Raw genomic sequence first — 144,179 nt, 5'->3', positions numbered from 1 at the left:
TTTCACAATTTCTGGATTCGCATTTTTTCATGAACAGTTATCAATCACGGATCGTAAGAAAAAGTAGGCCTAGTAATATCATTCTATGATATTCCTTAACACCACCGTGTGGTCGTAATATTTTTGGTCAGCCGATGGGGGGGCACGTGCTCCTTATGTCCCCCCCCCCCGTAGTTACGCCGCTGTATGTCCATATGGCAAATATTCCTCCAATATTATCTTTTTTACCCCATGATGGTTTAATGGTTTTATTAGAGATAAATTCATTTTTTTTGACATTCCATCTTAATCCCTTCCCAAAGACCTCAACATTGATGAATTGGAAGAAACGGGGGTTTCTCTTTAATGTAAGGACATGATTATTTCGTTTGGAAATGGTGAACTGGCTCTTTATTTGCATTTTATGATTCAATAATATTGTTTTATTTGTTAAGCGGAATTTCAGGAAGAATTTTCACCAATATAACAATTATCTCTTTGATTTTGTTTCATTTCTTTCGTAAAAATTGGGGGGATGTTTCTACAGGCCATTCCCCCCCCCCCTCCTCGAAATGTGGGGGGATATATCCCCCCCCCTCTCCAGACTTACGCCAGTGCTTACCCAGTTGCCAATCTGATCTACAGGGTCTTAGAGATCTCAATTCTAAAACAGCCATAACTTTCTTATTGCTTATAAAATTTCTTTCAAACGTACACCATTCTGTTTTATTTATTTTACTCCTTCAAACACAGCATTATTATGACCATCAGGGCTGCATGGATTCCCCTTTAATTGAAATTTTCAATATTGTGCTTGTCTGATTTTTCTCTATATTGATTCAAATCAACATTTGTTTGGAGGTGGACTTGACCTTTAAGCACTTGCTGATAAAGCTCGGTCAGAGCAGCTAATTGAGCGTTTGGTGAGAGAGAACCCCAATGTGTACAGTAGCCTATACATGTACTTGTTTTCTTCCTAGTAAGTGCAAACCGAGTTCCAAATATATATTTTTTTTGAAAAATTAAAAGTTTTAAACTACTTCGAAGGAAAAGATGTTTTATATATATATATATATATATATATATATATATATATATATATATATACATACATGTATATATAAAACAATAATTTTGCACTGACACACCATTGCTTTCGAGTTTTGCCTCTTCTGTGAGTCGTGTTGACACCAGCGTAACGTCGCTATTGTTCAAACTGCTAACTAACTGCTTTCTGATAGGGCGTATCTACGGGGGCGGGGGGCTTGTTAAAAAATATATTTGGTATAGCCTTAGTTACATCATCATTTACACTTCCTGCTTAAAGTGTTATACATAATTTCTCTGAAAATGAGAGCACAGATTTGAAACGGGAAAATCATAACAATCATTATATTAATTTTTCACGCACAGACGGATATCCAAGGGAACCCGAAGGGCCCGCCCCCCCCCCCCCCTCTATTGGCAGAGCAAAGAAAAAGGAAAGAAAGAAAGATAAAGAAGGAGGAAGAGAGGAGGAAAAAAAGAAGATGAAAATAAGAGGAGGAAGACGAGTGAATAAAATAAGGTGAGGGGAAGGCTAGCCCCCCAAAATATCTGTCATGTCACTATATAATATTTTCGCTTCGCGTTCGAATTGACTGTTCGTTGAGATTCATATCTTGCTCAAGATGCTGATGTGGAGCTTAAAATATCAAGTTATGAAGTCAATATACAAAAGATTTTTCAGCTCCGATATCGATCTTACATTATCTTTTTTATTTACAAATTTTTTTTTTTAAAGTGCTCTGTAAAATGTCCGTTTTATGGTGTAAATATCAACATTTCAGTTCACCCTGCGGGGTCGCATTATGGCAAGTTCCTATCGTCTTATAAAGTTCTCAAAATATTAATTTCAGGAGTGATTGTAAAAATGTAGGCCTTTAAGCTTAATTCTATGACAACTTACTTAAAATCCCCTTTTCATTATTGAGCATATTAATATTTCGGGTCGAGATTTTAGCTCGCTTTAATTGTTAAAATATATTAACCCATGCATCATATTCATAATTACAAAATGCTTTAAAATGTTAAGTTTTCAGATCTTAATATCAACAACTTCCACACTCTCATTAAGCATATAAGATTAACAAATAAGAAAATAGCACCTTTATGAATTCCTAATAACTAAATTGACCTTTTTCAGAATTGAATATCGACAAGTTTTATCTCGCGCCCAGGAATAATAAGAAGATAGTCATAATTTTCATATGATGACAAAATGTCCCGGTCCTAGGTCAAAATATTTTTCAAAAAGTAGCTCGAATCATTCATTAGGTGTGGTTCACACTCGCTTCACAATTTTCCTACACAGTGCGTAAATAGTGCTTAAATTAACCCTTTTTTCAGATCAGAATATTAAAATATATATATTTAGCCCGCGCTTCGAGCTTGCATTTGTTTTTATCTTCATGATTAAAAAATGTATTCAGAATGCCCTGATTCTAGGTCTAAATTGAAAACACGCGCACGAATGTGTATTGATATTGAGATACGCAGCTTGTTCTCTATTTAAAGCGTGCTTAAATTATCAAGTTTCAGATCAGAATATCAATAATTTTCTGTTCGCGCTTTACGCTCGAATTATTAATGTTGGAATATACTTAATCACCCATCCTATTCATGACTTACAAAACAAGAATGGAGTGTCCCGTTTTTAGGTCCAAAATCTCAATTTTCTTTCGCTTGCGCTTCGCGCTAGCATTAACTGTTTACACAGTAAAAAAAATATATATATACAGCGCTGTTTACTACATGAACCTTGCAGTAATTGTTTTAGTTTAACAAGTGTTTAAATCTTAAGTAACAAAGTTAAATTTTCAATATCTAATCTTCAATAATTTAAACATGATTGTTTAAACGGTTAAACAAATACTGTAAGGTTCATAGAGTAAACAGCGTTGTATAAAAAAAAATCTTAAACAGCGTTGTATAAAAAAAAATCTTAAACAGCGTTTTTACTGTGTGTTTTTACATACATATCCCTCTCATTATTACAAAAGTGCTTAGAATGACAATTTCTCAGGGTTCAAGCGCTAGCAAAGGGTTATGCATATGAAATAAAGCATTTGCTAAGGGATGATTTTTACTTTGCTGGCAATTACCTGTGCTTGAAGCAATTGTACGCCAGCAATTACTACTTTTTATGCATCTGACCCATTAATCATCCGCGGTAATTATCACAGCTGTGATACAGCTACCAAAGCTCGGCTATATTTAAGGTATATAGGCATCATGATATCTTTATTCTCATGTATATGTTGTTGTTTTTTCTTTCAAAAATATAGTTATCATTCACGGTAAAAAAAAAACGATTTTTTTTTCTTCCAGGTGCCAATGCTGGTATTGGTCGAGAGACTGCTATTGACCTTGCTAGCCGAGGAGCAAGGGTTATCATGGGATGTCGCAACCCGACCAAAGCAAAAGTAGCAATAGCCGATGTCCGCAAGAGATCATCCAATGAAAATGTCATCTTCAAGCAAATAGACCTATCAGACTTGAATTCAGTCAAAAAGTGCGCAGAGAAAATTCTGAAAGAAGAGGAGAGACTTGACGTTCTCATAAACAATGCAGGTTGTGTTTTAATCGTAGGCTGATCTTGGAAAATTTCACATTATAAATGTCTGTTTTGGAGCTAGAAGTGAAATATTTTTTTAGAGTGAGAATTCCAGGATAAACTCCTAGAATGAAGAAAAGGAAGGGTCATTTGATAATTCCATGTCGAGCTCATTAATTGGTAAATGGAAGAAATTCAAGCATTAACAAATAGGCCCACGGAAATGTAAATCATTAAGAGAGAGGTTGCATTTTTTATATTTTCCTTCAAGCTTCTACTTCTTCTTGTTTTTTCATTCTTCCTACCTTTCTTTTTATTTTTTTGCTAATTAAATGTATATTTCAATCTAACACAAACAGGGCTGGTTAGTTTCTCCGACCGTGGCCTGACGCCAGAAGGCTATGATATCACCATGGCAACGAATCACGTTGGGCATTTCGTTCTAACCCTCGCGTTGATTAATATTATCAAGAAGAGTGCCCCCAGTCGGGTCATCAATGTATCATCCTTCGGTCACCTCAGGATCAAACAAATTGATTACACAAATATATCAGGCAAAGGTAATGATAATGAGAGTATCAGGATAATACTTTAGATGATAATAAACATGTAATGATACACATAATGATTATGATGATGATAATGTGTTAGTCCATTTCTGTCGCAAATCATGATTATTAGGTAATTTATCAGCACCGTTTTGTTATGGATTTGAGATTGGAGTTTAATGGTGGATCCAAGCTACACCACCCTCCCCTTATCATGGGTTCGACCCCCCCCCCTCTAAAAAAAAAGTCCCTGCGAAAATTTGGATATTATGTTTTTGACACAATTCACACCGCGAGGACCTCATGTTATTTTGTTATCTTACCTAGTATGCCCATTTATTTTAGATGAGTATATATGCATATTCCTTCTTAATATTTGGGGAAAATTGCAACAATATTGCTCTCTTACTTTGATCACAATATTTGAGAAAACATGTAATGTTTGTTCTAATCTGACACTCATGCCCTAAAAAAGTTATTACAACATTTAGCACGCCCTCAAACCAGTTGGTATACGTATACCAACTGTATTTCAAAATAGGTTTGTAGTTTGATGTTACAAAACGATTACCGATATCAGTCAATAATACTGTATGTTTAAATCTACAATGAGAATTGTATTTCATCCCTACAGGAGTATCTGGATTTAATCGCTATAAACAGAGTAAACTGGCTAATATTCACTTTACTAAAGTCTTAGCACGCCGCCTATCAGGGACTGGTGTCACAGCGTATTCGGTAAATCCGGGGACAGTATATACTAACATCTGGGAGTCTAGCAGGGTCAGTTTAAAGCCCGGATTGTTCCGCTATATCTTATCACTGGCAATGCCACTTTTAAGGTGAGTTCGTTTTCTTTTTCACTTTCTTTCTTTTTTAAATCAGCTGTTCATACTTAAGCTTTATAATTCAGCTTGGGCTTCCTTCTGCAACATGAAAATACAAAATATGGATATGGCTGTAAAAGAAAAAAAAAATCTTTGCTGGAAGAACGCATGAAATTCCGACGGATCATGAGAAAATGATTGGGAAAATGCAAAGAATGAAAATAGGGGAAGACAAATTACCGAATAACCCTACATAAACGAAAGATTTGTGATAAAAATGTCTCTTTCCAGATTATGAGACATGTTATTCTTTTTTTATTATAGAGTTTTAAGACATATGAAAGAGTTTAACACCACTGATTAATAATCATTGTATGTATATTGAGGAACGAGCTTACAGCTCCTTTTCTTGTGAAAAAAGAGACCCATCTTTCACTTTTAAATCCAGTAAAAGAACAGTGACTGTTACTTCCACGTCAAGACTAAGGTATGAACCCAGGAGATATTACTTCAGAATGCGTGGATTATACCACTGCGCCACGTAGGCCTATATACTTTATTTTATGCATTATTTAGATTGAGAAACCACCCGCCTCCTTGCACCATACCCAATGGGGAACAACTAGACCAGTGTGGCAGAAGATTTAGACCCCTATTATTTGATATCGTCTTCATTCCACGTTAGGTCTACATAATCGTTTTATTTTACAATGAAGAAGTCGATTTGATTACCATTCTATCCTATACCCCAAAATATCCTAACAATTACGACTATATCCTTACTGCTCAGACTCTTTTTGCTAAATGAGAAGGATGGTGCCCAAACCACTATCTACTGTGCTGTAGACGAATCGATCGCACACCTTTCTGGTGGATACTTCACAAACTGCAGCCTGGGAAAGGAGTCTAAGTTGGCTGAAGACGAGCAAGTTGCCAAACAACTATGGGATATCACCTGCAAGGCGACTGGCGTCGACCCTAATATCTTACCAGAATAAGGTTTTCTGTCGCATTCTAATTCCTTTATGAAATTTTCATTTCTTATGAATGAAATACAGTATTTCAAATTGTCCCCTTATCGATGAAGGTGTAATACTTCTAAAGCCCCATAATAAAACAAATTATGTGTGCCTATGGATAGTTCCAATGCTACTCCACCGTAATCCTCGAAATCATGCATTCTTTCATTCAAATTCAAGTAAGTCCAACATTTTCCTCCTTTTGTCCTGTTTATTATATTTTTTATTGCAGTTATTATTTTGTTTAATGTAAAATATTGTGTTTTATGTTTGTATATACTCTTTAATCGCATATTTCTATGCGATTAAAGAGAACATTGAATTAAATTGAACATGAATTATATAATTGATGTTTATGAATATCCCTATTTAAATAAAATATTTCAAAATCTAATACTGACCTTTTCATTTTAAACCTTAGAAATTTGGGGTTGCCAAATTATCGGAACGTTGATTGTGGATGTCCCCCACACATAAACGTGACAATACATTTACTTTGAGTGATACTAATTTCATGTTGGAATTTTCTAGAAATGAATGAAGGAGTTTACTTTGATATCGTAGTGGTATGTGCCAAACGAAATATATTGTTTTAAGAAAATGCAAAACATCTAGCTTGAAAGAAATGTAATGCATATATCAAAAGAAAGAACATATGAGTGGAATAAAATTGTCATTTCAATTTAAGTTTGGGCGAGTTAAACTGATTATTGTTTATATTTATTTTGTTACTTTATGATATCCAGGTCGTAAATTAGAATTCAGGTCAGAAAAAGAGGACAGGGTGTCTACTTTTGAATTTCCCTTTTTTACGTATTGCCAAAGGAATTATATGTGGTTATTGATAAGTTGGCAAAAGGTTTTCGTCATCCACACACACACACACGCCTACCGATATTATCAGTACGGTATGGGAGCATTTTGTATTTCCAAAATACACTCATCATGCATTCGATTAAGTTTTGTGTATATTTGTTTTATGTGCATGTATTATGTTTTAAAGGACCCCATGGAAGAACAGTGGTATCTTATTGATACCGCTGAAATGGGCCATCCTCCATCTTATATCTGTATAATATGTTAAATTGATCATGTATATATTTTATATTTTTATGTGAAAATAAATACAACAAACAAACAATAAATTAATACACCACCCCCCCCAAAAAAAAAAAAATCAGAAACAAGAGAATGAAAAAGACAATATCATTAATTCAATTTTTTTTCTTTATTTATATCATCTGTTACTAAAATAGTTATTTTCATTTCATCGTTATTTACGGTAATTTTTAGATAAAATAAACCCTTTTTCATTTTGATTAAAAAGAACAAATATAATTGAACTTGGAGTAGACTTGACGTTGTTGCTTTCTTTTCTCTCTATATGTATTTTCCATTCATAGACCCCTATATTTGCTTCACTTCTTCGTTTCCCCCCTTTTTTTCTTTCCCATCTGTCTTCCCCTTCTCCTTTTTTCTCCTTCTCTCTCCTTTTCCTTTCCCTTTTTCTTACTTTTCCATCCTCTATTACCTCCCTTATGATTTCTCTTCCCCCTTTCCTTTTTTCTCCTTCTCTTTCCTCCTCTTTAACTTTTTTTTTCTCCAGTCACGTTTCCAGCTTCCTTTTCTTTCCTTTTGCCTTTGCCTTTCCATTTTTTAAATTTTTATTTCTATTATTTATTTCAAATTAATTCATTTGAGCTTTATTGTGGTGATACTGGGGAGTAATGAAGGCCCCTCGCCGCCACCCCCCCCCCTTCCCCCACGGATCGGGTTCTGGGGCCTGCATACGTGTACCGTATTTAACGTTAAACAGGCCAGAATGTGATTTCCACCTTTTGTATAGCGTGACCTCTGGATGGACCTTCAAGCACAATGCACATAAAATATCCTTTCATATTTATTTCTATTGGCTTTTTTGTTGTCAACACGCGTGTTCAAGTTAATATTATAGTCACGTATACTTGCCCAGCTTATACACCGTGCTTTGGGGTTATTGGCATGGAGCTCGTTGAGGATTACGGGACGATATTTCTTCAACATTCTTTGATATGGCTTAGCAACTCTTCTCTTTCTGTTAAAGTCGCCCTTGGTATATTACCGAGCATCGTCTTCACCGTATTAACATCGGATGCTGTATATCGCTATTTCAATAGAGGATTAACCTTAAGATGGCATCCAGGTACCTGTCGAGTGAACAGTCACATCAGCCTGAGAGGAAAGACAGTTCTTATAACAGGTATTTTGTTTTTCAATGATGTAATTTTCATTGGTTTGTATATTACTTTATAATTTGGGGAATGTAAAATATCATGTTATATGATGCATTTGTCATAAGCATCGTACTAAGACTGCAAAGTGCTCCAAAACAGCTTTTTTCTTCTTTAAATTTTGAAAATGTTTTGATCAATTCACTGCTAGTTCTCAACAATTTTTGTCACTAACATACATCTTTCAGGCCATTGTATTAAATTCAAAATGTCGCTCGCGCTACGCGATCGCAGTAATGGTAGACTGAGATAAGTAAATTATCTGTTCACATGGGGCCTAATTATCCAATGTTAAAGTCAATATGCTTCTCGCGATTAGAGTTTTCATTATTCGTTTTAGCAAGATAAACATCCTAATTTTCATAACTTGATCAAAATTTTCAGCTCGTGCTACGCTCTCGCATTATTTATTTGGTGAGATATCATCTTCATGATCCAATGCAAACAGCTAGTCCTTAACAGTTCCTTTTTCAGTCAGTAGGGTCTATATACATTTTTTTTAATTAGCTCGCGCTTCTTGGTCGATTTTTAGAAATAGGCAAAATATATGTGTATTGCCATGAATACCATGTCAAAAACAATCTCAAAGTTAGATTCTCATGAAAAGGTGATTTTTTTTCTCGCGCGCTTCGCTCGCTCGGGTCTTATACTAAGCGTTTTTTTGCTGCGCGCCATGCTGTGTCCCCTTCTTTTTTGTACTTCTCACGCATTGAGCTTTGCCCTATACTAATGCTCGGGGGCACAATCATTAAAAAAAACGTTCATACCACGATATGACCGGGAAATTGTTTCCTCTTGCTCCCCCCCCCCCCTGGCCACCGACCCCTGTTACTCCCCTGCAGTTTGCCATCATGGTTCCTTTATCCTCATCTATGTTCTTCATTTTTCTAACAAGAATTTTAATTTAAGGTAAGAACTTTGACTAATTTTATTTATCTTGTAGGTGCAAACTCCGGTATTGGTCGAGAGACTGCTATTGACCTTGCTAGCCGAGGAGCTAGGGTTATCATGGGATGTCGCAACCCGACCAAAGCAAAGGTAGCAGTAGATGATGTCCGCAAGAGATCATCCAATGAAAATGTCATCTTCAAGCAAATAGACCTATCAGACTTGAATTCAGTCAAAAAATGCGCAGAGGAAATTCTGAAAGAAGAGGAGAGACTTGACGTTCTCATAAACAATGCAGGTAATTGATCGTAGAACTAATTTTGTATCATTTCACATTCTAAAGTTTGCAGTTAAGTTATAGGTTTAAGATTTGTAAGGGGTGCGGAATCTAGCATAACTCAATGGAATAAAGAAAAGGAAGGCTCGTTTGAAAATTTCACACTAAACTTTTTTTTGTTAAGGCCAAGTCCAGCTCGAGCTGATGGGTACATTCAATAAGAAATGTTACGGAAATTTACATCATCCAGAGAGTTCTTGCATTTTTATATTCCTTCAAGCTTCTTCTTATTCATCTACTTCTTTTAAGAATCCTCCTTCATCATTTGGCTAATTGTGTTTTCCAATCTAACACAAACAGGACTGGTCAGTTTCTCCGACCATGGCCTGACGCCTGAAGGCTATGATACCACCATGGCAACGAATCATGTTGGTCATTTCGTGCTAACTCTGGCGTTGATTAATCTTATGAAGAAGAGTGCCCCCAGTCGGATCATCAATGTAACATCCTACGGTCACGTCAATATCAAACAAATTGATTACACAAATATATCAGGCAAAGGTAATGATGATGAGGGTATTATGATAAAAGATAATAAAAATCATAATGGTACATGATAACAATAATATTGATCGACCCATTTCTGTCGCAAATCATGATTATTAAGTAATTTTATCAGCACCGTTTTGTTATCATGATTATGGATTTGAGGTTAGATTTTAATGGTGCATGGATCCATGTAAGGGTAGCTACACCATCCCCCGGGTCCACCCGTGCTGAAGCACCTCCCTCCCCCGCCGGCCCCTTAAAATGTCCCTAAGAATATTTGGATATAATTTGTATTTTTTTACACCACAATTTACACAGAGTTGAACTACTAGTATGCCTAACTTTTTAAGATGAGTAGGCCTATATTTTTAGATGAGTATATATTTAATTTCATTCTTAATCTTTGGGGGAAATTACAACAATTTTGCTCTTTTACTTCGATCACAATTTCGGAGAAAACATGTAGTAATATTTGTTCCAATCTGACATTCATGCTCTAAAGAAAAAGGTTAGTACAATATTAAAAAGCTGCCCCCCCCCCCCTCCCATCTCCCGCTGCTAAAAATGTATACCAAACTTGGTGCGTTACAAAATTAGGTTTGTACTTTGACTTTTTTTTTTTTTTTTATGAGCCTCAGATTTTTATTCAATAAATACCTTCTATAATCATATGCCTAGATAATAATTTGAGGTTTTCGGGTGGCTTGTCAAGCTTCAATTCTTTTTTTTTTTTTTTTTAGTAATCTTTTATTCTCTTCTCTCATAAAACACAATTGAACATAGTAAAATATAACGTTCATTACAAAGTTTGATTTGAACTTACAAATATTATGGTTACATTTGACAATTCTTAACAAAAATGAATTTAAACAATGTCATAAATAAATTCTAAATCAATTCAATTTGTTGTAAGTGTCTGATGTACATTCTTTTCTCTTACATTTTTATATATACATAATACATATGTTAATTGAAGCGAAAAAAAAGTACAGCCTAAAATCAAATTATTCACCATTTATCACAAAGAAAACTCTGTAAAGAAACCTGTAAGTTTATTAAAATATGGGATTTATGAGAGAAGAATTACTATTGATAATCTTCGGACCTTCCCGCACACTCACATCCCACCCCCATCACACTCAAACCGATTCACGCACAAACACCCCCTGCCCACACACCCTTACACACACACACACACCCGCACACATACCCTCACACACACATACCTCCACCAGATCAAATGCATTTCATCTGTCCGCATAAGTGTTAAGGCAGCTGTCATGAAAATAAGTGCATATCATGCATTAATTAAAAACAAAAACAAATGGATTCTGAGTGCCTCGTCATCGTGAAGTGTGAAAGTTGTCCCACTTCCTCAGGTGACCGGATAATTTTCCACGTGCCTCTGCTATTCTTTTTTCCTCCTTTTCATTTTCCAATATCTTTTTCCTTATCTCTTGAGGGGTTGGGGGTCTTCTTTTAGCCTTACTATGCTCAAAGATCATAAATTTAATTAGAAAGATAATATGATTTAGTAATTGTTCCTTCCCTATATCAAAAACCTTAACTCCAATATGAATATCCTTCCAATTAACATTTTCTATTTGACGTAATTTAAATAAACAACCACAGTCTTTCCATAAAGTTTTTATGTATTCGCAGGTGAAGAATATGTGCTCATATGTCTCTTCACATTTGCCACAGAACGAACATAGATTATGTGTTGATAATTTAAATCTAAACAAATATTTTTTAGTATATACAAGTTCATACAGCAATTTAAATTGAAACTCCCTTAACTTGCTATTTAAGGTAGCTACCCTAGGTCTTAAAAATATTGTATCAGTATCTTTTTCAGAAAAGTCATATATTCTTTCAATGTTTTTAACAGCGCATGACCTCTCAGATTTCATGTTTAACAAAGCTTCATAGATTTTCTTTGATGTAACATTAGCTATTGTGTTCACATTTCCATGAAACATAAATTCGAAATTTAAAGCTGTGTCCCTGCATGTGTCTGTTTTCTTCAAGAGACATTTCCACGTTGCTGGAATATTTTTATATACTGTGTGGAGATATTCTATCTCATCTTCTTTTAATCCCATCCTCTGGAAGGCTCTAGATTTAAAATTACCCCTGTCATCAACTAAATGATGTATTTTATAAATATTTCTAAGAAATAAGCTTTCTTCAAATAGCATATTTCCGTCCAAACGTATAAATTTATTATAAAGAATATCTCATTTCTTTTTGACGTTTCCTTTTTAAGCAATATTTCTTTCGTAGCACCCCATATTTCCAACAAACTTATGTAAAAGCTTGGTAGGGACAATCTGCACAAATTTAAAGATATGTTACTAAAAAGTATTAGTAAGCCTCCAAAATTACGTGTCCTATTTATAAAAAATCGTTTCCATCCTATTTTCGAATCTCCGAGTATGAGTCTCTTTAACCACATAATCCTTTGTGCAAATACAAATAAGTTAAAATCTATCATTCTAAGCCCTCCTTTTTCGTAATCCATGCACATAATGTTCCTTTTTATTTTGTCTTTCCCATTCCATAAAAATTCAAACATTAACGTTTCAATATCATGAAAAACCCAAGGTGGTACTGGGGTGAGTGACGATACAAAAATTATTTTCGAGAGTGCAAATGTTTTCAACAATTGAATTTTTCCCATTAGAGTGAGATCTCTCTGTTTCCACCAATTCAACAAATTTTTAATTTTGCTTAAGATCTCTTTATAATTTATCCTTTCCTGTACCTCCACATCCAATGAAAAAGTTATACCCAATATTTTAATGACTTCTACTAGTTTACCAAAAGGCATTCTAACGTTTTCTTCGGAGAGGGGGCCTAACAGCAAAATAAAGGTTTTGTCTTTATTTATTCTCAAACCTGATATTTTTTCAAAATTTTCAAAGGTTTTTTCTATGTTATCTATTGATAACGGATCTTTTATGAAAAGGGTCGTATCATCTGCATAAAGTATTTGTTTAACTTCAAAATCACCAAAGTGAATTCCACGTATATCGGAATTTTTACGAATCGAATGAGCTAAGACCTCGATACATAAAATAAATAAATAGGGAGAGAGCGGGTCCCCCTGCCTTACCCCCTTTTCAACGCAAAAATACCCTGTAGATATGCCTCCATTAAAAACACAGCTTGAGGCTTTATTATATAATGTTTTAATCCACCTACACCAAGATGCTCCAAAACCGAACTGACGTAAAACATTTTGTAAAAATACGTGGGACACAGAGTCGAATGCTTTTTCAAAGTCTATTGCCATTAAATAGCCGGAATATTATTTTGTTTCGTATAAAAAATCATGTCGTCTATTAACCTTACTGCCTCTCCTATATTTCTGTCATTTATATATCCAACCTGATCAATATGAATAATTTCATGCAATACTTTTTTAATTCTTATTGAGAGAGCTTTTGCTAAAATCTTATAGTCGACATTCAGTAATGAAATTGGCCTGTAATTCTTAGTAAACAAAGGGTCTTTTCCGTCTTTCGCAAACATAATAATAACTGCTTGTTTTTGATGTGCCGAAAGTTCCCCCTTAGAAAAAGATTCATTTAAAGCGTCTACTATCAAATCTCCTATTATAGACCAAAATACTAAATAGAATTCAACACTAAGCCCATCGTTTCCCGGTGTTTTATTAAGTTTCATTTGTTTTAAAGCTTCCAAACATTCACCTTGAGTTACTTTTCCTTCACAAATGTCTCTTGAAGCCGGTTCTAATTCCGGTATATCTTGAAAAAAGGTATCTTCCATAATCTCGTATTTTTCGCCTTCCTGTTGCGAGTATAATTTACTGTAAAATCTTTGTATTTCCTGAATTATTTCATTTTGATTAAAACTGATTTTTCCTTCTATCATTAGTTTACGTATTACTGTTTTTCTTTTATTAGATTCCATCAGTTGAGTAAAATACCTTGTATCTCTTTCACCACTTTCATAATATGATGCTCTAGATCTTACCTTCACTCCCTCATTAACGTAATTATAAATTGCTTTTAATTCATTTTGTTTACCTTCTAATAATTCTATTTTTTGCCTGTCTACCTTTCCTAAAAGATCGTTTTCTAAAACCAATATTTCTTTCTCCAAAATCTTTATTTTTTCCTTCCGTATCTTAGCCTTTTCTTTAGAATATTTTCTTGTAAAACTGCCAATTTTCATTTTTAGAAAATCCCAGAGAACTCTCTTATCTGCAATTTCTTCTTTAAATTCTTCCTTCAATCTTAAAATTTCCTCTTTCATCTTTTCTTAAAATCTTCATCGTTACATAAACTATTATTGAATTTCCAGTAAGAACTTTCAAATTTTAAATCAGATGGCAGATTATAGCAATGCAACTGAACTGCTGAATGATCTGGTGCTAAGGATGGAAGTATTTTACAATTTGAAATAATCTCTTCTAAAGTTTCTGATACAAACCAATAGTCCAATCTACTTTGCATGAAAGGGTTCATTTGTTTGTAGGTATATTGTTTTTTAATTCCATTTCCTTTCCTCTATATATCTATCAATTTATATTCAATCAAAAAATCATTGAAAAGAGATTCAAATTTGGAATTCATATTTTGCTTACAAGTACCCCTATAATCTAGGTCTTTATCTCGTATCATATTGAAATCTCCTCCTATTATTATGGGGTAATTATTCTCATTTATTCTTTTTAATGTTGTATTGAGCTTCCTCAAAAAAGTTATTTGCTCCGATTCTTTCCCTCGAACTGGGAAATAAACGTTTGCTAAAACTAAATCAAACCCCTGTATGTTGCATTTCCAAATTACAAACCGACCTTCTTCATCAGCAATGACTTTTAAAACTTGGGCATCTAGCTTAGCATCTACAAGTATACTAACTCCTTTACTATGACTCGTACCATGACTGAAATATATATTTCCAACCCATTGTTTTTTTCCACCTCTCTTCGATATGTTTCGTACTAAATGTCCTGTAAAAATACAATATCTGAACGTTTATCACGACACCAATCAAAATTTTTTCTCCTCTTTGATTCTTCTCTTATCCCTTTTACATTTAGAGAGATGAAATTACAATCAATGGATATCTTACTAGTGCTACACTCCATATAAATTATTTATAAGTAATAATATACTTGTCCACATTTTACTGCTTCTAAATACTGACGGCGAGGCACTTTCAAATACACATCTGCTATCCTTGATCCTAACATCATTTTCACTGAGACGTCCACACCCATGCGGACAGAGAGATACATAACAAACAATAACCATACATTCCCCACAAAGACACACCTCCCAATTCACACACAACAAAGGGAATCGCCATAGTGTCGTAAGCATTAGAACTTAACCTATAATTCCCGTATTCGCCGCCCCCCCCCCCCCCCCGACACCTAGGAAAATGAATTTAAACAACAAAACGACAAAAAACATTAAAATGAAAGGAATCAAATGCCAAAATATAAAAAAGAAACCAATGCAAATATATGAGACATAATAAAGAATTGAAATTAAAAACCAAAATAATTTGAACTAATATCAATTATCTTTCTTTTTTTTCTTTTGTATATTATTTACAATATCTTTAATCATGTTAATAAACATGACATGCACGTTTCTAAAAAAAGAATAGATTTCATTTTTTTCAAAAAAAGGGCATCAGACCCGACAGATTATGACCTGTACCCGCTAACGATCCCTTTCCATTCTCACTATAAACCCCATGTCAGGGGCTACTTCCCCTTTAATAATTGTATCCCATTAAAAATATTCTCGATACAATGATTACCTTTCAAAAAAGCACAATTTTAAATTGACGACATCTTCGCATTCATGAAAGTTAGTTTTCCCAGGGTAATAATGAGGCGAAGTATTAATAAAGAATTAATTATAAACAGAACATAAAACAATGCACCTTTACGCTTGAAAGGCCGTTTTGTCAACGGTTTCCTGACTATATCTTAATCGAAATATAGGACATCCCCCTACAATAAGCTTTTTTATCCACCATCTTATCTGTTTCCTTCCTTTGTTATTGAGATATATCAGGTATATACAAAATAGTTTAAGCGGCTACTATTCGACATACTTCATCAGTATGCTTAGTTAAAAAAAGAAAAGGCTAACCATTTGTTTACCATTTATTTCCTCATTAAGTCAGCTCACTTGCCTAAAGCCCCCTTCCTAACTAATCATCAGGACCAAGGTTTGTTGTCATCATACCGGACTTAATCTTGTGAAAGAGTAACAATATCACACCCAAGGGCCCAAGTATCTATTTATTCCATTCTCAAAAAATCTGCTTCAAGATGTTAAGTATCTATCTCGCGACCAACAACAGCACATAAGAGCCTGCTCAAGTTAAATTAACAAGAGGGCATTAAGGCATGATACCCCGGCATAATACCAAACAAATATTTTCCGACCCACCCTTGACGAGTGGCATGTATATGAGGTACACAATATATTAACTTCAAGCATTGATCTTCAGTTTTGAACGACCATAGTGGCATTCCGATGCAGTATATCTGACCACTCGTAACAATGTGGAATTTTCCCAGTCGAGTGAGTGCAATGTGACTATCACTTAAAAAAACAATTAAGATAAATTTATACCCTTTGACAATTCACTCTTAATAATATGTTCAAAACTGTGGAAATACGACAGTATGCCTGATCAACTGAGTGTTGCCAAGTGGCATGTTTGAAACGTGTAACGAGTGATCAAACAACCGAGAAAATATGCCTAATCAATATAACACTTGACATAGCAACGATACCATTTATCTTGATTAATTCAATCAAGTTCAATAAACCATTAGGCATTAAGGCATGATGCAAAACAGTCGTTCCTATTCACCCTTGCCGAGTGGCATGTGTGAAAGAGGTACACATTGTATTAACCTCAATCATTGTAACTTTTAGAATGAACATAATGGCATACCGATGGAGATATCAGCTCCACTCTTACAATAATTGGGATGTGAAATTCTGGTGTACAAAGTATAAATACGGTATTGTGTCAAATCTTTTTCTAACCGACACTCCACCCTGATAACTGTGAAAATTTGGATGAAAAAAAAAATGATCATTTAGTTTTAGTTAATACAAGGCACGCACAATTTGCGGAATGACATGACTCTGTATAAATTCCGTTGGCCAATGTTTAAATGACCAAAAATAATCAGAGTAACAATTCCATTCACAATAATGTGGAATTTCCCTTGTCAAGTGGAATGTAATGTAAACTATCATTAAAACAATTAAAGTAATTTTATACCTTCTGACATTCCACTCTTAATGAAAATATATTCAAAACTGGCGAAATACGGACAATAAGGTATACATGTTCAACTGAGTGTTGCCAAGTGGCATGTGTAAAAACGTAACATGCGATCAAACAAAAAAAAGTGCCTAATCAATGTTGCACTTGACATAGCATCGATTTCATCGTAATTATTTCAACCTTGAAGTTCAGTAAACAGTCAGGCATCAAGGCATGATGCAAAACAATGATTTTTCTATTCAACCTTGCTGAGTGGCATGTATATAAGAATATAATACAATGTATTAACATCCAGCATTGTAGCTTGTCTTTTTGATCGAACATAATGGCATACTGATGCATGATATCAGACCCCCTCTTACAATAATTGAGATGTGAAATTCTGGTATACAAAGTATAATACGGTATCGAATGAAATCTTTTTTAACCGGCACTGTACCCATAAATGTGAAAGTTTGGATGAATAAAAAAAAAAAAAAAAAAAAAGTCCTTAATTTTAGTCAATGCAAGGTACGCATAATTGACTGATACTTGCGGAGTGGTCAGTAGCGGACCGCGACCCGGACGAGACTAAGCACTGGGGGGGGGCACTGCATTGTCTGTGAACAATGCCGCCCCCAACGCCTCGCGTCCTCCGGGCCACGGTCAGCCACTGAATATGTATAAACTCCGTTGGACAATGCTTGAATGCAAGCTTTTATGACATTCTTTAAAGCCAATTTATACCATCTGCTATCCAGCCACTCTTTAAAGCCAATCTACCATCCAGCACCCCGCCCTAAAAAAACATTCGTATTCAATTTGGGATGGACAAAAATAATCAGCGTAACAATTCTATTCGCAACAATGTGGAATTTTCCCTGTCAAGTGGAATGTAATGTCGACTATCATAAAAACAAATAAGGTGATTTTATTCCTTTTGACATTCCTTTCATAATGAAAACAAATTACAAAAGCTGGCTAAATATGAACAGACATTCAGGTATGCATGATCAACTGAGTGTTGCCAAGTGGTATGTGTAATAATGTAACACGCGATCAAAATAATAAAAAAAAGAACCTGACCAACATAGCACTTGACATAGCATCGCTTTCATTGATCGAAATTATTTCAATCAAGTTGAGTTCAGTGAACAATTAATCATTAAGGCATGATGCAAAACAATCATTTTCCGATTCACCCTTGCCGAGTGGCTTCTTTTGTTATTCTTCTGTAAACCAATACAAATTGAGATTTGGTATGAGAAGAACTGCTATAACCATGTGCCATTTATTAAACTAGCATTATACGTGATAAAGGAATGAAGAAAAGGAAAATCAATAAAATAAATGGTAGAATACTTAAAATTCCATATAAAATAGCGTCGTTTTAATAAAAACAACTAGAACAAAATAAAGCAGATTTCTTGCCTCTCAATTAGCTGGTTACATTCAATAACGTTAATGGAGCTATTCAAATTGCCCATGCTAATTTGTTTAGAGCCATTGTAACATATAGCTCTATTCAAATAATGTTCTCTGCCAATTAAAGCTATCTGCCTGAAGCAAATCTTTCTATTCCTTCATTTTTTTTGTTTCATTGAATATGTAGATCAATAACCATTAATAAAATTTCAAACATTCTAATTGTTGGAAGAGTCATCCCGTGTGCTTATTATAAAAACAAACAAACAACCAAACAAAAACAAAAACCTGGGATGTGCGATAGAAAAAGACGTAATACATAGTCACCAGCAATGATGCAAAATTGTAAATGCACACAGAGCTATTCATCCTGTCTATTACCTTCTCTAGCAATATTTATTCTTTTATGAAATTGATTTAAGGTTATGCCTTTAAATTAGACTAAGAAGATTTACTGTCATGTGCATTCCATTCCTTTTTTTTCCTTTCTACCCCTTTTTTGGGGCTAAAAGTGGTTTAGTGAATGAGCCAAGAGCTCCTTGAGAAAACCCTTCATACCTTGCAAATTCATGCTCAAAATTAATTAATTGTAAGTTAGGTAATATTTGTGTACCTATATATCTTTTCCACAAAATCATAAAGAAAGGGTGATTGTTCCATCAACGTCTCCTAGTTTCTTCATTCTAGATAAAGATTCTTCTTGTTGCATGAAATATCTTTAATAATCAAAATATAAGCCCTGTTGCTTTTCACTTTTGAAACGCTTCATCTCCTTTCCTTCCTTAAAAAAATAGTTTTTAGTATTAAACTCGTTCTCCATCCAGCAGTGATCAATGTTGATAAGAGTGCACAATATTTGTTCTCACATCACGCTTTAGTTATTGCTGTTATATTTTCCTGTCTTCTTTATCCTGCATTTCTCTTGCTTTTTTTGTTTGAATAGGAATATACCATTCTTCAATCATCCTCATTGCATCTTCCACAAATAATGAAACAATTTTGCTTCAGTTGACTCGCAATTTGTTATGAAATATTTATCAAACCAAATTCAGTTAAACGGTTTAAATGATGTTTAGAAGGGTCTCACTTAGCGAAAAACCTCTTTAACTCCGTTGTCTAGAAAATTAAATGCTTAGTGTAAGCGAATGTAAACATAAATGATACTTATCCAAGCTTTTCTCCTTGCAATCTCATAGCGCCAGTTGCTTATTCGGGAGATTATGCTCTGCACCAGCAGCTACCTGAAGACGTATTCCTGGGTTACCGGGATGTGTCTCCGTAGGAAGTGGCCGAATGAACGCATGTTGCCTCTCCCGTGGCACATAAACTCGATCGATGTACAACTTCCAAGGTTCGCTTCGGGAGAAATAAGCCATCTTACCTGAAGACCGGGCTGCCTTTAAGGCTGGCAGTTGAGCTCGTTGACGTTCTCTTATTCGCAGTGGGAGATCCTCTGTAATAAACATGTGTGAACCTTTCAAATTCTTCGCCTTTTGAAACACAGCAGCGCGATCTTTATATCTCAAAAATCTTGCAATGATGGGGCGCGGTCTTCTGGTAGAGTTGATCCGATGGCTCGTTGAAATTCAATCCTATCTGCAACCGCTCTATCAAATCTAAGGTGCTCCACATAAAAGTCCCGTAAAAGGTTCTCCACATTTTCCTCTTGATTACCTTCTGCTATTCCGTGGAAAAGTAAATTTTCCCGATTAATGTATGCCTTGAGACTGTCAATTTCCTGGTTGACTATTTCCTTATCCTCCTTTATTTTCTGCTGAAGTTCTGAAATACTTTGTTCATTAAAAGTGACCGAATTCACAACATCGTTAAGTTTTTCTTCAAATTTCTTTATTTTGGCTTCAAAGTTAAGTTCCAAAACTTGAATTCTATCTAGAACCTTTCCTATCTCCTCTGCTAACAGATTCTTAATGGCAGGCAAGAGAGCAGGTCCTTCTGGACTAGAGCCGGTAGATGGTCGGGGGCGTTTCCCGCCTTGTTTCCCTCGATGACCGCTCGACATTTTCGTAGTTCCCGATATCTTTTTCAACTTCAAATATCCACGTTACGTAATGGAGAGAGGAGGCGAACCTGCGATACGTGTCACTCTCTGACGAACATGCTCCGAATACAATACAGAATGATATCGATATCAGGTGCGGATCCAGGAGGGGGCCGAGCCGGCCCCGCCCCCCCCCCCCCCCTATTTTTTGACAACCTGCAGAAAAAAAAGTTTACTCTTTACCTTGATAGAAACTACGAAAAACAGAAAGAAAAGTAAGAAAGAGGTATTTTACCCATGATGTGTAATTTACAGTCTCGTAACGACCGGCCCGACCCCGAAAGGAAACAAAAAAAAAGGAGAGGGGAAGAATTGGAAAATAGACTTTATATAAAAGTTTTCGCTCGCGCTTCGCGCTCGCATTGCCTGTGTAATGAATCCCATTCAAGAGGGTTAAATAACACTAATATATAACCAGTAAATATACAATATATCCAGTTCTGATATCAATTTGCACACAATTCTCTTGCACATCAAGCATTTATTATTTTGCTTGATTTACACAAATTGTTAATGTGTATCAAAATGTTCGGCTCGCGCTGCGCGCTCGCATTGTTTAATTTGTGAGATACCTATGCTCTTTGGAAATTCATACCAAAATTTGTCAAAATGCTCCTTTAATATCATGTCAGTATATCAAAAAATTAAGCTCATGCTTCGCGCTCGCATTTGATTGTTTGAAACGCACAGCTTGTTTATTTAAATAAAAACGCGCTTAGACTGTTCATTTTTTTCAGGTCGGAATATCAGAAATTTTGAGCTCGCGCTTCGCACTCTCATTATTTATGGTGATACTTGTGACCTCTTCAATAATCACTAAAAACAGTTCTAATTGAGTCACTTTTCACGTTACTATATGATAAAATTTCGGCTCGCGCTTCGCGCTCGCATTGTTTGGTTGGATACTTATCTTTGTTCATGATTATAAAGACTGCTCTGAATCTTCAGTTCTAAGGACATAAAATATCAAAGATTTTTAGCTCGCGCTTCGCGCTCGCATTATATATTAAGACCACATGAAATACCTAATATTGTTTATAGCAATAAAAACTAACATATACTTAAAACTTCAGTCTTTAGTTAGGACTACCCTGTGAAAAACCAACAAAAAAGTCAGATTGTAGCAGCCAATCGAGAAAATGTTGATCAAATATTTTTCGCCCCCCCCCCCTATTGGCGAAAGCTGGATCCGCCCCTGGATATCAGTTTGTAATACGGCAAGTTTAAATTACAATGAAAATTGTATTTTACCCCTACAGGAATATCTGGGTTGAACCGCTATCTTGAAAGTAAAGTGGCAAATATTCACTTCACTAAAGTGTTAGCACGCCGCCTATCGGGGACTGGTGTCACAGCGTATTCAGTAAATCCGGGGACTGTATACACGAGCATCTGGGAGTCCAGTCGAGTTACCGTACGGTCCGGAATATTACGTTTTCTCTACTTGGTGGGAATGCCCCTTCTAGTGTGAGTTGGTTTGAACCCCCCCCCAAAAAAAAAAAAAAAAAATCCTTTTTTTTAATCAGCTGTTCATACTATGTATATGTAGGCTTTGTAATTCAGTCTTCTGCAACGTGGAAATAAAAAAAATTTGATATGACTTTGTAAAAAAAAAAAATCATTTGCCGAAAGAACAAAAGAACTTCCGATGGGTCATGAGAAAACAATTGGACTATATAGCAAAGAATAAGAAATATGGGAAGGCCATCACCTAATAACCCTATATAGCCGAATGATTTCTGATTTTCTATATTGAAATGTCATTTCTCAGATTATGAGACAAGTTATTCTGTTGGAACATTAAAGTTTCAATACACACGAAAGAGATTAAGACCACTGATTGAATTATTATTTTTAGAATGAGGAACAGCTCATTTTCTTGTGAAAAGAAAAGTGATCAGTCTTTCATTTTGAAATCCAGTAAATTAAGACGGAAACAATTACTTCAGAGTGCATGGATTATACCACTACGCCATGTAGGCATACTTTATTTTATGCAATATTTAAATTAAAACACTGCGCCTTATCGATGCACACCACCCAGTGGGTAACCACTAGGCCGGTGTGGCAGATAGTTAGACGTTTTTGTTAGATGTCGTCTTTTTATTTTATCATGGAGATGTACCTTGAAGTCGTTTTCCCCGAAGTCCTCCGCCATGTTACTCGGGCATATCGAGGCTGACGGGAGTGGTGGTGTTATGGTTTGGGTGTTTGGGGTTTTTTGAGGGGCATTTGTAGTTCGATTTTGAAGGTTTCAGAGCTTCTTAAACTGTTAAAGTGATCATTTCTTTTATGAGATTGTTCCAATGGTGATTGTTTCGGGGAAGGAGCTGGCTAATTGTGTTGTTGGTATAAAGGTAGAGTTCACCTTGAATTGTTCATCGTTTGGGCGTCTCAGTCGTGTTTCCTTATTTTTCCTTCATAAAGCTGCAATGTCTTACTGTTGATGATGTCCATTTTCTTCAAACTTCCCTTTTTATGTGTCGGTTTAATGCCAAAATGTTACCTACCTGCTTATCCGATATGTTTCAACAAAATAATACTATCCATACCTACCACACAAGACAAGCATCTAAATATGCATTTGTATAACCCTCGCACACTGTTGGCTCACAAATCTGTCAGACATTATGGACCTGATGTTTGGAATTCGATACCTACAAGTATTAGGAATATATTATCAGTGCATTCCTTCAAAAATGCGGTAAAACGCATACTTGTCTCTAAGATGTAATTTTTTTAGCAAGACACAATTTGTTGTACTGTACATTGTACTTAAGGATTGGTATAATTTCAAGTATTATTACACCTCACACACTCCTTGTAAATATTTGTAAATAGTTGTGGAACATAATAATTGTTTATTTAGTTTTCTTTGTTTTGTTTTTCTTTTTCTTTCCCTTCTTTGAGTAATCATTAGTTTTGACTTTTCAGTATTTTTTTTATATTTATGTATGCAAATCATATATCCAAAGGTCTGACAACAGCTCAAGCATCTGCTTAATTTGTCATACCACTGCATGTCTGCAACCTTGTTATAATCAGTTATGTTAATGTCATGTTAATCATCATAATTATACATTATTATTATGTAAAATTCAATGTAATCAATTTTGTGACGGTTACACTATATGTAAATTATCATGACATGCAGAAATAAATAAATAAATAAATAAATTTGAGGCGTATCTTATAGGTGGAGTTCTCCATGTATCGTCTTAAAGAAGCTCAGGAGGCGTAGATTTTTTTTATTCCGTCCTCCGAGTCTCCGACAAATCTGTAACGCTGGATTCTCTACTGAACTTCTCCATCACGAATCGAGAAATCCGTCTTTTTAACATTTCGAAAGATTTCAGATTCTTGATTGTACTTGGTTGCCATGCAATGCAAGCATACTCGAGATGGGGGTATCACCAAGGTGTGATAGAGACGCTCTTTTATCTTTTTGGAACTACAGTGATGTAGTTCCAGTGATGTAGTGTCTTAAATGTCTTAAAAATTGCTCCTATAACAGTCAGCTGCAGGACTCGCATGTTTTATAAGGCTTATTTCTGGTATTTCTTTTGTTGTTGTTGTTTTTTTTTGTTTAAGGAATTCTGTCACTGTCCCATGACTTTCTGTTCCTGTGCCAGTTACAGAATTCCTTGCTTTCTATTTAACGTCACATAATCTAATTTATTCGTACTACATTATTTATCTGGATTTTTCAGTATTCTCTGGCTCGCCGCACTGGTGCTGTGGCGCGGATCCGCTAAATCTGCTGTTATGCGCATCTGCAGTGGTGTGGGCGTGCTAGAGAATGCTGAAAATTGGTGGAATTGTATAATGTCATTTTTGTACTGATTATTTATGTATTTTGTATGTAATGTTGAATAAGTGTTGTCATGTAAATTTTAATGCCAGCGGAGGCCGAATTTCTGTGTTTTTACAGACAATAAATATTTGAATCTTGAATCTTGATTGAAGTTTCTTCTGATAACGTTTTGGACCTTTGTACTCTTGGATATTGCATAATATGTTTATCCCATTTCAGATTATTTTATATGTAGCTCCCCAAGTATTCGTGACTGTTATTTTCCCTAAGTTGTATGCCTAGAAGGGTGAACATCGTATGGCCTGGATCTTTCTTCCTAGTTATCCTCATAACCGTGTGTTTTAGATGCATTGAATTTCATTCCCGGTGCTAGCCCACTTGAAGAGGCTGTCAATTCCTTTTGAGCAATCCAGCCACTCCATCGGAGTGGCTTGACATGGTATGGTATTATACAGTCATCGGAAATTAATCTTCTGTACAACAGATCGCTTCTGTAAAGTCATGTATATATAAATAGGATGAAAAGGTGCGGGCCGAAAACTGTAGCCTGCGGTATACCTCTCAAGACTGGTAAGCAGTTCGATGTTTTGTCGTTTACCAATGTCCTTTGGGAGCGACGCGTCAGAAAGGATCTTATCCACTCAAGTTTCTTGTTGCAGAGACCATACATTTGTAGATTCTGCAGCAGTTTTTGATGCGGAACAACATCGAATGCCGTAAAAGTCAAGGGTGGCGATGTCACACGTCTCCTTACGGTTGTCGATTGAAACAATATCATGGATTGTAGCAAACAATTTAGTATAACATGATCTACTCTGTAGTAAAGCATGTTAGTAATCAGAAATGATCGAGTTGGTGGAAATATGTTTCATCAGCTGGCTATACGCTTTATCACTTGGGACTATAATTGGCTGTTTCACTCTTTGCGCCCTTCTTGTAGATAGCTGCATTGTGTTCACCAGTTACATGATTTCTTCCAATCTTAAGTCACAGTATGCAAACACATGAAAATAAATTAAGCTCATCGGTTCACAAATGAAACATTTAACCTTTATGCTCATGAATAGGTATCTGTTTAGGCATTTTGATGTTCAGCAATATATATCATATATGTATTTTATGTATTTAATATATATATTCTTGTTAGTAAAGTGTTTACTTTTATCACCAAATGAGTATATGCTTATTTAAGGCTCCCATAATATATATATAATATATATTGCTGAACATCAAAATGCCTAAACAGATACCACGTATTCATGAGCATAAATGTTTAATGTTTCATTTGTGAACTGATGAGCTTAATTTCTTTTCATGTGTTTGCATACTGTGACTTAAGATTTGAAGAAATCATGTAACTGGTGAACACTTTACTAACATGAATATCAGTATGTGGGACTAGAGTGAAATTTTTAAAGGTGAAGCAATAAAATATCATTGGTTTTAATATATTTTGTCAATATCATACAAATAATTAACATACACGAAAATCAAGTTAAAAAATTATTTGTCCGGGGGTCAAATTCAAGGTCAAAGTAAAGGTCAAGGGTCACGACCTTATAAATCGCTCCAATACATTATTTGATGCATGTTTTGGATTCCTCTCTGAATTTCCTTTTGATTGGTACCAGTTTCGTGAAAATTGGTCAACACGTTACGATGCAATGGCCATTGAAAGTTGAAGGTCACGCCCATTTTTGTCAAAACAAGGAGAAAATGGCGGGTCGTAGCGTGAGAACCGACGGACCGATTTGACTATTTTTTTTTGTTTTGTGCGTGGGTCATGGTGAATTTTATGTGTACCAATTTACAACGAATTCCGAAAGGGTCGGGTGCAAAATTGCACTTTCATTGGGTGAATTGGCATGGAATGACCCTGGAATTATTGCTCAGCCGATCTACCTGTTTCTCCTTGATCATCAGTAATGGTTTGGTTTCCAGTCTTAAGAATCTGGATCCCAACGTTATCCTTTCGTCTGGTTTTGATGTATTTCCAGAAATCCTTATAACCTGCTTGAGATAGATCTGATATGAATTCTCGTCGTGCCTTAATTCCCGAGCTCTTTGTTGATTTGATTGTCATTCTATCCTTAGTCTAAAATATCCTAACACAATATGCTTATCGTTTCTGCTCAGATTCTTGCGAAATGAGAAGGATGGTGCCCAAACCACTATCTATTGTGCTATCGACGAATCAATCGCACAACTTTCTGGCGGATACTTCACCAACTGTAGCCTTGGAAAGGAGTCTAAGTTGGCTAAAGACGAGCAAGTTGCCAAACAACTTTGGCATATCACCTGCAAGGCGACTGGCGTCGACCCTAATATCTTACCAGAATAAAGTTTTCTGTCTCATTTTAAATTTCAATATCAACTTTTATTTCACTTTCGATGAATGAAAAAGTTCACTTGTCCCCTTTGCGGGTTGGGGAGGTGATATTTCTAAAGCTAGATAATTAAAAGAAAGTACGGAGTCTCTGTGTGTCTGGATAGTTTCAATTCTAACCACCCCGCATTATGAAAAATACGAGACATTTGACTTCCTCCTGCTCGTACGCACGGGCGTCGGTCGCGACGCGTCGACATAACACATGATATTTTTTATGGAAATGTGCACCCTTTTTTTAAAAAGTTGATGGAAAGGGGGAAAAATTAATCGTATCAAGTCGGGGTATTCAGTAATAAGTACAGGAGAAACTATATTTTACTGATTTTCATGATTCATCCCATTTGATTAACTCATCTTACTATTCGTGTTTTGGGGCTAATCTTTCCCTTACGCATTGCTTTTTGGCAGAAGTTCTATGGAAAATGCACCTTTTTTCACACAAACTTTAAGACACTCTGTATTCATTCCCCCATTGCTCGAGAATGAATGGGCAGTTAACGACGGGGTGAAAGATTTATTGAAGAATGGAATGTATATTTCATGAAAATGAAAGCCATTTTCCCATTGGGTGTTATCTTCAATACGGGTTTTTTTGATGAAGTTAGTTGTCGAATAGGCTCTCCTGGCATTTGAGGTCTCTATCGGTGACGTCACTCAGGATCGTCATGCCTGAATCATCGGCCAGGCAGGGGTCGCAATGGTGTATGATTTATGCATAATGCACTCGATATATATACAATAATCTTGTCCTCGCGTTCAAATGAATGTGAAACTCATATTATTTTCATCGGAGCGTCCAACAGAACTGTAGTACACATTTCTTTGTTATAAGTGAAATAAAGTCCCTCCAGTGAGTTTGATCACCCCTGTTGTGAAAATGTATCACCCCAAAGTTGTAACACAGTCAGCTGTTTGCACTCAGGGTCAATCCATGACCTGTGTGTGCGTTCAAGAGTTGTACACGATTTTCTGTCTCATTTAGGCAGAAATCTTTCATAATATTCATTTTAATCTTTGAGAAATGTATTGTGGGATTGCCTGATTATTGGAAAGTTTCCTGTAGATGTCCACAAAATGTACTTGACCATGACTACAAAGTTACTTTGCGTGATATAAATTTCGTATTGGAATTTTCTAGAAATGAATGAAGAAGTTTACTTTTATATCGTGATAAGTGCCAAATAAACTTGATATTTTGAAGAAAATACAAAAATAACTCATTAGCTTGAAAGAATTGTAGTTTATATATCAAATGAAAGAAAATTATTTGACTGTAACGAAATATTCATTCCAATAGTTTTAGCGATTGGATATTGTTTGTTTTTATGTTACGTTATGAATTCAGGTCGTAAATCAGCATTAAGGGATCTTTTTTTCACATATCGACAAAGAACTTATATGTGTTCGTTATCCACACACACAAACTCTCACCCATATCAGTGTGGAATGAGAGCATTTTCTCTTTTCAAAATAAGATTCATTGATAAACTCATCTCCGAATGATAATAAAAAGAACCATCCCCCCCCAAAAAAAAAAAAAAACAAGCAAACGAAAAAAAAACACAAACAAGCGAAAAGAAAACAAAAACACTAACATTAACTAATTTCTTTATTTATATCATCTGTTACTAAAATAGTTATTTACATTTCATCGTTATTTACAATACATTTTCACACAAAATATACCCTATTCATTTAGATGAACAAAGAAATATAATTTAAATTGGATAAAAATGACGCGGATGTTTTTTTTTCAAATGGATGGGGCAGTCACACCATGAACCGTCATCTAAGAAATGCCTAAATTTATTCATGTGTGACGTCGAAATGACACCTCGGTGCAGAATGTCGTTTATCTACTATGCTGTAAAATGGTTTTCATCTCTTTATATGAGGGGCATAGTCTCAAACAAGGATAACAGAATTATGCTTTACTTTTAATTCTGTGACGTTATACTTGCCAGCTTCTCCATATCATTTTGTGTACAAGGAAAGCCGCTTGTGCGCGACATCATTTAAAACAAAATTCATGAATTTATTTCTTAAATGAATTTCGCTAAATGCTATCAATATGTTTATGATCTCTTTTCTGCATAAATTAGATCCAATTTGACGTCAGAAAATATTTCCGCTTTCAAGAACCCAACATGCCTTAATACGAACACAAGTCATGTAGAATGGTAGACCTGTTTCATCATGCTTCTTCTTTTTCGACATTTTGTTTTGTAACAAGAAAACTTTATAATTGATAAAAGAGAAGAAAGAAGTAAAACCATGAACCATCATGATGAACAGACAGATAAACATAACCAACACATTTGTCGGACAATTTAAGCTCTCAGTGTAGTGATTACATCTTTGTGATAATATAATCCTTTAATCCTTTAATCCATAATTTATTGTTCGAAATAGACATGAAATGTAATACTCCCGAAAATTTGCTTTGCCCAATTGATCGTGGGCCCGGCAGCCGCTGTGCAGCGCCAGATCGACGAGGCTCTTTCCCTTTTATTGTTGAACGCCAAACAGGGTAGCAGCAACTCCCATCTTTTAACGTCTTTTGGTCTGACGCGGCCGGGGTTTGAACCCCCGACCTCCCGGTTGTGAGACGGACGCTCTACCAACTGAGCCAACACACCGGTTCATATAATGTGAACTTCAAGTTAAATATAATTTTTTTTAATGCGAATATAATTAGAACTGCATGTAGACATTCAGTTGATCTAAATAAAATACTGAACAGGCAAGAACGCTTGCAGATATAAATTCGAAACTCATGAAAAAGTGACTTACTGAAATATCTATATTGCACAAATCACGTAATAATAATGACAACACCTTTAGAGTTTTTTTTTTCTTCTTCTTCATGTTGTTGTTGACGATCTCGACGCTCCCACACTTCCACAACATGGCAAAAGGATATGAAAATCATCGAATAAGGAAATGATTATGTACATCTTTATTTCAATACCCTTCAAACATGTCAAATATATAAGACGAACAATGTAGTAAACATAATAACCAACTTTGAAAGTTCTGGTAAGATGTTACCAGCGGTTTTTTTTTTTGGTGGGGGGAGCAAATTTTGTGAGGACACATTTCTTGTCAACATATAAAAAAACATGTATTCACTCTACAGCATTATAATTTGAGAGAGTGCTTTTATAGGGTCAGAAATTAGATCACCCCTTTTGCGTAAACCAAAACAGACTCATTGCGATGAGGAGGCGATCTGGGGAGGGGAGGGGGCGTGTTCCTCGAAAAATGTTGAATTTTTCTCATCAAAGAATAATCATGCCAATAGGAGGTCTGATGTTGAGAACTCTACCCATGCATGCATGGTAAGGAGCGGGCATTATCGTACGCCCATTCTTCTAAGTCGTATTCACTACGATTAGACTTCTAAACACAAAAGTTCATGAAACTTTCATTCTTATGACGGTCACCTTTGGTTTTTCATCGGATTGTCAACTATTAGTTCATATTTGAGCAAAGTCAGTCGTGTCCATTTAAAAAAACTTATTAGACGTCCAACAGAGCAATTTGTTCTAGACTCTCGTTGCCAGGAATCTGTGATAAATTGAACCCTCCTGAACTGATGGAGCTCATCGACTGTGACTTGCTGCTGAGCTGGGATGATCCCGGTGATGAATAGAAACCGCTGTCATCCGAGGCTAGTGATGTCATGCTATTGAGTTCATATCTCGCCAATCCTAGCATCACTCGTTTCTCTTGGGCTTGGAGGGCGCGATATGCTAGCTTTTTATCATACAACATTCTCTGTAGCAACAAAGATAATAGATAGACAGACAGGTATATAAATCTATGTAAAGATAGATAGATAGATAGATAGATAGACAGACAGATATATATAGATAGATAGATAGATATATTGCTATATAAACAGATTGATTGATAGAATGAAAGGTAGATCAACAGAAATAAATACAATGACAATCGGTAAGGGATAGTTGGTTTGTGCTGGGTAATTATTATTATCATTATTATTGGTTGTTAATTGTAAAGCACTTTGATCATATGATTGGTAAAGCGCTATATAAGTACCTTTTATGTATGTATGTAATAAGTATTTGTTTTATCTCTTAAAACATGTCATATAAAATGAAATAAATATCCGATGCAGTGAGTTCTGCTTTCTTTTTTAACGATGTCTATAACATCGAAACCTGGGTCACATGTCTGTTTTTTTTTACCAGGTTCCTTTACCTTCAAATGTTTCCCGTTTGGCTTGATTTGTAAAATTCATGTAAACTTTCCTCTTTTAACTTCCTTCCCAGTTAATAACAAATGATTTGAGACGCAAAAAAATAGGGGAAAAAATCAGGATTTACGAAACCCGCATAGTAAATTCCCGTTTTAATACTATGTTATACCCCCCCCCCAAAAAAAAATGTGCCACTCTTGTAAATTGCAATTAAAAGTAATTTTGTACCAAAGTGTTGCCATATTTATGGATCTGGTTAAAGGACAAATCCACCGCAACTAAGAGTCAACTTGAATAAAAGGAGAAAAGTCCAACAAGCATAAACACTGAAAATTTCATCAAAATCGGACGTAAAATAAGAAAGTTTTAAAGTTTCGCTTAATTTCACAAAACAGTTATATGCACATCCTGATTGGTATGCAAATGAGCAGATTAATGACGTTACCCACTCACTATTTTTTTGTACTTTAATATATGAAAAAATCTAATTTCTCCTCCTTGTCATGTGAAACAAAATTTCATTCCTCCCTGAATATATGAAATTATCATTATTTCAACAGTTTTATTGTTACGTCATATTGGTCCTTATTGTCAAATCTGTAAAAATTGAAATATTATACAATTCGAACAATTAAAAAAAACAAAAGAAATAGTGAGTGAAGGACATCATCGGCTCTCTCATTTGTATATTGCTGAGTTGTGCATATGACTGTTTTGTGAGAAATAAGCGCAACATAATTATTAATGTCAAAACTTTCTTATTTTACACCCGATTTTGATGAAATTTTCAGCGTTCTTCTTGCTTGATTTTTCTTTCTCGATCCAGATTAACAATTTTCTGGGGTGGACTTGACCTTTAAGAATTTCACCATTTTTTTTTTTTGCAAAAAAGCAGATCATGGGAAATCAATCGCAAATTTTCAATTGTAAGAATTGGGATTGATTTAGACTACAAATTATTTGCCAGGATGCTCTTGGTATTACAGTGTTATGCAGGAGCGGATTCAGGATTTTCCAAGGGGGGGCACATTTTCCCTAGGAAAATTTTGACAAGCAAAAAAAAAGATTTTCAACCAAAGAAAAAAGTTTAAAAAGCCCCCCCCAAAAAAAAAAAAATGTCTTCACTTCCAAAGGGGCACATTTACGGCACATTTGCGAACTTTGGCACTTTCTTTTCACAATGATACATAAAATATTATTTTTAATGCTGATGAAAAATACACCTACACAATTTAATTAAATGCATTTGCGACCTGGCACATGCCAAATCATGTTCTTTCAGACCAAAGATGGTAATGCATGCAGCCTTATAGACAATAGATGTTTGGAAATCTTGGCTTTAAATTAAGACGCTTTAATAAACACTCTATATTCAATTAAAATACATATTTCATAGGATTTTACCGTACCTTTAATTTGACGAGCTTTTTGTTGTGTTCCACTTTCTTCACACAGTCTTCGAAGAGAAGTACCAATCTAAAGAAAAAATGTAATTGAAGAGTATTATAACATAAAATCATGCACCTCGACAGGCGATCAAGAAATGACTTATCGCCATGATTTATCAATGGAATACGTCTTTATCGCTTTGTAGGTTAAAACCACCTCTTCCCAAACGCATTAATTTCACAGATTGTTTCCTCACTCTAAATACTACATGATTTCGTGGCTCTCAAGCTTGCAAAACTAAAGAATGATGCCAATTTCGTGATTCTTTTGCAAAATAATTCTATAAAACAATCAGGAAGGATGTTTTATGATGATATTATCTATAGACTCTTCGTGGAATATAAACCTCTTCCTCGGCCACACCCAATCCACAACCCCTTTCAAGAAGTACACTTGTTTCTCGTGATTCAAATCGGAAAAGGTTCACGATATTGTATAGCAGACAGATCGACCTTCACCATGTGTTCATCCGATTAACACAGACAGCACAGGGATGATTCCGCAAAAAATAGCGGGTTTTCCCGCCAAGAAAGTTAAAGCTACAAACAATACAAGAGAGAACAAACTTATTCATGTTTGTCATCAAAGGCTTAATCAATCGAATTGTGTTGCTTCTGTTTTGTTTGATTCTCTGTTATTTTCAGTTTTACTTTTAGGATGTTTTTTAACTTGATATTTATTTTTATTTGATTTTATTCAATATCCTTCTTATCGCCATCTTTAAGGCATTTAAAAGGCAGAGTCCTGCAACATGTTTATTTAATTTCACCATTGAAGTCACCACTTGAAATCTGTTGATTTTTCTTATCGAACGTGAGCTCACTTCTTGGCAATTTCTGTGCAGTCGTATTTTCTTTATCATTATTGTTTTATATTCATTCCAATTTCGTGATAATTAGGTGAATTGGTATTAAAATAATATCCATCATAATTCATTTTATTATATTCTTATTTCACATTTCTTTGCAATAGTTAAAAGCAGACATATTTACATACGATAATGTTTGATTTAATATTACAATCGCATCGGAGCGAGGCATTGAATCAATGTTCAGCTGGTAACATTAAATAAACGCTGACAACATCGGCTGAGCAGACGATCATTTCCTTATTTTATACTCTGCCAATTTGGCGCGAAAAAATCTTTCACAGGAAGCCCAAATGACATCTTCGTAAAAGGATGATGAGGACGAAACATGACCCCAAGCACTGATTTTACATCGAATGTATTCATCCCAAGATGAACACATTGTAATGTGAAATCATCAGAGCATTGTTGTAAATGATATGTAACCAGGGGCGGATTCAGGATTTTACAAAGGGGCGGGGGGCACATTTTCCGAGAAGAATTTGACATGCAAAAAAATGTTTTCACCGAAATTGTTAAAGGTAATTTCGTCCACGTACAATTTGACAAGCATAAAAAGTTCTCAATTTCAGGGGGCACTTTTGTAAGAGCGGCATAGATAAAATGACTATGGCTCTCAATTGGAAGGGGGGGGGGTCAGTAATTAGTAATGAAACGCCAGTGATTCTTACTATTTTTACAACACCAGTTGTATTTTGTACAACATATATGTCAGAAGCAAAATGATCAACGCACCACATGAATTTCATCCTTTTTTTTTATATTTCACAGGAAAGTAGCAATAATTAACAAGGAGTTATTGTCAAGTCATTGGGTTATTTTTGGAAAAAAAACGGGTCGAAATTTTACCTTAGAGAATTTGGAGAAACAGTAATAAGATGGACGATCATCTCATGCGAAGATCTTTCAACACATATACCATTCACCGACAGAATGATGTCACCTGAAACAGAAAAAATTGAGAAGGGCAACAAAGTAAATTCAAAATGGAAATCTGTGTATATAGATCATACATAATACATATTTCGTTTCATTATTATAGAATATATATAGACTTTTACGATATCAAGAAAATTAACATTAAAAAGTAAGAAGAAGAAATGTGAAGCAGCATATGAGAATTGAGGAATCGCTGCGAAATAAATTGATGACCATGAAAACAGTTGTGGTGCTTCGCTTGACGTTCGCGTTGCTTACTTTTCTCGTGAAATACGTTTAACTGTGGGAATGCTGACGTGTTTCAATCAATTCAATTGTGTTTGTTTTAATCACCGAAGCCCTTGTTGCTGTTTCATGAAGTTTTTCTTTAAAAAGTAGCGCATGAATTTACGCACGATTGGTACACGTTCTAGGTGTTAACCCTACATAGATACAATACACCACAAAAACGAACAGCTTTATAAAATGGCACATACAGTGAGAGACTCATCTAGCAATATAATACATTCATATTTAGAAGATTATGTTAACACGGTATTTATATCTATCAAGGGATAGTGTGTAAGGGGTGGGGCCAAGAGGACGGCAAGGGGGAAATAGGTACAAAAGAGAACTAAAAGTAAGAGATAAAGAAGGATAAAGTTAGATGAGAGCATCCTTCTGTAGCTGTCAAATCAAATCAAATCAAGAACGATGAATACTGGAGTAGCGGACCATGAATCAGACTGCTAAATCGTGTTCCTCATTGAACACTTCCGTATGGACCATTCCTCGTTTATTGGAGACATATAAATTCCTAATCACTCTCACGATGGTATAGTATCCATGATAGAGACCGAGAAGCTTCCTCACGATATGGAATATGTTCATGATATTAGAGGCAGATGTATAACTTCTCTAAAGACCATACTCAGTTATTCCGTTATAATTTTTTTTCACGGAATCTCCAAGCCATCAGAAGAGGAAATATCAGAAGAATTAATGTTCTCCAGAATGTGCAATGATACGAAATAGAGTTCATGTTCGGGACAAGTTGACCCCTAATGGCTCGAGGGACCCGTTATCGTAAATTAACATAAATTATTTAAGCTATGAGGAAAGATGCAATCGGACTATTTTTGTCATACAATGTCATAATTTTTAGCATGGACTCGCACCATCACTCCGCAGCATCCACATTTATAAAGACCAGACAGTTAACCCGATATGGCCTTACCATCATGAATATATTTTCAATTATCAGAAGAAAAATATAGGACAACACTGCAACTTGGGTTTGAACTGTATACGTTGCTTTCCGTATCCTCCAAGTTATTCATACTTGTAAATATCATAATTTGTAGAGAGGGGCATATAATCTTTTTGGTGTCAATTAGGTTATTTTTTCTTAAATACAAACAGGGCCCTGCGAACGATTTTTTTTTCAGTTGGGATGCTGAAATCTCTCCTCATAGGTTGGGGAGGCACAATTGAGTTTTTCATTATTTTTATATACACACACACACATGCATGGGTACCCCTCAAACACACCCACACACATATGATTATGCATGGATATATGCATATATATATATATATATATATGTATTTATATTCTCGGCAGGGGTTTCCTACAAAACGTCGTTCATTTTCATTCCAATTCTGTCATTTATCATACCTTCCAGATTTCTGGGGGATGCTGCCTATGGAAAATAACACACACAGAACCCCAGCAGGGCCATGGATACAAGACTCCGACATATACTCTTTGTACTTCGAAAACATGACAATGCAAACTATCGATGTTTGAATCAACGCACTTGCGCCTTAATGTAACGTCATGGTCAATTTCTACTTAACAATATATTAGCCAAGACCACACAAGCTGGCTTAACGAGGGAATGTTATTTGTTAAGCAAACATTCACTGCTAAAGAGTTCATCAAGATGTCTTTGACACAACGAAAGCAATAAAAACTTGGATCTTGGCCAGTTGCACTTGAAGGAACTTTTGCGTCATCATTCGAAATGTTGGTCAAATATTAGTGGAAATCCGGAACAAGTAACATGTAACTTTGATAAGCAGTAACTGAGATGGACAGGAAGTAATGATGTGATACGGAAGTGCCCATACCTGGACAAGATCAGGAAAATTGCTGATGATCTTTAGGCCTATCTTCATTTCGTGATGGGATGTTCCATACGTTTTCTGAATGATAGGCTGGGAACATATTTCCAATTCGTCTAACCCAATTCTGTCAATGAATGGTAAGAGATGGCTCAAAGTGCTTGTGAAGAAGGAAGCAGTAATTCACTAACATCGGATTCTGTGTCATCCAGACCAAAATTAACTCCTTATAACCAAGTTCTTGCCTTCATCTCTTCCAGCTTTTCGTTTCATTTTTAGGGAGTTCAAGACATGAGGAAGAATAGTCTGTAGTCTTTCTCATAAGTATCCGTGCCTTTCCTTTCACTTGTCTTCATCAATGTTATCTGATGGCATGCATACATTAGGATTTCACCTTCTACTATCTTCCTTTCTCCTTCAGTTCGTCCCTCTCTCCCTTCCCCTCTATTCATTCCTATTTCCTAAATTACCCATTTAGACTAACTGTAATAATTTATTACCAATTTATGATTATATTAAGGAACCCCTCTTGTCACGCAAGTATAATTTTAACCAGCATGTTCCAGATTGCCCGAACTTCTCCAAGCGAGGCAAACACCGCGCCAAACATCATGCGCCGGGATCATGCATTGCGTCTTATATTCATCTATGAGCTGAACGTCGGTAACCTATGAAGTCTTGCAATCTTCCTACACGAATGTTACCCGCCAGCAAGAGTAGACACAATCTGGATGCCAGTTTTCCTTCATTCGGAAGTCCTGGGAGCGATGCCTCGAAAGAATCAACAAGCATTCACTGACCTATTATAGGCAAGGGCGTCGTCACCACCTACCTTCGAGAGCTTTATTTTTGTTAGGATGGGAATATCATAAGGAGTCGAGTGTCTTGCCAACGAATGATTGTTATTTTTTAACATTCAAACAAAGATTTGCACTTCATCTAATGAGAAAAGAATTATCAAACGGAGCTTTGGTCAACGAAGAAACGAATGCATCCTTTATGTAACCATAGGCCAACCCAGTCAACAGGCAAGATTCTCCGTCAGCAGAAGCTCAAATGCAATAGTGTCATGAAGGACTGGTTCATTTCTCCCTGATTCGGCCATCACTTATATTTAGAACATAAGAACATTTACTTATCCATGATGATGCATTTATATCTCACTGATTCATATAAAAAATGGTTGATTTTTCCTAAACTGTCGGAATTTGAAGCCGTTATTTCCCCCAAAAGAGTTTCTTTGTAGTTTGAGTCTTTTTCTTTTTGATGTTTTAAACAGATCTTGTTCTGCATGTACATCTCGTGCATGGGTGAACTTCGAAATTTTTGCTGCATATTCTTATTCTTATATCATCATGCTTCCTTAAGATCTCTGCATTTAATCAATTAGTTTATATAAATAATTTTAAAGCAAAAGGTTTTCGTTTCAACATCACTATGGGGCGTGCTTGTAAAGTGTGATAAAACTGTTGTCACAGTCACTTTTTCAGATGTGGGTATAGGGTAAAGTGTATTCTTGATGCATGTGAGTTGGATAGGACAAAGCCTAAAGCTTCAGTCTCCTTCACAGTAAGAAAATATGCCGTGATTCTTCTGCACTTAAAAAACTTTTACAAGCAATTAAAATCTGACGAATTCTCTCGTGCTAAGTTGTCCTTGCATGTCTCGCCTTATTCTCCTCACATTTTATCTTTACCAGATCAATAATCGATGAAGAAGATTCTCTTGCAGTGAGCGAGGAGTGACTAATTATTGTTTAACAGCACATGTGGGGGAGAAACTCAGTCCCTAATTTTGCAGTGGTCCAATGACCTGTAAATCGTCCAATATCCGTCTGAAGACGATAAAGATGACCCATATCATTAAGCCCTTACCGTCTCCATCATATTCTCAACGTCCACCTTTTTCTTAGAGATTATCTTTAAACGAACCACTCTTTTCGCTTAATCATTCTCGGAAGATGATGAAAGTTTAAGTGGTTTTGAAAGCAGATAGGTTGAAGATCATTGGATGTGACTATTACTGTACACGACATTTTCGAAAAGATGTTTCTAAATAGGGAAGCGTCTCTCTGATACCTTCCTTGAAAATATCTTCTAAAAAATGAAATGTTTGATTCCCCTTTCGATGGCCATTAAGAAATTCAACAGTTCAAAATCAATAATCAGAAATAAATATCGATTTTGCCAACATACAAAATCAGTAATAATTTGTAAATTATGGACCAAACAGCGTGGAAATCAACATGGAAGTCGATTTCGCGTCACTTGATAGGCCTATATACTCATTTGATTTGGGCGGGTTCGATATATTCTATAGGACAGACAGTAGCTGTCGCGTTTGATTACAACTCATTGTGGTTACCATGGTAACTGTGTCATGACAAAAGATTAGTCGAGGCATGAAGAGTTATATTACAGGAAGTTGGCTATCCGAGCATGAGGATGATTCAGTTTGGTCCTTGGTGCGAAATGTTCCAACAAAATGGAACACTCGCAAAAAAAACATGAATACAATGTATTCTTTCCCTTACGTTGACATTTTCTCGGATACAAAGAGTATGTGAATAAAGTGAAAGTGATGAGAAAACTCCCTAAGTATGCTGTCAGTAACAAATCCTGTTGTTGAACACAATCATATCGATGAACATTGATATTCAACGCAACAAGTAAGTTATGTCAGATGAAAACGATGTGATATGTTTCATTTCAAAGTGGAATATGTCTAGAATAATGACATGAGATGGTATTACTATAACAATTAAAATTGAATACATGTATGTACGGGTTACTAAACGTATAATCTAGCATTAACATGATTAAAAATTAAATGTTGAGAATTTAATGTTTGATATGTATAGAATTATGTTTAGAACAATATCAATACGCTTTCATACAGCAACTCTTATTGCCTTGACGATATAATTCGATCTATTACTAATACATTAATCAGTATAAATATTCCATTCCATCGTATTAAATATTTGGACCAGTTGCGGCGGTGAAAATGGTCCACCAATAGAACCTTGTGGGACACCAGTAGGAACGTGAAGTATGTCATTACATGGTTTGCATTATACACCATTTGATAAGAGAGTTGGCAATATTTAAATTTGCATCAATAGACAAATGATTCTCACCAAGATATAAAATTGCAATGGGTCTGTCATATAGACATTTTAAAATCAATCCTGATGTGAACCCCCCTTGGTATCTATACCTACCTGCTCTCATTCCGGCAAGGTATGCTGGGCCATCGGGATGAACGTCGCATACATAGGTACATAGCTCTAATTCATTTCTTCCTTTGTGATGTATGGCATAGGTCTGAAGCTCAAATCCAAACGTCCCTGCTTCCTTTTCGACGATGATCGTTCTCCTGGAATTAACAGAAAAAAGGAACGAATTGAAGATATAAAAGGAATGCGTCGTAATAAAATTTTCTTTTGACCCATCATGATGATCAAAATATTGGGGGAAAATAACGTTGTCGCATTACTTTCCTAGAGAGGCCGTAATTGTAAACTCTATAGTGTTGTGTCTGTCACTTCAGCAGGTAATTTCTAATCACTTTATGATTTATGTGAGGCTTATATGAACTTGTTTACAGGAACTGTACAATGATCTCCCTCTCTCTTTATCACACTTGTACCCGTATATAACTGGTTTGCTTTCCGACATTATATAAATTATACAAAATACAAGAAAATAATATACATTGGGATGAGCAATGATGTAATATACGGGGAAGGCAGCCAATATATTTAAGTCTACAACGAGATCAATCAATGGATCTCCAGCCTGTTCGGACGGATGTGGCCCGTTTGTAATTTGGCAACACCTGCTTTTTATTATGACCGTAATATGGTCGCTGTCTTCAATTGATCTTATTCCCTTTTTTTCTGTTTCTCTCTCAACCAGTTATTAATTTAGCGGTAAAATTTGTGATCTCATTTCACCTTCTTCTTCTTCTCCATCTTTTCTTCTTCCACTTTGTCTTCTTCCTGTTCCCCTTCTTTTTCCCTTTTCTTCTTTTTTCTTCTTCTTCTCCTTCCCCTTTTCTTTCTCCTTCTTCTTCGTCTCTCCTTCCTTTTCTTCTTCTGTACAAACTGCTAAAAGTCGAAGTCATTATTGAGCCAGAAAACCAGATATATAATAAAAAATATTGGTTTAGTTTATTGATTTTTTTTTTCATATGGGCCTACGGTCTGCCCTTACTTTGAATTACTTTCCACTACGTCAAATCATTCGTTATATTGTCGAGCATGTATTTTGTCATTCAGAATACAAGGATGCACTCTTGCCATTGGCGTGAACCTGTTTCCAGTATAAGATCCCGAAGAGGGAGATTGGAGGGGTTAACGTCAGGTAAGGCGGAATACCCAACGGGGGCAGATAATAGTAACGGAAAATGTGCCCTTCCGAGGCCAGGGCAACCTGCTGAGATTCACCCATGTCCAGTAATAAGAGGTCCCATCCACGAGGTGTCAGGGTGTATACCCTCGACGTAAATAAAGGGCGTGGTTTCACCCTCTGTCTTTGTATGCAGAATGAATCAAAGATGTGAAGGAAGCCACAACTGCTTTCTCGTATTACTTTCATGTAATCTTTACATGAATATTTTTTTTATCTGTAATTTTTATTTTTATTGATTTTTTATTTATTCATGAATGAGAAAAGTCACATATTTATTAAATTATATACTAAATATTTATTCATTATTTGTATATAATTTCTTTGTATAATAATCGATTTGTTTTCATCCATCCATCCATTTATTTATCTATGTTTGTTTATCTACATGAATTGATTGATTTATTCATTCATTCATTTTTTCATTGATTTATTTATAAATACATTACTTTATTCATATTAAAAAATTATTCATTATTTATTTCAGTTACTTTTATATCATTAACCTATTTATCTATTTTGTCAATTTATTTATTTATTTGTCATTTCATCTATTAACAATGTATTTATCATTTATTTATTTTTATAAAATGTTTAGTGTACTGAATGTATGAAAAGAAGTATTACTGGCAGTCGTAAGAAAATAATATCGAACATTCTCTTTTTACTTTTTAGTATTATTCCTGTTTAGGCCTACAGTCATAACATCTGAACGACTGTTGTAGGTGGGAATTATTAGTCATCTATATACAACAGCTCAAAGGAAAATTGGAAAAGAACAAACAAGAAATCCGACGGATGTCTTAATGGGAAACAGAAAGACATTATTCATGACTTATAATTTCCTAGTCAAATTTATTCAGTGTACACACGCGTCCCTCCAGATTTCAAATTCAGATAAAATCGAAACTTGAAGTTACCTTGATCAGACTGCTTTGTTAACTACAAGAGCTGGAAAATCAGAATCCTGTCTGCAGGGGCAAAATGAGGTAACAGGCATGACAAGATGGGTGTTTTGTACGTTTTACTATTGCAATGAAAATGCAAGCAAGCGAAGCGAGCGGTTATTACGGTTATGGAGCATGGACAACATCTTCCAATCAACCAGTCATTTACTTTGCCATAGATCATGTACATGATGTATAGAAAACATATATCATGAATCGACCGGATATTCAATGAAATTCAACAGAAAGCAAGGAAATGTGATGTTGACAACTACATTTCAAATTCTTTGGGCTATAGCTATATACTGTTCCGCACCACACCATTGGTCAATACTGGTGGGGCTTGGGGCTGGAGACCCCTAAATATTTCATTAAATCTATTTTTTTTAAATAAATGTACTCAATTTTTTTAGCATTATTATTATGATTATCATTAAATTTCTTTGTTTATGACCAGTAGACTTCCAAAGCTTTGGCAAAATATTCTTAAATGTCTATGTTTGGCTCAATCGCTTCACTTTTTCGAAACTTTTCGGAAAGAGCGAATGGTATCCAAACACATCCCTTCACATTTTCATGTCACTCGACGCCACTGACACTACCTGAACAACTTCATAATGATTGACATGAGTGAAACGCATAAATACCCTGCTTTGCATGATACAATCAGTAATTGTTATGATCGTGAAATATTACCAGGCGAATCGTTTGTCTTTGTGTGTCTGGTGTTATACTGATCTTCCATATAGATAATTGACACCGTGATGGATCTATTCCAAATGTACCAGATAAACACCTAACATGATTTATCAGCTACACACCAAATGTACTATCTGTTCCATGGTTCGATCGCTGCTACTACAAGGTCAACTAATGCTGGTGACTGGAAAAGATGTTGATATGATTGGGCATTTTCTTACTTTCATTATGGTAATTATTAATTCTCGTAGCATCACTTTTGTTTAAAAACGAAATACATTACGTGATCTCTCCACTAGTTTTAATATTGATATTCTTCGGGGGGGGGGGGGTTTTTCCATTATATCTCAATGATATTGTTTTATTATACCTTACAGTTATTATCATTATTAGCATCATCATTATTATCTTTTTTTAATATCATCATCATAAATAATTATTACATAACTTATATTATTATTATCATCATTATTACTATTATCATTATCATCATCATAATCATTATCATTTTTATTTTCATTATTACCATCATAATCATTTTAAAATGTTACCATTATTATCTATATTTATGAGTACAAACCCGGTTATTAATCCCAGTAAAATTAAATAAAAAGTGACAAATCCCCCAAGGACACAGACATGATAGGAGTCTATCATCACGACCTGGCCTAACAGTGAAATGTGAACGCATGCCTTCAATTTGCACGCATGTATATCAAGGTCTGTGATTAACACACCATACGTCTCTGACTACAACGCTTTATACTTCAGTCACATTTCCCCTATACAGCGGCCGCAAGGCGAGTCGACAACAGCCGTTTTATTCATTTTTATATAACCAACTATATGTATCTGGTTATAAAAAAATGTTGAAACGGCTGTTTTCGACTCGATGTACGGCCGCCGTAGAGGAGATGTGACTGAGGTATATGACTTGAGAAATTAATTATTGCAGTCACATCCAAAATAGTCACGATTGCAGGCGAAGGAAGAGAACAGTCTTTCGATTTGATGCATGAATCATTCATAAACCAAATCCCTGAAATTATTCCTAAGGGAGTTTGAGAGCAGCACGAATGAGTTAGCATTTCATTTCCATATTCGATGGAAAGAAGATGTAGCTGCACCATTCGTGATGAAAATAGAACAGATGAAGGATCGATACAAATTTATATTTTTGAATTTACAATAGGTCAAATTGACTGTTAATAGTCAAGGTGGCCTTTTTACTCAGGCCCCCTCACGAACGTGTACTGTAAGTGTGCCCTTTTCATCGGAAGAGGACCCGTTTTGGGTGTTACCAATTTCCATTTCTCGTATAAGTGCCAATGCCCCCCCCCCCATATTATGATGAATACTACAATTTCCAACTAACTTTAATTAAAAAAAAACTCTGTTAGAGAATGATGACACAGGCAGACAAATGATATTCTGAAATCTTGTAAAATTGTAGAATATGCCATATGTATGCTGTTAGTCTCACATTTATGTATTGGACAGTGTTTTTTTTTCTGTCTGTCTTTGTTCGGAAAACAGCTGGGAACAGGGGGACAATGAGAACTACGGTCCATCTCCGTCAAAGTTTTCTTATTAGAAGTCGAAGAAGATACAGTAAAATACAATTACAAGACAAATTGTTTTAGTATAGGTCCACGTTCACACGGAGAGAAAGTTTTGAATACTCTCTTTTTTTCAAAACCCTTGTTGTTACAAAACAATGGATTCATGCAACATATACTATATAAGATTCGTGATGAGATAGTAAGGGACAACAACACCATCTGGTCATGGACATCATTTAGGACAAAATTAATGGGTCGTACTGTATTGTCCCAGACATATAATGCTTAAGGGTAATTCATAATATGTGTGGACTTGGAGAGAGGAAAAGACTACAATCTGATATTTTAGTAGCTTTCAGTGTGAACTTATGATATTTCGGATTTTGGGATGAGTCTAATAGACACTCCTGCACACTGGGACTGTCCTATCTTTCCTTGATGATGTGATTGTATTCCCAAACCACAAGGACTCAATGGGATGATCCAGAATCAACCATCTCTATCCCAACAAGGGAGGAATACAGAGTGTCTCCTAACTACAGATTTACAAAAAAGTCTATCAATAGGACAAAGATTGAGGTCGGGTTGAGTATATGACAGGTAAACCTTTGAGACAGGGAGCTTGGGTTCAGACGAGATGTATCATTCCCAAGGCTGAAGATAGAAACTATTTGGGGGAGGGATTTCTTGAGTGATGGTTACCAATTAACTTCCGCTTAAAAAAAAATCGAAGATGTTAAGGAGGATTTGGAGTGAGATGTCAGGCCTTGATAACGCTCTTTGAACAAACAAGGGATCAATAATAATCTTTGAAGCATAATTTTGACATCCAGCCTTATGACAGGCGCGTAGCCAGGGGCGGTCGCCCCCCCCCAAAAAAAAAAAAATAAAAGTCCCCAAAAGAAAAAAAAGAAGAAAAAGAGAGGAGAAAAGGGAAGGGAGGAAAGGGAAGAAAGGTAGCTTTGTGTGTTTTTTTCCTTTTTTATCTTTTTTTTCTCAAAAGAGAAACTCCTTCATTCTTGCTCTAATATTTTTATATGAATTTTGCTTCCGCGCGCGCGCGATTAAATGACAATATTGAAGTTCTCCTTTCTCTAACCCTATTTTCCACCTCAGCATGTGTTTCTTGCCATTAAAGTCCAAATGTATACATTAGGGCATGGATTTAGAGTAAGGTTAGGCCGAAGTATGTGAAGTTATCCTTTTTTTTATCGCGCATTTTCTGGTCGAGTCGGCTCTTGGCGGGTAAAATCTTTATATCAGTTTCTGCCGTCACCTCCATAAAGTCAACTTCTCCCGCAGCTTTTCAGCTCATTACCAAACAACCATATTTTGGAAAACAGGTTCCTAATTTAAAAAGAGGAATGTATAAAATTCGTGTCGTATTGAATAAAAGAGTACAATATATTTATCAAGTTCTATTAAATTTCATGTCATTTCCCTGCACATTCATCTCCTGTCCTGTTTTGCGCCCTCAGTTTCAATTTTGAATGACACTTAAGTGTCTTTGATTCAAAATTAAGCGCTTCAAGATAAGTCAAAGAAATTAGGTATCCTTGTTAATATAATTTCAATAAATCAAAGAAGTTTCAATTTTTTGCGCACTATTTTCCTTGTAATGAAGTTCAATAATCTTAGAAAATCAATTGAATTAGAGCCGATGGGGTACAAGATACCCGCATTTGATGAAACGTCCGCCCTTTGAAATTTCAGTTTCATTGCTCTGCGCGTAAGGAATATCTTCCTCTCGACAAATATATTTCTTCTCCTCTGTTTTGCGAGTTAAAGATATGCACTGTCGCTTAATTGTTTGTAATCAATTCTCATCTTTCCAAGAGAAGTATTCAATATATCTTTGAGAATACCCTTTTCTCGGGACCCTTTCCATTGAAAAAATTGAAAAACGCTTTAGCTCCCGCGCTTCGCGCGGGGTTATAGTATTTTATTTTCCTCCATTGTATTTCTGTTTTTGTGCGTTCACAATCACTTTTGAAAACAAGGTTCAAATCGTCAACTGAATTGGAGCTGATATAGGTACTAGAGACAAGAGAGATGGCTCCTTTTTATTTTAATTTATGAAACACCAAAAGCTTCGCGCTTCGCGCGGGAGGGGAAACTCACTCTCCCTGTACCACACCCCAGGGAGCAAGCTTCGCGTGCATATACCGCCCCCTCCAAAAATGAAATCCTGGGTCCGCGGTTGCCTTAATATGACCCCAGAATACATGACAAAAGATTTTTTAAAGTCGTCTTACAAAGTAACCTTAACATTTGCTCATCTAGACCTGATGGGGTGACGATGCCTCTTTTTTGACGATGCTTCTCTTTATTTCTTTCTTATCTCTCTTTCTTGCCTTCTTTTGCTTTTAAACTCTCCCTCTCCCTCACTCTCTTCTTCATCATCTCCTCCTCCTCCAGCTTCTTCTCCTTCTTCTTGTTCCATTTCGTCCTCGGCTTCTTCTTTCCCTGCTTCATTAGAAAATGCAGGAAATAGCCATTTATGATTGGTTTAGTATACCAACCCACATTTAGAAGAAAGGTTCTGTACATCTGTCATTCTCTTCTTCGTTCACTCACACTTATCAACCCGCCTATTTCCACCCATTTCCTTTCCATTTCTAATTAAAACATGGCGGTTAACCAAACTACAAGTAATCATAGGCGTATTAACCCCACTGTTTAACCATGAACAAGTAAAAAAAAAAAAAAAAAAAAAACATTCATGCGGTTTCTTAAGACGTTTACAAGAAATATGTCAATTATAACAGGAGCTATATATGTGTTGATGAAGACATAGACAGGTGTCTTTTATTCATCGAACATTGATTATGTAATATTCTGCATGAGAGTCTTTATCTATACCTTCTAGTTAAATTACGATAAGACGTTATCTCTTTATCTCTTAATAAATAGAAATGTATCACAGGTTTATAAATACCATGATTTCAGTGATGTTTCAAAAAATGAGATTCCCCTGTTGTGACGAATCATTACAATGGAAAAATGCAACAATAAAGAAGCGATTATAAAAAGGATTATGATTTCATTCGTTTGCAAGGATAGGAACAGAACAATGAATTTGCATTAATTGTATATTGTTCTTTTTCTGCTCGACATTTATAAACCTATTTACGTAATTTTGAAGAGGTGGGCAGCATTTCACGCCATACAATTAAAACAAATGACATGTTCTGTTTCCCAAATTGCAAGCTGGTAAATCGTAATCTCTAGTTCATCATTATTACTTTGTTTGAGTTATAATGATGTAGCCCGCTAGTCATAAGGAACGCAGGCCATACAACAGAAAGGGAATGTCATAAGGACCGCTATTCTTCAAATACGTCATTCATAATCTGAATTCTTCTATTTCTTCTTCTTTCTCTCTTCTTCTTTATCTTCTTCTTCTCCTTTTTCTTCTCCACCTTTTCCTCCTCCTTCTTCGACCTCTCTCTTCCTCCTATCCGTTCTCTGAGCGCCTTGCTCTCTCTTTCTTACATATGTCTCATTATTCGTAAATATTATATTCATCTTTCATTCATTTCTATATTGGGTCGAGGTTTGACACTTCCAAACCATGCTAACCATGTCGACCCTAAAATGTATCCCTTTAGAAGAGCATGACCGATTAATTATGCTTAATTAATGGATCGAGTAATTCTTTGTCTGTGAGGCACCATCTTTCTCTTTTCTCTGCGTTCACTTTTAAAAGAAGCTTGAATTAATCCATCATTGTTCTTTTTTGTCATCACTGGCCAAAGTCCCCGATTTTTTTTTCTTTTGACTAAGAACACAGGCCAAATAAGTTGTGATATCGGGCGATATAATATATTATGCTCTATACACTAAAAAAAAAACATAACACAGACAGCGAGGTTGGAAAAGACTAGAAATAGCAATTAAGTGACTGCGTTCTCCACACTTTTTAAAAATTATGTCACTTTCTAGGCCATTTTAAGGGACGATTATCCCCCGTTCTTTCTTTGAGTGGAACAGCGAGACTGAAATATTTCTTATACCATGGTAACTGACCATGAAAATGTGTCTATACCCATGATGTAGTACAGATGGTTCAATCACCTGGTTCAATAAGCATAATGGAACTGAACTCCTAAATTGTGTATCATTAAGCGGCTTCGTGCAATATGTTGTACATAGTTTGTGCAATCTATATTAAAACCGAAAAGGTAAAGAAGAGCATAATCAAATTTCCATGTCAAAAAATTGTCCATTATTTTCTATGACATTCTAAGAACACTCCACTTACCTCTTGAAATTTTCCCTTTCGTCTGTTTTAATCAGTCTGTCCTGTAACGTTTCCTCTGTGAGCTGTTGTTCCATTATTTTCAAAGAATGAAAGGAGAAAAACAAGAAATCCAAGTCACTATTCAGATAAAACACCAAAATCAATTGATTCGTGAAACGAGGATTTTTCTAAATATATACACCATAATGGCTTCGTGCTAGATAAATTTTATATTCGAATCAATTATAAACATTTTTAAGCATGACTTGTATGATTCTATATGTGCAACCTTTTGTTCTATGAACAGGGAAATTATCAGCTCACATGACTCGTATCACAATGCTGGCTAAACATAGCACAACAGAAAAAGATCGAATATCATCAAATCCACTTATCAATTACATTGTTGCGATGTATCTATTTACAGCCAGTCTGGGTATTACAAATAATTTATTTCTGCTCGTAACATTTGTATAATTGAGTATAATTATTTTAATGGCAGTTTCATTTGAGAGTTGGCACTGGAAAAAACTACAGTTTCACTTTCATTAAAAACAAAATTATTGCGCGCGATATATAGCATATAAGAGGTTTCAATAATAAAAACAAAATACCAAGCGCGGATTGGGGGCGCACAAAAGTATTTTACCCCAAGCTGACTGTTGTGTTGGTATATGACATTCTGTTTATTTTACGTATTTTTCACCTTCACATTTTGAATACAACCGATTGGAGACCACTCCGTACATCATGAATGATCATGCTGCCATTAATTTTTTATTGATTGAACAGAAATGATCGGGTTTTTTTTTTCAAAATTATTATCATAATCATTATTATTATCATTATGTTGATGATGATTATCATTATTGCTGTTATTACCATTATTATCATTAGTATTTTTGATACTATTATTGATATTATAATTGATATCATTGTTATTATCTTTTTATTATTATTATTATTAGTATAGTAGTAGTAGTAGTAGTAGTAGTAGTAGTAGTAGTAGTAGTAGTAGTAGTAGTATTCCTCGTATAGACTACCCAAAGATGACCATTGCAAAATAGCATGTGTGAGTAATAAGTGAATTGCCATCACATTTTTTTTAGTTGATGAGAGGTGAGCGCCCGGATGATTGCAAGAGGAAGGGAGGATGGGCATGAAGGTCTTTCGTTTCGTTGACTGGTAACATAGTGAAAGGGCATTTCACTGCATTCTTTTCGTATTTTCATATCATTTTTTTTTACAACAGGAAACACGTGATCTGATTCTATTGAACTTTCGATTCAATAAAAAAATAAGTAAATTATATGCCACAGTTCATGGAATGTATTGCATTTTGCAGATACACTATTTTAGTTGGAATATAATCCGTTATAAATATATTGACTATATAAAAAAATGAAAGAAATTTTAAACAAACGTAAAAAAGTCTGTTCATACTTAAAATTTCAAAACCAATACTCGAAATCGTGGAATTGGGATATCCAAATGTTTTTTTTTTTCAGAATCAATTTTTACAAACAGTGCAAAAATAATAGGAATGCAGATTATATACTTTTTACTCGCCACAATATGAACAATGCACTATTAGATATTATCATTTCGGATTTAATTAAGTGACTGACGTTTTAACTTATCACCGATCAGAATATATGATATAAGAGAAACAACAACTGAACTTATCACATGACAGTGGTTTGGAAATACAGGGGACATTTGACGTTTTGCGAAATAAGATACAACAAATATTAACATCTCACAATTCATTGAAAACAGAGGGTGGGGCATTAAGAGATATCCTTCTGAAAGGTCTGGAAATAAGACAACTGTTTTCAAATAAGATGGTGCAGGAGGGGTTAAGTCTCGATGAGTAATAGTTCCTTGACTTAGGCAATGTAAAATTGGACATGTATTCTGTTGTCTGTCAGACCGATTGCTATGATTAGGATACAATTATACGATTATATTTATCCTTCTTTCTCTAAGGCACGTTAATGTTTCAATAAGGCTCATTAATTACACCTTCCACCCAAGTAACAGCATGTCATGACAGCGTGAATATCGGCCTTCAAGACTCAAACAGTAACTTCATGAACTTGTACACAAATAGCAAAACCCAGATTTCACTCGGATAAAGAGTGATTGTAAGGAGTAATAGTTGCCATGGAAATATCATATTACAAAAGCGTGAAAAGTATTAATGAAAATATTGGCTGCTCACAAAAATGTTTGATATTTACTTCATTTCCTCTACAGAACTCCTTCCACACCAATATTTCTACTGCTACTATACTACTACTACTATTACTACTATTACTACTACTACTACTACTACTACTACTATTACTACTACTACTACTACTACTACTATACTACTACTACTACTACTACTGCTGCTGCTGCTGCTGCTACACTACTACTTCTGCTCCTACTTCTACAACAACAACAACTACTTCTACTACTACTACCATAATATATATTATAGCAACAAGTGTTTGATAGTCTTATTTTCTAGATGGCGTTCCTTTTCCAGTCAAATATGTGTACTCATGAACTTGAATAACCTGTTATAATATCGAAAGTGATTCAAAACCCAACTTCTGATGATTATTATATCTTGGTTTACGTTCCCATGGTCAACATTTTGATTGGATCAAAGTTACAAGGTCTTATAAACCTAGTACACCGATCACATGCTTTTGTTGATTGAATTTTGAGCAAAAACTAGTTAGTGAAAAAACAGGTACACCTAAAACCGGATTTTATAGGGCGTGTACTTTTTCGGTATCATTATCTGAATCTTGACAACATAAAAATGATGAAAAATATTCGACATAATTATATTCATGAACGTGATAGCCAAAATCACCATTCGCTGTTATTCATAACACCATTAAAAAAATGTAATACATAATCGGTAATAATTGCTAAATGGCGTTGTGTTGTTTATTTTTTTCTTTATTTTATTTATTTATTTTTTTTTTTTTTGGGGGGGGGGTAACAAACCGTTTCGAGCTCTTTACAAGCGAAGTTGTAGTCTTTATGATTCAAGATTCATATGAATTCATTTCCACAGAAAATAATTCAAAATAATCACATTGTATAAATTCGTTGCAATATCATAACTGCAAGGTAATAAACAAAAGGTACAATACCTAAATATTTATTTTGATTCATCGACAACAACATGTATTACACAATACGAATGTATAGAAATATCTATGGAAACGTCTTAAGCACTAGATGTTGTCTAAATCTGTAAGAGTAAAATGATTAATTAATGCGTCAAGTCAGGAAATGACGTCAGATACTCGAAAATTTTTGAGGTCAAGTTTTCTTGTGAGGATTCGTTCTTTGGCAGTGAAATTATACAACTTAATCCCTTCGTCTTATCCAATGTTTAATCTCCACCAATGTTCTGGCTTTCTATGAAGGGTATGGTAGAACGTATTAATGTTTGTGCGAGATAGCAACATAAAACATGTTGCTATCTCCTACAAAAATTTCGTTTGCGATCAGTCCCTTTTGGAAATGTTACGAAACACATTATCATCTTTCGATTTCAGTTTAACTGCCTATAAAATCAATGTTTTCACGTTTCAAAACACGATTTCCGATTCTTGGCAACTCACTGCTTGAGCTGTGTTCAAGATTTCAGAGAGACATTGTGTTGGCCGCATTATATGAAGCAAAATGTAACCATCAAGTTGTGTGTAAAGTCTATTCAATTATGTTTTTGTTTTGCTGTTACTTTATTTCTTTATTTATTCATTTATCTAATATGCGTTTATTATAGATTTATTCATGCTAATTCATCTATTGTTCTTAATGATAATGCATTTGCCTCAATTTTGTATAAAAAAAAACATATATGATTTTGATAGGCTATGATTATGGTGCACCTCTCTTTAAATATCAATTATCAGCTTTTTTTTCGTTACAAAGTGATCAACCTCATCCCAAGCAAGTATAACTACTAAGTATATTTCATGAGCATGTCCTTAAAGCCCGTATCACATTATCCGATTAATTGCGATCCGAATTTCAAATTAATTATGATAACATTTGATATAGACATTCCAATTAATAAAATATTACAGATCAGAGTTCAAAATAGTGGTAGGACTACTGAAATCGAAATTCAGTCTAGTTAGAGCCTCCCTGGATGAATAAAAACAAATTTAATTCCAAATCGTAATGACGTCATCATCGGTTGCGACTTGAAGCCGATTTGGACTCCGACTATTATAGGGCTTGCCGGAAAGTAAAAATATGATTTTAGTTTTCTTAACAATATGCCATACTTTAAATAAAATAAGTTTACTTTTGGAACTTTCATATTTAATGCAAAATGCGATTTCTCGAGAAAAAAAATCACGTCGCACCGGATCGCATAGAGTGGGAGATGGGCTTAAATAATATTAGAGGGAGAGGGGAGGGGGGGGGGGGGCACGAGAGAAGGACGACCGGTGAAATCGGGGTGAATGAAAGGTTGGGATTAAAAAAAAATAAGATGGAGTTGTGAGGAACATCGACATCGACCTTCGCATGTATGCATATTCAAATATCGGAGGCTTCCTTTGTATCGAGTACCGGATAGAGTATGAATTAGATTTGAGAAATTGATTTGAACGAATGCTTTGTTTAAACCAGAAATCATAAAAAGATTTGGTTTGTTTGCTTGCTTGACTTTGAGTTTAAAATGACAAAAGAGGGTATTTCGATTTGATTATTGTTTCACTAGTATAAATATAGTCCTGATTTATACCAACATATATATATATATCATAATAACCACGATTGCATTTCGATTATGATATTTTACATTATGGTAATCACGATGGTAACATGGATCAGCTATACCAATTAAAATCAAGCTATGGTATGGGTGATAAAAATATCATAATCGTAAGTTCTTGATGAAACGGGCCCCTGAGTGGCTACTGCAGGACGATCACCTGCAGGAGACCGACTTTCACTGAAGACAGGTGAGGTGTGTTTTGGGGGATGTCTATCCCTCGACGTCTACTATGATAACAGGAGACTGGGGTTACAAAGCGCTAATCAGGCCTCACTTTTCACCTTATGATTCACGCATCCTGAAAACAACCAACCCCTAAACAATATCCGACGAGTGATTTACCTCCACCAGGTAAGGGCGATCTTCGGCAGGTAACCCACTGACTACCACAACGGACATAAATTATTGTAGGGTCGTGTAGTAGATGTCCTGACTCACATCGCATGGGTTAAAAAGGACAACTGTCAACTCGGTGATGACACCCCCCCCCCCCCTCCTTCCTCTCTCACGGCAGCGGGTGGGTTAATCATGTTATAGGGTCTACATTTTGGTAATCTTGTTTACTAATTGAGGTGTGGGCGTTAACAGGTGAACATGGAGTCGGAGAGAGGTTTGTCGATATCGGCATACACAAGAATTAGTTTTTCGTCACTGAAATGACCAACGAGTGACATCGCCCTTTGGTATAAAGTATGCAATATTTTCATATATTATCCATTGGGTTGTATTTCCACATAAACCTATCCGAAACACATACCAAAAAAAAGAATTTTACTTTAATTTTGAGGAGAATGCTCGTCAATAACATATATACCGACCGATATCCAAAGTAACCACTTTGCACATGTACAGGGGGCGTTCATCAATATTTTCGTTTCACCATATTTTTATCTGAAACTTTCCTGGATTCTGATTGGTTGAGATTTGAGAAGCACTGTTACTATAGTAACTGTCGGATAAAACAGGACTTGTCGGATAGAACGTCCGACAAGTCCTTTCATGAAACGCTCCCCAGGACAATAGGCCTTGCAACAAATCGGGAATCTTTTAACAAACAGTAATTGGTGGATTAATGTCACTTATAAAATAACCCTTAAAAGGTTGTTTACCTGTTTACATGCAGTATAACATGATCCTGTGAAGTGGATATTTCAGATGGAAACAACGTGAAATAATGCAATATTCGATTTATTTCACATGTCTCAGAGTGCCCCTGGCCAAACTAACGACTGGATAAATACGAAATCGAGCCTACGGACGTGTTCATCAGACAGAATTTTCATGATTTTGCGTTTGCTTGTCAGTTGTTAACCCCCCCCCCCCCCCCCAAAAAAAAGAAAAGAAAAGAGGCACCAAGGGTTCAATTACCCGAAATAACTATTTCTATTTGTTGCAAAACTTTTATCATCGAAATAACTTCTCAGTTTCAAATGTATTTTCGTTTATTTTTCTCTTTTCCAACGAAAATATAGAATAATAATCAAAAGCATAGAAAACATTTTAAGTACAGTGCATATAATTATCATAGAAAATGACAGAGTTATTTTCTTTGATATATAAGATTATATACAGTAGTATTGCAACATAAAACTATACGGTGAATTGTCTATATATAGAGAGAGAGAGTTGGAAAATGATAAAGGACCGTCGTAAAGGACCAAAGACTTTTTGATCTCGGCAGGCTCCTATATCAAATAAAATTTTTAAGCAGGCTATTATATTGAAGTGTAGAAATCAAATAACTGAATGACTACAATAACATTCAGAACTTGTGAGACAAATAAAAATATGACTTTAAAATACTTACAAGCCCAGACGTATTTAAAAGAGATTCCTTCCGGCAAATTTTCTTCTTTCTCTCAAGAGTTCTCATTGTGACAGCTATATACCTTCAAAATGTTCTTCTGATTCCTCCAAAGTTACGATTCACATTACCCCTGTCCAATAAATTCATGTAAATCAAGCTGACGATGAAATATAGCCTTCCGATCCCGCGATACTGTAAATTCTATATCAGTCACTGATCTGTAATCTCGAAATAAATATTCTCCCGCTGCCCTTTCTATCTCAATCACAACAAAACAATAGTTGTTGTATCGGATATAGGTCGAGTTTCCTTCCGAGTTGGTTTCAAAATCAAATGCAACACAATTTGTGTTTGATAACCTCGCTCAGATCGTGCTGCATCCAGGTAGGGAGTAAAATTCCCGCGCTTTCCACGTCTTTTCAGTCGGCGTGTACAATAAGTGTTTGGAAATTGCGAGCCGTGGAGCGGTATTTCCCCGTGACTGTACTGGATGTGGCTGTGGAACGATGAAAGGATATGACGTCATTTTTCTGATCTGTCTGTGAGTGGACAATAGTTGATGTGATATTGAATGGATGCCGACATTTCATGGGCGCAATTAGCAGTTTACTCTTGCACAAAGCCAGAAATAATTATATAAGCTTTTAAAGTGTTTTATTCCTTGGGGGAAAATTATTATTTTCATTTAATATATCTTATGATGTATGTGCATAAATACACACAATATACGAATATATATTTAAGATAATGCCCTTATCAAATACGTTAACAAATAAACACAACGAAGTAAACAAATTAATGTTTCCGATAACATATTGCCCCCACAATCAAGTCAGTCGTTCGCGTACCATAAACCATGACAACGATCGAAATGTAGTTGTTTGCAACAACAAATAGCGACTTCGTAAGTTAAATGGTAAATCTCGAATCTTAATCAGTAGGGGAGGCGGGGTAAGTTGTGACACGTTTTGCATTTTGCATGTTAGAATTGATATGACCAGTAATATTGTAGAAAAAAGTACCTTGCCTTTAAATTTGATTCTTGGGAAATATTTTTCACCTATATATAACTTGCTACCCCCACACTGAAATTAATTGTGACCTTTGAAATAAACGATGTCAAATGGCACAACTTGCCCCATATGTGGGGTAAGTTGTGCCACCTTCTGGGGTAAGTTGAGCCACAAAAGCTATGTACAAAATGTATGCGGGAAGAAGCAGCATGTCAATTTTTTATTTCAAGTCTTTTCACTTGCTAATTCTCTATAAATACTAACATCCTCTAGAAGTAAAAGAACTGTCATGTGAATTTACACCTTTCTGCCTGCATATCAATGGCTTTTCATTTTTTCAAATTTTTCATTCTTATTACCACAAGAAATACCATGGCTCAACTTGCCCCATGTTCGCTGGCTCAAAGTACCCCACTCCGAACTTAATGCGATATTTTCACATCCACACATTTCTTATGCATCCATCATTTTAAAGACTATGACAAGAATGAAGATCCATACCTGGACTAACAATATTGTTCTTATTTCTTTATTATATTTAAAGACGTGTGTGGGTAAAAAGCACTCCTCTATTTTACACCCTTTTTTACTTTTTTGGCTAAAATTTGTATTTTTCCATCTAAAAAAGTACTTTTTGTTTCAAAGTCGAAAACAATTTGGTTGGGTAAAGGGTTATGTAATGGGTCATCAATACATGACACCACCACAATGTCTGACTCATTCATTATTGGCCTGGGGCTGGTGGCTCAACTTGCCCCTATGCTCAACTTACCCCGCCTTCCCCTAAGTGTTGTAAACGAAATCTTTTTGGGAAAGAGAATACAAAACCACGTTTGTTTCCATGATGGCCATTCGTAATTTAGTTTTTTCATATTTGAAATTAAAATCCAAATCTACTCTGAAGGTGATCAAACAATAAAAAACTATATAAACTGATTATTTGCGGCTTTTCCCATTTCTTTGTTGATTTAAGCTGATCATTATGAATCATATGAATATTAATGACTGACGGCGGGTTACTTGAAACTATAAATCGAACTTGCTAGAATGCTAGAAAGAAAAGTAATTCGGATTTCTGTCGTAGATGGAGCTCTCGTATATAATCAATTTTCACACATTCATGCAGCTAGCGAAAAATGCTGGTGTTTTGCAGCTCTACATTATAACATGGACACTGGAGTGTGGGATCGACTTGGGACACTTTCCCTCGAACAAAAAAAAACCACCTAGGAAAAAACTATAAAATAAATAGAAATACAGGGAAAGGAAAAGTGTGTATTAAGTCAAAATCACAAAATTATAGCTTTCAATTCGATCACTTGCGACTTATTTGAAAATGATGCCCCATATACAACACTTGTGCCCTCCGTTTCTTTTTGCTCTTTACAAGTGCTTTACATTCATATCAGTCGCTAATAGGCAGTTAGCATCTTTGTGCAAGATTCAACATTAACATCACCGTTCAATCTCAGGGGTAATTTAAGAAAATGAACATATCCCCCACTTTAGAGAGGCCTGACCTACACTACATTGCTCCCACTTTTCGAGAAATATTTTTTTGCCTTTAATTTTTAATCACCTAATAATCAATATGGCTCTTTTAATCTTTTGAATCCATCTTCAAATAAATGACATTTCAAATTGGCCATGCAATTTTTCTTACAGTCATATACCATGCTGGGCATAGGCCCTATTGGTCATGCTGGTTATCGTCCGAAAAGGCAAAATATCTCGCCGCGGTCACACCGCTCTCTCGCTTAATCTTACCTCAATTATTGTTTGAACGTATGATATTTCTCCCATTTAGAATTATCATATTTTGCCTTGTTGCAAAGTGTGTCTATTGCGACACACGATTATGGGCTCTTTCTGAATAATTGTTTGATTATCATCGAGCTTTAATGGGGCAAAATGGGAAGGGTTCTATCACAACACATCATTTGAGATTAGGGGTGGTACATCCCTACAACATGCTTCAAAGAAACGGTGTATCGTGGCCTATATGAAATCATTACTGTTAAAACTTAAAATATAAACATTTCTCATATTATAAAAAAAAATCTACCATTCAATCTAGGCTTCAAATATTCAACAACAACAAAGTAATCAGTATTTCAGAAGTTGATTTGTATTTTCTTTAGAACTTTCAATTTTACTTCATCTCTGAATATTGTTAAGGTGATTTTAAATATATATTTCCTTCTTTCAATCTTTCATTTTCGTTTGCATCAAAGTATTTATATTGCAAAGAGTGTATTCGCCTGCTTCAAGAAAGTGACACTCTCTACCACTGTGGCCATAAATCCTCTTAACTTATATTTTTTGAGTAATTTTAACTGTGGAGAGTTTGAATTAAGGAATAAGCGATGCCCTAAATTCATTTTCATAAGGTATCCCAATCTTCTCCTCGATAATTAGGACCCCTTTTCCATTACTATCCGAAAAATTCTGACAAAATTGAATAAGTATTGACAATTTAATCCTTATTTACTCATTTTGATACAACGCATTATTCATGTTATTCCCCTTTTAGTGCATTTTCAAAGACACGGTGCATGCCTTAGTGTCTTTTTAAAATCTATGCACGGTGTTATTTTCAAAAGACTGAAAGCAATTTGTGTGCACTGAGTTCACTCGCAATTTTACATGGGCACCTGCATGCATGGTGTCCAACGCCATTTAGTCTTCCAATTTTACAAAATTTACTCACTCGCTTCTCTCGATCTGCACATTGATGCATGACACAATAAACCCTACACTGTAAAAAATGTGGTGTTAAAACTGACACCAATTGGTGTTAATAGAGGACCACACCCTGAGGTGTTGAAATTGCAGCATAAAGATTGAATATAACACCAAAGAGTGTAAATGTAACAACCAATGTGTTGTAATAACACCTATAGGTGTAAAACTAACACCACCAATTTAACACCAGTTAACACCATAATTTTTGCTGTGTATCTGTAGTTCAGGTGATGTTGTACGGATCCAGGGGGGGGGCACGGGCCGGCTGTGCCCCATCCCCTTTCGAGCCATAATCAAAATTTGTAATTCAAATACGTTTTTATATACTAAAAAATTAGTGTGTGCCCCCTTTTTTTTTGCTTGTCAAATTTTCCGCGGACAAAATGACCTTCAATTTAAATTAAAACCTTTTCATTTCTTGTCAAATTTTCATCTAGAAAATGTATCTCCCCCATGGAAAATCCTGGATCTGCCCCTGGTTGTACATGTATGTGTCGCAAAACACATAAAAGCACATGTTCATGTTGAGCCTTAATTGAGGAACTGCCATCATCGGTCACAGAGGCGTCGATCCTGGGGGCAGGGGGGGGGGGGCGATCGTCCCTCCAATCAATATTGGGGGGCAAACATATTGTTTTGCCCCCAATAATTCTGCATGTGCAAAAAATAACAGAGAAATCAGCAAGCAAGATTGAGATACACAACTCGTTCTTAATGTAATATTGTGCTCGAAATGTTTTCAGATTGGAATATAAAAAAATGTCAGCTCTCGCTTCGCACTCGCATCATTTCTGTAGCAAAAACCCATACTTTTCATGATTAAATAAGTGAATAGAATGTCCCGTTTTCAGTTCGGCTGAACCTCAAAAGAACTCCCGTCTTTTCTCTACTTAATTACTATAAACACACAATGACTTCACGCAGATAATCTCATGGTGAAAATATTACCAAGTGCCCATTTTGACATACGATCGGGTGTCAGTTTTGGCTTTGCCCCCCCCAAAGAAAATTCGTTCGGCCGCGCTTGCCTTTCCATCCTCAAAACGATTGAACAGCAACGGTGCCCCCCCCCCACCACCACACTTGCCCTTCCTCTGCTTTCCCGGTTTTCATTTTTCGGATTAATGAACCTATAATGAATCCTATTTCGTTTCGGATTAACTGATCATCATCTGATCATCTCTTCTAAAAGATGTCGACATGATGAGATCCGGGATCTTGTCCGTCTGATCATCTCTTCTAAAAGATGTCGACATGATGAGATCCGGGATCTCGTCATCTGATCTTCTGCTATCAAGAAGTCGACTTCCCAAGATAATTATCTCAACATCTCGGTGGCACTTTTAAGCTTCCATGATATATATATATATATATATATAGGTATATGTGTGTGAGTTTGTTTGTTTTGTGTGATCGAGCGCCTTTGGAAAGTTAATTGATTCATGACTTTGACCCCTAACCCCCCCCCCCCCCCATCTGAAAAACGGATCGAAGCCCCTGATCGGACACGTTTTAGGTACCAGTAATTGCTCCTCGTGAACAAAGACCCCATACAAGTTTTGGAATATTTATATCACTCAATCACTATTGCTTTCACCCCCCCCCCCCCCCTCCCTACAACTCGGACCAGATCTAGGCCAATAATGAACCATCCACACTCCCGGCACACTCCACAGCATTCGAGCTTTGCTTTCGAGATTGCTATCTTCATTAGAAAGCAAGCCAATAGGACGAGCAATACCGTTCGCTCATCTACCAGTACCGTACCACCGGCCCGGTACCTGATCAAAGTGATAGGAGCCACCTCTCGCGCGGAGCCTAGCCACACCGGTACTGCACTGCTGCTAGCTAGCTAACTCGGAAGGCATGATCAAGTACTTTCATCTGATGGCACGTTTACATTTGCTACGAGGACAATCCAACGTGTTTGCCATCTAGACCAACTTGGAAATTAACAGTGAGCTGATGACGTACTCCCTTTGCCAAACAATAATACCCCCTTTTGTTCATGCAGTTCCCCGTTATTTCTGTTTGTCGATGTGCAGTGATCCGTTTCTTCACCCCTTTGTTTCCCGTGGTACCCCGTACCCTATCTCGGTGATCGAATCAGGCAGCGGAGCAGCTGACTTGCGAAAACAGACGCTTCTTCATACGGCTTCACTTGAGGGAAAAGTTGCCTGGAAAGCTCAACCAAAAGACAGTTGCGCTGGGATTGCGTACCATGCGTCAATTTTGACTTGGACAATCATTTGACATTAACCACAATGGCTGACAATAAAGGATTTTTGTTAAATATTGCCATTCTTCTTGCGATGACTCTGATGGGTGAGTTATGAAATCGAGAGTGTCTGTGTATTATTGTTTACATCATGTGAGACGAGAGTGGTGGTAGCAGCATTAATTGTCAAGTATTGGGGTATTACAAAAGGCTTTGATGGGGGCATGCTCTCATTGTGGTATCAAAGACGTGAACACTGTACTGTCAAAGAAGAATGGACGAGAATGAGAGAGAGAGAGAGGGGCATGTGGGCCCCTTGTTGCTTTATCATACTACATGTAGGCCTATCTATTTTTAATAAATTCCCATCACTGCTCTAGTGTAGTCTTAAGCATCATGATTAAAAAAAAACATTTTGACATATATATACTTCTTCATCATGGAGTCTTAAACCGCTGGTCATATAAGAGACACATGTACACAAAGATGGATTCCCTAGGAAATCCATGAGTAGAGGATAAAATCGGTTTGTAGGGGTGAATTTTATATAATGGATATTGCCTGGACTATCTTTTTTATAAATAAAATTCAAACTCCCCTCCAAAGCTATATTTTTCCCTCGGGAGAATATTTTCCCTCAACGCTGCATGCTTTGGGCAAAAGATAATTCTTTGGGAAAAATATAACTCCGTCGGGGAGGGGAAATGTTATTCAAACTACGGTATACACTGTACAGTACGACAATACACCAGACGGTGGACTGTACTGTTTCCAGAAGAAGAAGACATTGTAGGTAGGCAATATTTGTACAATTTCAATATCTAGGAAGGTAATATCTCACTTTACCAGCTAATGCTGTAAAAACCAAGCGCATTAAATGATTTTATTCAATACTACAACACTATCAGTTTGTCTCCTATTGCACAGATAATGTATCTGATGTTGATCAATGCTTTTATCGATATGCTTGATTGCTTTCTAGGAAAGTGAACTGGGTGGAGGACAGTGCTAAATAAACAGTTGTGTGCACACAATGTTGAATACAGTGTAGTCTTCCACAGCCTGCTTATACAGACCTTGTCTGGACCTACATGTATATATTAGTAAATTCCAACTTTAAAGTTCAATTGCTTAATGTTGCATTTAATGCATCATTCTCCCAAATTTTCATAATAAGTATTTACATTGTAAGAGATTGTTCTTTTTCTATTATACTTGACCACAAGATCCATATCTTCTGTGGGTGTATTGTCTGAAATATTGAATTTAATTATGGGAGGCTTTTTATACATGTAGCACATTTCATTGATGTTGTTAGTACCCCAGGTCAGGATTTCCATATACCGGTACATGTAGACTTTATTTTTGAAGGGTGAATTATATTTCCAATTCTTGTGTATGCCTAGTGACATGTACAGTATGTTTTCTACTCGGACCTGATGGAATATATACTGTATGTAATTTATTCATGATATCTGTTTTCTCATATCAAGTTTTTATGCAACTGTAAAGTATATGTGTATTTTATTTTCATATTTTGCGTGAATTTTCGGCCCTCTTGAACATGTATTTTCATGTGCTACAATGTATGCAGTCACTGCACAGTATGTAAACCAGTACATTCCTGTCTTTCATTTATGAATTTAAGTTGATACGATATACTGTACACTGTATTTGAAGTTGACATTAAATTTGTCAATAGATGTCAGGGAATAATTTTGCTTTACAAAATTTTGAATAGCATTTGTGGTCATAAGAGAAAAGCTCTCAACTAAGTCTGATGTACAGTCCTATGTAAGAATATGCTATACAAAAGACTTTATTGATAGTAGTCTTTCAACAATGTGGAGCAAATAGCGATGCGATACCAGGAAAATTATTCCCTTGATGTGAATATATGTACATGTATGTAACATCATCATCATGGAGAGAATTTGACTGATGTCTGATTTATATTTTGTTTTGTTACATGAGAAAGGCTGCCGGGGGGGGTACCAGATGAATCAATTGTATTAATCCCTGGTTTGAAGGACACATAAGATTATCTTTTTTAAGCCTTGATTTACATTTAGTGCAGTTTTGGTATGTAGGCCTACATACATGTACATCCGTACATTGCATTGTTCGTACGTGTACACATTGATTATGGACCTGAAAATAACTAGTGAGTATTGATAGGTTAGTTTCTTAAAGACTGAGAAAACACAAGATTGCTGATGACCTTTGAGATGCAAAAAAAAGACTTACAAATTTGAAAGTCGTTTTGGCACCTCAATTATGCTAGTATGATTTTTATCTAGTTTTGATTCTTCAATATTTTTCTGGGGTGGACTTGACCTTAAAAAGGCCTCCTCATTTGCCCTAGATATTTTGTTTATGCCCATTTCACAATTAACCCCCTTCCCGTTCTATATAACATAGGCCTACATTGTACATGTACATAATTAAGATGCAAAGGCCTGGTCACACCGCCCGAGCGTTGTTGGAGCGGTAGGGAAAGAGGGTCGAATTTCGCTCTCAAAATTGGGGGAAAAAATAAAAACTAAAAAAAAAAAAAAAAAACAATCGAAATCGAAAATGGTGAACGGTAGCGAGCGGTGATGATTTTTTTCTCTCCGCTCCACGACCGCTCCAACAACGCTCGGGCGGTGTGACCATGCCTTGCATGTACAGTACATTGTAATACCCTTTTTTACACAGGCTAAAATTTCCTTAACCCCGTACTATAGGTGGGGCTAAATTGCCATTTAGCCCCACCTATAGTACGGGGTTAAGCTTAGCCCACTTTCTTTTTACACAGCATTTTTGCAAAGTGGGCTAACCCCACCTATAGTACGGGATTATTTGGCCCTGCAAAAAAGCAGGGTTATCCCAGCAATTGCGGTGCTAAGAGCGATAGTACGGGGTTAAGATCGCTAGTGTAAAACGAAAGTGGGCTAAGCTTAACCCGTACTATAGGTGGGGCTAAATAGCAATTTAGCCCCACCTATAGTACGGGGTTAAGGAAATTTTAGCGTGTGTAAAAAGTGTACGAGTGAAGTACTTGTACTACGAATGATCGACAAAAACCACTAGTTTCATGTGTAAAAGCAAGCATTCCTTATCCGGGAAAGCAATAACAATTTGGTATGTGTGAAAAGGAAAAAAATAGTACGGGGTTAAGGATACATGTAGTACGGGGTTAGCGATAGTCCGGGGTTAAGAAAATCCTGTGTAAAAAGGGTATAAGTGTGCTCCATGTATTAGTGGCCTAGCCAAAAAGCTGTGTTGTCATAAACTCTTCCAGCCTGGAAAAGAAAAGCTACATGTACTAGAACCATGAACCATGGTAGGGTCCATGATGAAACCATGGTACAAGTTGTGATGGATAGCTTCATCGCTGGTAAATCATTTTTATGTGGAACCAAGGAGCTTTTGGAACTTTCTCCAGCAAAGGCCTTTTCCTGCTTGGGCACATTTCAGACTTTGTAACAATGTTTTCTGTTGTTGTTGTGGTGGTAGTGGTGGTGGGAATTTCTTCATCTGGCTAGCATGCATGAAAGTTACAGACAAAGAGGATTAGCAACCTACAATGTAATAGGACAGGGGATTATTCTATTCATTTAAAGATTTTTAAAGGAATGAATGGCCCGTTTTTCGGAGTTTGCAGGCAAAAAATTTTCAGGGGCTACTTTTCACAGCTTACTGTACTACCTACTTGTAAATTTGCTAAAAACATTGGATAAAGCTTTAACATACAGCATTGCAATGAATGGGGATTTTCTAGGGACCCTTTTTCATTTCCAGGTGGGGGGGGGGGCTAAATCGTCTCAAGCCCCCATATAATGTTTTCTCCCTGGGGGTCAATGATGAAAGAGTCGAACCTTATTTGTATGTTGGCCTACAGTGGTTACAAACCACAATATCCAATTGTTATTTCACTTTGGTCAGATCACAAGCTCCATCATTATCATGATGATCGAGATGCTATTAAAATACATGTAGATGTAGCCTACATGTACCACACATTTGGATCTCTCTATGTTAAACTCGCTGTGAAAGAAAATGCAAAAGCATTCATCCATACCATTAGCAGAGCTCTAGAGGCATGTGGGTAAAAATAATGCTACATAACTAACATGATTCATATTTCAGTTTATTCCATTTCACATCTGCAGTTTTATTACTTATACATTTCATTTTTATAGCGCAATAAAGTAATAACTGTCGCTGTGATGAGGTGTCAGTTTATGAGAATGCTTCATTTAACGCTGGTACTGTACATGTAGGTCAGGTGTATGTCTCTTTCAGCTCCACCCAACATGGATGAATCATACTTCCAAGTGCATTTGTACATTACATCATTTGAGATCAATCCTATTGTGTACATGTAATCTATCTACATGTACAATGTAGGTACTGTACAACCCTAAGGGAAATACTTTTTCCACCTCTTTTGAGCGAAATCATCACATTGAAATGGGTTGCTACATACATGTAGTTCTGGGTTCTCTATCAGACAGGGTTTACTCTAGATATCTCCAGATTCTAGCCTGTGATGAAACCTGTCTATTTTGGCAAAATTTACATACTGTATTCCATGATTGAATACACCACAACCAAATCCTGAATAGTCCGGCAGCCCAGGAGGTTTATTCAACCGAAAGCCGGACAAGCAAATGACCCCATAGCTGGATGGCATGGACCTTGAAGTTTACAAAAATGCATTGCTGCCGGGTTCTATGCGTGGTCTTCCCTCCGAAATGACGTAATATATGACGTCACTACAAAATGGCCCTATTTTACCATTTTGCAGACATTCTACACATAGCATGAAGTCAAGGGAGAATATCTCAGCCAAATCATGCTTGTTTTGTATGAAACTTTCAAAATATATTGTTCAAGTAATGCACAAGAGATATGCAAAATTTCACGAACAGAAATTATTGTTTACATATGCAAATTACGTAATGAAATTTGCATATCATTAGTTTTGGAGATTTCTCGCATAAAAAATTGTCAAAAATCGATTCAGAAATTTATTTTCTTTTTTAGTGTACTTTATTTGATATTTTTCCTCTCAAGCATAATATCATTGTCTTCATCTATATCTCTACTTTAAGAAAATATATAACAGTAATTGAAAAAGACATTATAGACTGTGATTTCAGCCCCCTTTCCAATATGGTGCGCACGTAGAAATCATGCGTTTTTGGCCTATTTTCACCATATGGCTGAGGTGTGAGAACGAATGCCTACTTTATTGATGTTTCCTGCATTTTGCATGATTTTAAATCTTCCAAACAACATATTTTCCTCTTCATTATGTCTCTGGTGATCAATTAGTCTAGATTCTAGACGTCGGTGTACTTGTTATTTCTCTCCATTTACTTCATTCTCCATCCCCTGCGCGCCTTCCCCAGTGATCGCGCTATCCCCTCTTTCACGCCCTTGAGGAAATCATGCGGCTGTTTTCTTTTCGGGCGTAGAGGTCGAAGATTGTGTTATTGATCACTGAAAAGTAGAACAGTCCTGGCAAAGGACTAGTGATCAATCAATGATTTCAGCAAAAATTGATCGCCCACTGGGCAGTCTATAGGCTACGTTTTCAGCCTAGTTTTCAACAACGAACCTATACCATGTATGACTGCATCGTTGTAGTCGAGTCAGATAAGGGGGTTTCTATGTACCATCAAAATATTTTTCACTCAATGTTTTGGTATTTGCCTAAAGTGTCTTGTTAATGAATCTTGATGTTCCCTTCCCAAAATCGTGTCCAACAGAGTTCAAAATTGATATCTTTGGCGGCCCTCTTGGACTTTTTTTAATGAAAATCAATTATTTTCATATTTTATTGCACAAAGTCTGACAATGGGAAATTTTAAATCAATACGCATTTCACTAGGATTTGGATAGTAGAAATCGGTTGAAATTGTTTTCTGGATAGTCCGGTTAATATATTAAAAAAAATTCATCAAAAATTTTGAACCAAAATGGTCATGTGCATTGACATCTATCTGTTTCATCTTGCATCCGATCGCCTTTGTTGATGTGCCTAACATGCAGAAAATAACGTACTTAGCGATCGATAGAAAGGTATGTATTACTTGTATCATGTGTATGAGGGTAAAAGGCATTTTCTACACAAAGCAATTTTTATGATAATTAAATCTCTTGAAAAAGATAGAAGTTCGAGGCATTGCTCTGCATTTTCATTTTGCATGCAATTACTCTCGGGCACCTTAAAGCATAGTCCCACAAGAACCAGTAAAATGTTACATACAGTACCATACCATTATCCATAGCTTGACTATTATGATATCGTGCTTTTCGGAGCCCCCAATGTGGTAAAATTTTGTTTTGAGTATGTAATTTTTTCCTTTAAATCATTTTTCTCTATCAGCTACATATAAAGAAATTGGGGCATAGCAAAGCCTACCCCTCAGGGGGCTGCCAAAGTCACCCAATCTTTTTTTCGTATCTTGCCAGTTTCTCGGAAAATTAGTCATTTTGAGGCAAACAGTGTTTCTGCCTTGCGGTAAGGCCCTTGTTTTTTGTTTTGTAACCACATAAAGATGACAAAGTAGGATCTTCTTTATCAGTTACATATGTCTATTTTCATTCTTTATTGTAAAAATGCAGTTTGAGCCCCATTCAGACAAAAGGGCATTTCTGCTATATAGTAAAGCTAGCTTTGATTTTGGAAACCACTTGGAAATAAAAGAAGAGGCATTTTTTTCTATCAGCTACATGTAGAAAAAGTGCTTGCATATCGACTGCTACCTTCTTCAGAGGCTCCAAGATTGGCAGATTTTCCCCATATTGGAAAAAATATGGAAAAGGGGTGGGTGACTTTCGGAACCCCCGGAGGGGATAGACTTTGCTTTGCAACCACTTATTAGCAGCAGATTGAAGAAAGTCTACTCCTTTAATTCCATGTAGTTTCAAAAGAATGAAACTGGCTTCACCATATAGCAGAAACGCTTTTTGCCTGAATGGGGGCTCGAAAATAGCACATTTTCCCATAAACAGGTAAAGTATGGAAAAAGTGTAGGTGATTTCGGCGACCCCATAAGGGGGGTATGTTCCAATATGCCAACACCTCTTTATATGTAGCAGATAGAGGAAACTCTACTCTTTTGTCTCCATATAGTTTAAAAGCAATAAGAGTAGTTTTACTACATAGCAGAAACACCTTTTGCCTCAATGGGGGCTCGAAAATAGCATATTTTCCCATAAATAGGTAAATATGGAAAAAGGTTAGGTGAATTTGGCGACCCCCCAAGGGGGTATGTTCCAATATGCCAACACCTCTATGTAGCAGATAGAGGAAACTCTACTCTTTCGTCTCCATATAGTTTAAAAGCAATAAGAGTAGTTTTACTACATAGCAGAAACACCTTTTGCCTCAATGGGGGCTCGAAAATAGCATATTTTCCCATAAATAATTAAAATATGAAATAGGGTAGGTGATTTTGGTGACCCCTGAGGGGTATGTTCCAATATGCCAACACCTCTTTATATGTAGCAGATAGAGGAAACTCTACTCTTTCGTCTCCATATAGCTTAAAAGCAATAAGAGTAGTTTTACTACATAGCAGAAACACCTTTTGCCTCAATGGGGGCTCGAAAATAGCACATTTGCCCATGAATTTGCAAATTACGTAAAAGGGGCGGGTAACTTTGGCAGTTCCCAAAGGTGTTAGGCTTTACTGTACCAGCACTTCTTATATGTAGCAGATAGAAGAAAGTCTACTCTTTCGTCTCCATATAGTTAGAAAATAATAAAGGTGGCCTTACTACATAGCAGAAGCACTTTTGCCTCAATGGGGCCTCGAATGGCTCGAAAATAGCATATTTTCCATAAATAGGTAAAATATGGGAAAAGGGTAAGTGATTTCGGAGACCCCCTAAAGGGGTATGTTCCAATATGCCAACACCTCTTTACATGTAGCAGATAGAAGAAACTCTACTCTTTCGTCTCCATATAGTTTGAAAATAATAAACGTGGTTTTACTAAATAGCAGAAGCACTTTTTGCCCCAATGGGGGCTCGAAAATAGCATATTTTCCCATTAATGGGCAAAATACGTATAATATCGGGTAACTTCAGCAGTCCTCAGAGGGGGTAGGCTTTGCTGTAACAGCACACCTTTTTTGTAGCAGATAGAGGAAACTCTACTCTTGTCTCCACATAGTTTAAAAACAATGAAAGTGGCCGTACTACATAGCAGCAACACTTTTTGCCTCAATGGGGGCTTGAAAAAGCATATTTTCCCACAAATAGGTAAAATATGAAAAAGGGTGGGTGATTTCGACGCTCCCTGAAGGGGGTATGCTTCAGTATGCTAGTAGCAGATAGAGGAAACTCTACCCTTCTTATCTCCATGTAGTTTAAAAAGAATGAAAGTGGCTTTATTCCATATCAGAAACGTTTTTTGCCTTAATATGGGCTCCAAAGTGGCATATTTTCCAATAAATGGGTGATAATGTATTTGCCCTTTAACTAAGCAAATAAAGACATACATATTGTCATGAAGAGTTACAGTATTATCGGTATATTATATCCTCTTTCGTGTCGAATGCTGATATTTTGAAATAGTTGTTGATGTTAATGATTGAACAGATAGATATCAATGCACATGCAAATTTTTGACCAAAATCATGCCCATTTCGGGATAAATTTTATTTCAAAATATATCATCAGAAAACGAATTAAGTCGATTTCTATCCCAATCATAGAGAAATGCGTATTGATTAAAAGATTGTCCCATTGTCAGACTCTGTGCAATAAAATATGAAAATAATTGATTTTCATTTTAAAAAAGTCCAAGAGGGCCGCCAAAGATATCAATTTTGAACCCCGTTGGACACGATTTTGGAAGGGAACATCAAGATTCATTAACGAGACAGTTTAGACAAATACCAAAACGTTGATTGAAAAATTGAGTGAAAAATATTTTGATGGTACACAGGAACCTCTTATCCGACTCGACTACAACGATGCAGTCTTACATGGTATAGGTTCGTTGTTGAAAACTAGGCTGAAAACGTAGCCTATAGACTGCCCAATGGGCAATCAATCTGTGCTGAAATCACAGAAAATCACTGAAATTACCAGAGTCAAAATGAAGATGAAAATATGTTGTTTGGAAGATTTAATATCATGCAAAATGCAAGAAGCACTAATAAAGTAGGCATATCGGTCGCCCACCTCAGCTATATGGTGAAAATAGGCCAAAAACGCACGATTTCTATGTGCGCACCATATTGAAAAGGGGGCTGAAATCACAGTCTATAATGTCATTTCCAATTACTGATATATATTTTCTTAAAGTAGAGATATAGATGAAGACAATGATATTATGCTTGAGAGGAAAAATATCAAATAAAGTACACTAAAAAAGAAAATAAATTTCTGAATCGATTTTCGACAATTTTTTATGCAAGAAATCTCCAAAACTAATGATATGCAAATTTCATTACGTAATTTGCATATGTAAACAATAATTTCTGTTCGTGAAATTTTGCATATTTCTTGTGCACTACTTGAACAATATATTTTGAAAGTTTCATACAAAACAAGCATGATTTGGCTGAGATATTCTCCCTTGACTTCATGCTATGTGTAGAATGTCTGAAAAATGGTAAAATAGGGCCATTTTGTAGTGACGTCATATATTACGTCATTTCGGAGGGAAGACCACGCATAGAACCCGGCAGCAATGCATTTTTGTAAACTTCAAGGTCCATGCCATCCAGCTATGGGGTCATTTGCTTGTCCGGCTTTCGGTTGAATAAACCTCCTGGGCTGCCGGACTAGAATGTGCCTCTACATGTACTTGTTAATTCTCGAGAAAATTTGTATTTAATTACATTTAATTACATCAATTACATTACAGCTATAAAATATACTTAATTTACAGATCTTTGGATTGTAATCTCAAGATTAATCCAACAAAATAGCATATCAGGTGCCTGTTTCATAATCTGTATACATGTACATGTAATAATAAGTTTGCAATTCTGAAACCCATCAATTTAAGTGGCTGGTGGTAAACTTGTTATAGAAGCTGTTTAACAAGTCTGTATGAAATGGAAGTAAATCTTCAGAACGAATATATTGAAATTTCAATATTTCTGTGAATGGGACAAGTTTGCTGAATGAGCTGTATAGATTTTTGAAAACAAAATTGGGTTGGTGCTAATGGGCCATAAATAGTATTTCCCAATTATCTCACTATTGTTAGTCTGCAGGAAAATTACTTATTTTTTGCATTCAATCCTTACATATCATGTAGGTCTGCAATGTGAGAAAATGATCAAAGTAACAATTTTTCCTGGTTCAAATTTGTTTGCTCTTTGACTTTTGAATAGTGAGTCAACCTTGATATATTTCAAGAAATACAGGTTTTACCCTAGAAAGAGAACACTATTGTTTGAGGGTGTCAAATGGACGTTATTGAGTTTGATGTTACAGGGACCCCATGTACATTCCTGTTCAGAATGCCGTCAGACGTCTGTTTCCCTTATATTATTTTTTTTTATATTTGTGCATTGTTGTAAATTCATGTACACAGTAGCGGACCGTGACCCGGAGGAGACAAAGCATTGGGGGGGCACTGCATTGTTTGTGAACAATGCCGTGCCCCCCCAATGCTTTGTCTCCTCGGGGTCACGGTCCGCCACTGCATGTACATGTACATATATTATTGTACATGTAATGTATATGGACATGAACATGTTCATAAATTTGCATGTAGTGTGAAAACAGAGGAGATGTAACATAGAAGTTTTATGAGGTATATATATCAAAATGCCTATATTTACATTTTATAGTGACACTCTGAACTGTGATCATGATTGCATTTTTAGCTCATCCAGCCCGAAGGGCCAGATTAGCTTTTGCCGTGGCGTGGCGTCCATTGTCTGTCGTTTGTCCAAAATTTCAAAATGCTTCTTCTTCGTCCTTTCAAGTCCGATTTCAGTTCCATTTGCTTTATATGATAATGATAGCAGGAGGTGGGGGATTAAAATTTCCACACAGAACTTTGAAACTCTTACACGCATTTTTAAAAATTCACATAAAATGCTTCTTTATTTGTTTACTGATTAGATTTAGATTTTTTGCTTCCTTCTGGTAGAGCTTCATGAGGTTCTTTAAACTTCTATACAGAATTTTGAAATTTGACTAGAATTCTTTTTATTCTTATTTATGCAAAATTTATTTTTAAAAATTCACATCAAATGCTTTTTCTTCTTTAAATGTTGACCGTTTTTTTTCCAACTGGTATAACTTCATTGAATTGAATTGAATTGAATTTATTTCCGTTAAAAAACAGAAAACAATACATATAAAATTATACATATGGATTGGTAAATAGAAAACGGGAGGATGGCCCTACTCAGCAGCATCAATCATGGTGCTGCTGGTCTACCGAGGGCCTCGGTAGACCAGCATTCATGAGGTCCTCTAAGCATCTACACAGAATTTTTAAATTTTGAGTTCAAAGTTATGCTAATTATGCAAAAATTATTCAAAAATCATAGAAAATGCCCTTTCTTCTTTATTTGTTGACCAAGTTTTTTTTGTTCTTCCATCTGGTAGAGCTGCATGAGGTTCATCAAACCAAACTTGTTCACAGAATTTTGAAATTTTGACTAGAAAATTATTTATGCTAATTTATGCAAAATTTACTCATCACACAAAAATGCTTTATCTTTATTTGTTGACCAATTTTGATTTTTTTTCATCTATCTGGTAGAACTATATGAGTGTCACCAAATTTCCACACAAGAATTTAAAAATTTTGACTAGAAAATTATCTATGCTAATTTATGCAAAATTTATTCATACATGTAAATCACGCAAAATATTTTTTTTCCTTCATTTGTTGATCAATTTCAAATTTGTTTGCTTTATATGATAGCTCTTTAAAAAGTAGGGATGCAAAAGGGCAAGTCCAAGAATTCGCGCGTGTTACGTATGGGACATTTCAGAGGCTTCAATGACCTGAAAAATAGTGTTGACTTTGATTAGATTGAATACCCCCATGATGGTAGACATCTAGGAGAAGAATAATCATGGAAAAAATGGTGACATATGACCTTGACCTTGAACTTTTAGAGAGAAAAGATGGGCCGTTACGTATGGGACGCAGAAAAAAGACAAGTTTTAAAACATTTTTTTCAAGTTGAGAATTCTCTGAAAGTATTTCATTTGACAACTTGTAACTTAGTGTGATAGAATTCACAGTACTCTAGTATATCTAAGGCAAGTTTCATGTCATAAGTCAAATCCCTCTAATTACAGACTCTAATTAAACAAATTAATGACATGTTACGTATGGGACAGTTACGTAAGGGACATTTTGTCCCCATAGAGAACGTACACAATTTTCCCCATAATTAAAAAAAAATGAAATAATTTAAAATATGGAAATAACCAAGGAGTTTCTGTCTTTTCAAATGTTCTATTGAGACATATTTGATATGACTGAAAAGGAAATTAGCCATTTTAACATTTTTTTTCTTGTTTTTCATGGTTTCATGAATTTCTTATGTATTTCTATTTTTTTTTTTTTTTTCATATTTTTCCATTTTCACAATTTTTTCGCTTCAGTTGTTTTTATTAATCAGTATTTATAACAAATCAGTCTTTAAAAACTAAAGAAAAGGTAAATAATCACTATTTAGAGCACTCTTGAAATTTGTTTTTCTCCATTCACTTTGTACACAAATCTCCCCATTGACATTGTGTGTAAATGTCCCATACGTAACATGTTGTCCCATACGTAACAAATTTTAATTAACTTTTAATTAAAAAGTAAACTCTATTTTTGAAACTTTTTGTGGTATAACATTTTCATACTTTATAAATTAGAAATTCCCAGAGATGCAACAATACAAGTATTGTATTATGAGAAATAACTTAAAAAAACATCCTCAAAATGTTACGTATGGGACATTCCATCCTTGGACAAGACCTAATTTGCATAATTAATTAGATGACACCACTTTTTTTCCCTCATAAGTATTAAGATGTTAGGGGGGTCCATGTCCCACCTATGACTAAATCTCACAAATTTTGTTTTTATTTTCTATGAGTTTATAATTGTCCCATACGTAACGCCCATATTACCAATTATGCAAATTAGGTGCCCAAAATTAGCATAAATATGCATATTATCACATTTTTCTTAATGAAATTTTAAAATTCAACATTTAGGCTTTCTTACTCCACCAAAGATAACTTCTTAAATTAAAGATGAAATTTTGCCTTCTAGGGTGACCTTTTCTTGCCTTCTTGGACTTGCCCAAAATTTCAATGCAGAATTTTGAAACTCATTAAATATGCTAATTTATCCATATTTTTCAAAACTCCCCCCAAAATACTTCATATTTGTTGACTGATTTTGATTTTATTTTTTTTCCATCTGAGAGCTTCACCAGGTTCTACGCAGAATTCAGAAATTTTGACTAGAAAATTATTTATGCTAATTTATACAAAATTTATTCATAGATCACAAACAATACTTTTTCAATGTCATTTCTTCATAAATTTCCACTCTGTTTCCTAAATTGTCAAATTCACTACATTGTCAACTGGGCTAGAATGAAAAATTGTGTTAAATTTTGTTGCGAGGTGCCAGATGAGCTCCATTTCATTGATGTGCTACATTGTTTCTTTAACGTTTTACCAAAAATATTCTTTAAAATCTCACAAAAATCTTTCATTGCAATATTGCTAAGAAAAATATTTAGAATCATAGATTCATTACACACATCTGTGTTTATCTGGTACATGTAGGCCTACGTATGTGATTGCAAAGATTTGAATACAAAACATTCTTTAATAACGTTTGAATAAAATTGAATTGAATATGAAAAGATACTGTATATTATTTTTCTATTTTCAGTGGTATGGAAGGGGTGTAATTTGTACTTTTTATAATTAGTTTACATTTCATAAAATGTACAGTATGTATTCTGATGCAATATAGTACATGTATGATTTGCCTGTTTGGATGATGGAGTGCCCCTAGCCCAGCATGACTGTTCAGGATTCTTTCTAGATCATTGTGTTTTGTGTGGGTGGAAAGCTACTTTAATAACAGGTTCAATAAACTTTCACTTTGAAAGGGATTACCTAGCTGGAGTGTTGTGAAATTTCAGCTTCTTTCACTTTTTGTTCAGACTACATAGACTCGGGTATACTGGATCAAATACAGTGTAGAGTGTAGCCTACATATGTAGTAGCAATACACTACCTAATTAAAACCCAGAAGAAAACTTATGAGTACAGCATATTGGTTGGTTTTGTTAATCTGTGTTTAATAGCTCCATGTTTTGAGAATTGCTTTGATCAATGCAACCATTACCTGTTGATGTAATGTGATCTGCATTTTAATGAGTGATTCATGTGCAGGTTATACAATGTATATAGTACCAATCTGATTTGACAGATTAAAGGACAGTGCCAGACAAATAATGGGTGGCTAAAACTGTATTTAGGCTATATACATTGGAGTTAAATATATTGCCTCCACTTTAAGATAAAAAAAAATATTTTTTTTTTGTTAAGATTGTAATTTTCGGGGCATGATGAACTACAATGATATCCAGAGTGTGGCAGTTTCACCTACAATGGTCAAATGTACGCTTGCTTTTTTAACCAAATGAAATTACGCTGTAACTCCTTGCCCTTTCCCATACATTGTCTGTTGTGCCTTGCCTTGAGCAGTTTTAATCTAAAATGGATCTAGGGCTAAATAATATCATATTATGAGATAATTTGATTAGGTACAAAGAGAAAAAGGTAGGAATTAAAAATGATGTGTACATACTGTAATAATGAAAGAAAGAACATCTTAGCAGTTTTTGCATTGCGAAGGCTGGACTGTAAACTTGCAGCATGTTCACATTGATTGAAATTATGGGTTGCATCTGATATTATGGAATGAATAGACAAGATGTTTGTTAAAAATTCAAATATCATACATGTTGTGAATGGCGTCAATGCAGAAAATGACACTTTGGGTTATTTTGTCATCATTGTCATTTTTTGTGTTGAATTGAAATATTACAAGTTTAGATTTATACATTATTTGCAAAAAAATGATTAATGTGATAGGTCCCCACCAAGAGGATCGATGAATCAATATTTCCTCCATGTACAGAAATATTTTTCCCCAGGGCCTTTGTCCAGAGCGCACACCACTGAAAGGAAAAATTCCCCAAGGGGAAAATATATCTTCCGAAGGGAGTTGAAATGTTAACAGATACATGTAGTCTAGTACATGTACATGTATGTATCTGTTTCTAAAATTTTATATTCAGATTCACAAAGACTAAGAGACTCTGCATTGTACTTATGGTATGATTGAAATGCTTGTGTACATGTAATGTACATGTAGCTCTGATCCATCAAATCATAATAAAAGAACAGCATGCACGAATCAAGCTAATTACCGGTACCTGATTACGCAGCATATTAGCTGTGAGAGATGTCATCTCGGTGAATATATAACGCTGCTGTTTGCAATGCAATGCTGATTTATTCTATGAGATGACCCCAAAATGTGTATTGACCTATCACTGAATCAAATCTTTAACTTAATACACTGTACAGTATACCGTTATAAATAGATCTGTGTTAAATTATTCAGATTTGGCCCCTAAAAGTGAATGCAGCCACTGTTTGTAGACTGTTCTGTTTTGAAACTAAATATGCACAATGTACATGTATACATCTAACCACACATGTACAGTACATACCAGTTTTAATAGCTTTCATATAGAACTTCTACATCTACATTAGATCACGGGCGGTGTTGTGAGTTGAAATTAGCCATTATCTCATTTAGTTGAGTGCATTGTATACATGTAGTACCTGGCTCTCCATGTGTGACATCTGTAAGGTACGAAAGCCATGTTCATACTTTCTCAAAGTGAAATTGCTTGATTATTGTTCAAATTGTTGCAGTTACCATGAACTGGCAGAAACAGGAAAAATAATGATTTTTTTTCTTCACTTTTGATGTTTAATTTTTAAGATATCTTTCTTAATACCCTTAGCCTCACAAAGATTAAAGGGATACTCCAAACTGGAGATATTTACATGTATGTCTCAATAAATAGAGTAAAATTCAAAGAGCATAATGCTGAAAATTTGATCAAAATGGGATATAAACAAATAACAAAGTCATTAAATTTTTAAGAAATGCATTCGGTTAAACAGTTTTAGGCATGTCTTTGTGAATATTCATTAGATGTGCTGATCATGTCATATCCCCACTTGTTATTTTGTATTTTATTATATGAAATTATGAAATAAGGTTTATTCAAATATTTGCTACCAATAACTAAAATAATTGAATTGACAACTGATTCATTTCTTGCTGCAACTTATTTAATCATATTGAAGACACATCATTTACAAAAATTTACATAAATTTCACAAATGTACAGTACATGTACTTGTTCACATCAGATCTTAAATCTCATCTGCGCAGTGACTATTTTTAAAACCATTGTGATTCTTCATTCTACTTAAAACAACTTCAATCTCAAATTGATGAGACAAAACAATATTTACAACAGACTCGAAAAAGGAGACTGAACATACGTATGTGTACTACACGTACATGAAATAATCAAATACAATTTTTAATTTACCTGGGGAGTGTTTCATGAAGCATCCTCCCTCTGATTTTCACTGACTAATTTGGTCTTTGCCAATCACATGTGAAGATTTCAGTAGCTTATAACAGTTGCTTTTGAAAATCCCTATTTTTTTTCATGAAATGCCCCCTGATCTGATTCATATTACAATGAAAAAGATGATTGATATGAATGCAATGAGATGGTAAATATTAGTCATCTGTACAGATATTGATTGAACAATTGAGAACGATTGTACATACAAGTGCGAACACTTGACTTGATCATCCACATGAATCATTTTTAATTCTGAATCTGAATTCATTTTGCCTTGGGTACAGACAGTTGAGTGTACAGTATGTACCTTTATGTAACACTTTATATTTTTAGGATAGTTGCTGTGATATTATTTTGTCGTTGGGGTACATGTAGCTTTCGATGGCGTATCAAGGCGAGTGTTACAAACAACGAATAATGACAGAAGGCGAAGTTGATTAAGTTCCGATAATATATTTATTCACTATTTCTTGATGGTAGAAAGGATATAGAATTACTGAAGAAACACAAATATGGAAGAACGATGAGAAGTATACAAGTGAAGAAATATGAATAACAATAATACAAGATTTAAAACTACAGTATACATGTAGGACTCCTTTGTGTACGGCCATGGGATGGGCCAAGAGAACAAACTGTGTGATATGCTGGGTGGAGCGGTATCTCAATAACCCCCAAATCTCTCAAATGTAGATCTTGTACTCTGTACATTATTTATACTCTGGACTTGATATGACAATCACAATGTTTCTACAAAATGTATATTCTTTGACCAGTTGACTCATACCATTTCTGGATAACAAGGAAATGGATATGTTTTTGAAGACCACAGTACATTAAAGTGAGAGGGAGAGAAACTGGGAGAGAGAAAGAGAACCAAATACAGTATATGAAGAAGAAACCTTAGGGCCGTCTGCACCATCCCGAGTTTTCAAATTAGCTCACTATTTCTGATTCGGCATATTATCCCGATCTGAACAATCTCAAGATTATTAATTTGTAACGGAGACGCAATTATCACTCTAGTTCGTAGAATAATGGAGACGCAATTATCACTCTAGTTCGTAGAATTAATCTCGAGATTGCAATCCCAAGTCAACTTGGGATTATTTGCAAAATAGCGCGCTCTTTTATGAATTATCGCGCTTATTCGCATGTGCAGACACACTTTGGCTTATTTATTCATGGTGTCAGACCACAATGCATATACAATGTATGCCTTGCTTGAGCAGGAATCGCTCTTCTTGCAATGGTGGAGACGGGTTTCTTGAATCTCGAGATTAATCGCGAAGAGGGCTGATCGGGCTAAAATCTCGAGATTGAGCAAACTCCTCATTGGTCATTTTCATGGAAGGAACCTTGTGAGTGTGACTGTAGTGAACAAGTGGACATAAACAAAGTTGTATGGGGTTAGTGTATCCTTTCGATTACAATTCAACTATACTGGAATTTCTTATTTTAAAATGTATATATTGATTACTATATACATGTATGCAGTACCTTTATGTTCTATGATAATCTAAAGTGCTGTATTTTGTACATGTAGCCCATAAATTCTGTATTGTTATTAGTATTATTTTTATTGCTATTATTATCATTATTAATTATTATCATTGTTGTCAATTTTAATAATAGTAATGTTTGAGTTCTATAAAATGTTTGAAAATATGATACATCACATGTTGTAAATTGGATAACTTTTAATTTGATAAAAAATGAGTTATTGTATGTACATGTACATGCATCTGATTACTAATTTTATTGCATAGAATTAGGATTTCATTTACGTTTATGTACATGTACTCTATTACAAATGTATAGGCTATGTACTGTAACATGTAAAAATTGTTGGATGTTGATATGTACAGTAAGTACTTCAAAATGCTTTGAATGGCAAATTTGTAATTTTGTGAAGGTTTTGTACTTTTTCCCATGTTTATCGATCTGGTTGCCATCAATCAATGGTTGCTATAGTAACAAAAAAAATCACAGGTCAGTTTTTTTTTGTCATCTCATGTATTGCAATTGAGTTGGGTATGTACTTTGATATCAACTCCTACAATGCTGATTGCAGTGAGTGCATGAGCTTCATTAAGACAGATGATGATGAAAATTGTCAAAGCTTCAAAGGATTTATTCTTTAAATTTAAGTAATATATTGACCACTAAAACAGCAATAAAATGTAGGTACAGGTTTGCATGGAAATAAAATCATACTAGGTACATGTAGTAGTTACAAAAAAATGAAATCAGATAACATTATTGAAATCATTTTCAAACTACAAACATGATTAGTCTTCCTATACCTGAGGAATTGGTTAAACTCTTCAGATTTTGCAGATCCATTTTCCATTCATCATAAAGCCAATTTTCCAATTAGTGAAATCAAGTGTACTTTTGCAATGGAGTGGACTGTCTGATTGTGTCTTTTATGGGAACCCATTATGAACAATTTAACTATTCTACCTTGAAAGGTGAATAGAAGGAGTATTATGAAAACACAATTTTGCTATTTTTTTTTGCTGATGTCATCGGAGTGGCACACTGTGCCTGGTTGTGCCTAAACCTGGGGGCGTACACATCCATTGTATGAAAACTACATGTACAGCCAAGATTGACAATGCAGCATTGTCATTAGAACACTGGGATTTTGTGAACACTGGAGGTGGGGATTGCATAAGTTGTGCTCTTACATTTGCTATAAGCATTAATTAATTCAAAGGGCTACAAATGTAGATGAATGTTTAAAACATGGGGATATAGACAATGAACTTGAACTCTAATTACAGTTAAATAGGCCTACTGATCCTTGCTTGGTTTGAAGGGGGCAGGAATTAAAACACATACATACAGTGTACAAACAGTGCAGGCCTACATTCTCTCACTTTATAGTACACATCAACTTTTTAGGTGGAAATCGCTCCTTGATCCGGTTTGTGAATCAAATGAGCTTTCCATTATTTCCTCATTAGGTGGTTTCAAACCGCTTCGATCACAAGAATCCCCGTTAAATTACGGGAACTGTTTTCGGCTAAAAAATACCCATTAATTATTCCTGCATTCACACCGCCCCGAAACATACCCTTCGGGATAAGTTCCTGAAGTTAAGAGCATGCGCATAGTATGGTCTGATAAGCAGGCAAGGTGCGAGATTCAAAATCACTAGCCCAGCAGCCACCCACAGCTCCAGCGCCCAACGACACGCTGGGCTAAAAGTTCCCGTAATTTGCTTTCACATCGCCAAAATACCTGCGACCTTGGAAAAATCCCCGCGAAAGTTCTCGTAATTTCGCCAAGTACCTACTATTTAGCGGGTATTTTCTTTCGGGGAAATTACGCGTAGTTTGCTTTCACATTACCAAAATACCTGGTATTTTCTGATCGGGGTAAATTTCCCGATCAGAGAATACCTGGAACTGACGAACTTCGAGGCGGTCTGAAACCACCTATAGTGAGGTGGTCCTTTGCATCAGGCCAAAGGAAGGTTTTCTTGATTGATTTGTGGGTCCCAGACTCCCAGTGATGATATATTGGTCTCCACTGGATGTGGATCAGGTATGGATCACTGAACCGTGGCTTAGATTTCATGTAGGTGGTTTCAAACCGCCTCGATCACAAGAATCCCCGTTAAATTATGAGAACTTTTTTAGGGTTAAAATACTCATTAATTATTACTGTAATCACACCGCCCCGAAACATACCCTTCGGCATAAGTTCCTTAAGTTACGAGCATGCGCAGTCTGGTCTGATAAGCAGGTAAGGTGCGAGATTCAAAATCACTAGCCCAGCAGCCACCCACAGCGCAAGCGCCCAACGACACGCTGGGCTAAAAGTTCCCGTAAATTGCTTTCACATTGCGAAAATACCTGCGACCTTGGAAAAATCCCTGCGAAAGTTCTCATGATTTTGCCAAGTACCTACTATTTAGTCGGTATTTTCTTTCGGGGAAATTTCCCGATCAGAGTACATGTACTTGGAACTGACGAACTTCGAGGCGGTCTGAAATATTGTGCTTTCATATTGCATTTTTCACCGGCGAAGTTCGCCAGTGAAAGGGAAAGTGTCCAGTATGAAAGGTACACAGGAGAACTTCACCGGCGAACCCACCTCTAGAGGTGGAGAACTTTGCCGGTGAAAAGGCCAATATGAATGCAAACCGGAGAACTTCTCTTCTTTAATGACGTCAGAGGTCTTTTTTCTGTATACCAATTACAATGCACATTGTACATGATAAAAAAAGTATTGTATGAAAGAAGTCAATATTGACATTAGAGACTTCAGGAAGTAAAAAATACAGAAAAGATCCTGTATACAACTGCCTTGATTTTAAACAGCCTAAGAAAAATTAAAGGATCTGCTCATTGGAATAATACGTGTAGGCCTACATCTATTGACCTAGACTGGCTATTATTCCCTTTGATGTTCTTGTAAATAAATGTAAATAATTTTGGTGAATTGTTTGTCAGTAAGGATAATTTTTTGGCCAACATAATGCAGCTTACTAATACAAATTTGGCAAATAGTCTCATAGTTCAGGATATTTGAGGTTAGTTTTATTTGACTTCTCTGGAAAATTTTCTTTGTTGAGGTTTTTCCCTGAATGAAAGGTTATAAAGTCAGTTTTGTCTTGACCATTCATGGAAAGAGATTACAATGATGAAACCAAGCAGAAAAACAATAGAAACCCCTGTGAACATGCACATCTATATGTAGATCCAGTACTATTTTGTACTATCACATCGGATGCTGCGAAGGGGACTTCTCATTCCTCAGGCCCACATACATGTACATACATTGTAGGCTAAGTTTTTGATTTATCCAATTCCTGTGAACTTCTTATAAAGGGGGTGGGAAGAAATTTGTAAGTAGATCGAGTTCCCTCATTTTTGTAGATCATGAGATACATGTACATGTAAGTATTAAAGACACAAAATGGTTATTCTTTCAGTTCCAACTAAAATTTTCAATGCAAACATTGAGTCTTCGTCAGGGATGTACTCTGAATAAGTTGACTTTCAGTTGATGCCAGAACAAATAGTTAAATCAGATTTGAGTAATTTTAAATCAGAAAAGGGGAAAAGGGTTGGCCACATGTACATGTACATCACCTCCCCTCATCCTCACCCCTTCACATGTAGACCTACTTTAAATCCACCTCAGCTAAATGTAGGCCTATACCTTAGCTACCAGGGCTATTAAAATTAAGCTACACAATAAAACAACTGTATACATCTTTGTTTAAAAATACAAATGTAGATTATTATATACTATTCCTTGTCTGTTATTTTCAGACTGGAACGAGATCTATGCTTCAATACAGACCTTTTGTGATCGGGAGCCTTGGTCCTATTGTGTTTCATGGTCACACAATTTAAAGGGGTCAGAGGAATGGGCTTTCCTTGAATCTTGTACAAATCTTACAGACACCAATATGTGTTCTTTGGGGTTAGGCAAATAATAAACTAATAAATGGCACCCAGAATTTGTTATTGTGCTAATAGGGTATGTAAATATGTGCATACTGGCCCTACCTGTTGCTGGCTGTTACTGTCTCTTGTACATGTACATTGTATGGAACTTAAAAAAATATATTTGTACAACTAGCAGCCTATGGAAAGTTAGACAGTTAGACTGGAAAGTTAAAAAGTTAAAAAAAAATATATATACATGTATAAGTAAATTAAAATATAGAAAGGATTTTTTATATTGCCCCCCAGGATGATTTCACGTTTTTATGTTAGGAATGATGAAGTCTTTAGGCCGACAATAAATTGATACATGACTTTTTCTGTACGAAACAAAAATCTGGTCGTTTCATGAAGAGTATTAACAGCTATTGTAACTTTGCTATTATGGCAACTACCATGACAACAAATGCTGCAGTTTTTGTCTCACCTGCATAGCAGAGTGAGACTATAGGCGCCGCTTTTCTGGCGGCAACGGCGGCGGCGTCAACATCAAATCTTAATCTAAGGTTAAGTTTTTGAATTAACATCATAACTTAGAAAGTATATAGACCTAGTTCATGAAACTTGGCCATAAGGTTAATCAAGTATTACTGAACATCCTATTAGAGTTTCATGTCACATGACCAGGATCAAAGGTCATTTAGGGTCAATGAACTTAGACCATGTTGGGGGAATCAACATCAAAATCTTAACCTGAGGTTAAGTTTTTGAAACGTCATCATAACTTAGAAAATATATGGACCTACATGTAGTTCATTAAACTTGGACATAAAGTTAATCAAGTATCACCAAACATCCTGCATGAGTTTTACGTCACATGACCAAGGTCAAAGGTCATTTAGGGTCAATGAACTTTGGCCGATTTGGGGGTATCTGTTGAATTACAATCAAAACTTTAAAAGTTTTTGGAGCTGATTCATGAAACTTGGACATATAATAGTAATCAAGTATCACTGAATGTCCTGTGCAAGTTTCAGGTCACATGATCAAGGTCAAAGGTCATTTAGGGTCAATGAACTTTGGCCGAATTGGGGGTATTTGTTGAATTACATGTACCATCATAACTTTGAAAGTATATTGGTCTAGTTCATAAAACTTGGACATACATGTAAGAGTAATCAAGTATCACTGAACATCCTGTGCGCATTTTAGATTACATGACCAGGGTCAAAGGTCAATGAACTGAGACCATAATGGGTGTATCTGTTGAGTTACCATCATAACTTTGCAAGTTTATTGATCTGACTTTTGAAACTTGGACATAAGAGTAATCAAGTATCACTGAATGTCCTGTGCAAGTTTCAGGTCACATGATCAAGGTCAAAGGTCATGTGAAATCAATGAACTTTGGCCGCATTGGGGTATTTGTTGAATTACCATCCTACATGTCTCTCTGTAAGTGTATTGGTCTAATTCATAAAACGTGGAAATAAGAGTAACCAAGTATCACTGACCATCTTGTGTGAGTTATAGTAGTTTTCAAAGTCAGCATTGCTGCTATGTTGAAATGCGTGATGCAGGTGAGACGGCCAGAGGCATTCCACTTGTATATAATTTGTAATACTTATACATGGATTCGTTAACAACTATGCAAGTAATAGTGCATTAAGTTCGACCAACAAATATAGTCATGGGGCCCGTATACTTCCATTTCCAGATCCCAGTGCCCACTCAAGGGCAGGAAGGGCATATTTCTTCATACATCTTCTTCTATACCTGAATACATGATATCATTTGATTGTGCCACACTTTTTTATTCATCAAAGTCCCTTTGATTAACCATTTCTATTTCTTTTCGTCTTTTCATTTCAGTGCATAGCCAGTGCACCACTGACAAATACCAGTGTCCAATGTCAGATATTTGTATTGATTTATCGAGAAGATGTGATGGGAAGGTAGACTGCGGTGGATCATACGATGAACTCAATTGTGGTAAGTGAGATGAACTTTAATTTTGTGTGTCATCGGGTGTGAGCTGTGAAATTCTGACAATTATTGATCAGTACCCATCACTTTGCGAGCATATATTATGAAATAGAAATTTTCATTTATCATGGAATACCCTCCTACATGTACATTTAATAAGCACTCATTATATCAAACCCTTGTTGCAGAATTCGCCGCACCAGCTCATGGTTTTGCTACGGTCGTACAAGTCCCGATAAAATCCTGGGAGGAACCGAGATATTTCATTCCCAAGCACTATCAACCCTGAATCGCCCGATAATCCCTCTTATGTAACATTTCTTCTCCGAAGGCTCAAGCCCGGGGTTAAACCATAAACAACAGCTGTGATATTACGTAAGAGCAGCTCTGCCTGTAGTAGGCCTTTTAGAATTAAATTATTTTATTTGATGTTTAATCAAGTTTTCAAAGGCATATTGTATTTTGAAATTCAATGTTAATATGTTTTCAATTTCAAACGAAGAAAATCGGCCCCGAAATAAGCAAACTATTACAGAGAAATAAAAATGACTGCATGTGATGGTGAGCGAGTTTTGCTTGAATCGACGCGCTGCGTATGTAATTGCGGTGAAGTTTTTTTTGGACCCATCGAGGTCAAGAAACATATGTTTAGATACTTAACCCTATCTAGGCGGGGGGGGGGGGCCTCGGAGGCCCCCCCCTCAACGAATCGCACGATATTTTCGCCATGCAAAATTTTTTGACCGCGCCGCTCGCTGACTTTTTACTTTCAAGTCTTGCGCAACTTTTGAGACCAATTTTGCGTCACCCGGGTACGTGGTTCCGAAATTACGTAACATTGAGTAAGTGCATGTCAGACCGAAAATGGCTCAAAAACGTGATTTCGTGTACAAAGTCAATGCAAATTGTGTTTTCAACCAAAATTCATAAATGTATGATTATTTTTAGTTTTGCTAGTCTAAATGTATTCATTTTATGCTTTTTATGATCACAGAAGAGTCCCCAACAAATTTAATTGAAAAAACAATGAAAAACAAAAGGTAAAAAAACATAGAAATACATAAGAAATTGCAAAAAACAATATAATACATAAGAAAATGATTTGATATCACAATTTTTTTCATGTACACTTGCTAAGGACACCACAAAGAGTTTCTATACCAAAAATTAGTACATTTGGAGCTTTATTTAGGGATTTAGAGGAAAAAGTATGATTTCGCATACTAATTACGCATAAATTAGCATAATCACTTAATAGCCATTTGCATGAAATAAATTACTATACAATCTTGTAGATTATGTCCCAGGCAACCCACGTGCCAATTTTCGGCGCGATCGCGCGGTCGACGGCCGAGATCTTAGGGGGGGCCTGGGAGCCCCCCCCCTCCCCTCCCCGGCCATAGGAACTCCCAAAATACCCCGGCCTAGATAGGGTTAAATAATTGGCCTTGGGTGATTGCGGTTTTCCATATTTGGTAATTGGGGTTTGCCTCCTCCAATGGCGTTTCCGCGTCCTGTTCTTTCCCGAGTCCCATTGCATAAAAAAGATGAGGTTCGTGGTCTGTAAATTTTCTATTTGTTCATTTATTTGCACAAACTTTTATTGAAAAATATATAGAAGTAAAATGAAAATCAAAAGATGGATGATGTAGGACTAAAAGCAAAACACTTTAACATCGAACTGCCGTCCTGCTAAATGAATACTTCTACATTTATTTTTCTTGAAGTGTGTAACCCATTTTGATTTCTGTCTTATATTTGACAGCAAGTTTGACAGACTGTCGCACAGACTATGAACATTGCCCAGGTGAGGGCAACAATCTCTGCATTGATCCCTCTGAAAGATGCAATGGTCAAAATGACTGCATGGACAATTCAGACGAAGATGCAGGTTTTTGTGGTGAGTTGTACAAATTAAGCCTCCATTCGTGTGTCTATCTTGGATGAAAAAAGTAAATCCTATTTAAAGATGATATATTGTCAACAACATTGACTAATGATTTTCCACAGAAGTACATGAAAATGATTGAAAGTTGAACAAATTCATTAAGGGACTGAATGAATAAAGAGAAACCAGGTTTGAATTTTGAGGTTTACTTTAGCATTCAATTAGTGTAAAAAGCTTTATTAGGTTGCTGATTGTTGGTAAACTGATCAAATGCATTGATGATTCAGATTTTTCTTCCAGGCCTATTTTCTTCAGAGATTAGATCATAGTCCTACAGTATTACAGTGCTACTTTATCAATTCAGACTCAGTCATTATAATATTTGTGTTACAGTGGGTCTGAATCAGTTACATTTATATAGCGCTTTATTGTACACTTTGTGTGTAAGTGCTTTTCATTGCACTTATTATTACCCAAGCTATATGGGATACTGGCATGCCCAAACACAATATATGCACTTTCTCCACTCCTTGAGAAGCATTCCAACAAGAGTTCCCAGACTATACATGTAACTTTCTAGGCATATTTTACATAGACTTTCATATCATACCTGGGGGCCATGTCATAAAGCTGATCGTAAAGTTACAAGCAACTTACAGAACGACTGCTGATCCTCTCTTGTGGTAAATATTGACCTCATTGGTGATTATTTAGAGTGTGATAAAGGTTCGCCAGTCGTTCTTAAAGTCTTAACTTATGAACAGCTTTATGAATGACCCACCTGGTACCCATTGAACACCTGGATGGAGAGTGGCAAAGTGTGATGCTACATACATGTATAGGCCACGATGGGATTCGAACCCACAATCCTCTTTTTACAAGGCTAGAGTTCGAACCGCTACACCATGACTTTGTAGTTTCACAACTGATGTACATTAATAATGATAATAATAATAATAAAACAATTCTTGTGTAGCGCATATCACATTATGATTAAAAATATTGTCTCTATGCGCTTCTAAATGACTTGGATATTATTAGCACATGCATTTCAAGGAATTCTTACCAGGTACCCATTTACCCCACCTGGATCGAGTGCAGCACAATGTGGATAAATTTCTTGCTGAAGAAAATATTACGCCATGGCTGGGATTTGAACCCATGGCCCTCTGTTTTAAAGTCTGAAGACCAATCTACTTGGCCAAAATGCTCTACATTATGATTTTTTTCTCTTTCCTCTGTACTCAACAGCTGATACTCCATGTCCAAACTCGTTTGTAAGATGTGTATCAACAAATACTTGTGTTCCTGGATCCAAATATTGTGACGGTATTTCAGATTGTTCGGATGATAGTGATGAACCTCCAATATGTACAGGTAAGTATAAAAACCTAACATTATCGTGAGAATCCCCACCCTCCATTTCTGACAAATGTATACAGTTTATAGGGAATTGATGATGTTGCTGTCTGCATTACATGTACTGTACATTTCCCAAAGACCCAGACCGCATATACAGTGCGTATCAAAAAAAAGTTTACACTTTTTTGTAATATCCTGAAGATTTTTCCACATTTTTACATTGGTACAGATCCACTTAAGCAAATGACGATATAGCTGTCGAAAAATATTTCCGCTTGAGTGAGCACCACTTACTTTTGAAAAGTTAGTGAAAAATGATTTGCGCAGAACTCTGAAATAGTTATATAAAAGTAGACCTTAATCATGAAGAAAACGAGGAATTTAGCTAGTAAATTGATTTGATGATAAATTGTACCTTTTTTAACTTGTTTCCTTGCCCAAAAGCACTTCGAAGAGTGCATTGCACCCCACCCCACATCCCCGCACACTGAGGCCATCGTGACAATATTTGCTTTACACTGAGCTGTGATTTACATGAAATGGCTTACATGTAGGCTTCATTTTCATTTTGTTAATCATTTTCAAGCTTAGGAAAAGTGTGGAGAAACAAGTATTAAATGAAAAATGAAATGTAAACCCACTTTAAATGATACAAACTTAGTGAAAAAATGCTGGAGATATATAAACTTTTGTTCAGATTCACTTACATGTATGTCCTCAGATCCAGCTGGCACAAAAAGGGTAAAAGTTGTGCTTTACTAAGTGTTGAAATTTCAATTTGGGTGGCAAAATTGTTCCAGAATGCTTGAATGTATCCATTTAATTTCAATTGACTAACAGTGCAAGGGAAATGGATGAGAAATGTTTCGCAGGGTAAGTTTGATTTCGCCCTTTCCTCTTTACATAGCGTGAAAAGGAGAATTTCTGCGCAAACAGATTTCTGCAAGCTTTACAAATATGGAGAGTGCTCACTCAAGTGTAACATTCTGTCAAAACTTTTACTTGCATTAGATAGATGAGACCCAAACCCAAGATTATATGTGAAAAAATTATTGACATGTTGTATATTTTTCAAAGTGTAAAGTTTTTTTTGATACGCACTGTATATGCAGGCCTGCTCAGTTTCCGCAGGCTTAACCATAAACTTAAGTTGTCGTAATGTTTACCAAAACAAAAAATTCTAACAAAATCCAATGTTATTGCCACCAATAGTTGAATGAGTATGTATCAAATGATTCTGGTTTGTACTTAAAAAATAGCTATAAATTTTATAGCAAGATTCACTCTCCTTTTCCCAATTATAGTCCATCTGTACATATACCGTAAGTAACGGTGTATTAACCGCACCCGTGTATTAACCGCACCCCCAACTTTGGACTAAAAAAAAAAAAAATCTCACATTTACATGCATATTTGAGGTACGAAGAAACAAAAACTAAGTTTAAGATTTCAAAGTATCCAAAGAGATTACCGGTATGTGGAAATCTGCTGTTCTTGATCAATTCATCTACAAATGTTAGAAAGAAAGAACGGTCCCGACAATATTGGCCACTTACACACTCACTCACCTCACAGTCACAGTGTACACACACACAGCACTGCCATTACATTGCAAACTACGATACAGTACCAGTCATGCTAGTACATCTTATCAAATTATGATCTGTGTCTTTCCCAGCGTAGGAGGAAGAAACATTCACATTTCTTGCATCACAACCTCACAATCACTTTCAGAAATTTGATGTCTTAGCATGAATTTTGGATACGGGATTACAGGAAGGTTCAAGAAACAAAGAAATTGACATTTTTTCCAGTTGTTTTTTACGGCTTTGTGCCGTCTCTCTCGTGCGTGGTTTACATGGTATCTTATGAAAAGCAAACAGGAAGGAAAAAAAACAAGCTCTGGCGCGAAACGGGACTTTGAATAGCGCCAGCTTAAGTTGCACTATAACCATATTACAACGCAATCTCTAAGCTCATTCAACTCTCGCTCAGCGGTGACAAAATATTACCGAGTATGCTTGGCGTCTCTTTTAACTTAGCCAGGGAACTTCACTACTTTGAATCGAGAATAAAGTCAAAATTAGTGTCATGAAGGTGGGTGCGTTTGTTATGGACAATATTTAATTAAGATCGTAATAATCGCTTCCCATTACCCGCGGCTCATACCCCTCTAAACGACATTGCCTGGGCGGCTACGCCCGGCCACTCGATGTGTTGTGAACTGGCAGACATCGTACATGTACGGGAGGGGTTACGGCGGGCTGGCTCAGACCTGTCACCGTGTATAAACCGCACCCCCGACTTTTGCTTCTATCCCGCCGAGAAAAAGGTGCGGTTAATACACCGTTACTTATGGTACTTACAGTATTCTTGATGGTGAATCTCATGCAGTGCTTTTTCCACCATTATTGAATTGAATTTAAGCTAGATATTTGTTTCATTTCATTTACATCTTGTTTAGCTATATCAGAATAGATAATGAACCTTGTAGTACATTTCACTTTTTAAGAGTTTCTCTTGGAAATATTTTGTGTACTGTATACTTACATTAATACTGTTGTTTCATTGTTCATTGGTCCTGAAAACTCATGCCTAATTAATTTGGATATTTGTATACTACTGGTAAACACTTCATATGTTTATGGATTAAAAACACTTTTTAAAGCATTTTTACTATTAAATCTACATTACTATCTTTGGTCATTGAAATTCATGTAACCTCTTATATTGGACTATATCTGCTTTTTTCATAAAGATTGTCTTGATATTTACTTAATATGTCTATATCACCTAATTACATACATTTTCTGGCCTATATTTTACATGTAGATTTATGCAGGTTTTAAGAAAAAGGACCCTGATGTGTTTGGGTACATGTTCATTTCAAGTTGTATTTTGACATGATTTGACATAATACTTTTAAATGATTTACAAGTACACATACACGTACATGTAATACCAATATTTCTATTTTAGAATAGCTCATATTACAAATGATGAATGTAACTCACAAATACATGTAATCGAGTGTGACATCAAATTTTTTTCTCTGCTGCCTTTGACAATGATGACAATATTTACGAACTAACCCTTTGTGATGTATACATGTATGTATCTATCTCTTTATACTAGTCATACCTTCTACGTGGAGCTGTCCAGCATTACATTTCAAATGTGATAACAACCGATGTATCTCTGATCTCAAGGTGTGTGATACTGTCGATGACTGTGGGGATGGATCAGATGAAAATGTTAATTGCAGTAAGTACCACTCATGGGGGGTGTTTCACAAAGATTTAAGTGTGACTTTGAGTCAGACTTGAATTCCCAGTTGCATGCAATATTAAAGGAATGATCGATCAAACTATGCTTGATGTGGGTTACTGAGTATTTATAAAGAGAGCGGTGTTGGCTCAGTCGGTAACGCGTCTGCCCGTCGAACCAAAGATCGTGGGTTCGAGTCCACCCCGGGCGGATGACTGAAGCCAGTGCGTTGTGTGTAAACGTCTCTCCCATGTTTCATAGATGCAGGCTATGTTACAATGGAAAACACTCCGTCCCTCGGATAGGACGTTAAATGGAGGTCCCGTGTAGAGGAGAGTCATCCCTTTGCACGTTAAGAACCCTCTGCACTATTCGTATAAGAGTAGGGGGAAACCCCGGTGGAGTGGTCCACCTGCATTCCCCCCATAGCCAATCAGTTGTATCGGGAGGAGAGACCTGCGGGTCATAGTGATTCAGTTCGCTTTTCGCCTCCCAGGCACAGGTGACGCCAAACAATAATAATTATTATTATTGTTTGGCGTCACCTGTGCTTGGGAGGTGTTTCATAAAAAGAGTCATCTTATTCATTATTATTAATAATGATTGTGCGTTACGTACATATCATTTATATGTGTTGGCATTTGAGTATGACTCTTTTTATGAAACACCCCCTAATTAAAGGTTGGAACTCTATTGCCCATCATACTTTTCGAATGAGGATCTTCCAAACAGTTGCTTAATATTGTTTTAATTAGACAACTTATCCACAAATTTACACTTGTATGTTTGGGGGTAAATTTCCCTCTTTACCTATGCTACTTCTGTATTAAAAAATGCCCTCTGTCAGGAAATTTTTAGTTTGCAGACATACAGTACAGACCAGTATGGGGGAAGTTAATACTATATACATATACACGAATCAGTAAAAACAGGAACATAGTTGTTCGCTGTTGATTTCCCAAAATACGCCCTTCAAATTCTTTAAAAGTTTTACTTTTTACATCATGGTTGACCCATGTTGAAAGCAATACAGTTGATTTGTGTGCCCCATCCCATGACTCATTTACATGTATTACATACTTTGGGAATGTTCTGTGACTTTTGTAGAAGTCAAACTGAGGAACTAAGAATCTAAATACTTGCGTGCTTCATGTATCATTTAATAAAATACAAAATAATTTTTGAGTAAGAGATCCATGTATATTACAGCTCTCCCAATTTGCTCTTTCATTTACATCAGCCTTTATGTTAACTGTTTGGTGAAAATTTTCAAAGCTTAAAATTCCTGAATATTCATTCTTTACATTCATTTTTCAATGATGTTTTCAGCATTGTTTAATTTGTCTCTTTCATATAAAAATAAATCATTTGTTTAGGTGGAATTGGCCTTTTGCATAGACACACATTTATGGAACACCAATGCTATCACATTCTACAAATTACTTCAATGTGAAAGTTTGTCAAATTTGATTATTATGAAATGAGAGAAAGAAATAATGTGAGTACAATGAATGCAAAGAGATTATTGGTATTTTATCTTTGCCGTGAACATTTTAAGGAGTTTGATGAAAGCAAGCTTTTTATAGAAGTGTAGACAGGAATTTATGGAGTTTGACCTGGGAGTACTATCTATTGTGATTTTACCTGCAGCTGGTCACAGATGTCGGACCGGCTACTTCACCTGTGAGGTCAAGCGTTTTGATGGTGAGAGATGTATACCAACGAGTCAAGAATGTGATGGTGTGGCGCATTGTCAATTTGCTGAAGATGAAGATGAAGACAAATGTGATCAAACAAGTAAGTCAATTTACCTCGTGCAGATCCCCTCTTTCACAAAGAGTCCTAATTGATTCAATCATTGTCAGTATCATGAAGATGAAGAAAAATGTGATCAAATAAGTAAGTCGATGTAACTTGTGTAGATATTTTATGTCCCCTCTTTCACGAAGAGTCGTAATTGATTCAATCATTGTCAGTGTGATGAAGATGAAGAAAAATGTGATCAAACAGGTAAGCCAATCTATCTTGTGCAGATATTTTATGTCCCCGCTTTCAGAAAGAGTCGTAATTGATTTAATCATTGTCAGTGTGATGAAGATGAAGAAAAATGTGATCAAACAGGTAAGTCGATGTAACTTATGTAGATATTTTATGTCCCCTCTTCCACAAAGAGTCGTAATTGATTCAATCATTGTCAGTATCATGAAGATGAAGAAAAATGTGATCAAACAAGTAAGCCAATTTACCTCGTGCAGATATTTTATATTATATGTCCCCTCTTTCACAAAGCGTCGTAATTGATTCAATCATTGTCAGTGTGATGAAGATGAAGAAAAATGTGATCAAACAAGTAAGTCGATGTAACTTATGTAGATATTATATGTCCCCTCTTTCACAAAGAGTCGTAATTGATGAATTCAGTCACTGTCAGTATCATGAAGGTGAAGAAAAAATGTGACCAAATAAGTAAGAAAGCCAATTTATGCAGATATTTCATTTCCCCTCTCTCGCCAAGAGTCAAAATTGATCAATATGATGAAGATGTACATGATGAAATTGTGATAAAACAAGTACATGTAAGCCAGTGTACATGTACCTCATGCAGGCAGATATTCAATGTCCCTCTCTTTCATAAATATTTTTTATTGAAATTATGAAATTCAGGCTGCATTTTAACAAATATTGCAAGATGTAATCAATTCAAAACATTGAAGCAAACCACCTACATGTAAATATACTGTAGTTATGGGGGCATTTCATGAAATTTGTCAGCACTGACTAAATTCAGAGGTCTGAAAGTTTCAGTGAATTCAAGGTTTTGATATTTCTATGGTAACTTTCAGAGAATTACAGCTTACCACTGCTTACATATGCCATGAAGAGGCACTCCATCTACAGGTTCTCTGATATACCCTGCGATATCATAAAGTCATTGAATCCTGCAGTGACAGACATTTGAAGGAAATGAAAACTATCATCAGAACCACTAGATTTGAAGCTCACAGTCTCGACCAACCCTTCCCCCCCCTCCCCGGAAAGAAACAACTTCATGTTCTATATTCATCCAGTAGCCCCTACATGTGTTGGAATTCTACTTTGCATTGTTGCCTAAATTTTTTTTTAAGTAATGATAATTAGTGATTTACAAATTTTAGCAAGGATAATTGGTTGAGGATCATTCATTTTTTGTCATTTTTTAGGGGGAGGCTGCTGAAAGAAAGACACACACAGGTTTGTTGTACTAACATCATGATTGCCCTTTTCATTTTCAGATATTAGGCCCTGCGATGCTGATCAATTTAGCTGTGATAATGGCCTGTGCATTCTTAGCCAGTATGAATGTGATCACCACAGTGACTGTGGCGATGGCTCAGATGAACACGCTGGCTGTGGTAAGTGGTCTGATGTGGTATAGTGGTGTGGTGGGGTCATTGACTTTAGGAGTCCTCATCTTAGACTTAGGGTTCAAAGCCTTACAGTAAACTAGTACTGATACCTTATGAGTAACATACTATTGGTAAACTGCCAATTTGTCTATCGCCAACTTGTCTACTCCTCACATGGCCAACCTTCATTTAGTCTAATGCCATTTCATCCAATATTTTGTCTAACAACCTACCGGACAATAGTCACTTTGTTTAATCACCAATTTGTCTATGATCATTTCGTCTCATAACCAGTTGGTCTAACACCCATTTCCTTTTCATTGATTTTGCCCAATTAACTCTTAGTCCAATTAGACCAAATGGTATGTGGACTAAATGGTTATTAGACCAAACGTTTATTATACGAAATGGTGAGTGATCGAAATGGCAGTTACTGTAGACCATGTGGATAGTGTACAAACTGATAGTAGACCAAGTGATGGTAGACGAGTTGGAGTTAGACTGGAAATAAACCGTACTATTTCTGTATGCACTACCCCAAACTATATACCAATAAAAAAGTCAAGAAGATGTAGAATATACAGTATGTGTACATGTATGAATAATTGAGATCCCTACATTGCGTTGATATTAAGTTGATATTAATAATGAGCTCTCGAGGTTTCTCGTTGTAGCTTTTCAATTTAAGAAAACAGAAAAAAATACATTTTGATGTTATGTATTATTGCTTGTCTTGTTTTGCTTTCATGCCTTACAATTACTACCTTAATAAACTTGTTCATTTTCTTTTATTCCGTTTAACCTTTTTTCATTGCTAATTTGTTGCAATGCTTGTTATATTTCAGATTATCCGCAGTGTTCATCGGTTACTCAGTTTACATGTGATAATGGAGTCTGTATAGCAGTCAGTCAGAGATGTGATGGAAACCGTGATTGTATAGATAATTCTGATGAGAAAGATTGCCGTAAGTTCTAACCCTACTCTCATCTTATGAATATATTCCTCTTTGTTGCTTTAAATCACTAGTACAAAGTGTGATTTTATGTTAGCAATTTGCCAATTTGCATAAAAAAAGCTCAGATTTTGAGCTTTTCATTACATTGTTAGATACCGTAAATATTTAAGGACAAGTCCACCCAAACAAAAACTTGATTTGAATAAAAAGAGAAAAATTCAACTAGTATAACACTGAAAATTTCATCAAAATCGGATGTAAAATGAGATGTAAAATGAGAAAGTTGTGGCATTTTCAAGTTTCGCTTCATTTCACAAAACAGTATGCACATCTCGGTCGGTATGCAAATGAGGAACTAATGACATCACTCACTCACTATTTCTTTTTTATTTTAACGTGGAATTCCATTATTTTAACATCTTGTGCTTCAGGCAATGAGATCTTAATCGTCAAATTCGTAAAAATTGAAATATTGTATGATTCAAACAATAAGAAACAAAAGAAATAGTGAGTGAGTGACATCATCGACTCTCTCATTTGGATGTAACTGGCTCGTTCATATAACTATTTTGTTAAAGATAAGCAAAACTTTGAAATGTCATAACTTTCTTGTTTTACATCCGATTTTTGATGAAATTTTCAGCATTGTGCTTGTCTGATTTTTCTCTGATTCAAATCAACATTTTTTTGAGGTGGACTTGACCTTTAAACATGTATGATAATATGATACAGTATTCTATTCATTTTGATCTCTTTTTGTATTTGGTATATTTTTTTTTTACATGTACAGCGAGTTGCTCTGCTGATGAGTTTACATGTGAGAATGGCCGGTGTGTGAGTAATAGTAATGTCTGTGATGGCTCCGTGCATTGTCAAGATGGGTCAGATGAAAGATTCTGTGGTAAGAAAAAAAAGACCCTGTTACTTTTTATTGTATTTTTCAGCAGTGTTCAAATACATTCGGTTTGGATATTAGCTTACAAACATTCTAAGATAATGAAGCCCTATTCAGGTATGTTCAGCAACAATGGTCATAATGTTCTGTCATGATGAGAAAATTGTCTAACATTAAGAGGTAAAACTCTTGAAAGTTGTTCTATTATGTTGCCATGATTTGTGTCATTTGATGTCATATCTAGATAATTTGAGCATTAGGATTAGGATTATAGTGTTCAAGTCAGGCTCAATGTGCATATTTTCTATCAGATCAATTGTCAATAGCGCTTTAATATGTGATCAGGCATGGCAATTCCACAAAATGTAGCCAGAAATGAATTTTCATTTGAACATCCCGATGGAAAGAAGGGGATATCATATATAACCCACTACCATTGGATGACCCAGCTCATTACTAAGAGTAGAACTTTGACTTCCATAGAATCTTACTTTTGAGAATAGATGATTAAAGCTGACAAGTCTATTGAAGCACACTTACCCTATTGTGCAAGGTGATAAAAAGAGGTTTAGAACTCATTCAAATGATCCTAATCAGGATCATCAAAATCAGCTCCAAATTTGACACACTAATTAGGCACATCCTGTTCTTGATTAATGAGTCATCATAAATCAGTACATGTAGATGAATAAATAAAGATATGAAGAAATTAATACTTGAATTGGTGCATTAATCCTTATTTCCTCCACATTTTAGAAAGTTACTTTTTTACTTTTTGATTTGTTTGACTTTCAGGTATAAATGAATGTTTGAACAACCCTTGTGATGATGTGTGTACCGATACTGCAACAAGCTTTGTGTGTTCCTGTGTTAACCGCCCTGGATTTGTCTTAGCTCCAGACAGGGTCTCTTGTGTCGGTAAAAAATATCAAAGCTCTTATTATTATCTTATATGTTTTTATGAAAAAAATTATGTCTTCAGAGTATTATAATCATGTGTGTTGCATAAGAGCAAAACATTGTACATATATGTGTGAAATGTTTTGAATAATGAAAATCCGAGCAACTGATTGGAAATGATATCTTTATTGTTCTTTGGTTGTTGTAATGGCCCTTTCGATTTATCTTCTGGTTAGGATTTATACTTAAAAATGGATTGTTTAACTTAGTTCAAGTTCTAAAAAAATATTTTTCTCTTGCAGCTTATCTTGTAATCATAAATGCAGATCTTTGTGTTATGAAGAAATCCCCTTGGATTGTAAAGCTAATCGGTTGCTGAATTTGCTGTGATATTGATTACTACAGTGTCACAGGCATCCAAATGAATGCTTGGGTTAACACTGTAGGCTATGGAGGGAAAATAATATTATTTATTGCGAAGTATGTAATGATGCTGAAAAAATATTTTTGTAGGGTTTCCTCTTGAATGTGGGGCCTCACAGCTGAGATTTTGCAACCTACATGTACACAAAGTCACTCAATCCCTATCTCTTTGTATCCCTTATCATTGCTGTTAAATGAGATACATAATGACAATGATGATGATAATAATTGAATATTATTGTTGATGAATAATAAAGTAAGATGAAGATGAAGGATGATAATCCTAATAATCCTGATAATGATGATGATGATAACGATGGTAATGATTACAGATGTATGCGATAACGAGAAGATAATGGATGATGAAGATAATGGGCATTTGTAGTCTGCGATGTATCTGTGGATATTATGTGCAAGGCACACAATTATTGTCTGTCATCATCCTTTCTCATTCAGCTATTCCATGTTTTAGTGAAGGCCTGTCAGATACAAATTCATCTCATCTGTGTATAAATTTCATGTAGAATAATCATATGGATTGTATAATTTTGTTTACTGCAGATTTCGACGAGTGCGCGATGACTCCTGATGTGTGTAGTCAGATCTGCCTGAATACAGAGGGCTCGTACAGCTGTGACTGCACAAGGGGATATGATCTCCAGCCAGATGGATCTTGTTCATTAACAAAAAGTAATGTATGCTATAGAGTTATAGCGTAGTAAAGACCAAGAAAGGGAAGGGGAATGTGAAGGAGAAGAAGGAATAACAGGAAGATGAAGGGGAAGGAGGAAAAGAGGGAGAGGAAGAAGAATATAAAGGTGGAGGAGGATCAAGAAGGACGTGGAGGGGGGGGAGAGGGGTAAGGGACGAAGAGGAACTAGAAGGGGAGGAGAAGAAGAAAAGAAAATAGGGCATAGTATTGTCATCATTTTATAGTTATTCTTATGGTAATTAAGTCCCTAGTTTTCTGTTATGGTGCCCAGTTAAAGGAGGAAGGAAGGGAAGAAGAAGTAGGAGGGATGGAGGGAAAATCAGGAAGAAGGAAGGGAAGGAAGAAGAGGAAGATAGAGGGAAAGGAGGAGGATGATAAGAAAGAAAAATGAGAAGAGGATGAGAAGGAAGGGTGAAGGGAGATGAGGGGAGGGAAAATCAGAAGGAAGAAGATGAAGATAGAGGGAAAGGAGGAAGGGAAGAAGAAGGAAAAGAGAGAAGAGGATGATGAGAAGAGAAAGAGAAAGATGGAAGAAAAAGAGTAAGAGATGAAGAAGGAAGAGGCAGAGCTGTTATGTTTTGATGATTAAAAACAGTAGAGGAGACGATATTAGCAAAAACTAAGTAAGCTGTAGCACTTGGAACAAAGTAAGTTATTGGTGCTTGCAATGGAGACCTTGAAAACTCTTAAATGCTTACTTATATTAACTTATTTTCCATTGATACATTTCCAGCTGAAGAAGTTCCCCACCTATTTGTTGCAAATCGATACTACCTCAGAGACTATGACACAGCGAATTCCTCGGCCAACGCCGACATCTTAGCTAATTTTGAATTCGCCGTGGCACTGGACTATGATATGGTTGAAAACCAGGTGTTTGTATCGGATGTCATTTCTAATCACATCATCCGTATGGATATGAATGGTGAAAACAAAGTGGATATCATTGATGATGATGCCGATAGCATAGAGGGACTCGCAGTGGATTGGGTTGGAAGGTATGTATAGAAGAAAAGACAGAGGTGCTAAACTTTTGCCATCACTGGCTAAGCAGCCAATAAAAATCAAGGTTTCATATAAATAAGATTACAGAGGTGCTAAACTTTTGCCATCACTGGCTAAGCAGCCAATAAAAATCATGGTTTCATATGAATAAGATTGCAAGCTTATGTATTCCGAGCCGGAATTTCCAACCCTGATGAGAACCTGTTCTTGGACTTTGACTGTTGCGTTAAACCTGCTGTTGATCATTATGTTTGACGTCGATTGTAATTTACATAGAAACAATGATTTCTGTTGCCTAAAGAGCCATGTCACTAAGGTAGCTGGCACTGATTGTGAAATTTATCCTTATGGTGCTGCACTTGACCCAGGTGAGGTGAATGGGTACCCGGTAGGAAGAAATTCCTCGAATGCTCGAGCGCCCGATCAAGGTAGCCGTGCTAAAGCCGGGGTAATAATAGCAGGGCCCGCTGGGAGAACAGTTTTTGGAACTGAAGTGGCTACCCTGGGTAAATATGCCGCTATTATTATTATTATTATTATAAATAACCAAACAGTATCATGCAGTAGGTATATTGTCTATCATAAAAGGAATAAAGCTAGAATGTGCTTGAGACTATACAGAAAGAATGTATTCTTTTGTAAATGTTTACTTACTATTTAGATTTTTATTTGCCTACTTCCTCCCTAAATTTTTGTATAGTGCATTATTTCAAATCCATTTCTGAGAGTTATCATGTTTTGCGATGTGGCCCAGAATCTTTTGATGCTGATCTTCAGGATGAAAAATGATTCAGAAGAGAGATGAAGAAATTGAGAAAGGGAAATATGACATGTACATTTGCCTTTTCCATTGTAATGCATTATTATCAGAAATGGATATGGCTAATGGTGTACAAATAGAAGGATGCATTAGTGAACTCTTTTACTTGTACATGTATGTGCTGTCTGTATCTTGTTTTCTGTAGGAAATTATACTTTTCAGATCGACCAAGGAAAGTCTTGGAGGTGTGTGAGATGGATGGAAGTAATCGTCGAGTTCTAAAACGAAATAACCTCTCCCAGGTCCGAGGAGTGGCAGTAGATCCTAAACATGGGTAAGCATGTCATACTGTAAAATCCCCATTTTTGTTTTCATTTGAGAATATTCTGAAAAGAAACTGTGTTTTCACATTTGAAGTCTGTTTCTTTGGTGACATGTACAAAACATTTAAATAATTGAAATCTAATCCCCTCTTTAGTCATTCCAAAGAAAGCTGAAATATATCCCATACCACATACTAGTTGGGCATTTCATCAAAAGCTATAAGATGACTGAGGAGCTAAAGAACAATGAAAATTTAGTGCACATACCTACATCTACCACAGGTGGATGTTTCATAAAGCTGTTCGTAGGTTAAGAGCGACTTTAAGAACGACTGGTGATCCTTTCTTACGCGCTAAATAATCACCAACATATAATAGTGAACGTTATTTACCGCAAGAAAGGATCACCAATCGTTCTTAAAGTCGCTCTTAACTTACGAACAGCTTTATGAAATGGGCCCCTGGATAGGTACACCAGTCATTCCTAAAGTTGCCCAATAGATACAAACAGCTTTATGAAACAGTGTAGAGATGAAGATCGATTATGACTGAAATCCTTTCGTTGATATTGTCTTCCAATACATGGGGTTAGGTGATATTTATGTTTGGAAGGATTGAGATGTGAGTGTGCATACATTTATTTTAACATGAATTCTACAAGCTTGTGCACTGTATTATCGCATAATATTACAAGTTCTGCTTGCAGTGCGTCCTAGGAAAAAAGAAACCCGTTTCAGAGATGAATTTCACAATTCTTCAGAATGTTTTATTCAGAAATTTGACACCAGTAGTAAAGAGTCTCTCTTCTTTGATATGATGGAGGCTTTAGTGTGCCGTCAAGATGGTGCAATGATTTACCTTGCCATGTTAAAAATGATAATGTTATCAAATGTCAACATGACGAGAGATATGTTATTTTGCCATTTGACAAAATAACATTATCATTCACTTTTTTGTTTCTATAATGAAATTCATTGATAGATTAATATGTCTCAGTGTTCTCTGATGTCTTTCACCAGGAATATGTATTGGACAGACTGGGGACTGAGGGCCTACATTGGACGTATGGGAATGGATGGTAGCAACGCTATTGAGATACATAATAAAGACATTGCTTGGCCCAACGGAATCACTGTAGATTATACTGCTGATAGAATCTACTGGACTGATGCGCATCTTGATCATATCGCGTAAGTTGTTTTATGTGCGTTTTGAATTTTTTTTACATTATGATTGTGTTAGAGTTATGTCTGTTGGTAGTTCCAAAGTGTGCATGTTCCAAAGGGTTAGCCAGACTATCCAAGTCTTACGCTTTAAGCTTGAAACTCCTCCTACTGCAGGTACTCCCTACACCCCCTCCCCTCAATCTGTTACTCGTGCTTGTACCACATCCTATCCCCATTTACACAATGCCTTGTGATATCATGCTGAGATCTATTGCTGAAAATCCCATGCATCACTGGTCTTTGAACTTGACATCTCTGTCTAAGCTCATCACATTCTACTCTCAAGCCAGAACCCTTTTCTTGGAATGAATCTTGAGATTATGACACTGTTGATCAGACTAGAACCTCAAGATTGAGCAAACTCGGGCTGATAGAGAACTGTAACATCTAAATACTCTTTCACCTTTACCCATCCTGACCTCACCTAACCTGTAAAGGTCATCTTGTGTGTCTGTTGAAGAACACACTATTTTTTAGAAATCAAGTTCATGCTTCCATGATAGAAAAGAGATTGTTGTCATACTCAAGTTTATTAAAATCTATTCACGAAAATCATTGCAGATTTGCAGACTTGGATGGCAACAATATCCATGAGATTGCAAATGATGATGTCGTACATCGGATCGCCCATCCATTCAGTGTCGCTGTGTTTGATGATTGGGTATACTGGACCGAATGGAATATCAAAAGGATCTACAGGGCTCACAAGTTGACCGGAGAGTACGAGGAGGAGTTTGTTACTGGCATGTATCATCGTCCCTTTGATCTCGCCATTTATCATTCTTTAGTTCAAGATACAGGTAATTACAATGCAGTCACTGCCATGAAATAAACCCCTTTTTGATACATCCAGCCCCTGTTTTCGATCATTTATTTCATGGAATTGTCAAGCCATGATATTTTAAGAGCATTTGAATTTTTGATATGAAGTAGAAAAAGGAGAAAAATCATTTCCGGAAGGCTCCTTCTATAGGGGATGGATGTACATGCTATTTAGAATTAGCTTTACATCATTGTGATGTTCTTTCCAAAGTTTAGATGTTATTGTACCATATTCAGATAAATAAACAACAACGAGAAATAAGATGGATTAAAGGGGCACGCTTGGACTACGGGCGCATGCCACAACACCCAGTTTACTGTCACAGCTGATTTTAATAGCAATGTTCCACAGATGCATTCAAAGTACTTTTCATTTTATGTAATGTCCAAAAACTTTGGTAATAAATCAATTCATATGACTCTAATCAATTTGCCTAGAGCTTGTGAACCCATGTGGAACAGACAACGGAGGGTGCAGCCATCTTTGTTTGCTGGCACCGGGTGGAGGGTATTCCTGCCTGTGTCCTGATAACTATGAGATGGACGATGATGGGATCTGTGTTGAGAGATGCCTCAGTAATCAGTTTCACTGTTCAGCCGATGCCGATTGTATCCCATGGTTCTATGAGTGTAACGGAGAAGCTGAATGCTCTGATGGGGAGGATGAAAGGAACTGCCCCGGTAAGAACCTCTTTGAGTTTCGTTTTCTTTGACATCGGGTTAAAGAGCATTATAAATGAAATATATGTACAATTGATAACAAAACAGTGAAATGAATTAGAAGGATAAATTTATGGATGGAAAAATAGTAATAATGATGTCATTAAGTACTGAAGGCCATTCTGTGCTGCCTTAATTTGTTGTGATAGAGCATAGAGCACAATATGTCTCTCATTTATGTAGACACCACTGCATGAACATGAATGTTCAATGGCATGATAAAGGTCATTCAATGAACCCCAACCCTCTTTTACCCTGTTCTTATACATGTATGCCTCAGTCCAAATACTACAATATTGTATTGCTGAATGAACATACATGTACATGTATGAACAGGGCTTAAGGTCAGATCTTGCTGGGGGGGGGGGGGATATGGGCTAAGGCATGTTTATACATTAATGAGATTTCACTTTAGAATGTCATACATGTATTATACACTCATTGATGCTTAGTGTGATTTTGAAGTCACACGTAAGTCTTAATAAAACACCTCCCCCCCCCCTCTGATTTTACATTTTTCTTTTGTTCCGATAGAAGGAGAAAGGGTATGTGACTCTGCAGTGTTCCAGTGTGATGGTGGATTCAGTTGTATTCCTATTCCATGGCTCTGTGATGGTGAATACGACTGTAGTGATCACACAGATGAATCACACTGCAGTAAGTACTAGCTCTCCATTCTCGTTCTTTGATTAATTTGATGTCTTTTCAGATATTGATTTTATTTTAAAAAAGTATCATTCTCTATATTGTGTGCTTATTTTTTTTAAAATGTCCTGATAACATATTTTGGTGTGCATGATTTGCCCATGCAATACCAGCGTATAGTCTACAAAGTGCCAAAGTTTGACAAATTTCGTATCTACAAGTAGGTTTGTATTTAGAAAACTTATTTTGTGCTGTATTGCATCATGGTCTAATGAATAATAATGATCATTAAAGATACAGTAATGATCAGTATGTTGGATGGCTTTTCCTCATATGATAGCAAAAGGTCTTTCTATGCTGTTTATTATAATATCAATATTCCTAGTACTAAGAATCTTGCTTTCTGGTTGCTTACAATAAACTTATGTGACCAAATATAGTTTGGGCCATCACTCGCTAGCTGGTATTTTGTCTTTCGATCACTAATCTTTCAAATTAATCATTAAGCCAGGGGCACACTTTGTGATTCATTGTGATCCGATTTTCGAAGAAACTATCATAACATTTGATGCGAATATTCCAACCAATAAAATCTTAACAATCATAGGTGAGAATAGTGGTATGACTATTGAAAAAAAATTCAGTCAAGTTCGAGCCTCCTTGTAGAAATAAAAGCAAATTCAATTCCAAATCACAATGACATCATCATCTGCTACGACTTGAAGCCGATTTGGACTTTACTCCGACTATAGGGCTTGCTGCAAAAAAAGCAAAATTATTATTTATTATTCCTAACATTATGCTGAACTTTACATAAATTAATTTTTCTTCTTGGAACTTTCATATTTAATGCAGAATGTGATTTATTTAAAAATTGTGTTGTATCAGATCTCATGTGGAAGCGCCGTGGTGTAGCGGTTCTGACTCTCGCCTTGTAATCACAGGGTCGTGTGTTCGAATCCCACCATGGCCTAGCCCCCTTTGGAAAGGCGTCAGTCCACACTTTGCCACTCTCACCCAGGTTCTAATTGGGTACCGGTAGGAAACAACCTTCATTGTGGTTGGTTTAGCAAGTTTGCGCCTAACAGGCTGCTTGGAATGCTATGAATCCAGTGACCGGGTAACAATTAATGTGAAGCGCTTAGTCGTAGATTGATAAATCGCTATAAAAATGCCAATCATTATTATTACTAGTGTGTGTTGGGCTTGAGTATCTTACATGCATTGTCAATATCGTAAGTAACAGTGTGCACAAAATAAATGAACCCAGCAAAATGAGTGTAAAGGGGAAGTCCACCCCAACAAAAAGTTGAAATAATTAAAAAAGAAGAAGAAAAATGAATTGAGCTTGACATTATATAAATAGCGAATAGGCATGAATGCGATGGTGCGAGATTTCGCATGAGGTGAAAGAAAGATGCTCTATTTAACGAGGTTTAAGCCGAGTTGAATAGAGCATTTCTTTCTTTCACCGAATGCGAAATCTCGCACCATTGCATGAATAAGAATATTCGCTATTTGTGTTGTACAACGCCACGGAATCAAGCGAAAATATGAGAAAAACAAGAGTTTTTCCCTCCAGTAATCTATGAAAAGGGAGCAAAAATATTGAAAGCAAAATCCCACAAGCCGGGCCCACAAGTGCACATGATCTTGGACAGCATTGTGCATTTAGCCAGCGGGCTGTACGCGCATTGTCATCTTATTCAATGAAATCGCATTGTGACGTCACCCCCTAAAGCCATGCAATGGTACATTTTGGATGGTACGTCTTGTGTGCAACGGTACGAATGTGTGACATTCAGCCTCCCATTTGATCGTGTACAACAAGCTAAGTAGGCATTGTACAATGAAAATTGTGTCAGTATCAAATGCAAAAAAGGAAATACAAGAGTTTTTAAATTTGCTTAAGTTACTGTATATGTACAACACACCGATGTGAAAATGAGAGAGTTGATGATGTCACACTTGTATTTTCTTTGCTTAAATTGTACAGTTTTTCAAGTTTTGCAGATTTGACTATAGGGAAGAATTTCATTGGGTCATTAAAGGTTGAACTATGGCTATTCCATATGTTTTAAGGTTGAATAAAGCCTATTACATAATGTGAAAAAAATGAAAGGTTCATTTTATTTATTATTAGCATGTATATAATCAAATGCAAAGGGAAGGTGCAATGTTGACATCATTAGTCTCATTTAAATACTGACCAGGATATGCTTACAACTGTGATATGACATTAAGCATTTACTTTTTATCTAAATTGTCTTTTTTGTGCAAATTATCAATCCTTATAATTTTGTAGGTGAATCATTATTATTATTGATGTGAAATATAGAGCAAATATCATCATTTGGAATTAGGATAACAAGATCTCTTTGAAAATCTTCATTTTTTTCCCTCTATATCCAGTTAATAATGAATGCCAAGATTGGGAATTCAGGTGCAACAGCGGAAAGTGCATCCCACGTAGAGAGGTGTGTGACAGAGATGAAGACTGCCCCGATAACGATGATGAAGATGAAGAGTTGTGTGGTAAGTATAGAGCCTTGGGGAATGCCATTACATTTATAATACAAGAAAGTTTATCAGCCATTTTCCCAGAACATTACATGTTATGAAACAGTATATAACTTATAGAATTCCTTTATATGCCACCGCCAAGAGCAGAGAAATTTCTGCAGTAATTATACTGTGTTTTAGGATATCTTTTTGAATTCATAGATGGAGGGAGAATTATTATTATCATAAATGACTTTTATTCTTGCATCCTGTAGCACATCCCAACACAACATGTTCGGAAGGTTACTTCTCTTGTGCCAATGGTTTCTGTGTTCCTGAGGCATGGGTTTGTGATCTGGATGATGATTGTGGAGACATGTCCGATGAACCTTCTACATGCTGTAAGTCTGCCTCCATATGCCTGCTGCCATTAACATACGCTGAACAATAAGTGACCACATATTTTGTTTTAACATTTGAGTTACATGTATAAATATCATGCAACAAACTGTGTGTCTTGGGGGGAGAAAGTGTGTTTTCAGAGATAAATATCACAATCGTTTGAAAAGTTTTGATAACAAATTTGGCAAGAACAATAGGAGCGAAGTTTCTTCTTTGATTTGAGACCAAATTTCTTACTCTTCTTGCTCTTCTACATGTATGTATGAGCCTTTATTTTAATATCGTATCTGTTACTAAATTAAGGAGGAAAAATAAGATTTCATGATGACGTAGATCAAATAACATCAATCATTTACCAATTTTGGAGAGAGAAAAAAGCTGAGAATCCTGGTTTCCCTTGTACATGTACATGGACTCACTGTACATGTACATTTTCTTGGTCGAGTTTTTTTTATATTTTATTGATGTTTATCCGATGGCAGTTTTCATACTCGTACCGAATCCCGGTTGATAGAAATAATGCGACAGCAAGAAGCGAAGTATACATAATGCAAGGGTTGGATGCTCTGCAGCGTCATGTTCCACATCAGACATCATTTACATTTATAGCCTCCAGCTAGGTTATAGGCTAATTGAGATACAGTGTTAAAATTAATGAAATCAGACCATAAGGACCTCTATCTGAATATTCATGTAGATGAATGTAAACTTCAAACACAAAATAATTTATTAGTCCTGTATTTCAAAACATAATACTTTATCACTGGGTATTCATTATTACTTGTAATATTTGAAAAAAAAAATCTTTCTTCATTGTTCCTTATGTTGTTTGCTTATTGATCTGTTATTGTTTGTGACTACAGATCAATCGACTTGCCCGCCTGGTTGGTTTGGATGTCAAGATTCCTATCGTTGCATCCCAAATTATCTCAGATGTAACTTATACTACGATTGCAGGAATTCTGATACTAGTGATGAAGATGGATGTCGTAAGTGATCATTATAATGTCTTTGAAATTAAACATTGCAAACCCTGACAGAATTGTGTTTTGTGACAAAATAGACCATAAGATCCAAACTAGTGTCCACATTTTTGGCTTCATTATTGCTTGTGTGGCGAGTACGCAATCAGTTGATAATGCAGCGACATCGTGACTTTTGTATGAATGGTTACATGTTGATATCGCTGTAGTTAATCCTTTTAATGAGATATGGTGATGTGATGAAATGCTTCAGGGGATTAATTTTGTTTTTCGGATCAAGGTTTTGTTGAGATGTGACTGATAAGTCCCCAGTGAGTTCAGAATTAATTTGTCTGAGCATGCTGTAGCATGCTGCATATTGTCAATAGTATTCTCATTTGTTTGTGATATCTATTACATGTCATATTGATTTTCAAAAAAGAAAGTTTGTTTTTATCAATCAGAAAAAAACGAAGAGAAATGATCATTTGACTTTGTTTCTCTTTGTTATGAGTCTCTTGTTAAATTCCACAATTTGAAAGTGTGAAATGAATTCAAGATCAAGATTTACTTTGCTTTATAAAGTATTTAGGATTTAATTGCCTGAAATCCGAGCCCCTTTCATGTTTTATTGTTTTTTTTTTCATTTCAGCTTTGGGGGCATAAGGTTGAAACAATGTGTAATAGTGAAAATCTAGATTGCAAATTAAAAGCAGAAATGAAATTTAGTCATGTGGACGTGCATGCAGGACTTAACAGTGAGCGTTCCATGTCTGATCGCGGATGCTTCTAGCCAGATGACTAAAATTATTTCTAGTTTTTAATTCCTGGTTGAATAAAATTGTACTTAAGTTTATCTTACAATGTAGTACCTTCTCATTTTCTAATTTTTCTAACATTTGTAACAGCTGAAGTAACCTGCGATCCGATAGGAGATTTCAGATGTGATAATCACAAGTGTATCCCAAAACGATGGGAATGTGATTTCAATAATGACTGTGGGGATAGATCGGATGAATATGAAGGATGCGGTAAGATTCATAAGTTCTTTGTACCATATTGTTTTAAAATTATGTGCATTATCATATGTGGTCAGGGATTATTCATTATCTGTAGTATAAAATCGGGAAATATTACTGTCAAAATGATGGTAAGAATAAAAATAAAAATAAAAACTTGCTTGAACATCCTCTTTCTTGATGACAAGGTTCTCGGCTTAAGGATATTTCAAGCAAATTGTAGAACTACCTGTTATATATATATATGTATCATTCTATTATATTATTGTGTAATATATATAGTCTCACTACGAAGCAAGCCTTCAAAGCTCACATCACCATTAACTCTCTTTTTGTTTATGTACAGTATACCGACCGTGCAGTGAGAGTGAGTTCCGCTGTTCTAATGAACGTTGCCTCCAAGGAAGCAAGGTGTGTAACAAGTTCACTGACTGCCCCAATGGAGAAGATGAAGATAACTGTAAGTATGTGAGGGCTTTGCATTTAGTCTGATGCTGGAAACTGGTGTCGGTGTTACTAAAAACGCCAACACCAGCCACAGTGCCTAACATGAAATGAGACTATTGAATAGGGATTTTCCTGTTATAGCAAGGTGTTTATCCAAACATCAACACCTAACATAAGATACTCTGAATTGACTTTGTGTTATGTAAGGCATGTTGGGCCCATCGCCAATTGTTGCAGGTTGTTGGCCCTAACACCAGCCACAAGATTGAATCAGTGTAAATTAGGATGAAAGGGATAGTTGCCCTTTGTGGGTAGCTGATTTTAACAAATTCTCAAACTATAAGATGAAAGATTGTATTTGTCCGAAATAAACCCTGAGACACACCACTGGATGAAATGCTATAATTTAGACACAAATGGCTGCGATTTATTGACCTGATTTCGATTGCCATTTCTGAGATGCATGTAGGTTATGCTCGGTTTTCTCCAAGTAGAAAAAAAGGTCTGTTGGCTGCGTTGTCTGCCTTCTGTTGTATGTGTGACTCCTGTGCACAATGTATTATTACATGTAGCTACACTGTACATTCACGGTATCTTGTACACACTGTACTTAGGTCATGCTGGCTTCATCCATAGTTCATCTACACATCCGCACTGTAAACATTGCCAATTAAACCAACCTTTATTCATTTCCAAACTTTGGTTTGCACCTCCAAAGTTTTAAAGTAGTTCCTGTACATAGCTTGTAAATGTTTTTTGTGGTAATTTTCAGCCAGGGGACTTCAATGATACCAAGAAAAAAAATAAGATAATATGTGTACAGACATAGCAACGTACCTGGCTCACTGCATAAATTGTTGAAAATGTTTTTATTCTTCGTTGAAAGCCTCCTCAGTGATTGCCACATTATGTTTTAGTGATCTGAAGCTGGTTTCATACCAAAATTCACATGATTTTTCTTTAAGTATACCTGGTATATCAATCAAGACAAGCACTTCAACCCCCCTCCCCCCAAAAAAATCCTAACCCCTTGAGAGGGCACTTAAAGGTCTGTTTGGTTTCTCTTCCTTTCTTACACATAAAACAGGTGGGGATCGGAACTGCCCTAGCGGTTACAGAAACTGCGCATTTGGGACATGTATCAATGAAACTCTCTTCTGCAATGGTCGAAAGGATTGCTATGATAATTCTGATGAAATCGGTTGTGGTATGTATGCCTCACTTTTGATTTTCACTCACTTTTCATTTTTAGCTCTGTTGTTATACCCAGTTTCCTTTTCGAGATGAAGAATGTAGAGTTGTTTTAGAAAAAAGTACATATACATTGCCATCTATAGATTAATGATTAGCCTAAGAAGTAATATCTGTTGGTAGTGCGCATGGTATTATCACTTATGTACAGTGTGTGAATGAGATGCACGGGGTAGATGTATTAATCCTTTTTACACTCGAGGAGGACATACAATTTGTTGCATAATCATTTTGAACTTGACCAAAGTATAAATACCATATGCAAATGCCTCATAAGAAGAATACTGTTTTATAGCTCAATTTTTTGCCTTTTCTATGTAACCTCTCTTTTTGTGCAATGATTGCAAAGAAACTTTCAATAAGTATAGTCTTTCTTTGATCAATCTTTTCTTGGACAAATATGGGAACAGATATCTGGCTGAAGAATTAATGGTACCAGTATATAGCGATTGGGACAAGTGTTTTGATGAGGCCTGCAACCCTCAGGATATTAGTGACCAAGAATGCTATGGCCCAGATTCCTATAGTTGAATCCATTGTCTGGAACTGGAGTCATCATATATGGGTCATTCCATGGGGTTGGGGCCCGGGGGGGGGGGTGCGCGTTCGACCAAAAAAGTGGTAGGGGTGTGCCGCGGGCGAGACAAAAAACGGGGGCCTTGGAGCGGGCTTATTGTAAAAAGAAGGGTCCTCGGAACGGGCTTCTGAACTACAATTTTGTGAAAACGGGGGGCTTGGAACGGATCGCCAGCGTGTAAGTACGTGCGTATGCACCCCTATGGCCTCCGCTGGGTGCGCTCGCGCAGACTATGGTCAGACAGCGCTCGGCGGCCACTTTTCACCAAAATTGCAGCAGATCAATATGACCGGAACGGCGTAACAAAAAAATATGTGAAGCTTTGGAGCGGATTTCTTCTTTTTTCTGGATAAGAACAAAATGCTATGCTTTGGACAACTTCCTTTGTTTTGTTTTTTTTCCTCAATAAGACAAAAATGCTATGCCTTGGAATGGAAATTTGGGTGTAAAAATGGGGGTCCCCTCCGCGGCACATACCCACTATGCATTATATACTGAGTGCCCCCCCCCCCGGGTTGGGGCAACAAATCATGTGATGTCCATGTAAGAATGGTATCAGTTTTTTCATTACACAGAGAAGATCAGTTCAAATGGGGTTAAATTTTGATGTGTCAATTTAAAGATGATGTCTAATTCGTTTGGAAATTGGGAATCTTTAATGGATTTACTGCAAAACAAGTACTAAGTTTGACATGTACCACCGTTACATGGACATCACATTGACGTAACATTGGCAATAAACTCTCAGGTGTGAATCTGTCATACATAATGATGCTTGAGAAGTAAGACTTGATGAGACACCATTTTTTTTTTACTGGTAATTTCATGCATACATTTGCCTTCTTTACTTGAGACATGGTTTTGGAGTTCTCGTATGTCACAAAAATTGCCCCTACCCCATGGAATGACTCTAATGCATATTTCATATATTGATTATGCTTTATATTCAGTTCATATTCTGAGAAAAAAGTCTGATAAGGAAGCATGTTCTAGTAATAGTTACATTGTCCTTAATTTGTTCTTGTCACCAAGGCACTTATAGTCATAAGCTCACTTTTTGAATTAGTTCACCCACTGTTTATGTAAATTATTGATATAAACGGTAGGCTCAGCAATTCAGTAACAGCAATGAGAGGCATGAATATTATTTGCTGTGACAGTTTAAGTTTTTCATGTATATGCTGAATGAAGAGCAATTGGTGCATGCAGTCTGCAAAACCACAGATCCAAAACCACCTTTGTAACTTTAGGCCAATAGTCAATTTGCAGAGCCGTAATCGGGTGAACCATTCACCTACATGTAGTTCAATCAAGATATTTGCATGTACATGTGCAGTCTATGATATATAGCCTCAATATAACATATTTCTTTACTGTTTTAAACCTTTTCATATCATCCTCAATTAATTTTACACACGGTGAGTTATATGAAACCTAGATATATCTTCATGGAGTGTTATGTAAGCCAAAATAATGCCGTATTGGAACAGTGTAGTCTTACATTTATACATGATTGTAATGACCCTATATTTAGTTAATGCATGTACTTCCAGTGGCCTAATAGATGTAAATGTAATTTGTATTTTCTATCATGTGTGCAAAATGATTTGTGAAACAGGTGATGATGTATATAGCATTGAATGGCATACATGTACATGTAGGTGAGCTTCAAGCATACAATGTATATCTAGGTACCGTCTTACAAAGAGTTACGATTAATCTGATTAACCACAACTATGGACAGCCATCAGCATCTAAAATTCAAATTTGTTCAAAACATTTTCTAGATATGATGTATATTCATACATTTAGCTTTCCTTTGAAGATTCAGTGTGATTCTCTTTGTTGAGGAGATTGAGATACTTTCCTGTAGAAAAAATTGTGATATGGATGAATTTCCATACAGTTGAGATTGATTGGATCAATCGTAACTCTTTGTAAGATGGATCCCAGTACTGCTTGGGGCTGTTTCATGTCTTGTTTTCATATATCAAATTGGTATTGGTTATGTGACATTTGTAAAAAAAGAAGTTGTGATATCAGTTATGCTTCATTATGCTTCGATCCATATTCTAACATACAACTGACAAACGTAAGCAATGTAATTAATGTAATGGAAAATGATCTACCAGGGAGTGGGAAACCATAGCGGCTCTTTTGGTACAGTTTATAGCATGTTTTCTTTTTAGAAAATATCTTAAGACATTGCAGTTTGTTACCTCACAGATACCCCCCCCTACATGTAGGCTACAAACACATTCCATTATCCTCCATTCTTTTCCAAGGGGACCATTTCACAAAGCATGTTACTGGTTTTCACTGAAAAATTTGCTCTCGGCCAATCGTATCAAATATTACAGTAGCTTATAACACTCTTATAAACACTTGTGACAGCTATGCTTCATGGAATGCTCTCCTGGCGGGTCTTTCCTCTATAATCCGAATAGATCTACAAGTAGTACTTCTCTTTGCCCCCAATTGCCTTTCTCAGTGTCAGTTCTCTACTTAGCTTTTGTTGGTCTCTCCATCCTTGCATGAGCAAGAAATTGTGCCAGGTTTGAAATGGAATTGAGCTTTAAAAAACCCTCCTGTTTCATCATAAGCATATCAAGAACTTTAACAAATGTAATAGTTCAATAAATAAATAATTTTTTTACATCATAGGTTTACTTTCATCAGGTGTATTAAAAATTGGATGGGCCTTTGAAAAGTCTTTTAGGATTTGCTGAAACTGAGAATTAAAACATTGATACACAGGGGGGTATTGTATTCAATTATTTTGCACAAAATTTTCCTTTTTTTGTAATATTGCCCATTCTGATGAAGTGATACAAGGTAAAAAAGTAAAAAAGATAGCCACTGAATTTGTGAGTGCATGCTCCATGTTATATTTATTGCAGTATTGTGATGGGATCATACTTGTAATCATTTCAGTTATAATTTGTTTTTCTCCTCATGATACATCTGCAGTATCTACAGGATGTGAGGAAGGTGAGTTCCGATGTACCAACAATCGTTGCATCCCAGTGCAGTTTGTCTGCGATGGAATGAATGAATGTGGGGACGGAAGCGACGAAACCAGAGAGGCATGCCGTGAGTAAACATATCTTTGAGCTTATACTAAAAGAAAAATGACTGATTTATCTATTATTCATTAGGAAGAGAGAACTTAAAATTCATGTAATGGACATGATGGGAAAATTGCTCTGGGCCAGTGTACAATTCAATACTAATGCCAAATATCAAACTCTTTTACTCGGTGTGTTGCTAAAGTTAATCTACCTTTGTTACTCAATTGTCCTTTGGTGAAGTAATTTACTCAGGCATTCAGTGCTCTGAATTGAATACTAGCCCTGGGTCCCGTAACACAAAGATTAGCAATTGATCGCTGATTTCAAAAAACAATTCTGATTGGTTCATAGTCAGTCTACTTAGCAAAATGCGCATGCAACGAGGATCTTGATTGGTCATTTCATTTAGCGATTAATCGCTAACCTTTGTGTTACGGTGCCCTGGTGGGTGTTTCAGAAAGCTGTTCATAAAGTTATGAACAACTTTACGCACGACTGGAACATGTTCTTAGGTCATATATCAATTATACAGGGGTATCATTGAGCACAAGAAGGGATCACCAGTTGTGCGTAAAGTCATTCGTATCTTACGAACAGCTTTATGAAACACCCACCTGGTGATTATGATTCTCGAAGGAAGAAAATTTGTCTTTTCATTGCAGTTTTCATAGTAATAGATTTTTTTTGTTGCTTTCTCCTCAGCATTTACACATCAATATTAAGATGCCAGATAATAAAAAAAAAAATCTTTGATTTTCTTCATGAATAGAATCCAGCAATTGTGATACAAGTGAAGGTATACGATTCAGGTGCCGTTCATCCGATCTGTGTATATGGAGAGCTCAAGTATGCGATGGACACAACGATTGTGGAGAGTCGGACACAAGTGATGAAGAACGATGTAAGATTATTGTTTGTAGATGGATGGATTAATTGATTGATTTATCAATTATATTTGATAAATGGATTGATAATATGTTGATTGATTAATGGTCCAGTTGCCACACTGTTTGTTTGATTGAATGATTAGTTGATTGATGGATGGATGGATTGATTGATGGATTGATTGATTGATGGATTGATTGATTGATGAAGAGCGGTGATGTTGTGGTTCTGACTCTCGCCTTGTAAACAGAGGGTCATGTGTTCGAATCCCACTGCGGTCTAGCGTCCTTTGGCAAGGCGTTCAATCCACACTATGCCACTCTCGACCCAGGTGACAAATGGGTACCTGGTACAATGCAAAAGTTATTGTACATGTATGTTTGAATATGCCAGCAGCATTATGAAGTTGCAATGAATGCAAGGAATGCTCTCCAGGGAATGGAAATTGAAATGATTCCAATGACGGGTAATAATGTGCTGTAAAGCGCTTTGATCTGTTACAGGAAAAGCGCTATATATAAAAACTTGCTATTATTATTATTGGACTGGTTTATGGTTTGATTAGTTGATTGATTATTGATTAATAATACATTGATCAGTAAATTGATGAATAGTCTGATATTAAGGTGACTGATGAATTGATAAGTTGATAAATGGATTACTTTATCAATCCATTGATTTCCCAATATATTAAATGATAAATTTGAAAGTTGATTAATGGGTTGAGTGAAGTAATTTGGTGAGTAAATTAATTCATTATGATAATAAATCATATGTATGTAATGCTTGATAGAATAGAAAAAAATGTCTTTCTCGTACAGGTACATATATTTATATATCATTATTCTGGTCATTGGATTAGATGATTTATGGAATGAATTCTATTCATCTAATTGATTGGCAAATTATATTGATTTGATAAATGGACCAAGATTGTTTTATGATTGATTTCCGGATTGCTGGATTCATCAGTATTTTGATTCATAGATTGTTGAACTGATCATTTGATTGATTCCTTTGTTGGTTAATGATTGTTTATTAGTGATTGATTGACTGTTAAGTTCTCGATGACATGTTCATACCATTGTTTGTATTCATTCATCTATATTACACAGAACCTGAAAAGTGATATTAAAGAGAAATTCCAGTAGTTGCAGTTAACACTGATTTCATGAGAAAGTCTGTAAAACAAGGCTTAATTGCCAGTATATCATCGAGGATCTAGATCTGGTACATTTACATTAACTGGACTTTGTGAAATCTTGAAATCTACGCTGAAAAATGTTCGCACCGAAAATCCCCAACACAGATAAGCGCACGTGGGACAGTGTATCATTATTGCTTAGGGCGTCGGGCCGACGCCCTACCCGAATCTCGTGCTTATTTGCTGATTTCTCAGCAATTACACAATTTCTTCCATAATCCTTTGGCACATGGGTTTTATTTATACAAACAGACACTTTAGTGGTCATTTCATTGGATTCTGTATGAACTCATTTTGATATCGTTACCAAAACTAGCATTTACCTTTAATTGGTCAGCCAGAGTCAAGCATGGCCTAATGAATAAACATTCACATTTGTATACACAGGTCCAAAGGCAGGGTTGATCTTATTTCTTCACTTTCCCATTTGATATTCTAGGCACACCCGACGTTTGTACAGGAGACACTTTCAGATGTCCTAGTGGTGAGTGTGTTCCATTCACTGCTGTGTGTGATGATAACAATGACTGCCTTGATAACTATGATGAATTGGGCTGTGGTAAGTTTTATTTGAATTGGAAAATTTTACATTAAGACCCCTACCTTTGATAATCTAAAATAATTCATACTCAGATTATATGCTAACATTGATTACATTTAATTTTCTGTTTTATCTGACAGCTTACCAAAATCCAGATAAATATGTTGATGAAATGCTTCCCAAGGCTTTGGAACTAAAAGGTTGCAATAACCGATCAAGATAATTGTTACATGCACATTTTATAGACTTAATAGTAACCAATCAGAATTTCTGCTAGATTGTCCATTTAGTGGATATTTAGTGCAATTTCCATAGGTCAATTGAAGTAGAAGAAATAAAATGTGTCTGTATCCTTGAAGATGTAATGGTTATAAAATAGTGTCATTGATCCAGTCAATTTCACCTGTTGAAAGTCAGCATCATCATTAAATGTGACAATTTACAAATTTATTTTGATTGTCCTTTTCACTGTTGTAGCCTTGAATATCACTTTTCAATGAAGTGTGTCTATATCAGCTATGTCTATGCTTGAGCCTCACCAGTGGCAGATCCAGTATTTCAAAATTGAAATAGATTAAAGGACAAGTCCACCCCAACAAAAACTTGATTTGAATAAAAAGAGAAAAATTCAACAAGCATAACACTGAAAATTTCATCAAAATCGGATGTGAAATAAGAAAGTTATGACATTTCAAAATTTCGCTTCGTTTCACAAAAACAGTTATATGAACGAGCCAGCTACATCCAAATGAGGGAGTCGATGATGTCATTCACTCACTATTTCTTTTGTTTTTTATTGTTTGAAATATGAAATATTTTGATTTTCTCGTCATTGTCATGTGAAATGAAGTTTCATTCCTCCCTGAACACGTGGAATTCCATTATTCAAACATTTTGTGCTTCAGGCAAGGAGGTCCTAATCGTCAAATTCGTAAAAGTTGAAATATTGTATAATTCAAACAATAAAAAACAAAAGAAATAGTGAGTGACATCATCAACTCTCTCATTTGGATGTAACTGGCTCGTTCATATAACTATTTTGTTGAAAATAAGCGAAACTTTGAAATGTCATAACTTTCTTATTTTACATTTGATTTTGATGAAATTTTCAGCATTGTGCTTGTCTGATTTTTCTCTATTGATTCAGATCAAAAATTTTCTGAGGTGGACTTGACCTTTAAGCTGTATTGATATGCATGTTTAACTCTATCTAGGCCGGGGTATTTTGGGAGTTCATATGGCCGGGGGCCTCCCAGGCCCCCCTTAAGATCTCGGCCGTCGACCGCGCGATCGCGCCGAAAATTGGCACGCGGGTTGTCTGGGACATAATCTACAAGATTGTATAGTAATTTATTTCATGCGAATCGCTATTAAGTGATTATGCTAATTTATGCGTAATTAGTATGCGAAATCATACTTTTTCCTCTAACTCCCTAAATAAAGCTCCAAATGTACTAATTTTTGGTATAGAAACTCTTTGTGGTGTCCTTAGCAAGAGTACATGAAAAAAATTGTGATATCAAATCATTTTCTTATGTATTATATTGTTTTTTGCAATTTCTTATGTATTTCTTTGTTTTTTTGACCTTTTGTTTTTCATTGTTTTTTCAATGAAATTTGTTGGGGACTCTTCTGTGATTATAAAAATCATAAAATGAATACATTTAGACTGGCAAAACTAAAAATAATCATACATTTATGAATTTTGGTTGAAATCACAATTTGCATTGACTTTGTACACGAAATCACATTTTTGAGCAATTTTCGGTCTGACATGCACTTACATAATGTTGTGTAATTTCGGAACCACATACCCGGGTGACGCAAAATTGGTCTCAAAAGTTGCGCAAGACTTGAAAGTAAAAACTCAGCGAGCGGCGTGGTCAAAAAATTTCGCACGGCGAAAATATCGCGCGATTCGTTGAGGGGGGCCTCCGAGCCCCCCCCCCCGGCCTAGATAGGGTTAAGTGATTATGCTAATTTATGCGTAATTAGTATGCTAAATCATATTACTTTTTCCTCTAACTCCCTAAATAACGCTCCAAATGTACTAATTTTCGGTATAGAAACACTTTGTGGTGTTCTTAGCAAGTTTACATGAAAAAAATTGCGATATCAAATCTTTTTCTTATGTATTATATTGTTTTTTGCAATTTCTTATGTATTTCTCTGTTTTTTGACCTTTTGTTTTTCATTGTTTTTTCAATGAAATTCGTTGGGGACTCTTCTGTGATCATAAAAAGCATAAAATAAATACATTTAGACCAGCAAAACTAAAAATAATCATGCATTTAGGAATTTTGGTTGAAAACACAATTTGCATTGACTTTGTACACGAAATCACGTTTTTGAGCAATTTTTGGTCGACATGCACTTACATAATGTTGCGTAATTTGGGAACCACGTACCCGGGTGACGCAAAATTGGTCTCAAAAGTTGCGCAAGACTTGAAAGTAAAAAGTCAGCAAGCGGCGCGGTAAAAGAATTTCGCGCTGCGAAAATATCGCACGATTCGTTGAGGAGGGGCCTCCGAGGCCCCCCCCCCGGCCTAGATAGGGTTAATAGGTGATTCTAAAAAAAATAAAGAGGGGGGTCCCTTGTGCCACCACTTGGATCAAACTCTGAGCATCATGCTTTGATAACACTTTCATTTTAATGTTGACATTTACAAGTATGGGTTTGTAAATATCTTGTTAAAATAGTACCAAGAATTTACACATGAAACACTTTTAAATTTATATTCTGGCTAGAAAAGGTTGAATTATTATTCTTATGATTCTTGTTGTGACAGATAAAGATGCTTCCTGTGATGAAGACAATGGTGGGTGTGAGCATATATGTACCACTATCAATTCAAATAGAGCCGTCTTGTGCCAGTGTAGACAGGGCTACACGTTAGCAGCCGATGGGCGGAATTGTGTGGGTAAGTACACCTATTGTTTTCATCAACATTTGTCCGTCAAATATATCTGGTAATTGTAATGTTGAGTTCCCAGCCGGGCTGAAACCCGGAGCCTGGCGAGTTGGGGAATTCCCCCCACCCCCGGCCACGCTGGTCCTTTTGAAGAAAAAAACAACCAATTAGAATAGCTCTTACAAGTGTAGGATCGTTAGAGTAGGCATTTGTGTTGTAGGACCATGCAGTAAACAAGATCTATTACAGTGCAATCAACGTTTCAGTTAAAAGTAATCATTAGATTTCACAAAACATTTATTCTAAGTTTCCTCAGCGTAGATAAAGTTTGATTTCTCCCTCAACATGAGGAGTCCTGTTGTTAAAAGCTATCGTGATTAAGTGAGAAGTACCTTATTGTCAAGTGTGCTCAAATTGAAATATCTTATAATTCATACAGTAAAATGCAAAAGAATCAGTGCAGTGAGTGTGTGGCATCATTGACTTTCTCATTTACATATTGCTATATTTTTTATTCAAATAATATGTTGGGGAGGACTTCTCCTTTTATTACAGTGCATGGCAAATTGACTTATATTTCCTGTAGCGGAATTAATCAATGAATGTCATCTGACAAGTTTCTTTGAATTTTGATTGACTGAGAAGTGCAGGTGACTGACTGTTTTTTTGAAGTGCTTCCCAGAAACTGACTTGTAATTGATTAGAAGTTTCTTTCAACACACCTTTTATATTCTTTGTTTTGTTCTGTTTTTGATTAGATGTGAATGAGTGCACCGATTTTAACTGCATTCAATCATGCTCCAACTCTAAAGGTAGTTACAGATGCTCCTGCTCCGAAGGGTATTCAGGACAGAACAATAGTTGTATTGCAAATGGTAAGAATCTGATATTGTAATGAACCTTAAGAAATAGTCCAAAGCCAAAATTTATCCAAAATCTACTTACAATTTATTTTGCATATTTTGAAACTACAATGTATATGCCAGAAATTTTTTTTAATTACAAAATTTGATCACTCAGTTTTTCTCATCTTTTTGATAAATGCTTTTTTCTGTACTGGAAAGAGCATTTCTCATTCTTACAGATTGGCAAGTGCCATTGACTGATCATCTATTCCCACTTCATACATGTATAACTATTTTATGGATTTTTTTATTGAAATGTGTGAGGCCTATTACTTTACATTCCTCAACAGTTGAGGAAATTCACTTAAACACTGTTTAATGCCGTTCTTGACGCAATGCTTTTCTATAAGCCCCCCCCCCAAAAAAAATAAAAATAAATAAATAAATAAAGTAAAAAATGTAGGAATACAAAAAAGTACTTTGTTTAGAGAGCAAGGAATCAACCAAATATTATGATGACTCACCCCAAACTTTCTAAAGCAAAATGAGCCGTCATCAGCTATTCTACGACCTGCTTCTGCTCATCAGCCATTTTCACATTTTGATGCAAAAACAAATTTGGCCAGTAACTTTTATGTAATTTAACTGATGTAACATGCAGTGTAAGATTTTTCATTGCTCTTCTCTAGGATTCAACTTCTTACTTATGTTTTTTTTATTCCAACATTTCCAGGAGAAGCACCATATTTGATAATAGCTGATGGACAGAGTATTACCCGAGTTGTCGACGGGATTCGACAGTTGGTTGTGGACCACCAAAGCAGAATTGAAGGCCTAGACTATATGTTTGAAACAAGTAATGATAATCACAGTCATATTGAAATACAAATCAACATTATATATATTTACATGATTCTTCCTTTAGGCGATTTTTTGGCAAAATAATCAGCAGAAGGGGGAGCCAACTTCAAGATGAACTTTTTGATTCGCTACGTTTTCTGACCCCATTTTCTCCCATATCCGTATGGGTAGGTGGCATTCTCTTGATACAAACATAGAGGGTGCCAAAGTATCAACATGTCTACTGCTATGAAATTCAGTAGATCAGGAAAAAAAATTTAATATGATATAACATGGAAATTAGGTATATGTATAACGATTGGGGCACTGACGTCCTGAGATTACTCCTAGGGCGAAGTAAGTTTTTCTAGTTTATTACGTGGAGCGTTGTGGCCCAGTGGATTAGTCTTCGGACTTTGAAACAGAGGGTCGTGGGTTCGAATCCCAGCCATGGTGTAATTTCCTTCAGCAAGAAACTGATCCACGATGTGCTGCACTCGACCCAGGTGAGGTAAATGGGTACCGGTAGGAAGTAATTCCTTAAGAAGCTGTGTGCGCTATGAACGCCTAGCTTAGCCGGGTAATATAGGAGCGCCTTGAGCACCTAACAAGGTGGAAATGTGCGCAATATAAATATCCTATATTATTATTATTATTATTATTATTACAAATGTACAATAGTTCATGAGATTCACTAAGAAAATTTTATTACCTCACAGGTAGTAATTGTACAATTTTTTTTTGTTATAGAGGCAAATAACAAAATATTCTAAACATATACTGCAGTATTATTTTGAATCCATTGATTCTCCACAATGACATTTAAAGCTGGTATACATATATGCAATGAAAAAAGGTCAAATTTGACCCTAAGTTGAATCTACATGTAGGTACATACAATGTATATACTTTGATGATTTGTTAAGGCTGTGTGCTATGTGAATCGTATCCCAGTAATGTATTATATTTTCTCTTACATGTAGATACTTAGGCAAATAGATCTATACTGTATACATGTTTATTTGGTTTTGTTTATTTTTGTTCAACCTTTGACAAATTTAATCTAAATGTATTTCATTTGTTTGAATTGTTTTGCAGATAATTTATACTTTGTAGACAGTGAAACTCGCTCTATCAAGAGACATTCATTGCAATATGACAGTCAAATAGCTCCTGAGAACCTGGCTGTTGATAATTTATACCTTCCTGTAGATATGTCTATAGATTGGATTGGAAGGTAAGATTTAAAGGACAAGTCCACCCAACATAAAGTTGATTTGAATAAAAAGAGAAAAATCCAACAAGCATAACACTGAAATTTTCATCAAAATCGGATGGAAAATAAGAAAATATGAAATTTTAAAGTTTTACTTAATTTCACAAAACCGTTGTATGCACATCCTGGGGGGCGTTTCATCAATATTTTCGTCTGACAAGTTTTCAGATCTGACAACTTTCCTGGATTCTGATTGGTTGAGAAGCACTGTTACTATAGTAACTTTCAGATAAAACAGGACTTGTCGGATAAAAAAAGGCCGACAAGTCCTTTCATGAAACGCTCCCCTGGTCGGTATGCAAATGCGGAGACTGATGACGTCAGCCACTCACTTTTTCTTATGTATTTTATTACATGAAATTTGAAATATTCTCATTTTCCCCTATTTGACAAATGAAACAGTTATTAACTCCTTCCTGAACATGTGGAATTAGCATTGTTTTACTATATGGTTCACTCAAGTTGGTTCTTATTTTCAAATAAGCAAAAAATTAAATATTGTATAATTCAAACAATGAAAAACAAAGGAAATAGTGAGTGAGGGACATCATCGACTGTCTTTAATATTCACATGCCACTGAGTTGTGCATATCACTGTTTTGTGAAAAATAAGGGAACCTTAAAATGTCATGATAAGTTTCTTATTTTATCTCTGATTTTGATGAAATTTTTTAGTGTTATGCTAGTTTGATTTTTCTCTATTTATTCAAATCAATATTTTTCTAGGGTGGACTTGGTCTTTAAATATTTATTGGGTTTTTGACATTTTACTACTTGATTATCTTGATCTTGTAATATATATATATTCATTAGATAGTACTTCAAAGTACATTTGCCAGAATTGACATATGTAATATTTCAATTTTTAATCAACACAGCTTGCATAAAGTGTTCAGGGAGACCCCAGCCCTACTCATATTCATCAGTATTCAGTATACCTGGAAACACTTGTCAAAACTCCTGTTTATAAATGCCTCAAATACTTGGATATGATTGGGGTCAGTCAAAATGATGCTATACCTGCACAGCCAAGTGAATACTTGCTGTCTCCCAAAAGCAGCCCAGCATCATGCATTTACATTTTTATAAAAAAAAATGAAATGATTGCATAACAACGAATGAGTTAGAAGAAAGCTGCAAAATATTATGTAGTGTTGAAGTGTTTCTGAAACCTGTAATTCCAGTTCAAACTTTATCTTAAATGGTCTCCTGTTTTGTCATAGAAAATAAACACCATGAAAACATGGATATTGCAAAGCTTAATTCATTGAATTTTCTTCACCTAAAGATTTAATATCCAAAACAGGTTTTCCATTCTGAGTTCCTGGTGAATGGAAATTCACTGTCCCAACACTGCTCCTGTACATATGCAATCATCGTTAAAATCGCATGCTGAATACGTGACTGTCTTTGTGCTCTATAAGTCAGTAACCATTCATCTTTATTCTGCTCTTTCATTGAAGGAACATCTATTTCACTGATCAGGGGATAGATGCAAGACCGTCAAGATCAAAACGTCAGTCGACCCAGATTGTTGCCGATCCGTACCCTAAGATTGCCGTTGCTGATCTAGATGGATTGCGTGAGATGACACTCACCAAGGATAATGTAGAGAAACCAACAGCTATTGCTGTTAATCCAAGGAGAGGGTAAGTGATAATCGTGACACTGATGTTGCTGATGAGTGCCCTTCGTTTTCTATATTATACTCTTCCTTCTCCTAATTTTCTTCTTGCCTTTTTAATTCCAATACAATACAATAATCAACCTAATTGCACATCCAGTGTCCACTTTCTCCTTTTTTCACTTTAATAACTGTTCAAGATATGATAACTTGATAGCATTTCAACTTTTCTTATGCACTAACTACATGTTGAAAACAGAGACATGTCATTTCAGGAAGGTTTTTTATTGATATTGAAATGGTTTATTAAGTAAACTTCATCGAAGCTGAAGGCTGAATTGCGAAATTCTGTACAAGGTAAAATACAAAATATATACAATATCAATGATCATAACAAAATGACATGTGAAAAGTAATAAAATCTATTTAATATGTTGAAATTTAAAAAAGGAGTAGAGTAGAATACTTGCATACATATTGCAAAGAGGGTCAGACTTTCATACTTTATTGAATTGCCATTCTTCTTTTTCTTCCTTCTGCTTTTATCCTTGTCCATTTTCCTTCTGAGTTCAAGTGGTAAGCTATGCATTCATTAATATGGCCTATATGAATGCTTTTGACAACCTACTTGATGAACACTTCAATACGTCCTGAAGTTTTCTTGAATTCCATTTGAATAATAATACCATATGAATATTATTTAATGCTGTGAAATATTATTTGAATATACATGTCTTGAATACCATTTGAGTATTATTTGAATATACAACCAACTAAACAACATTCGGATATTATTTGAATATACTTAAATGGCATTTCAAATACCATTTGAATATCATTTAATCACCATTTTGATTTATATACAGGTATGTCTATTGGGCCGACCTCAGTTACACCGTTGGCAATGCATTTATAGCAATGGCCTACATGAATGGAGAGAATTCAGAGAAGGTCGTCCAAACAGGACTGGTCCAGCCGCGAGGACTGACCATTGACTTCAGCAATGATGACCGGGTCTTTTGGGTGGACTACAAGCTGAACGTTCTGCAAGGGATGCTCTTTGATGGCTCGAACAGGAAGACTCTTGTTAGCGGAGGTAAAAAATAAAATAAATCATGTAATCAATTCTAACATTACTTCTTAAGTATTAGAATCTAAGCCCTGTTGCATATTTTTCAAAATGTTCGTTTTATTTTTGCAAAAGGAAAAGTAGCACATTTGTTGATGGTTTTCAATTGAAAGGAAGAAATTTCTTGTGAATTTTCATGTCTAGTGATATTTGTTATGCATCCAGTAATAATTTCGCATTGGTACATGTATAGTGTGTTAGCTGCGTGATCTTAGTGTTCCAATTCAAACTAAAAGTTATGCATCACAGTCATTGTAACATTCAATTGTAACTCTTGTACACGAGCACCATAGACATATGATTGGTATCGATCATATCACTGGGTTCTGCTTGGAGCTCTGTGTTTATAGTCAAATTTCCATGGTCTATTGAATGCCATGATTGCATCTTGCTGAGGGCCTTCAGCTTTTATAATGATTTTTTTTCAGTTATGGTATCACAGTTTATTTGCATTTGCACATGCCAATAATCTAGTCTTTGTGTCATGGTATGAATTTTTATAGAAATTAAAATTTAATTTGATTTTTAAGTCAATGATTAAATCATGTGGTAACAATATATCTTTCCATAATGTATGCGTTGATATCCTAAAGCTGGATGGAGCTACGTGTAGCTTGTATTTGCAAAGGGAGAGTACCCCATGAAGAAATTACCATTATATGGGGCCATACCAATGCGTAAGTAACAACACACACACGCAGTAGAACAAAAGTGTGGAACTTGGTTCGCACTTGACCTTTTGACCTTCCAGATTACCTTTAATGGTGTCAAAAGAGTGCATTGCACATTGATATTTCGATGTATATATGTTTGTAATGCCAATAATAATTACATTTTGTCCAGAGAGCTGTAATCTCCTCAGAGATGCCAACCCTCCTGTAAGGCTCCTGGAAAATAGCCCCAAGAGCATTACCTCTTGGGCACTCCACCCTTAAGTCGTGTTTGATGTACACATAATTTTATTTGCAAATCCTCCCTAATTCTAATTACCAAAAGTTGGCATCTCTGTGTAGTGTTATGTGTGTGAAGTTCCTAATGCTTCAGTAAAATCGGCATGTATAGACCTGTCTCATACTTTACTTGAAGTAGTTAATTCACTGGATGTTTGTGCATAGGATTCCCTTTTACCGTTTTCATTTAATGCTCTTGTTTTCTACCCCATGCAGATCAACTTGAAGACTCCAATGGTATTTTTAAGATTTGCTTATATTATTTGATAATTCATCAGATTTTAGTACTCTCACATTACTTGTATTCACACCACTTTTTTCTAATCAAAAGAGTTCTTGTTACCTAACAACCACACCACCATTGATTATGATGACTATTAGTGATTAAAGGACAAGTCCTTCCCAACAAAAACTTGATTTGAATAAAAAGAGAAAAATCCAACAAGCATAACATTGAAAATTTCATCAAAAGCGGATGTAAAATAAGAAAGTTATGACATTTTAAAGTTCGCTTCATTTCACAAAACAGTTATATGCACATTTCGGTCAGTATGCAAATGAGGGAACTGATGACATCACTCACTCACTATTTCTTTTGTATTTTATTATATGAAATATGAAATATTTTGATTTTCTCGTCATTGTCATGTGAAATGAAGTTTCATTCCTCCCTGAACACGTGAAATTCCATTATTTTAACATTTTGTGCTTCAGGCAAGGAGGTCCTAATCATCAAATTCGTAAAAATTGAAATATTGTATAATTCAAACAATAAAAAACAAAAGAAATAGTGAGTGAGTGACATCATCGACTCTCTCATTTGGATGTAACTGGCTCATTCATATAAATATTTTGTTAAAAATAAGCGAAACTTTGAAATGTCATAACTTTCTTATTTTACATCCGATTTTGATGAAATTTTCAGCATTGTGCTTGTCTGATTTTTCTCTATTGATTCAAATCAACATTTGTCTGAGGTGGACTTGACCTTTAAAGGGTCCATGCTGGTAAATGCCTCCATTCAAAACAGTGGTATTTATATTCACAGAAAGTCATTTGGCTTAAAGGGAAATTCTGTTGTGGGAAAGAATGGATACAAAAAATTGCCAGCTACAGGAAGAAAGGCCCAGTGCAAAGGTTTGCTTCACATTCCCAGATGCCCCATATTCTGATACACAGCAATTTAAAATGTTTGACTAGATATTCTGTGTAGTCTGATTCATGCATTTCTGTGAATCAGTGCATATGCCTCTGAACAGACTTCAGTCAATTCTTGTGGCTAAAGAGATTCTCAAATGTTAGCAGCACGCACTTTTTCTTTGATGCATTCTAATCATCATTTTCTAAGCACATTGAGTCAGTCTTTTCCATGAATTAATCTCATGACTTGAATTGTATCCGTAAGTGTTTAAAAATGATAATATGAATAACAAAACAATATGAGTGGCCTGCTTGTTTGATTTCATCCCTTATTGAGGTCATCATTTCCTACATTTCATAAGCATCAATGCAATGTATGATGTGGGTTTCCATAAGCATCAACTGCAGTGTAGGATGTGGGTTACAAAATATGGAACATCTTCTCCATATCCAAAGTCAATGCAGCCATCAGTTACCATTTTCAAAAAGAATTAAATGTGCCCTATACTAGCAAACTCAATGCTGTAACCCTGCCAGACAGCTGTCCTTATCCTTCCTTCCAGAGAAGTCTATTTTTCCAATTTTCTTTTCTCAGATTATCTTCCTTATTCATATAACCATAACATTCAGAAAAAAAGTCAATTGGCACCATATTATAAACAGAAGCATGTACAAATTCATTTACTTGTATCTGGTTTGGAGTGTATACAGCAGTATTAAAGCAGTTGTTTTAATCTCTTTTGTCTTTATTCAAAGCAAACATTTTTTTTGTCCAGATTTGACACAGTAACATTTCCCCTAATCATTGTGTTTAAAAAAAGTATCAAGAGTTGTTAATGGTAAAGCGCCAGCTGATGTCCATGCAGACACATATGCATTAATTATGTGTGCTGACAACTACATGTAAATATGAGAGGGACATGATTATATTGTACTGGGTTAATATTATGAAATAAACTGTTGGTGTGGTAAAGATGGAGGTGCAATAAAAATGGACCCCGGCCTTCTTCCTATTGCTCAACATTGGATTCAAATTTTCCACTACAAATCCCATCATATCCCCTCTCCTGGAAGCAGATCATAGTTTACACATGAGTGAAGGCATCTTATTTTAAGCCTGTTTCATGAAGCAAGCATTCATTGACTTTCACTGGCTAATTTGTTTTTAGCCAATCAGATGCAAGGATTTGCAGTAGCTTATAACAGTAGTCAGTGAAAGTCAATGAATGCTTGCTTCATGAAATGCTCCCCTGTGCTTATATTGTGGTGTCCATGGTTCAGCTTTGTAATATACCACTTCTCTGAAAAAAAAAACATATATAGCCCATCCAGGTGCTTGTATTTCCAACTTTCTAGTACTGCCCATGCCCAATTTCATACCATGTTGGGGAGAAAGAAAGTTCATGTGGGGCCATGGTTATGGAAATTAGTGACAGTAACTAGGTTGGATAACCAAACTGAGGATTTATCTTCTCAATTCTTCTGTTATCAATATCCCTGATTAATCTTGAAATCCTTTTTGAGTACCTTGAGCATCTATGTCCAGATGTACATACATATGGTACATGTACCTGCAAATCACATTATGATCATCTGGTTGAAACCTTCATTAGTGTTTGATTATGGCTATTCATAGATGGGGTACTTAAAATATTTCCTTTTTTAGAATTTGTATGGATAAGATCGAATCTGCAAAAATAATGCCTGTGTAGGAAGTTGAATTTAGTTTTGTTTCCTTGGTGCTTCAGAAATCTTGCATATACTTGTTTACATGCTCTTCTCGATTTCTGTCTCATTGAATATTCCACATTAAAGTCTTGAACTTCATAATTTTTTATCCACAACATGTTTTCAGTTTAAGGATCTTATTCAAAATATATGAAAAATACAATATGCATTTTGTTTCATTGCTCTATCATTTTTTAAAATAATTTATAATGTTATGAGAAATAATAGTACATAAAGAACAGTATGCACCATTCTTTTTTGATACATGTATGTGTTATGTAGAAAAGAATTAATACGAATAAGTGGCAGATTATTCTTTTCAGTTATGCACTTAAATCATGTTTATTGAAGCTGTTTTCTCCTTCCTATCTGCAATTCATAGCTTTCAATTTTGAAAGATTTTATGTTGAATTGAAAGTCCATTTTCTTTAATATTATTCCTCTTGCACATAAATTGCTTTATTACAAAGGATGGGATTCCCATTTTAATAGGAAGAATGTAAACAATTATTTTCTTTTTTTCCAAGCCTATGTCCGACTCTGACATACTTCAGTTTTTTCTGATATACATGTAATTTGATATTGTTCAATCTATTTTGCACAATCTGCTTGCTTTATGTTCGTACAATTTTGAGCTTTCATTGCTGTATCAGTTTATTACGTTAACATACTGTATATTACAACTATGAGTATTAACATGTGCCAGTGTGTTGTGTACAGTTTTTGAAATATGCCAAAAAATTCTGTATTCTTTTTATTTTTCTTCCATGAAAAAAAGCTCTTCTGGGGCTTTACTTACATGTAGAATGCTCTATATGCACTAAATACATACGAGTCAAAATGCACCTTTTCATTGGTTATCAAAAAGTTTTAACATTTGAAGAACCATCGAAAACAAATATCACTTTTAAGAGATTCAGTAGAAGATTTGTTGCGTGTACATTGTGTGTTTGTATGTGTGTCAGTTGATTTGCTGTGGAAATGATATTAACTATAAATCAATGACGAGCATAAATAATAATTCAGACGTGAATAGCATTCATTTTAATGGCCAGCTGTATTTGCTGATTAGGAAATCTTCTGAATTTTTAATTTTTTTATTTGTTTTAATATCCACCTCTCTCTCAGCGATGTTTAATCCATTCCATGTGGAGGTATTTGAAGATCAATTCTACTGGACAGCCAGTACCAGAGGAGAGGTCATCAAGGCCAATCGATTGAACCCTTCCAAGAATCTGACCGAAGTCCGCCTCTTGACCAATCCCGCTGGACTCAAGATATTCCAGGTCAATAGATATCCCCAAAACAGTGAGTACATTTTAAAAGGCCTTGTTACATTTTACTCTCTAACCATGCAGTCTGCCTGTAGTTAACAATTCTCATTACAATAGAGTCATGCTTGGGCACCAATGCGCTCATATCATTTTTCACATACTTTATAATTCTTACGGAATTATCATGGGGTGGGGGGAGGTGCCTCACAAAGATTTAAATGTGGCTTAAATTCGCACCTATATTCCCAGCTGCACCCGGTTTGAAACATATAACAGCAATGGTTGATTAGTGGTCAGGGAACGTTATTGCATAGCAATCAATGAGATTGCGTGCTCAGTGTCAAATGCGTGAAGTACTTAGAAGCATGATTTTAAGTCACAAATAAGAAACAGTGACACAGTATATGCTCCTGCGACAATTGCTTCAGACTTAATTTGTCTAAAATGTAGGTCTAGGGTTAGGGTTGCAATAGGGTTTTATGTTAGTTTTAGGATAGGGTACAGGTATGTTGTTAAACCCAGGGTTGAAGTATGGTCATTTGAATAGTGTGTGGCATTTAGAGCAGAGCAATTGTCGCCAGAGCAAATGTCATGAAACCAGTGGAACATCCCTGTGCAGGTGTGGATCCAGGGGGGGGGGCACGTACTATACGTATGTCACATGCTTATAGGAGACAGTTTCATTCTCAGTGTCTCGCATTGAGAAGTGAATGTTAATTTGCCGTGACCCAGCAAACAATGGAAGTTTAATAATGTAGATAGAGGCCAACTCATATGAACAGTGGTGTTAATGGTCTAGCTGTCCTGTGATGCAAATCCTGTACTAGTAATGTATGTCTCTCAAAACCCAGTTCAAAACATCCAATAGTTTTTATGCGTACTTTGGGTAGATTTTGTGGCTTGAAAACTATTACCTGTGGGGTTTTCTTTTCAAAGATTTTACATTTTGCTAAGGCATTGTCTCAATATGATCCCTTTGCATTCTGGTACCAGATTCTCCCTGTGCAAAGCCTATAGGAATTTCAAACAAGTGTTGTTCAAGGCTTAATTCTGATGCTGTCATTCATTTTCTTCATCTCTTTCTATCTTTACAGTTTACAATCCGTGTAGTGGTAAACGATGCAGAGATCTTTGTCTATTACAACCCGATCCTTCTGGTGAGGGTACTGTATCATCATGTGATGAAGGTGAGTACTGTATTATATCTTCAACTGATTGATTGCGTAACTAATCAACTGATCGACCATGCACAAATGAGTGATCTCTTTATGTACATATCTTATTATCACATGTTTGTAATGTACTGGAGACTCTTCATTTATCACCTCTCTATTGGAATGTTTGAAATTTAAGATAATGAATAAAATGAGAATGAACTGGACCTTTAATCCTCAAGCATATTTGACATTACTGTAGTAACTTGTTACAGAGGACTTGACAAGTCATTGAAATTACTGTTACTTAAGTTATTTGTATGATCAGTTCATTAAAAAAAAACACCCCAGTATAGAATTTTTGAACTTCAACCATGAAATAATAATGATTTCATTTTGTGAAGCCAAATTTTAAGGTGCTCTGTACTGTATTACATAGATGAAATGTTTAAAAATTTGAATATGGAATCAACTTTTGATAGTATCAAGTTTCTTTCTCTCTGATATGCACGCACTACACCTATGTAATGCACATGAAATTTTAGTTGGCTGCCTTCTTTGTTTCATAGTTTTGTTAATACTCGTTTTCTTTCTTTTTTCTTCCTCTCTCATTTCTCTCTTCTTTCTCTTTCCCTCTCTATCTCCCTATATAACTTATTTTTGTTTTTCTCACGTTCCCTCTGTTTCTATCCATTGCTCATCCCTATGTGCCTTCCTGTTCTCTCTCTCTCTGTCTCCCTCTCACTATACAGGTTGTAATTGTAGAAATGGTGGCGTATGCTTAGCTGATGGCACTTGCAGGTAAGTACAAAGCTACATTCTTATCATAATCCTGGTTTCGGATATAAGTTATCAATTTTAAAATGTGATGTATTTCTCATGATTAAGCTTCCACAATCAGACTCAGACCCCGTTCTCATTAGCGTGTTCAAACTAGTTTACTGCGAACTAGTTTAGTGAATACTAGTGTAATATGTAATGAGAACAGCCAAAGCGGTCTTGGAAGCGATCTTCCAAACTGGTTCAGAAAACCACCTTGAAATGTAGTTTTCAAGATTGCTTTGCATCGTAAGTGAGGACACCACTGTTATTTGGGAAGCGATCTTCGCACATGATGTGTGGAGGAAACCTACGCTGTGGTTTCAAATCTTGCACGAAACTGAGAGCATTCCCATAGCAACAAGATCGCTTTCCGTGAAGTGGTTTTGAAAACCCCTTTCGGGTGAACAAATGTGAACGCTAGCGAAGCGATCTTCCAAACTGGTTTCCTGAACCGGTTTCCAGTAAACTAGTGTTTTAGGTTTGTAATGAGAATGGTGTCTAAGTATCTCAAGTCTGTTCCAGTTATTAGTTTAGGATTTAAAAATTGAAATAAGGCCTGGGTCCCATAATACAAAAGATGTAATCAATTGTACAATTGCATGTACATGTAGTTCTGCATGTCTACGGTAAAGTGTATGCAAAATATCACCACAATAATAATAATGATAATGAAAGGAACATCTCTTGCTCTACAGAATAGGCCATCATAAGATTGTGGCTTGCCCGCACACAATGTGTGCACTTTCTTCACTCCCTGGGGAGGTTCAGTTGTCAGTACTGATTGTGTCTCTTTATATTACTGAGTACTGATTATAAAGGGGAGTGTAAATTCGCCTCGACTCGGAGAGATACTTTGTACTACAAAGGAAGAAGCTTACTTGTCTGTATCGAAGAGGAAGTTGTTGGTTAACAAGGTTCTGTAAAGGGAGCCTATGACCAGCTATGTTAATGAATGTAGCCTGCTATTTCTCACTACGTGATTGACTAAGTACAAGACTCTGATTTCCTTTCCCAAATCTACATGTATGCATGTCTTCATTGTGTGCGTGTGTGCATTGAAAATTCACTTTGGCAGCCATCATTGAAATTGTGATAAATTATGTTCCTCAAGAGAGCTATTTGGCTGATGTAATAAAGTTATTGTGGTAACTGAAAGTCTTTACACAAGTGATTATTCATTACGTTTTAAAGGGGAAGTTCACCCTGACAAAAAGCTTATAGTAAAATGGCAGAAAAAAATGATAAAAGTATTAATCCTCAAACCTTCATCAATATTTAATATTTTTTTTCCTGCTATTTTTGCAACAAACTTTTCGCAAGGGTGAACTTCCCATTTGAGGGTGCTAAACAGTTTCGAAAAAAAATTCTGTGAGAATATGTTGATGTGATTCTATGATATTTAATAAACATATTAATCTCAGTTGTATGATCAATTGCAAAGCTTTATATTGTGTGGCCAAGATTTATTACTTGTCTGCATCTCTATCTTTTCATGCAGATGTCCAAATGGCCTTGGAGGCGAATTTTGCACGACTTCTGCACAACGTGAGTCGTCAATTTATGATATTTCAATTTTTGCACTTTTTTTGTATTCCAAGTTTATTTGACATCAAGTCACAGAATATCACTCATTCTGCATGGGAGTTGAATGTCATGCATGTACATGTATGTCGGGAGAGACGGGGGGGGGAGGTCACTTACATTGAGGAGTGGAGAGCATCTGCAAATCCCCTTTCTCATTTTCCTCATACGTTTTGTACACGGTTGCATGCTGATTTGCGATGGTTTATCCCCATGAGCAGAATCGAGCGTTTAAAAAAATCGCTAAAATATCCGGTCTTCCCCCCTTGTAGCGTCTTTGCCTAAACCAGGATATTCCACTTTCATACAAGGACTATGCACTGTATGCATTGTATTGCGGACTTGGGTTCAGGTTTGAGATGTAGGGTAAGGGATTCTACTTCAAAAAATTTGATTTTTTGTAGGGCTTTTTATTAAGTTGACATGCAGGATTTTTCCATTCATGGGTCTGTAAATACAGTTGGTCCTGTGGTTGGGATAAATTTATAGCCTTTTCCTGGTTTAGATTACCGCTTTATAAGGAGCTTTTAGATATTTTGCATTTTTGACCCTCTGTTTGCATTCCGCGCCAATCCCCCTCCCTGACAACCCTTTTCCGTGTTTTATTTCTCGCAAATGCTGTACACTCTTCAGTGGAATTGACCCCCCCCTTCCCTTGGGCTGTTTGTTTCATCTAGTAGTAACATGGACTGTCTGGAGGTTAATTCATCTAAAATTTCAAAAAATTAATTTTTAGAGAACAGTCTAAATATCAATGCACACCTTTAATTTTAAATTGAGACCTCTAATGAATGCATTCATGATGATCAGTGATCGTATAATGCAATGAGACTTAAAGATTTTTTTTTGCTTCTGGTTTTATAATTGGTTAGCAAGGAGTGAAATATGAATTGCAGTGTTTATGGTAAGATTAATACTCGTTCATTTTCTTGAAGCCATACCAAGTCATGTACAAAAGAAATTCCGTTTTCTGACCAAGATTTTTATTCTCTCTCTTTTATTGATCAGAGCAAAGCGAATTGCACCGAAACCTCCTAATCGGTTTACCAATAACCTTGTTTGTCATCATCATCGTCCTTATTATTCTCCTTCTACTCTATGTTCGCAAACGAAGGTGAGTATGAGCTTGGTCCTGTCTTACAAAACTTACCGGTAGTGATCAATTATAGAGATGATTAAAACCATCTTCAATCAATCACCTCGCTGTGTTATGTACCCTGATCTGTGAGATAATATTTTGGTGAAATTTCTTTCTAAATGGTATAAAGTAAGAAGATTATTATGTATATGTGACAGATGAATAATTCCTATGTTCCAAATTATGAATATAATTTCTTTGATTTCACCAGTTAATAGTCATGCCTGTATAATTGGATGCCTCTAGAATACATTGAAAAGCTGCAAAAACCATTGAATTTTAAAAATTTGAAAGTTGTCTCTTAAAAGGATATTGTGATTTGAACATTTATGAAACACCCACCTGCACCACCACCACTTGTTCTTTGCATAGTAGAGAATAATTAATCTCAAAAGTCTTATTTTTATGTGTTTCTTTTTCAGAGTAAAATCCAAGAGAGAAACTAGTGCAGAGGTTTCCTACAATAATGGCAATACCAATGTACACTTGGATCCCCAGAGATTCCCTGGTAATAATATACCAGCTGCATCAAATCCTGTTTACAACGAGGTAGGAATCATTTATTCATTCATCCATTCATTTATTCATTTTGTTTCCTTCAGTGATTTGTCCATCGATTCCATCGCCTTTATGATGTTCTTCCTTTGCTTTTCATTTGAAAAACATGCATTACTCCATTTAGTCATTCATTTGGTCCGTCCATCTCTTCATTAAAATGTTTGTATTGTATTCATTGATTGTCTGTGTATCAAATCCGTTTCTCCTATTTTAATTATTCCTTCCTTTCATTAGGTCATTTACTCATTCCGTTGAATGGTTATTTATCTAAATGTGTATTTATATTTTCATACATACTTATAGGTCTTAAAAAAGATCTGTAGCTGCAAAAGAAAAAATAGCTAAGTTTGCAAACTTGAAGAATACATGCAATCATGTCGATTGAATATGTGTAAGGCTTGAACTAATTATGTTCATGAGTAGGATTTTTTTATTGATCTTTCAGCTATCTCAATTGATATTCATTATTGGAGTTATTCAAATAATTTCAACATTGATTGCATTATTGTATGATTTCAGAACACATTCAACCCTGGACCCACTACCTATGATAACCCTGGCTTCATACCACCTGTGGGTGCCGCAGGAGGCCCGGCCCAGCCCGGACCAGAGAAGACCGGTCTACCAGGAGACGAGGATCTGGAAGCAGGAGCTCTACCGGAGAAAGACATGACCGACGCTGAGAAACTAGCCATGTATACCAGTCTCTATCCAAACCAACCCATGCAGAACTACTACCAGACAGTCGGGATGCCACCCCCAGCCGTGCCCCATGCCCACATGCCTGAACCTCCCCCAGCCTACAGGGCTGAGGCAGCGCATGGGGAGAGGGTCGACGATGTACAGCTTGATCCTCCAAACTCAGGGAATGATGAACGGGGTCTGGTAGATAATGAAGGTCAAGACTAACATTTCATTTCAGATTTACTCATATGCAAATGCAACAGGTTAGAAAAAAAAATAGTTTATAGCCACAATTGCAGATGTGTTATCTTGTTTCTAAATCTTGCAGAGCTGTAATATTATCTATGAATTGTTCTATAATAGCCTTAATCATCGTCCACACTATTATGGATAAAGCTAGTTATATAATTTGAGTGAGCAGGAATTTAATATTCCTACTATTGTGCAGCAATTTTTCACCAATTTGTTGTACTTTATAGGAGATATAATTTACAAGCATCCAATCTTATTTGAAAATAATTTGTTCTGTTTGGTCTGCACTCCATGTATACTTTGCTTTATAAAGACTGCAAGAATATGAGTCGAAGGTCTCATTTTAGTTTGTGTGAGCAAGAATTGCAAGTGGCTTTCTTTCATTTTCATTATGATTCAAAGCACATGTCACACCCAGTACTATTTTGTCAGTAGAAATATTATATATTCAAGAGGCCTATTTTAAATAACTGAGGTACTTTTATAGATATATTTGTGATAGATAGTGCCTTAATCACTCTGAACCTTGGCTTCTTGTATGTACTGTGAAAATCACTGTTCAGTACTGATTTTTTTCATAGTACTGGCATCAAGTTATAGCTAGAGAATGAATGAATCCATGTATTTTTTTTCCATTCACTGGAATTTCATATTTAATATAAGCATCCTGCTTTTCAAATTTCGAGGACGCTAGCAACACTTTTTTTTATGTTTTGTTTCGAATCTCTATCTTTCAAATTTTCAAATTTCCTCCAAGATCATTCCATTATTGAAGTGTTTCCATGGTTTCTGTATATTTTTGTTGTATACATGCTATCACATGCACATCCAGGTCAATTTTTCATAAATATCTTACACTTTGTACGTTGAATTGTTTGTTTTCATGAGCGACATGTATTGCTATTGGTAGAGCTCAGGCAAATTATATTTTGTGAATGTATTTTTCAATGGAAAGTTTAAGCCTGTATATTTTTTTATAATTGAAGTATATAGCAGGGTACTTTTTAAATACAACTTTTCTAGAAATTTGATTTCACTAAAGGAATTAGTGATAATTTAAGGCAATATTTCATGAGGCAGATTTGTGTGCCTCAGTATTTTTGGGTCCAAATAAAAATGTCTTTTTATATTCAATTGAGGATAATATTTGTATATTTGGTTATTTGATAATTTTGACAATTTTTAAATTCTAAATAAAATAGTCATATTACTCATGTATATGAATGATCATGTTGAATAGAATATGCTTTTATGATGAGTATATCAGCAGTCAAATGTCAATGCATAGAGGAATCAACTACTGCAAAAGTCTGCAATTGGAATGGCTTGCAAGTGCTTATTGCTTGCTGATATTACATGTATAATGTATGATTTCATTTGAAAACAAACCATTAGTCATTACTGATCCCCAATTTTGAAATTTTGGGTACAATTATTTTCGGTGATTATTAAAGTACTTTCAGTGTATCATACCAAAATCAGATACAGTGTATAGATGATCACATTTATAGATGTTAGGGGTTATCGTATCCTAAAGAATCAAAGATCCTGAAGTAAGAAACTGATTTGCTGTTCAACAAATCAATCTCTTTCAATAGCTTGAAAGTTTTTGTATAAGATATTTATCATCAGTTTGTCTTTCATTTTTTGATGCAATTATTCACCCATATAGATTGCACCTGTATTCAGACTACATTTATTAATTTATTCACTATGGACTGAGAAATCATGATTTTAAATTATTGACTCATTATTGTATTCATTATATATGGGCAACTCCATAAAATTAATGTGGGATATCCTATGTGTGAAACCTTTCTCCAGACCTACAAATGATCCTGGATATTGAGAACAAAATGGATTCTTACTATATTACGAGCTCTTAAAGGGCTTTTGAGTATTATCTACTCTCATGTGAAGTGATTTGGGGCAAAATCATCTCCATTTTTGTTAGGTCTGTTATGTATGACAGATAATAGGGCTCTTTTTGCTCTCATGTTGTTTTAACAAGTCAAAAAGGGGGAAAAAGTGGGAAATGAAGGTTGGTCATGCAAAAGGGTTTTTTTTGCCCATACATAGTACTTTCACTTATAAATGCAGCTTGTTTGATGCAATGTATTCTATTTGTATTCACCGTTTAAATAGTACTGATTCTTATTCTGATATTACAGTGTATAGATTTATTCCATATTTGTATTCCTGATGGTGACACAATTTCTACTTATATAATGATGTATTCAAGAATTGAATGAATTCCACACATTTGTGTGTGTGGGGGGGGGATGGCTATAGAGAGATGAAGCGCAAGGGGAATGGCAGGGGTGATGATTGGTTTACCGAATTTCCACACTCCTGATATAGTTTTCATTTCACATGGTATTCTTTTTTTCAGATGAACATGGGGTTCTTGTAATTTATAGGTTGCTTTTACCGGTAACCACCATGTACACTACACACTCCAGTAAGGTGGATTGTTAATTTCCAATTGTTAGCCAAAAGTGCCTGGTATTCCTTTTTTCTCCAGAAAAAAAAGCAAAAATGTACTATTGCCCTAGAATTAAATACCCTAAGTGAAATGCTAACAACATATTTACCAGCATTTCTTCGAATCGGTTACTTTGAAGCATACCATTTAAAGCTTTAGAAGTATGCACAAATATATTTCTACAATGTATCAATATCTAGTTTTAAGATAGATTAAAATTCCATGGTGATTTCACTATCATCCATACGACGAAGAGTCTGGTACATTGATAATGTATTATATTGATATATATATTGGAGGGCAGATGTGTATCTGCAATCAGTGAACAAAGGTATTTTTATGAATGAAAGTTATTATTATATTGTGTGTTGTTAAAAAACAAAAGACTTAATTTGTTATCCCGCTAATTAGCTGCTCATAATACCTGCTATTAAAAAAATGAAGGATGGCCATTACTGTAACTTCTGTTGAAGCCTTGCTTTTTGATTGGCTGTTGAGTGATGCAACCATGGTAGTCAAAGTATTAGTGATATGTATGTCTTGTGTAATTTGCATCTGGATGGGCTCAAGTAGATACTACTGTTAAACTGTTTTCTTTCACAAATGTTAAAGTCTTTCACCTATTTAAAGCAAGTGCAGCACAACATATAACAAATTTTTTTAGTTTTATATATCTGTATGAGTGTCTTTGCAAAGTGAGGACAATGAAATTGTTATGAATCTTTTAGATTCTATTTGTAACTGACTAATATGCAAATAATGTTTAAGGTTATAGGAATGGACTATTGGTGATGATTTTAACTAGCCTTTGTTTTCTGAGTGTTATGTAATGATATTGATAATCTTCTAAAACTTTTTACCATTGTACATGTAGATTTCAAGCTGAAAGTTGTAATACTATTGACTATCAAAAGTGTCTTTAAATACTAATCATAATTCTATCTACAAAATTGCTGGGTGTCTTAAACGTCTTTGACTGCAAATAAGCCTAATGTTTTGTGGTATTTTGTTTCTTTAAAGCATCTTGCCAGAAGTCAGAGCCACAATCCAATAAGCATCTTTTCATCACATTTCATCAAAGACAATTCATTAGGAAATGCAGAAAGGTTGCTGCAAAAGAAGCTTAGTGGGTTTATAGTGTTATTCCTTTAAAAATGTGGCTCAGATTTTGGTAAGGTGCCTTATAAGAAGTAAAATGAAAAGAAAATACAATTTGTTATGAAATATTCGATTTGACTTTGATTGTACATTTTTGTTTATTTTCTGTGAAGGAACTTGTACAAAGCTTGAGAAAGATATAATTGGTTTATCTTGGACTAGTATCCCTACTTACGAATACAACTATTTAGATATGATATTATGGCATTCTCTAATTATTTTTTCCATAGTTCTTTCAGGTTTGGAATGAGGAAGGGCTGAATGTATTGAAGATTGTAATGGTTGTTATTATCATTGTGTGTGTGTGTCTTTAAGAAATGGTGCAATTTTACTAATATTGGAGAGCAAGATCCCCCCCTTCTTCCCACCCCCTGCTTTTTAGAACCAAACTGAATTTTTTTGTCTCCTGGTGTAAAGTAGAAACAAAGGTTGAAAAGATGCGTGGCTGAAGTACAATTTCATGTGAACTGAAATGCCTAACTGAATACATGTATTCATAAACATTGAGTATTTTTAGAGATATGATTTGCATTTTCAAAAAGAAAGTGAATTGTCAACAAGCGAGCAATGTTAAGAATTCAAATAGGCTTCTTCATAATGAACGTACATGTATTTCCTGTGTAATTAGTATAGAATCTGATATTATGCTGTGAGATATATTTTCTTCTCGTTTTGGCTCCATGTACCTTATGAAGGCGGAAATGAAATGATAATGTTCGGAAACAAAATACATGTATTTTTGCAGATTTTGATTTCATTTTGATACTATCATGGAGCTATAAAACACAGAGTAATAGCTCCATGATACTATATTAGTTTGGTATTCTTACGAAGGAGCTCCCTGAATGCACAACATATTTCCTGTCCACAGATAACTACACTTTACTTGTAGTGTGAAATCAAATTTTAAATTTACATGTATCTTAATTATTGTGGGATTCATTACAATATGAACACTTTGCACTGTGTATAATTTTATTCATGAGTCCATTCAAAGTACTTGATATTCTGTATTCCTTCAATTGAGATTGAAAATGCTATTTTGAAAAATACTGTTATGAAGTCCTGTATTGATTCCTTTTTTCTTCAATATGTACACTACTGCTTGTAGATTTTATTTTCCTTTTGTAATAAAACAGCTCTAATTTTCTTGTATGAATCAGAAATAAAGAGATTTTATGAGGCATAATAGCATTGCATTCATGATTGTATTGATTTGTTATACTAGTATACTATTACTAGTGTGGGAGTAATCTTGGGTGGAAGCATGTTGGTGGAGTGCTAACTGCAACTCTTAATTGAGAGGGTCAGGTTTGATCCCACAGTGGCACAAGTTCTTTGGCAAGCCATCCTGGAAACGATTGGAGGTTTTGGTAAGCTTCAGCTTGAAACTGATCACTTTGGTTTCAGAAGAGGTAAAAGAATTGGAAGAGATATATTAACCATTCATCAATTAAAGTAAAATTGATTTTTTTGACAAAAAGCTACTGTTTTTCTTTTTAGATCCTGAGAAAAATATGACGTACATGTATGTCAGGTAATGGTTCACCCTGTCCCTGAGTGTGCCATGGCGTCCCACAGGAATGGCTTTGTATACCACTGATTTAGTAATGTATGAGGAAGAATCTGTTTTGGAATGACAACCTAAGCAATAGAACTACACCAAAGATCAATAACACTTCAACACTAGCCTGGTACCTATATCAATTGGTCCACACCATTGACAGCAGAAGCCAAAAAATTTAGGAGGGGGTCCACCTGAAATTTTGGGATGGACACAGGTAAAAAAAAAAAAGTTTTCAACCTAGATTTTAGGGGGGAATCACCAAAAATTTTTGACTGAATTTAGGGGGAACGCATGAAACAGAATTGACAAGCAAAACAAAAAAGTTATCAACCAAAATTTTTTGGGGGGAACATCTAATTTTTTGACAAGCAAAAAAAAATAAATAAATAAAAGGTTATCAAAAAAATTTAGGGGGCACACGTCCCCCCCCCACTTCCGCCACCTATGGTCCACACCAGATAGGTGTTGAAACAACACCAGTTAAGAATCAAACCGATATTGATTTAACACTATTGTTGCATAAATGCCAAATTTGTGTAAGCCTTACGCCAAAGTGGTGTTGTTACAACACCTTTCTGGTATGAACCGATATAGATACAAGGCTGGTGTTAAATTAGCACTGGAGTTTTTGCAGTGTAGCTCTGATCTACATTGTGCTGCAAGACCACATTCAATATTGGTTAGCACTTAACAGTGTCCAATACAAAGAGGTCAAAGCTCATTAATGCAGATGATATTGCAATTGGCTCTGATGTGGCTGAGGAGCAAAATGGAGCCTTGCCTATCTGGTTTAGTAGCTCATATGATATGAAGACGATTCTGACGAAAAGTAAAATAATGTAACTGACGTCAAAGCAAACTGCACTAGGCATATAGTACACAGTAGATCGCCAACAATTTTCTCTTTCCTTTTTTTTATATACTTTTTTCTACTTTCGTCCTTTTATCTTGGTTTTTCTTCTCCCAATTATTTAGAAATCATACGGACATCCCTGTGGCACCTCCCCTGCTATAAACAAAACGGCCCCTCTCCTGAAGAAAAAATAATCTTCATTTTTCTGTATCAAGTTTGATGACACGAATGTGCATTTAGTTTTCAATGAAAGTATTGCGGTGAAACAGGGCACATTAATAGTGATTAGGTTCATGAATGCAGAAACGTTTGAGGAAAGCGAAAATGTTGAATATGGAGAAGTGCCAGAGTTGCGATACATAAGAAAGGTTTGAAGTTTGCGTAAAAAACGCGACATCAATTCCTGTGACAAATGCCAGGTATACACGCACACTATCAAGGATAAGAAGGGTTCCATTGGGATAGAAATATCACTCAGGAAAGCAAAATAGGGGCATTTGCATTGGCGGCGGAAGCAAAAAAAAGATAGGGGGTGTTTACTTGAAATTTTGTGATGGACACATGTAAAAAAAATTGACAAGTAAAAAAAAAAAGTCATCAACCTAAATTTTAGGGGGGGGGGGACAAGAGACATTTAAAGGGGGTCCACCATAATTTTTTTTGGGGGACGCAGAAAACAAAATTGACAAGCAAAAAAAAAATGAAAATAAAGGTTATCAGCTAAAAATTTAAGGGAGGATTGTCCCCCACCTCAAATTTTTTGGGGGACCTGTGTCCCCCGTCCTCCCGCTTCCGCCGCCTATGGGTATTTGAATGGAAGAGTTCTAGGACGCTGATTATTTACTCAAACAAAATCAATTATCTTTACTCTCATTATCATTCGACCTCCCTTATTTTGTAGTTGTATACTCTGTAAACGAGTGGATAAGAGTGAACATATTTACTCTTTTATGAGTGAATTTAGGCAGAGTAAATTTAGAGTGAAATATCGAAAATGTCACTGAATAC

The 144,179-nt window shown here is 35.7% G+C and overlaps 4 protein-coding genes across 6 annotated transcripts in view; 3 read left to right on the top strand and 1 right to left on the bottom strand.

Annotated features, from left to right (window-relative positions):
* Nucleotides 1-7,119, top strand: part of LOC121406577 (retinol dehydrogenase 12-like) — a 7,546-nt gene extending 427 nt beyond the window's left edge. Inside the window, exons 2-5 of the mRNA XM_041597587.1 lie at nucleotides 3,349-3,591; nucleotides 3,934-4,134; nucleotides 4,757-4,964; nucleotides 5,740-7,119. Coding sequence (XP_041453521.1) covers nucleotides 3,349-3,591; nucleotides 3,934-4,134; nucleotides 4,757-4,964; nucleotides 5,740-5,947 — 860 coding nt within the window. The 3' untranslated portion in view covers nucleotides 5,948-7,119. The remainder of the gene's footprint in view (nucleotides 1-3,348; nucleotides 3,592-3,933; nucleotides 4,135-4,756; nucleotides 4,965-5,739) is intronic.
* An 817-nt stretch (nucleotides 7,120-7,936) lies between these two features.
* On the top strand, nucleotides 7,937-39,044 carry LOC121425059 (retinol dehydrogenase 11-like). 2 transcript variants are annotated; one of them, XM_041621025.1, is made up of 5 exons: nucleotides 7,937-8,207; nucleotides 9,182-9,424; nucleotides 9,764-9,964; nucleotides 21,977-22,184; nucleotides 36,066-39,044. In XM_041621025.1, the coding sequence occupies exons 1-5, from the start codon at nucleotides 7,970-7,972 to the stop codon at nucleotides 36,094-36,096; spliced, it is 921 nt and encodes a 306-aa protein (XP_041476959.1). In that variant the 5' UTR covers nucleotides 7,937-7,969; the 3' UTR covers nucleotides 36,097-39,044. The 2 variants fall into 2 exon arrangements, with proteins under 2 accessions (XP_041476959.1, XP_041476951.1); XM_041621017.1 differs by lacking the exon at nucleotides 36,066-39,044 and adding an exon at nucleotides 26,668-27,117.
* LOC121425073 (protein TAMALIN-like) lies at nucleotides 29,489-55,468 on the bottom strand. Its single transcript, XM_041621037.1, has 6 exons — nucleotides 54,982-55,468; nucleotides 48,392-48,453; nucleotides 39,731-39,885; nucleotides 34,312-34,405; nucleotides 32,555-32,621; nucleotides 29,489-30,700 (listed from the first exon to the last, which is right to left on the bottom strand). Exons 1-6 carry the CDS (start codon nucleotides 55,045-55,047, stop codon nucleotides 30,443-30,445), a joined length of 702 nt encoding a protein of 233 aa, XP_041476971.1. The 5' UTR covers nucleotides 55,048-55,468; the 3' UTR covers nucleotides 29,489-30,442.
* A 5,128-nt stretch (nucleotides 55,469-60,596) lies between these two features.
* On the top strand, nucleotides 60,597-139,950 carry LOC121425046 (low-density lipoprotein receptor-related protein 2-like). 2 transcript variants are annotated; one of them, XM_041620996.1, is made up of 40 exons: nucleotides 60,597-61,064; nucleotides 84,935-85,054; nucleotides 86,814-86,948; nucleotides 88,188-88,313; nucleotides 91,434-91,562; nucleotides 93,216-93,362; nucleotides 94,838-94,957; nucleotides 95,797-95,916; nucleotides 96,698-96,808; nucleotides 97,598-97,720; nucleotides 98,687-98,815; nucleotides 99,571-99,835; nucleotides 100,808-100,936; nucleotides 101,945-102,115; nucleotides 102,713-102,951; nucleotides 103,412-103,654; nucleotides 104,228-104,350; nucleotides 106,751-106,873; nucleotides 107,116-107,241; nucleotides 108,106-108,231; nucleotides 109,113-109,235; nucleotides 109,570-109,683; nucleotides 110,758-110,877; nucleotides 114,469-114,591; nucleotides 115,339-115,470; nucleotides 117,098-117,217; nucleotides 119,991-120,122; nucleotides 120,872-120,988; nucleotides 121,692-121,814; nucleotides 122,897-123,035; nucleotides 124,538-124,723; nucleotides 125,565-125,794; nucleotides 126,994-127,014; nucleotides 130,774-130,953; nucleotides 132,014-132,106; nucleotides 132,826-132,874; nucleotides 134,394-134,440; nucleotides 135,485-135,590; nucleotides 136,037-136,163; nucleotides 136,692-139,950. In XM_041620996.1, exons 1-40 carry the CDS (start codon nucleotides 61,004-61,006, stop codon nucleotides 137,079-137,081), a joined length of 5,538 nt encoding a protein of 1,845 aa, XP_041476930.1. In that variant the 5' UTR covers nucleotides 60,597-61,003; the 3' UTR covers nucleotides 137,082-139,950. The 2 variants fall into 2 exon arrangements, with proteins under 2 accessions (XP_041476930.1, XP_041476939.1); XM_041621005.1 differs by lacking the exon at nucleotides 126,994-127,014.
* Nucleotides 139,951-144,179: the final 4,229 nt, after the last annotated feature.

The sequence above is a fragment of the Lytechinus variegatus genome, chromosome 1 (genome assembly GCF_018143015.1).
Source record: "Lytechinus variegatus isolate NC3 chromosome 1, Lvar_3.0, whole genome shotgun sequence".
Classification (NCBI taxonomy): Eukaryota; Metazoa; Echinodermata; class Echinoidea; order Temnopleuroida; family Toxopneustidae; genus Lytechinus; species Lytechinus variegatus.
This window is presented reverse-complemented; position numbering and strand designations above follow the sequence as displayed.

Coding starts and splice junctions, on each gene's coding strand:
- LOC121425059 (XM_041621017.1), top strand. CDS start 7,970: ATGGAGCTCGTTGAGGATTACGGGACGATATTTCTTCAACATTCTTTG. Junction 9,425..9,763: donor CGTTCTCATAAACAATGCAG/GTAATTGATCGT, acceptor TAACACAAACAG/GACTGGTCAGTTTCTCCGAC. Junction 22,185..26,667: donor GTGGGAATGCCCCTTCTAGT/GTGAGTTGGTTT, acceptor GTTTCTGCTCAG/ATTCTTGCGAAATGAGAAGG.
- LOC121425073 (XM_041621037.1), bottom strand. CDS start 55,047: ATGAGAACTCTTGAGAGAAAGAAGAAAATTTGCCGGAAGGAATCTCTT. Junction 48,454..54,981: donor TTTTAAATACGTCTGGGCTT/GTAAGTATTTTA, acceptor ATGGAACAACAG/CTCACAGAGGAAACGTTACA. Junction 30,701..32,554: donor AAAAGCTCGTCAAATTAAAG/GTACGGTAAAAT, acceptor TTGTTGCTACAG/AGAATGTTGTATGATAAAAA.
- LOC121425046 (XM_041620996.1), top strand. CDS start 61,004: ATGGCTGACAATAAAGGATTTTTGTTAAATATTGCCATTCTTCTTGCG. Junction 91,563..93,215: donor AGATGAAAATGTTAATTGCA/GTAAGTACCACT, acceptor TTTTACCTGCAG/CTGGTCACAGATGTCGGACC. Junction 108,232..109,112: donor TAGTGATGAAGATGGATGTC/GTAAGTGATCAT, acceptor CATTTGTAACAG/CTGAAGTAACCTGCGATCCG.